Genomic DNA, 143,404 nt, shown 5'->3' on the forward strand with positions numbered 1-143,404 from the left:
ACATAGCACACATTTAGAGTGTATGACTTGGTGGTTGTTAGTGTCTTCACAGGTAGGTGATACTGTCACCACCGTTAATTTTAGATCATTTCCATCACTTCACAAGGAAACCCAATAGCCTTCAATTGTTATCATGTCCCTTTCTCTCATCCTCCTCCACTACTCCTAAGCAATTCTTTTTTTGTTTGTTTGTTTTGTTTTTGTTTTTGTTTTATTTTGTTTTTTGTTTTTGCCGGTCATGGGTCCTAAACTCTGGGCCTGGGCGCTGTCCCTCAGCTCTTCAGCTCAAGGCTAGTGCTCTACCACTGGAGCCACAGCGCCACTTCCGGCTTTTTCTGTTTATGTGGTGCTGAGGAATCGAACCCAGGGCCTGATGCTTGCAAGGCATGCACTCTACCGCTGAGCTACTTTTCCAGCCCCCCTAAGCAATTCTCAGTCTACTTTTAGTCTCTACAGAATAGCCTATTCTGGACTTTCATGACTAGAATCGTACATCATGTGGGCTTTTATGATTGGTTTCCTTCAATTAGCATATGTCCAAATTATAGCATTTATCAGATTTGCTTTTTTCCCTTTCTTTCTTTCTTTCTTTCTTTCTTTCTTTCTTTCTTTCTTTCTTTCTTTCTTTCTTTCTTTCTTTCTTTCCTTCCTTCCCTCCCTCCCTCCTTCCTTCCTTCCTTCTTTTCTTCCCTCTTTTCTTCCCTCTCCCTCCCTCCCCTCTCTCTTTTCCTTCTTTACTCCCTCCCTCCATCTCTCCTTCTCTTTCCCTCCCTCCTTTCCTTTATCCTCCCCTTCTCCTATTCTACTTCCTCCTCTTCTGTCTTCTGTTCTTTCTTTTCCTTCTCCTTTGTTGTCTGTTTTTGCAGATAGGGTCTCATTATGTAGCTTATGAACCTTCTGCCTGTGCCTTCTAAGATTATGCTGCGATTACAGGCACACACCACCACACTTGGCTATCTTCTCTTCTGTGCCTGGGAGCCTCACCCCCTCCCAGGCACGTGAGTTCTATCACCCTGCCCCCCCAGCCCTGTGTATACTTGAATAAAATTCAAGTAAATGAATTTACCATGTTTTGTATTAATATTCATCAGTTGATGAGTATTTGAGTTATTTCCATCTTTTGAGTATATTATGTACACTTTTTTTTGTTTTGTTTTGTTTTGATTTTTGGGTCCGGTCGTGGGGCCTGAACTCTGGGCCTGGGCGCTGTCCCTCAGCTCTTCAGCTCAAGGCTAGTGCTCTACCACTTGAACCACAGCGCCACTTCTGGCTTTTTTCTTTTTGTTTATGTGGTGCTAAGGAATCGAACCCAGGGCCTCAGCCATGCAAGGCAAGCGCTCTACCACTGAGCCACCTTCCCAGCTCTTATGTACAAGTTTTTGTGTGGACATGTTTTCTTTTTTCTTGTCTACTCAGGAGTGCAACATCTGGATCTTATGGTAACTTTATGTTAAATTACTTAAGGAAGTGTCAGATTGTCTTGTAAAACAGCTTTACCAGTTTACTTAGCATCAATGCATGAAGGCCCCCATTTTTCTCAAATTACTGTCAATACATGTAATCATCTGACTTTTTCATTGTAACTATCATGATGTGCATAAAGAATATTTTATTGTAGCCAGGCAGTGGTGCTCATGCCTGTAACCCTACCTACTCAAGAAACTAAGATCTGAGGATTAGTTTGAAGCCAACCCAAGCAGAAAAGTTTATTTTTTGGGGGGGGGGGGGTTCGGTCGTGGGGCCTGAACTCTGGGCCTGGGCGCTGTCCCTCAGCTCTTCAGCTCAAGGCTAGCGCTCTACTACTTGAGCCACAGGGCCACTTCCGGCCTTTTTTCTTTTTGCTTATGTGGTGCTGAGGAATCTAACCCAGGGCCTCATGCATGCAAGGCAAGTGCTCTACCACTGAGCCACCTTCCCAGCCCCAAGTTTATAAGTTTTTTTATCCCCACTTAACTACTGGAAAAAGCTGGAAGTGTAGTTATGGCTCAAGTGGTAAAGTGCTAGCCTTGAGCAAAAGAAGCTCAGGCATAGTGTCCTGTCCCTGAGTTCAAGCCCCAAGACTGGCATGCATGTGTGCACGCACCCACATACACATATGGTAGTGGGATTTGAAATCAGGGCCTCATGCTCTTGTTTGTCCCTACCACCCCCAAGACACAAGGCTGGTGTTTTATTACTTGAGCCGTACCCTGACTTCTGGCTTTTTGCTAGTTAATTGGAGTTAAGAGTCTCATGGATAACACAGCACTGGTGGCTCATGCCTGTAATCCCAGCTACTCAGGAGACTTGCGATCTGAGGAACCTGAGGATGGTGGTTGAAGCTAGCCTGGTTGGAGTCTGTGAGACTTTTATCTCCAATTAACCACCAAAAAGCCAGAGGTGGAGCTAAGTGTGTTAGAGCATGAATCTTTAGTGAATACACTAAGAGAGAGCACCCAGGCTCTAAGTTCAATCCCCATGACTAGCAAAAACAAAACAACAACAACAACAAAAACCAAGATTGTTAGGTGGGACTCGAGACACAAGTTGGTTAATGTGCTGCACGGCAATAAACAGAAACCTCAGGGTTTTTGGGTTTTTTTTGTTGTTGTTTTTTGTCCATCGTGGGGCTTGAACTCTGGGCCTAAGCTCAGTCCCTCAGCTCTTCAGCTCAAGGCTAGTGCTCTACCACTTGAGCTACAGCTCCATTTCCAGTTTTCTGGTGGTTTATTGGAGATAAGAGTTTCACGGACTTTCTTGCCCGGGCCGGCTTTGAACCGCAATCCTCAGATCTCAGCCCCCTGAGTAGCTAGGATTACAGGCATGAGCTACCGGCACCCGGCTTGTTGTTTTGTTTTTTGTGCTGGTACTGAGACTTGAATTTAGGGCCTGGGCACTATTCCTTAGCGTCTCACTTAAAGTTAGTACTCTGCCACTTAAGCCACAACACCACTTCTGGTTTTTGATGGTTAATTAATGATAAGAGTTTCATGGACTTTCCTACCCAGTGTTGGCTTTGAGTCACAATTCTTAGATCTCAGCCTCCTGTGTAGCTAGGGTTACAAGGCATGAGCCATGTGTGCCTGGATCATGCCAGCACTTGAGCACTAGTTGTCAAGTATTCAAGAACTTTGTAAGTCTTTCACTCAGTTTACCAATATATCAATTGATATTATAAAGGAAGAAAAAAAATCAAATCATTGCCATACAGAAAGCAAGCCATTCATTAACAAGGAGATTTATGGAGTCTCAGCTTTAAATAATAAAGAGCAAAGTGATTCAATGGTGCATTCTCCTTGACAACGGAATCATCCTTGATTAGGTCTGCTAAACAGTACTTCTGTATAACTCTGAAAGAACATGCATTCAGTAAGTATACAGTGGCATATGCCTGAACTAGCCAGAGAATTCACTCAGGTGGCTGGGCCTTAGGCTGTGTTGTAAGAGCTTGCCTCAGAAAACCAGGGGCTGGTCAGTTGGCCAGTGGCTCACAGTTATAATCCTAGCTACCCAAGAGTTTGAGATCTGAGTAAAAAAAGCTAAGCAAAGCTCAAGGCCCTGAGTTCAAGCCCCAGTACTGGGATAAAAACAACAAAAAAAAAGGATGCCAATTGTGCAACTACTTAATAATTTAAAAATGGATATAAAAAAGTATGCCAAATGTCAACAAGGAACATTACTTGGCTATAGCTCAATCTAGGCAATAAGCTGGTACTACCCACAAAAACTCTAAGAATGGTGCTGTTAGACCTCTCTGCTTCCTGCTTCATTCTCAGTAGAGGCACCAACAATCTTTTGTCCCGTGATATTTACTCAAGGACAACAGTGTCTCCCTCAAGGGGAAAAGGGAGGCTTGCTTGCTATTCAGTCTAATAAAGATAGTGTTGCACTTCTGGGCAAAGGTTGAATGTTAGATTTGCTTGCTGTCCATTGTACAAAACTGGAGTTTCCTGAGCTTGGAGTTTCTCTCTTGTGATGCACCCTCCCACATGTGAACGCATCACTTGGACCGCAGTGTGCCACCTGAAGAATGGGAGTGGGGAACCACTGTAGGAAAATGGGGCGTCTGGCTACTGCTATTGCTGTAAATGATAGACTGCCCTTTCTCAAGGAGATTCATTCATTGTGGTCAGTTTCCACAAAACTGTCACAGACTAGTGAGCCTGCAAGTCATCTGGATAAAATCTCAAACCTTTCACAGTTCAGTGTTGTTTTTTTTTTTAAATTCAGCACTGGGATTTGAATTCAAGTCTTTGCAGTTGCTAGGCAGAAGCTGTAACATTTGAGCCGTATTGCCAGTCCCCTCTACAGTTCTTGATATAAAGCATTTATTAAATTGTATTTTCAGTGTTTGGCAATTAGGAAGCGAATGTTTTAAGTATTTATCATCCAAATATAATTGGCTGTCATTTATGTATAAGTACCTTACAGTGTTTTAGTTATGAGTTAGAAAACTGATAGAAAATTCATTGGACATTTGTGGGTTTTATGTAATTGATTTTACTACCTCCCTCCCTCACAACACACACCATTTTTTTTTAAGGCACGAAGGATCAAATCCATGACTTTGTACATACTGGGTAAGTGGTCTACCACTGAGCTACGCCCTATATCCTTCACATTAAAATAGCCCCAAGTTTGAGTTTTCACATAAGAGTTTCTACTTTTCAGAAGAGCCTGCCAGATCTATATATTCTATCTGGTCTATTCTTTCTGGTATTTGGTTTTGGAAATACCTTAATTCACTTGCCTAGTGTAAGCTTAACATTATCAACAACCAACCCTCTTCCCAAAGACAAGAGTTATACACCTTTCTCTTTTGTATTCCTCTCATTTTTCCTATAAGGCTTGGCACAAGCTTCTGTTTAAATCTTATCTCGTGTCAGTACTGTAGGTTATACTTTCCAAAGGTTGCAGCAATGATGTCACCCACTTCACATGTAATGAGCAATGAGAACTTGTTACTCATTCAAGACTCCATAAATCCATCCCCCTTAGTTTTAGAAGGCCCTGGTACTACTCTGACCAATGGAATGGCAGAAGCACCATGAGGGAAATCCCAGGCATAACCTATTACTACCTTGCTAGCTTCAGCAACTTTCTTGGAATGCTTGCTCCTAGGCTGATTCCTCTCAGAATTCAGTTCAGGTTAGACAGAGAAGTCACATGTAGGTGTTCCTGTGCTCTTGACCAACACTCATTGTGGACTGCCAGGTAGGTGAGCTTGTCATGTCACACATCTGACCTCGTTGAACCCAGATGGCATAGAAACGCAATTGCAGGGCTGGGAAGGTGGCTCAGTGGTACAGCGCTTGTCTTGCATGCATGAGGCCCTGGGTTCGATTCCTCAGCACCACATAAGCAAAAAGAAAAAAGCCGGAAGTGGCGCTGTGGCTCAAGTGGTAGAGCGCTAGCCTTGAGCTGAAGAGCTGAGGGACAGCACCCAGGCCCAGAGTTCAGGCCCCACGACCAGACCCAAAACAAACAAACAAACCTAAGAAACGCAATTGCATGACAGATACAAAGCAAGAAGTGCTGCTGAATTCAGTCAACCTGAAAAGCCATGAGAAAAAAGAAATTGATCTTTTAAGCTATTTTATTTAGGGGTAGCTTGTTACAAGAATATGGAAAGTCAGAATGAAGAGATCCCTGAGTAAAGAATTTCTCTTGACTATGTAGTATTAAAACATTCTCATATACTTAGAATGCTTAAAGCAGAAGGAATTTTAAAAACAACAATACAAAATAAATTACATGAGGCAGACACTGGTGGCTCACACCTGTAATCCTAGCTATTCAGGAGGCTGAAATCTGAGGTTCAAAGTTAACCAGGGAAGAAAAATGTCTGTAAGACTTGTATGTACAGTTAACCAGCAAAAAAGATGTAAGGGGGGCTCAAGTGATAAAGCTATGGCCTTGAGTAAAAGGGCAAGCAAGTACTCAGGCCCTGAGTTCAAGCCCCAATACTGAAACAATTTTTTTAAGCACATAAATAAGTAAAACTATAATAATTCATTGTTTTAGGCTTAGGTCCTGCACTAGCTTCAACAGTGAGCTTAGCTAAAAAAATCGAAATGGCCCCAATCATGCTAAAGTTCCATCCACCAAAATGAAACTGAACTGTTTACCTGCCTTTTGAGAAATCAAGATTAGACAGCCAATTTCCTGAACAAGCTAGTTTAATTGGCATGTTTATGAAGTTCTCTGTACCTAATCCTTTTTCAAAGCTGTTAATGCTAACCAATTACTTATTTCACTATAGTCACAGTCCATGCCCTTGCCTTATAAGAAAAGTACATTCTTGCTGGGCTCTGGTGGCTTACACCTGTAATCCTACCTACTTAGGAGACTGAGATCAAAGCCAGCCCTGGCAGAAAAGTCCATGAGACTCTTATCTCCAATAAACCAAACCACTCAGAATACCAGAAGTGTCACTGTGGCTCAAGTTGTAGAGTGCTTACCTTGAGCTGAAGAGCTGAGGGACAGTGTTCAGGCCCAGAGTTCAAGCCTCATGACCAACAAAAAAAAAATAAATTAATTAAATAAATCTATAAAGCATGACTTAAACCCAACCCAAATTCAGTTTAGGTTTTTGGTTTTTTTGTTTCTTCGCTTTGCTTGAACTCAGGGCTTGGGCACTGTCCCTGAGCTGTTTTAGCTCAAAGATAGTGGTACTCTGCCACTTTGAGCCACAGCTTTACTTCCTTAAACCCAAATTTAAAAAGAAAGTTATTTTACTCACTTCAAACATTGAAAGTAAATCTTTTTTTGTTGTTGTTGTTGTTCATGGGGTTTGAACTCTGGACCTGGGCTCTGTCCCTAAGCTCTTCAGCTCAAAACAATCATGCTACCACTTGAGCCACAGTGCCACTTCTAGTTTTCTGGTGGTTAATTAGAGATAGGAGTCTCATGGACTTTCCTGCCGGGCTGGCTTTGAACCATGATCATCAGATCCTCAGCCTCCTTAATAGCTAGGATTACAGGCATGAGCTACCAGCACCTGGCAATAACTTTTTTTTTTTTTTTTAATCAGTCGTGGGGCTTGAACTCAGCCTGAGCACTGTCCCTGAGCTCTTCAGCTCAAGGGAAACGCTCTACCACTTGAGCCACAGTGCCACTTCCGGCTTTTTCTGTTTATGTGGTGCTGAGGAATCGAACCCAGAGCCTCATTCATGCATGCAAGCCAAGCGCTCTACCACTGAGCCACCTGCCCAGCCCCAGTAACTCTTTTTTCTTAAACTTATCTGCTTTCTTTTCATCCTTTTGGCCACTGTCAGATCTCTAGATCAGACTCCAGAAAACCTGTTTGGCCACAAGTTTGAGCTCATGTAGGAGGATTTTCTGGAACTGGTTTTGCTATTGTTGGGCAACAATTTGAATCTGCTGCTATTAAAGTAGCTCAGCACGAAGGCACATTCTTCACCATCCTTATGGCTATCAATGTTGATCATGATTCTGGGACAAATCTTCTGATATCAAAGCATAAAGTGTTCTTTGTCTCAAAACTAATCACTCTGAAGCATAACAGAGGACAGTAATGCAACCTTCCCCCTATAAGGCTTCTCGTGTGTGTCTTCCCTCTCATTTCCTGTGTACACCCTTGCTCATTTTCCTAGTGCACAAAAATACTATGTTAATTCCTGCCACATTACCTTTGCACATGCTCTTTCATTCCTTCACTACCACCTCTCCATTTCTTCATTGCCAAACATCATTTTGCCTTGGTTCTAATATAGGTTCCTCAAAGATGCTTTTAACTGACCTATAGAACTAGAGGTGACCCAGACATTTTCTCTTATAGCATCTTCTATTTCTCCACAGCATACTTTTGTAATTGTAATTACATATCCTTGGTTGTGTAATTATTTCTTCTAAAGTACACAATTTTCATACAATTATGAGACCGTCTCCATGGCCTAACATATATTTAATATGACTCTATTCTACTACTACTTTCATTAGGATAACTGCTAGTCCAGGAAAATAATCAGGAAGATAAAAATTGTAAATAACTTTAATGGTGATTCCAGAAACTTCCAGGAAGACTCATCAGATGACAAGTTATATTTCAAGATTCTTTGAATACCTTGGTTCAAACTGCTTTATCTACCAATACTAAACTACATGTGATCCCATTCAAATGCTAACCAAGGCTTCTTTCTCTCCTCATTGAAAGACCCCACTTTATGCCAAACTTTTGAAGTTTAATAAATAGCCCAATTTTGCCTGTACCCACTCTGAGATGTGGCAAAATATGTTTAGATAATGTTCTATATTAACACATAAGCAATAAACTTTGTTTTAGCAGCATATTGCTTTGGAGGAGACTTTTTTTTTGCCTCTATCATGGTTTGAACTCATGGCCTCTGACTTGATCACTTTGCTTGCTTAGCTGGCCCTTTACCACTTGACCCATGCCCTCAGTCGGGCTTTATGTTAGTTATTTTTCAAATGGAGTCTGGACTTTCTTGCCCAAGCTGGCTTCTTCAAATTACGGTCCACCATATCTCAACCTTATGAGTAGCTAGGATTACAGGCATGTGTCACAGCTTCCCAGCTGGAAGAATTATTTTTGATGCTAATATCTAATCAATGTATATATTTAATAGTGTAGCATTGCTTTTCTTTCCTTTTTCTGAAAAACTATTATTGAACTCAGGATAGAAATCAATAATGCCTTACATCTGAGAAAATATTCATCACAGATCGTTCTGTCTCATGAGAACTAACATTCCCCATGAAGCTATAAACCTGAATGGTGAGTAGATCAATGAATGATAGGGTAAAATTAGACTTTGCTGGAGAACCATACAGAAGTAAGAAGAAGAATGGGCTATTGTCTGAGGTGACCTATATAACGTAGGAGGTTTAGAAGGAGCTAGAAGAGGCTAGGAGGCAGAGACCTTGATATGGATGTGTGTGTCAGGGGCTTCATCATGGTGGGCTAGGATTTATGGCTGCTGTCCAAATAGTAGGTAAGGGGTCCTGCAACTGCCCATACCTGAAGGTCAATCTAAAGGGCTCCTGTTGCCTTATATGGGTAGCTGTCCCAGAGAAGTGCCATCCCAAGGTAAGGGGGGGTGTGGAGGCTGATTATTTACTGCTTTTGCTAAATGGGCCTAGTGTTGCCTAGGAAAGGAGCAAACTAAGCTATGGAGAGGGGAAGGAGTGTACCAAGCTATGGGAAGGGACTCATTTCGCTAACAATGAATATGCAAGAGACCAAAATGGATTTCATGGAGTATACAATGGCAATTCTTCCCAAAACTTTCTGGCTGAACCTTTTGTGGCAAAGTGAATTGGAAAAAAATCAACCACTTTCTCATCCTTCCACTTATCCAAATTCAGGAAACATCACCCAACTATACTAGATTTGGGGGGGCTTTTTTTGTGATGTTTTTACAATGCAGGGGATAGAATTCAGTGTCTTAGGCATGCTAGGCAAGTGCTCTGTCACTGAGCTGCAATTCCACCTTCTTACCCACACAGGATTTCCTATGGCACTCTCATATGTTCATATAGCTGCTTATCTGCTCCTGGGGCTTGAACTCAGGGTCTGGGCACTTTCCCTGGGAATTTTTTTGCTCAAGGCTAGTGCTCTACTTTTTCTTTTCTTTTCTTTTCTTTATTTTTTTTGTCGGTCGTGGGGCTTGAACTCTGGGCCTGAACACTGTCCCTCAGCTCTTCAGCTCAAGGCTAGTGCTCTCCCACTTGAGCTACAGCGCCCCTTCCAGTTTTCTGTGGTTTATTGGAGATAAGAGTTTTACGGACTTTCCTGCCCGGGCTGACTTTGAACCTCGATCCTCAGATCTCAGCCTCCTGAGTAGCTAGGATTACAGGCATGAGCCACCGGCACCTGGCTCTACTTCTTGAGTCACAGCTCTACTTCCAGCTTTTTGGGATTAATTGGAAATAGTCTCATGGAACTTCCTGACCAGGTTGGCTTCAATGGTGATCTTCAGACCTTAGCCTCCTGAGTAAGAATTACAGGCATGAGCCGCTGGCAACTGGCAGTATGTATGGTTTTGACATGTGGTATAGACCATATCAATGAATCTATGAATCAAATCAAGAGAAATTTCAATAACAAAAGTTTCAATCCCCTTGTGTGTGTTACACTGTTCAGTTGGTGAAAAGAGGCTCTCAGGCCCAAGTTATTGTTAGTTGTGTTTAAAACTGTTGTGTAATCTAAATTTTCTAAAGTATGCTTCTCCCAAAGCAAATGTTGCCCCCAAAGCAATATAGAAGATAATGTGCTTAATTTAAGTGATAAAACACTTTAGGCTTGTTGAAGGATGACAATGTCACTGTGCCCTTGTGGCTTATACATGTAATCCTAGCTACTCAGGAGGCTGAGATCTGAGAATCCTGTTTGGAAGCTTACCAGGGCAGAAAAGTCACTGGCACTCTTATCTCTAATTAACCACAAAAAAGCTGGAAGTAGACCTGTGGCTCAAGTAGTAAAGCACTAGCCCTGAGCCACAAGTGTAAGGACAGCACCCAGGCCTTGAGTTTAAGCCCTAAGGCCAGGAAAAAAAAAAATGATGGCAATGTCTAATGTCTTTAGGGAAGTCAGAGGCATTATGAGAAAATGAATCAATTCAATGAACCAATCAAATGAATTATCAATTAAAATGAATCAAATCAGTATTATACTAAATACTACGTATTTTGAACCTTCTCTGTTTTTCTTCAACAGCAGTCTCCTTAGAACAATATACCTACAGACTCCAAGGCTCTACAGTGTTGAAATTGAATTGAAAGAGTTCAGAAGACAGTTCAGAAGCCAGGCGCCGGTGGCTCACGCCTATAATTCTAGCTACTCAGGAGGCTGAGATCTGAGGATCGTGGTTCAAAGCTAGCCTGGGCAGGAAAGTTCCTGAGACTCTTATCTCCAATAAACTGCTAGAAAACCGGAAGTGGTGCTGTGGCTCAAGTGGTAGAGCGCTAGCCTTGAGCTAAAGAGCTCAAGGACAGCGCCCAAGCCCAGAGTTCAAGCCCCACAACCAACAACAACAACAACGAAAGACAGCTCAGAAAGATTGTTCTAGGTCAAAGTAGACAGGGAAAGCTTACAGGAAAGGATGCTATTAGAATTGGATCCTTAGTTCTGGGACTGAACACTAAACAGAAGATGACTGAAGCTTCTGGGAATTTTCAGAGCACTGTTGGAGGGGACCAGAAAGTAAATATTGACCAAAGTATTCCTCTTTTGGTTTTTATCTAGTGTGTTAAAAAGATGATTGGGTTTGATAAGGCAATTATCTCTCTTTCTTTCCAGGGGTTTGAGCATAGAATTTTAAAGGCAATGGAATATTGGCGTAGGAGTCAGAATTGATGGTTATTGCTCTTCTCCACAGGGCTTAGTTTTCTAGTCTAAAAAAAAATACCGAGTTCTATAGTCGACATTTTCCAACTCTCCATTCTGTGTGAACATTCTGTGACATTTTAGTGACACAGGTGCTTGCAGCCACCATCATGTTCTGCTCACGATGAGGATTGAGTGGAAAGGATGTAAAAGAGCAAGTCTGAATCCTGCTTTCCCTCCCTCTCTCCCTCGCTTTGGTTTTTGCTAGTTCCTTTAAGAGTCTCTTGGCCTTTGCTGCCCAGACTGGCTTCACACTGTTAACCTCAGCTCTCAGCTTTCTGGGTAACTAGGATTATAGTCATGAGCCACTAGTACTTGGTTGCAGCTGTTCTCCACTTCTGGGCTGCTGGGGCAACTGCTGATTCTGCAATTGCCTCCCGCAGCTACCAGTGTCCCTAGAGCTTACCAGGGACTTTCCTGCAGCATCCCAGAATGACAAAGGTGAGCCTGTCTCCCATAACTTTCTAGCTAAGTGTTAGGTTTTTAAAAAGAGGTAACCGAGTTAGAACAGCACCAGCACGCACGTGGTATTCAGATAAGGGGTAGGTTTATTCAGTAGACCTGCTTGGACCAGGCAAGGGTGGCACTCCATGTGGCTGGGAAAGGCCTGGGAATGAGAGAGAGCTGGGAAGAGAGGAAAGAGAGAGAAAAGAGCAGAGAGAGGGGTAAGAACAGTAGCACTCACGTGGTATTCAGGTAAGGGGTAGATCTGCTGGGACCAGGCAAGGTTGGCACTCCACGTGGCTGGGAAAGAGAGAGCAAGAGAGCAAGAAAAGAGCAGCAAGAGCTAGAAACGAACAGAGAGAGAAAAAAAGAGAGAGAGTCTGGGCCTGGGCTAGCCCTTATGTAGGGTATGGGTGGGGAAAGGTGTGGCCACATCAAATTCAGATGTGACATCAGCAGATGCAGATGTGACCTCTTCCAGGTGTCCCAGTTGCCTAGGTAACGCAGGTACTGGGTGGAGACTTTGCTGCGAGGAGGGTGGAGTCTGCTCGCCATCCAGGAGCAGACCTTACACTAAGTGCAACAGACCCACCATGCACACAAAGATTACTGTGTCAAGGGTAAACCCTGGTGCTCCGAGCACAGAACTGGCATGGTGTCAAAATTCTGCAGTTAATAGTGACGTGTGCCTACAAACTCTATCCCTACATACATTTCATTCCTCAACTCCTCAGAGAGCATCTGGGAACTCTGTTCCTTACACTTTAGTCAATAAAATCTTATTTGGATAGTATTGTTTTGCCTTTTGTGATATTATTTTTTAATCCCAAATAGAACAGAGGGGCCCTTGGGTGAGCTGGTGGTATTTAGAGTTGGTAACATTGAGAGCTCATAATACTGAAAGTTAACAATCAGGGCTGAGAGCTGATAACACTAAACTGAGCTTCACTTTGTCTTCCCATGATTTCTATCGAATTGAGCAAAAGAATCTTTCTGTCCGGTTGTCGGGCCTGACCTCTGGGCCTGGGCACTGTCCCTCATCTCTTCAGCTCAAGGCTAGTGCTCTACCACTGGAGCCACAGCACAACTTCTGGCTTTTTTTTTTTTTTTTTTTTTTTTGCTTATGTGGTGCTGAGGAATCGAACCCAGGGCCTCAAGCATGCAAGGCAAGCGCTCTACCACTGAGTCACCTTCCCAACCCCGAGCAAAAGAATCTTTTGATGGTAATTGTTTTTTTTTGTTGTTGTTGTTTTTGATTTTTTGGTTGTGGGGCTTGAATTCAGATCCTAAGTATTGTCCCTGAGCTTTTGCACTCAAGGCTAGCACTCTAGTGCTTTGAGCCACAGCACTACTTCCAGTTTTCTGGTGGGTAATTGGATATGAGTCTCATGGACTTTCCTGCTTTGGCTAGCTTAGAACTGTGATCTTCAAATCTCAGCCCCCTCAGTAACGAGGATTACAGGTGTGAGCAACCAGTGCCCAGGTAATTGGTCATTTTATGATTTTTTTGTGGGGGCGGGGAGAGGGAGGTTTCGATTTTGTTGTTATTTTACACAAATAGGGTATCTCTACATTCTGCAGGCAGGGTAAACTCACTATCCTTATGTCTCAGCCTGTCAAGTAGTTGGGATTACAGATGTTTAAGGTTTCTGTCTTGACAAAGACTCTCTCCTTGATCTAAACTGTAGTCAGTCCCTTTAATTTCTCTTCTCAAAGCCTCAAGTTTGATCTCTAAGAGCTGTAAAATCTAAGTACAAATGATTTGTTCCATCAATCTTCTCCCCACAAATGCATACATACCTATGTATAGACATTAACACACTAACTCAAGGATAACCTAGAATTAGGCTCTGATAAAATGCCTTCCCCAGCAAATCCCATATTGTTGGGAGCATTTCCTTCCTTCTAGCCCAAACAGGGTGACGGTCAGTCAGGCCACTCCCAAGCTAAATACACTTTCAAAAGCATGTGATTATGAACCCTTTTTCTTTCCTTTGAGATCTAAATCTCTTGCCTAGTACGTTTTCTTCAAGGACGTGAGAGCCTCTGTTTGAAACACAAACATTTGAAGAGATAATTCTTGCTCTCTCCCTCCCAGACTATTAGGCACCTAACTCTAACTTGCACCACTGGCTGTAGTCACAGAGGAAAAACCTTTGTTCTTCTTCGGGATAAGGAACAAACCCCAGATGGCCTAGTCATGAGAACTAATGCTCCTTAATTCCCCTCAAACCCTTTTCCCAGAACACAAGTCAGCCTTTAAAGTCTTCTGCTTAGCTTCCCTGAAGTTGAGTTCCTCTCACTGGCACCTGTGCCCTATTCAGTTATTCCTGAAGCCAATATATCCTCTTACCATATTAATTAGTGTCTGGCTTTGTTCATTTTTGACAGACTTCTGTTTTTGTTTGTTTAGTTTTATGCTGATTCAGCAAAATGATTTCTGGTTGTCCTTGTATTTTTATTTTTATTTTTTTTACACAAAGAGCAACTCTAACTACGACCTCAATCTACATAAAATGCAGTTTCCTTCTCTACGCCACTCCTTTACTCTTCTTAGATCCTCTCCTCCAGGGCTGGTAAATGGGATATATCTGGGTAATCTCTAGCCCCTCCCTTCCCCTTCAGATTCTATCTCTTTTCGGGAATTTGTCTGCCCATCCATTCTAGATGCAGTTGGCTTAGGTCTGGACACTTCAAGTTTGGCCTAAAGAAATCTAGTTTTTAATCAGTTTCCCTACCTTCAAGGCTCCACATAACTTCAAAGAACAAATAAAACATTGAGCTGACACCCTTAACCTTCCCTCCCTTTACAGGCTTCGGCTCTCCATTGTCTACTGAAAAGTTTTAGCAGGATTTGGGAGCTCCCTAGGCTCTCTCCCTATCTCCTGTCATCTGTGATTACCATCCCTTCAATTTATAAACTCCTTCTCTCTCATTTTTTGCCAATGATTAACATTTTAATCTTTTTCAGGGTCTAACTCAAATACTGCCTCCTTCATGAAAGGAACCCAATTGTTCTGAGTTGAAATTGTTTCCTACCTCTGTACTTTTATTTATTGTTATTTTTCATGTCTGCTTACAATGAAAGTATAATTTATATGCAATTAAGTGTCCCGTGTTATTTTGTATTTTACTTCTTGGTGTTTTGAAATAGCAAAGGCTGGCCTACAATTTCTTACGTAACCCAGGCTAACCTCAAACTTGTGATCCTCCTGCTTCTGTTCCTTAGTGGTGGGGTTAGAGGTATATCCCACCACTCCTGGCTTTAAATTACCTTTTTTTTTTCTTTTTTGCCCTGGTTCTGGGGCTTGGACTCAGAGCCTTGAGCTCTGGTTTGGCTTTTTCTGCTTGTGGCTGGCACTAAACCACTTGGGCCAAGTTTCCAAATTTCTAGTTCTACATGTTTTCCTGGTTGACTGGGGATAAGTCTTGAGGATTTGTCTACCTGGCTTGACTTCAAATGGTGATCCTTAGATATCAGCCTTCTGAGTAGCTAGGAATACAAGTAAGTGTGAGCCATTAGCATCTGTCTTGTTACCCGTTTTTTGTTGTTTAGTACTGGGAGATTTTTTGTTTTTTCTTTTGGTGCTGCTTGGAATCAAACCCAAGTACTAGTAGTTTTGGCCAGCACTACAATACAGATATGGTATATTTCCACCAAATCAGAAAGTTTCTTTAAGTCTCAACAGACAGTTTTCTCTCATTCCTAGTTCCTAGCAATCACTGATCTGATTTCTGCCATTATACAGCTCATTTCATTTAAATTTATTTTTACATTTTCCCTATAGGTCTTGTCTATGTACTTATCTCTTCCATGCTGGATAGCAATTTCCTTGAAGAAAGAGCTGTAATCATCTTTGAATTGCTCAAAGATACTCAAGCACAAGTCCCAAATACATTTATTACATGACAAGTCATAAATACCTGAAAAAGGGAAAAGAGGAAAGGGGTGTAGGGGTGTGTGTGAAGAAAGCCGAAACAGCCAAACAGTCCTGGAAGAGGTGTGTTTTTCTTATTCTGTTGTTTTGTAGCCTCACATGACAGGGAGACACCCTACCACTAACCTCTCTAGCTCCCTGGAAGGGTTCTGATTCAACATTAGGGCAGCCAGTAGAACACGTGCTCTTTTAATACATCATTCTGAGTTTATTAATCTGAGGTACAAAAATAGCCATTCCTCAGCTGGGCACCTGTGTCTCATGCCTGTAACCTAAGCTACTCAGAAGTCTGTGATATGAGGATCCCAATTTGAAGATAGCCCAGGCTAGAAAGTCTGTCCCTTGAGACTCATATCTGATTAAAACTGAAAGTGAGGTGTGGCTCAAGTGGTAAAGTACTAGCCTTGAGCAAAAAAGCTCACGGACAGTGCTCAGGCTCTGAGTTCAAACCCCAGGACTGGCATTAAAAAAAAAAAAAAGGTAGCTTAGCCAGGCTCTAGCTCATCCCTGTAATCCTAGCTACTCGGGAGGCTGAGATCTGAGGATCATGGTTCAAAGCAAGCCAGGAAGGAAAGGCTGTGAAATTCTTACTCCAATAAACCACCAGAAAACCAGAAGTGGCACTGTGGCTAAAGTAGTACTAGCTTTGAGCTCAAGAGCTGAGGGAAAGCACTCCAGGTCCAGAGTTCAAGCCCCAAGGGCCCCCCCCACCAAAAAAAGTAGGTATTCTTAAATATCTGAACATGAAATATGTTAAAGTTTAAGTCAGCAAAAGTTGTTTAAGTATGATTTTAAGAGTTTAGGTCTGGGAAGGAAGTCTTAATGTAAATGACTCATGAGTTGCAGTAAGGGTAGGAAACATCTTCGCACCACTCCTAAGCTGAGCTGCATATTGCAACACCATAACTAAGATATGGAACTTTCTGTCTTTAGTTCATAGCAGCTACACTTAGCACTTGCAGCTGAGCGAAGGCAGAAAGTAGTTTAACATTTGCCAAGTGCCTCAAAGTCACTGGATGTCTAGTTTACATTGTTTTAATTATCACGATTCCCTCACAGGTTAAGAGTGATTAGTAGGCAATCCTTGTTGGGGAAGGAAAAACTTAAAGGAAGTTGAGAGGTATATGTCAAAGGGAAGGAGAGATTAAAACTTTTGTGGGCTCATGACAAGTTCTTGGGCCTTTTCTTATTTTTTGATGCCAGTTGTGGGGCTTGAACTCAGGGCCTGGACACTATCCTTGAGCTTTTGTGCTCAAGGCTAGTGCTCTACCATTTGAGCCACAGCTCCATTTCTGGCTTTTTGTGTGTGTGTGATTAATTGGAGAGAAAAGTCTTATGGACTTTCCAGGCTGGGCTGGCTGTGAATTGTAATCTTCAGATCTTAGCCTCCTGAGTAATTAGAGTTACAGGTATGAACCATCATGCCTGGCTTTCGTGGGCCCTTTTCTGAATTTTTTTTTAAAATTCTATGAACTTATAAGTAGGAAGTGTCAGGAGTTTTGGAGTTCAGCATATGGAATATTTTTGGTGCTCATTTATTTGTCCAGTCGGGTCCTTCTGGGGTGATGACCATATTCATTTCAGAAGTCAGATCTGTGTACAGTTTGATAAGGTTGTCAACTATGGCTCAAAAAACCAGTTTGGGATTAAGGGTGTAGTGAAAGGGTAGAACTAAGTTTTTTTTTTTTGCATATTTTAGTGTCAGTTATTTTAAGTGATTTTGCAATGTCTGGAGGATCATTTTCTGGGTTCTTAGAACAAGTTGGAAGCTAAACTTTGGACAATGTATTATACAATGCCCTTTGTAACTGAATAACCCAAGATAGTGTATTAAAGTTTAGTAGAGATTCAAATTCCTGAGTTGATTAATCAAGTTAAGACCTTAAGGTTAAAAAATGTTGCTGTCATTCCCAGTTGTGTGGGTGTCGTATTTTATAGTGAATTGCATGTTTTTATCCCTTACTACTTTCCAAATCTTGCAGAACAACTTAGAATTAAGTAATAACTAATCAATAGGGCACAATTTAACTTGAAGGCTACGACCAGGGCAGGAAGACTGCTTTAGGATGACTTCGGGCTGTGTTCTATCTATACACAGAATGTGGAGTCAGGAAACATTGTGGGGTCAGGCTGGATGTTCCTGTTTGAGAAACTTAGATCTGTCCGTGTGTGCAAATGGGCTGGGGTAGAGAAGAGATGGAAGCAGAGTCCATCTGGAGGCCACTGCAATTATTCAGGGTCTGGAAGAGAAATGGTAAGAAATCACCACAAAGGAAAACAGGAGTGTGTATGGCCCCACATCGGACAAGGATCCAACACAGAGGGTTTGGGTGAGAGGAAGAGAACCCAAGGTCAACTTCAGGCTGTCCAGACAGCCCGAGTGTTGGAGCAGAGGCCGCCTGACTCCCGCCGTCCTTCGCGTAGACGTCCTCACAGCAGCGGGAAGGCGCAGGCCGCAGCCCGGCCCAAGCCGCTCGGGAGGCAGGACCTGCCAGGCGAGTCCCCAGACCCCCTCCCTCCCAGCCTCCGCCAGTCCCTCCGGTGTCTGCCCCTCCTTCCTTCGGTCGCAGGGTCTCCCCTCACTCCCACCCTCCGAGGCCGCCGACACCGCCCTCCGCCCATCCCAACCCCCCTCCGATGCCCTCCCCCGCGGGCGCTGACTCGCCCTGCTGCCACGTCTCACTGATGACGTCACCGGGTCCGCTCCGCCTCAGCCAATCCGCCAGGGGGAGTCCGAGCGAAGTCCTAGCCAGCGAGTCAGCCGGGAGGGGAGCAGGGAGGGGCCAAGGGTGGGGAAGTAAGGGAGTAAGGGAATGGGGCGGGCGACAAGTTGTCAAGTACGCATGCGCCTCGGGCGCAGCGCCTGGCGGGAAACTGAGTGCGGACCGCCGCGCCGCACCTGGGTCCTCAGGGCGCACAGCAGCGCTCGCGCCTCTCTTTCCCGGCGTGCCGTGCGGCACGGCCGCCCTTTGGGCTGTGTAAAGGCCCCTTGGTCTGAGGCTTCCCTATTTCCTGGTTCGCCGGCGGCCATCTTGGGTGGAAGCGATAGCTGAGTGGCGGCGGCTGCTGATTGTGTTCTAAGGGGTCGGAGTCGGGAAGACGTTTGCTCTACCGGAACAGCCGATCTCATTCCTTTCTTTCGATTACCCGTGGCGCGGAGAGTCAGGGCGGCGGCTGCGGCAGCAAGGACGGCGGTGGCGGCGGCGGCAGCTGCAGTGACATGTCCAGCATGAATCCCGAATAGTGAGTGCCGGGCAGCCCCGGGCCCGCCGAGGGGCGAGGAGGGCTGGGGCGGCCGGGGGAGCGCGGGAGCGCCGGCACCGCAGAGGCCGGCGGCCGGGGCCCATTGTCTGGCGGCCGAGGGCGGCCGGGGGAGGGGTCGGGCCGGGCCGGGCCGGGCTGGGCGGCGGGGTGAGCCGCCCGGGGTCGGGCCGGGGCGGAGGAACTGTCTGCGGGGAGGGCGGGGGGAGGCCGGAGTCGGGCGGAGGGGCGGCGAGCTCGCCGGGAGGACTTGGCTTTGCCGGGAGGAGGGTGGGTGGGGAGCGCTCTGGCGGAGGGCACCGTCAGACCCTGCGTCCGCGCTCCGGCGAGCCTAGCTGTCAGCAGCGCTGGGTGGATCCGGCCTGGGCCTGTCCATCTCCAGCCGGGTGGACAAGCCCCCGGAGCCCTTGCACCCTGCCTGCCCGCTCTCAGGTAATATGGATGCTTTCGGAAACTGCGTGGGGCTGAGGAGAATGAGTCCATGGTGAGAAGCGATTTAAATGGCTTAGCTTCTTTTTTGAGTGAGAAGCCGTGTAAATGACTTAGTTTTCTTTGAGTGGTCTCCTCGAAGAGTTGTGGAACTCACCGATCCATTGCTTCTCTCCCTCCCCCCCACAACACCCTTGTTTCTGTGAGCTTGCTTTTTTTCTTTTTTAAAGGGCACCTAAGTCATTTGGTCTTCCGTAGGTCAACAGTAGCAACACCGACCACAACTAAGCCCGAGGCATATCTTTCTAATACTGTGAGAATACAGCAAGACTTTGCTGTCAAGTTGATAGAGAAACGAATGGGACCTATGATAGAACAGTAGGTTTTGTATTACCTGCTTGAATGTTTGCAGATAGGGAATGAGGTTCCATGACGTGTCATGAAAAGTTAATGCATTCCTTTTTCTTGCTGACTCAAGAAGTCACCAGAGCAGATGTGACACACCTGGCACTTTAAAAAAAAAATCGGTTTTGGGGCTTTGAACTCAGGGAGCTCTTTTGCTGTACCACTTTGAGCAACAACTCCACTTCCGGTTTTTAAGTGGTTCATTGGAAATAAGAGTCTCACAGAGACTTTTCTGCCTGGGCTGGCTTTGAACCGTGAGCCTCAGGTCTCAGCCTTCTGAGTGGGTAGGATTACAGGTGTGAGCCATCAGTGCTTAGCTATTACCTGGCACCTTTCATGGGAACTGGTGTTCACTTTACTTGGGAAGACTTTGTTGGGCTCTCTTCACTGTTATTAAAAAAGAATCCTCCTAAAGGTCGCATACATGAACAGTAAGTAATGAACAACCAGAGATGTAATTGATTCAGAAGCCTCTTTAGTGTCAGCTGCTGTTAGAAGGAGAAGGAAATTTTTTAAAAGCAGAAATTGGTGTTTTTCAAACGTTCAGTTTATTTGCTGCTTTGGTTAATGACAGCTAAACATTGTCCCCTAAAAGATCCATCCATCATCATTTTAACTGCCTGTCATGTGTGTGTCACATGGCTCTTGCAAAAATGCATTCTGATTTCAAGTTTTGTAATACTGTGGTTTGATCCTGAAGGGTCTCCTTTCTTTTTCACTAAACAGGAGCCATGACATTTAATAAAAATAGTGTACTTTAAGAAGTTGAGATTAGTGGTCTTAAAATAACATATTTGCTATGTTGGCAGTTAAAAAAATTTTTTTTAATCAAGGCCTCCGAGGACATTTGCACAGTTGAGCAAAGGTGGACAGAGCTACTTTATTGAGATTTGTGAACATTTGCTATTCAGGAGCTTCCCATATTTTCTACATATGTTTAATGCAGTAAAAAGATCTTGATTAACTAGTTGAACAGAAATTAGAAAAGTTATTCAAACTCTGAATTTGTTTCTCCATTTGTAAAATGGAGTATAGTATAGTAGGAGTCTTTCCTGCTAGAAATCATTTTCAAGTAAGTTGTTTTTAGCAGTGCTAGGATTTAGAAATGTGAACCTTAACTTAAAAGGGTTTTTGTTTGTTTGTTTGTTTGCTTGTTTTGTTAAATAGACCAGGTGGCATGTCCTCTTAACTCCTCTCTAGTGCTGATGTACTACCATGTCCCACCCAAGGAGCTTATAAATGTAATATATAGAAAATAAAATTTAAAAATGTGGAATACCAAAGATATAGCTCATTCCAGATGTTTAGCATAGATCAGAGCAATAAGATTTCAGAGGATGTAATGTGTTGTGGTTGGCTGTTGGGTTTTGAAAAGACACTTTTAACAGTTATTAGCAATTAATGTGGAGCAGCAGAAGGATTGAGAATGATTTTTCTTTTTCAAAGTTTTAGCAAAGATTTATGTTTTTCTAACATGATTAAAGTAGGGAGAAATAGAAAAAGAGCAACATTTCCTGCTTTCAGTGTGTGAAATGAAAGTTAAAGACTCTGAGGATAAGTCCAGTGTTTCAAAGCAAGTGTGGGTGGACAGAGAGTTTGTGTGATGTTATCTCTAACCACTAAAAAGCCAGAAGTGGAGCTGTAGCTCTAGCTGTAGTGGTAGAGTGCTAGCCTTCAGAGAAAAAAGCTAAGTCCCTAGACCCTGAGTTCAAGTCTTAGTATTCATTCCCTCTTCCTCCCTCCCTCCCCCCCCCTCTTTAGACAGTCCCTAGACCATGAGTTCAAGTCTTAGTATTCATTCATTCTCTCCCTACCTCCCTCTCTCCTTCCCTCTCTCTCTAACTCTCCCTCTATCCCCCCCTCTCTCTCCCTCCCTCTCCCTCTCTCTTTTCCCCCTCTCCCTCTTCCTCCCTCCCTCCCCTGATAATTTTTGGAGAGGGAGAAGAAAGAGGAATGGCAAGGATAGTGATTTTTAAGACTGCCAAATCATCTTTTTGAGGACTTTAGTGTACTAACTTCAACAGAAATCCAAAATCACTTGTCAGTATTTGGCCTACGATGTTGGCATTCTAGACTGTAATGAAATCTAAGAATTTAGGAAACTTTTGCATAAGTGTTAGTGAAAATTGCTTCAGTAGAGGTGACAGATATTTTTGTAGAGAATATCACAAAGGCAATCAACTTTTTAGAAATTTGCCCATAACAGTTTTTTCTTGTCTTTACTGAAGTTGGTTACCGTTGTAATTAGAGAAAATTTGGAAAATAGAGAATCAATAGAATTTTAGCACTCCAAATCCCATTTTCTTTAACATTCTGTTCTAAACATTAGAATCTTATGCTTTCTCTTAAATTAAAACTTTAAATAGAGACATTCCAGATTCCCAGATGTTTTAATAACTAATGAATAGTGCATATTAATATTTACAAGTAGGCCCCAGATGTTTCTTTACTTTCAAGTATCATTATAATACTAATAACAATACTACTACTGATAATAATGTAGTCTTTAGAGAAACAAGTATAAGTGCTCTAAATTTGGTAATGAAAATGGCATCTTGACAAAAGCTTGATTGTCTAGGATGAATAGGATTATAGCTTTATGTTGGTTGACCTATGATTACCTGTTGGTCAGTTTACTACTGAATACTCTTTATGATCCTTGTTAGCTTTTGGTTTAGCAGTGAGGAGAAAAAAATACATTAAAAAAACTGAACTTTAATTTATTCTTCTGAATGCTTCCTGTATTATTAGGCTGATTTGGGATTATCAGCCTTAAAGATTATCTTTAAGGTAGGATAATTGACTCATTTGTATTTTAGTTCCAGAAATACATTGGAAGTGTAAACTTTTTCAGGTAGTGTGGAGTTTGATCTCAGGGTTCAAACTACTTGAGCCAAGGTCCTAGTAGTATGATCCTAACTGGAAAAACAAGGAAATTGTCAAAGTTTTCATTTTTCTGGAGATCTGAAGTATGATTTAATTTTCTAAGGAGGTAGTAAGGCAGGCAGTGATTAACACAATACTTAAGAAGAAATACTTAACATTATTCTCATACCAGAACATTTTTTATAAATCTATTTGCTTCTAGTGGATTTTTTTTTTGTTTGGTATCAAGAAAATTATTTTCACTGCTTTTGTCTTTGAACTAAGGATTGTGTTTAAAATGAAACGTAGGTACTTTTGAGTGTACCATTGAGCTACTGTAGAAGGTAATATAGTAGTATATTTGGGTCTTCTATAGTTATTTGGTGCAGAAAGATTTTTAAGTAATTTATGTTGGTTTTTGCTTTTCCTACTCTGTTCTTCCCAGTGCTAATGGCTTATTCCTGTAGAAGATTGAAGTTTGAAAACAACCTGGACAGGAAAATCTGTGAGACTCATCACCAGTATATCCACACACCAAAAAAAAAAAAACCAGAAGTGGAGCTGTGGCTCAAGTAGTAGAGTGCCAGCCTTGAGCAAAAAACCTAAGGGGCAGTGCCCAGGCCCCAGTTAGCAGTGCTAACTAAATAAATATGATTCCACAGTCTCAAAAATTTTTTTTTTTTTTTTTTGGGGTCCGGTCGTGGGGCCTAGACCCTGGGCCTGATCGCTGTCCCTCAGCTCTTCAGCTCAAGGCTAGCCCTCTACAACTTGAGCCACAGCACCACTTCCGGCTTTTTTCTTTTTGCTTATATGGTGCTGAGGAATCGAACCCAGGGTCTCAGGCATGCAAGGCAAGCGCTCTACCACTGAGCCACCTTCCCAGCCCCACAGTCTCAAAATTTTATCAGTCTTTCAAAGTTTGCTTTTCTGTAATGGGGTATTGAAAGAATATATGACCTTTCTCTTTTTGTCAAGTGTTGTTGCTTCAGTTTTTTTTTTTCCCCCCCTTAAAAGTATTAGAAAGTGCACCAGGCTCCAGTGCTCATACCTTTAATCCTAGCTACTCAGGATGCTGAGGATTGCAGTTCAAAGCCACCCTGGGCAGGAAAGTTTGTGAGATCCTTATCTTCAATGAACTACCAAAAAGCTGGAAGTAGAGCTATGGCTCAAGTGGTAGAGTGCTAACCTTGAGCAGAAAAGCTCAGAGATGGTGCCCAGGCCCTGAGTATAAGCATCAGCATGCACGCACATATTAGAAAGCAAGTTAATTAGTTATGTGTCTGTGACAGCATAATTTTATTAATAATACCATTTCTGGCTTTCATACTGTTTTTCTTTGAAATATAATTTTATTGTTATTAAGGTGCTGTACAGAGGAGTTACTGTTTCATAAGTCAGGTAAATGAGTACATTTCTTTTTGTTTGGGTTTTTTTTTTATTAACTGTATTTTTTTTGTCTTTTCTTTTTTGGTACTGGGGATCGAACCCAGGACGTTGCACTTGCTAGTAAAGTGCTTTGCCACTGAGCTACATCCCAGCCCCGTACATTTCTTTTTGAACCATGTCATCCCTTTGCTTTCCTCCTAAGTTTTTAAAATTAATTTTTAATTTTAATTAAAATTTTTTTTATATGTGAGCCACTGGCACTCACCTTAATTTTAATATTTTGAGGTGCTGGGTCAAAGCCAGAGCCAGTACTTGTCAGGAAACAGTGCTCTATCTCTTGAGTTATATACCAACCCCTAGCCTATCAACAGAACTTAAAGGAGAAAAGTGACTAGTAGTGTATACTCTGACTTTTAAAATGTCTTTAGAGCTACAGAAAATTAATATCTGTAGTTCTTCGGGTGATTTAAGTTTCTAGTGGCTGTATAGAATTGCCCATGAAATATATCTGAAGATTTTGTTTGTGTGAAAGTGATAATTGTTATAGGGAAACTTAAAGATAAGAATTGAAAAACAATTGGGGGGGGGGCTGGATCCAGTGCCTTTCACATGTGTTCTGTCACTTGAGCTATGTCCTTAGACTTTACTATTGTTACCACTTTTTTTTTCTTTTCTTTTTTTTTTTTGTCAGTGGTAAGCTTGAACTCAGGGCCTGGGCACTGTCCCTGAGCGCTTTTTTCTTTTTAAATTGTGAAAATACTGTACAGAGGGGTTACAATTACATGGGCAAGATAATGAGTACATTTCTTATCAAGCATTGTAGCCTCCTCCTTTGTTTCCCCTTCCCATCCCTTCCCATCCCCCCCCCCAAATCTCCCCCCCCACACCAAAGTTGTAAAGTTTGTTTTTGACATATCGACTTGTACATCTCATTGTTGCAGTGGGTCCACCTATATCCCTATTTAAGTGATTTGTTTTTTCCCTTCCCCTCCACAAATTATACCAACATCAAATACAGAGAAAAGCAGGGGTTATACTGTGGGGGGGAGGGACATTCAAAGCAACAAAGAAATAATCTTAATGAAAGAAAAAAAACATTTGAATACATATCTTCCCTGAGTGCTTTTTGCTCAAGGCTAGCACTCTACCACTTGAGCCAAAGCGCTACTTCTAGTTTTCTGGTGGTTAATTGAAGATAAAAGTTTCAAGGACTTTTCTGCCCTGACTGGCCTCAAACCATGATCCTCAGCTCTCAGCCTCCTGAGTAGCCAGGTTTAGAGGTATGAGACACCAGCACCTAGCACTTCGTTATATTCACATCCTATTAGCAGTCTTTTGACTGTGTATAAGTTCCTTTATGGGCAGTTTGACTATTTCACTATTTGTAGTTATAATGGTCATTTTGTTTTTTGTAGTAAAGACAATATACTTTTGCTAATATTTACTCTTGCCTCTTCTAATAAATGAAGATGTTTAGAGTAAAAAAGAAGTGCTTAAGTTTTTTTTTTTTTTTTTTTTTTTTGTGCTGTTTGTAGGGCTTGAACTCAAGTCCTGTTCTCAAGACTTTCTCTAGTGCTTTCTCACTTGAGCCATAGCTCCATCTCTGGCTTTTTGGTAATTAGTTGGAGATTAAGTGTCTCATGGGCTTTGCAACCACGATCCTCAGATTTCTACCTCTTTAGTAACAAGGATTTCAGGTGTGAGCCATTACTGCCTAGTTAAGGTTTTTAGATTGAAAAAGAAAAAGCTTAAATAGTCAACTTTTAATGTCTCAAGATACAGGAAAATAAAAAAAGGGGGTGTATATCAGTTATTGAGGTATCTTAAATGTGTGGCTTATCAGTATTTTATTCTTTGTCCAAACTTCCCTTTGGAGTTTTAGTAGGAGATAGGGGCAGAACGTGCTCTACCTCCATCTGTTTTTTCTCTAGAGGGAGAAATGAATAGTCAGACTGTTCTTTTGTTTCCCTTGTAGAGATTGCTCTTTGGTATCTGGAATAGAATTGAAGGGAGAAAAATGTTCATCTTACTCCTGCCCCCACCACTCTGGAAATATTTCTAATTTTTTCTTCCAAAACAAAGTATTTCTGAGAACCTGGAGAAGTTGTTTATTGGCTTGTTGGCTGACTGAAGCATGAAAAACACAGTGCAAGGAAGTAGGAATTTGATGTGATGCCTTGTGGCAGCAGATATCTGTAATTGTGGATATCTGTAATCACTGCATAAACCTTGTGGAGCAAAGTTAGGTAGAACCTGTCTCCAAAATGGTAGGGCTTGGATGTGATTCAGATCTCTTGTCTAGCAAGCCAGAGTTCCTGGGTTCAAACCCAGTTCTGAGAAGAAAAACTAGATTGGAAATGAAGATTTTGTGCGTCCTTTTGTGATTGGTTGGCTCAGATGGCCCACATATCCTGCCTTATTAATCCCAGATTGATAGGCTCCAGTTGTGCATGTATGTTGGCAGACTCTTAATTCTGATAAGTAATTTTGTTTGTGCATGTTTTTGCTCACAAAGGGAAACATCACAGTTTAATAAGAATGGTCACTGGAAAAAAAAGAAAAGAATGGTCACTGTTTGATATGTGTCTGCTATATGTGCCAGCTAGGGCATTTCATGAAGGATATTTTTGCAGTTTGTACTTCAAATTAGCTTTAAAAATAACCAAGTATATAATTGCGTTTTTCAAGAAGTATTATGGACTTAGAGAATATATTTTCCTCTGCCTAACAGTTGTATTTAAGTGGAATTATTCTTTGTCCTTTCTATTCAGTCTATATTTTCCATTTCTTTGATTTAGTACAGTTATTTGTAACCCATTTATAGGCATGTATAATAGGACATCTAAAATATATGCATGAATATGTACATATATACATACAATATATAGTATATTATATATGTATATAATGTACTATAATAGTGTATATACATACACATACATGTGTACATGTGTACATATGTATATATACACACACGTATGTGTATATATATATACATACACACATATATATACACACATATACACACACTATAATATTGAAGTGGTACTTGGACCTTGTGTATCCTAGTTAAGTGTTCTGCCAATGAGCTATCTTTCCATTTGAGTTTTAAAACGTTGGGGTTTTTTTGGGCCTGATTTTATTTTGATTATCTAGTCACCTCTTTCCAAAAAAAAATATATTGCGGGCTGGGAAGGTGGCTCAGTGGTAGAGTGCTTGCCTTGCATGCATGAGGCCCTGGGTTCGATTCCTCAGCACCACATAAGCAGAAAAAGTCGGAAATGGTGCTGTGGCTCAAGTGATAGAGTGCTAGCCTTGAGCTGAAGAGCTGAGGGGACAGTGCCCAGGCCCAGAGTTCAGGCTCCACTATGGACCAAAAAAAAAAAAAAAATTGCTCCATTCAAATATTTTCTATTTTTTTTCTTTTATATAAGTACTTGGGCTTGAACTCAGGGTCATGTACCGCAACTTAGATTTTTCACACAAGGCTGAGGCTTCTACTTGAGCCACAATGCTGCTTCTTTTTGCTGGTAACTTAGAGATAAGATTCTCCTAGATTTTTTTTCTGCCCTGGCTGGCTTCTAACCTGGTCAAATTCAGATCTCAGCCTCCTGAATAATTAAAGCATTAGCCACTAGTGCCTTGCTTCCAAATATTTCCAATTAAATTAAAAATATTTTTATTGCCGGGCGCTGGTGGCTCACGCCTGTAATCCTAGCTACTCAGGAGGCTGAGATCTGAGGATCGCGGTTCAAAGCCAGCCCGGGCAGGAGAGACCGTGAGACTCCTATCTCCAATAAACCACCAGAAAACCGGAAATGGCGCTGTAGCTCAAGTGGTAGAACGCTCGCCTTGAGCTGAAGAGCTGAGGGACAGCGCCCAGGCCCAGAGTTCAAGCCCCACGGCCGACAAAAAAAAAAAAAAAAAAAAAAAATTTTATTGTTATTAAGAAGTTGATATACAGTGGGCTTACAGTTTCATAAGTACTATAATGAGTACATTTTTTTTGGACAGTGTCACTTCTTTCTGTTATTCTAGTTTTTCCTTCCTGTCCTCACCCACAAGTTATATATAGTCCATTTTCAACATAATGTCTAGTAAGTACTACTGCTGCATTTGTTTACCCTTTGTCTCTCATTTATATGCCCCCTTGCCCTCCCAAAGACAAACAAAACAACAAAGAAAAAAAATCTTGTTTCCATTTTCTGGAGTTCATTTTGATAAATACTATTTTATATGATCAGAGCACATAGACATTGTGTTTCTCCCCTAATAGTATCCTCCTTGGTCTCACTTTGTGTAAAAGCCTAGAATCCTATATAATTTTAACAAAGAAAAATTTTCACTCCTCTGTACACCACCTTTATTATAATAAAATTATATTTAACCCCCGCATCTTCCTGTGCTTGTGTGTACAAACACACATACACACACACACACACACACACACGACACACACAGAATACTTTACCTAGGATAATGATAGCTAGGCAAGCATTCTACCACTGAGCTATAGCTTCAAACACATTTTTGTTTATTTTGTTATTTTCAGTTATAAAACATGAACTATGCTACAGGTGCTTACAACTTGGAAAATATTGTTTTATGTGTGCTGCTGAAGTGAGCTTGTACAAAGTAGTTAAAATAACAGATACTCTAACATAATAGAACAGTTACTACAAATCAATGTGCTTGATATTAATTTTTGCTATGCACAAGATTGAACCCAGGGCGTTGTTAATACTAGGGAAGTGCTCTCCCACTGTGCTATATCCCTAGGTAACAAGTTAACTCTTGTGTTTTGTTTTGTTTTTTGTCGGTCGTGAGGCTTGAACTCTGGGCCTGGGTGCTGTCCCTCAGCTCTTCAGCTCAAGGCCAGTGCTCTACCACTTGAGCCACAGTGCCACTTCTGGTTTTTCCTGCTTATGTGGTGCTGAGGAATCGAACCCAGGGCCTCATGCATTCAGTGGAAGCACTCTACCTTCCCAGTCTCCCACTTTTTTATTTTTATTTATTTATTTATTTTTTGGGTCTGGTTGTGGGGCCTGAACTCTGGGCCTGGGCGCTGTCCCTCAGCTCTTCAGCTCAAGGCTAGTGCTCTATCACTTGAGCCACAGCACCACTTCCGGCTTTTTTTTCCCTGCTTATGTGGTGCTGGGGAATCAAACCCAGGGCCTCAGGCATGCAAGACAAGCGGTCTACCACTGAGCCACCTTCCCATGTTAAGAAGGGTTTAAACACATGTTAAGAAGGGGTTTGTGAACTGGACATAGTGGCAGATACCTGTGATCACAGCCTTTTGGGTGGCTTAGGCAGGATTATAAGTTCCAAGGCAGCCTGGGAAATTTAGGGAGACCCTGTGCCCACTCCCCCCCAAAATATTTTAAGTCCTGATAAGGGAGACCCTGTGCCCACTCCCCCCCAAAATATTTTAAGTCCTGATAATTTAAATTCTGAAGGGTTGAAGTAATTTGTATGCATTCTTATTTCTGTCGATTTGACTGCCTTGTATATTTATATTTGGGGCCATGTAATTCATGAATTCTTTCTGTGAATAAAAAGCAAATGAAGGGCTAGGAAGATGGCTCAGTGGTAGAGTGCTTTCCTTGCATGCATGAGGCCCTGGGTTCGATTCCCCAGCACCACATAAGCAAAAGAAAAAAAGCTGGAAGTGGCGCTGTGGCTCAAGTGGTAGAGCGCTAACTTTGAGCTGAAGAGCTGAGGGACAGAGCCCAGGCCCAGAGTTTAAGCCCCACGACCGGACGCCCCCCCCCCAAAAAAAAAAAAAAAAGCAAATGAAGTAGAGAACTGACTTCTCTTGTAGATGATATGCTTGGAGACCTTGGTACTATTTAGTGTGTTGCCAGGCTTTGGGAGCTATGGCTGGTTTAATTTTTTTTTTGTCGGTCGTGGGGCTTGAACTCTGGGCCTGGGTGCTGTCCCTGTGCTCTTCAGCTCAAGGCGAGCTCTCTATTGCTTGAGCCACAGCGCCACTTCCAGTTTACTAGTGGTTATTGGAGATGAGAGTCTCACAGATTTTCCTGCCTGGGCTGACTTTGCACCACAATCCTCAGATCTCAGCCTCCTGTGTAGCTAGGATTACAGGCACGGCGCCCAGCTGGGCTGGTTTAATTATATACTTGGATCTATTAGAGGCAAATTTGAAACTTTGACTTCAGATAAAATCCTGCTAGCTTTTGTTACTACTCATCCTCTGAACAGAAGCTTTGGGTAATAATGTTTAATTTTTATATCTAAAATAATTTTAGTTTTTAAGTTACCTCTTGCTTCAAAAGGAGGAAGAAGAAGTAATTGCCACAGTGCTCCTTTAATGTACCAGGCACTGTGATAGATGTTTTGGAGAAATCGTCTAATTCTGTTAAACCTAATTAGGTATTAGTCAGTGCAGTCATTTTTTAAAAAAATTGTTATGATAAAGGTGATATACAGAGGGATTACAATTACATAAGTAAGGTAATGACTTTTGGACAATGTCACCCCTTCCCTTGCTCTCTCCCAGTTTTTCCTTCCCATTCCTGCCCACAAGTTATATAGTTCATTTTCAACATAGTGTCTAGTGAATACCACTGCTGCATTTGTTCACCTTTGTCCCTCCATTTCTGGACCCCTTGTTATCTTCCCAGAGACAGATAAACAAGTCAAAAAGAAAGAAAATAAAAACAGCAACAAAATAAAAACCTTGTTTCCAGTTCCTGGAAAATAAAAAAAAAAAAATTTTTTTTTGGTCGACCGTGGGGCTTGAACTCTGGGCTTGGGCGCTGTTCCTCAGCTCTTCAGCTCAAGGCAAGTGCTCTACTGCTTGAGCCACAGCGCCACTTCCAGTTTTCTAGTGGCTTATTGGAGATAAGAGTCTCATGGATGCCCATGTAATTGTAACCCCTGTGAACAGTATTTTCACAATAAAAAAAAAAAGAGTCTCATGGACTTAACTGCCCAGACTTTCCTGATGATCCTCAGATCTCAGCCTCCTGAGTAGCTAGGATTACAGGCATGAGCCACTGGTGCCTGGCTTGGAAAATCAAGTTTTTTAGCATACAAATTTTGTTAGCAGGTAGCAACAATAGGAGGCAATTTCTTTGTGCTACACACACGCACACACAAACGCACGCACACACACCCCATTCAAACTCACTTTTGTCACTCAATCTTACTAGTTCAGCCACAGCTCTGCTCCTGGCTGTTTGATGGTCAATTATAGACTTTTGCAGCTGGCTCTGAACCATGGTCCTCACATCTTAGCTTTTTAGCCTCTTGTAGCTTGGATTACAGGTGTGAGCCACTGGTACCCAGCTTGTACAGGTTAGTTTTGAAATGGTTTTTCCCCCCTCCCTGAGCATTTGACTAGACCATGATCTCACTGTTGTGTTTGACTACATCTAGCTTCTTCCTTTAAGACTTGAATCTCAAAGGTTAGCCAGGAACCATGATCCTCTGGATCTCAGCCTGCCACATAACCAGTATGACAAGTTCATATTATCATACTCTATTAGTTGAGAGGGGAGGCTTGTGTATGCCTGGCTTGACTTTGAACTGTAAGTTCCTGTCCATCCTCTCTCCTAGCTAGGATTACAGGTATGAACATGTTTTGTTGTTGTTGTTTTTTCCTCTTCCATTTTCTTAAACATTTAAAAAATATGTATTGTGAACATAACAGTCTCAGGGTTTTAGAATTGAGTGGCAATTCAGAAACAAGTCTATTTATCTCTGCCGCTTCATATTTTAGTTAGTTTAATAATTTAATCATGAAAAGTATTTATTCAAGTAGAATTTTGAAACTGGTAACTTTTTAAAGAGTATTGTTCCATGATCGAATGATAATGACTTTTTTTAAAGGCATTGGAAATGTTAATGCTTACATGTCAAAAAGACATAAGTATACCTATCTATGTACACCAGTGAAGTCAAGATTATATTCAGATAATAATGGCAATAAAACTAAACAGAAACAAGTACTCTCGGATGGCCTTTCATGGATCTGGTATAGAATGTATAATTCATTTTTTTCATATTGGCTGAGTGAAACACCCACAAGTGCAGAATACCTTGTTCTTCAAATTATATCTTTAATGACTTTTTTGGGAGATAAGTTAGTGATCACCCTGACTCAGCCTCTTGGCTCCTAGACGCTATAATGGTTTTGAATAATAAATTATTAGAAATTTATAATGTTCCAAAATAGTATATGTTGCATTTGTAAAAATTTAAAAGTATAGTCACTGGTAAATGATTAAAGAATGAATTTCTTTAGTCATAATATAATTTTTAACACAATTAAGAAACATTTTTTTCCTTATAATTTCCTTATAATTGCTCTGAAATAAAGTAGAGAAGTTGCTCTTTCAGGTAATGATACCTCAGGCATCTTCTGTGGCCCAGTTCACCCCTTTATTGTAATAGGGTCTACTACCTATTCAGAGGATGTTTTTTTGTGTGTAAACCTATAGAATCTCAAACTAGGAAGGATGTTAATTTAGTTCATTTTTAGCTTCAATTGGTCCCCTTTTCCCACTACTGGAGTTTATGTGCTAAGCAAGTACTGTACCACTGAGTCTATATCCCTCTTCTTCCTCTGATTTCCTTGACTACTATTTATTTCATTCTGTGATCTGTTTTGCTGCTGGATAGTATTTAGATATATTTTTATTTTTATTTGTTTTCTGGTACTGGTCTTTGGACTTGAACTTAGGGCCTGGGCACTGTCCCTGAGTTTTTAGACGTAAGGCTGAAGTGCTATACCTCTTTGAGCCACAATGCCATTTCTTGCTTTTTGGTAGTTAATTGGAGATAAAAGTCTCACAGACTTTCCTGCTCAGGCTGGTTGAGATTCTTAGATCTTAGCCTCCTGAGTAGCTAGGAATATAAATGTGAGCCATGGATGCTAGGCTACTATGATAATTTGGTAAAGTATAAAAGATATTTAGTGTACTGCACACTATGTATGTAATCACCTTTTATGAATAAACCTACATAATTTATATTACCAGAAATAATAATTTCTTTATTTTTTTTTGTTGGTCGTGGGGCCTGAACTCTGGGCCTGAGCACTGTCCCTCAGCAATTCTGTTCAAGGCTAGTGTCCTACCACTTGAGCCAAAGCACCACTTCCAGCTTTTTCTGCTTTTGTGGTGCTGAGGAATCGAACCCAGGGCCTCATGCATGCAAGGCAAGCACTCTACCACTGAGCCACCTTCCCAGCCCCCAGAAACTTGTAAGAATTTTATTACTGTGAATTGTATGAAGTAGTTCATTGTTGTATTTCCTTACTTAGATATAATGTACTTTCATAAAAATCACCCTTCTTTTTTTTAATCCTCTGTCCTTTCTCATTCTCCTTCTTTTAATAGTTTGTTTCATTATGTTATTTTTTGTGTCGATTTTGGGGCTTGAACTAAGGGCCTGAGTGCTGTCCCTGCGCTTCTTTGCTCAAGGCTGGTGCTCTGAACTATAGTTCCACTCCCAGCTTTTTGGTAGTTTATTGTTTGGAGTTAGAAATTTCATGGGCTTTCCTGCTCATGCTGGCTTTGAACCATGATCTTCAGCTCTTAGTCTCCTGAGTAGCTAGGATTATAGGCTTGAGCCACTGATGCCCAGCTCATTATGGTAGATTTGTTTTGGTAAGTTTTTTTCTCTGGTCATGGGGCTTGAACTGGGCCTGGGTTCTGTCCCTGAAGTTTTTTTGCCCAAGGCTAGTGCTTTACCATTGAGCTACAGCACTACTTGTGGTTTTTGGGTGGTTAATTGGAGATAAGAGTCTTATATGGACTCTGTTTCTTGCCCAGGCTGGCTTTGAACCTTCACTCAGATCTCAGCCCCCTGAATAGCTAGGATTATAGGATGAGCCACCAGCACCAGGCTCATTATTGTTAGTTTTATACATGTATATAGAATACTTCACTCATTCACTCCTTTCCCTATCACCATGCCCTCCCCTCCCCCATTGTTTCCTACTACTGTACAATCAGAGCATATATCACTATCATCATTACTATCATTATTACTTTTGATTTACATCTTGCTTACATATAATCTAATTGGAATCTAAATTGTAACTTGCATTTGAATTTCAGCTTTAAGTAGATAACACTTGGAAACTAAATCATAAAAGAATTGAAAATCATATATGCCTTCTTAAAAAAACTGCAAATTCTTTTTGCTGTTACTATTATTTTTACTGTGCATTAAAAGAACATACAGAATTGAACAAACTAAGGGAGAATCTTTGAGGGATTTCTCTGGAGACTATGGGCAGATAGTCCATTGTCTTCCGATCCATGAAGAAATTCTTGGAAAAGGTTTTTGGATTAGTCCTGGCAGTTCACCAGGGCCTAGTGCTGAATGTTTTTAGAGAGTACTTTAGTAATACAAGCTTAGAATGGTAATAAGATTTTAGCATTGATTTTAGGTTTGTAATGCATCATATTTATAATCCCAAGCTTCCGGAAATTTAGTTATCTTTTTTTAAGGAGAAAATTGTAGCTGAATGACAAGAAAGGATTGCAAAAGGCTCCTTCAATTGGACGAGTGCTATATGTAAACATTTGTTTTTGAGATTGAAGGAGAGGCTTATAGTATAGGCTGGAACAATAGTATGTGAACTTTCTATATTCTGTGCTATGGAGAACTCATATGTCTCTTGAACTCTTCCAGAATGAGTATCACTTACTTTTCCTTTACTTGGAAGGGGAAGTTCACTCATTTCAGAGATCATAGGTGGCATTGCCTAACTTTTTTTTTTTTTTTAGATCAACAGTAAGTTTATTTGAAAGTCAAAGGAAATAGTGAGGCCTTCAGAGAGGGACCTCAAAGAAGAGTCCAGTGGAGTCCTCTCCTAGGGCATTTTTATAGTTTGGGGGTCCTTATCTCCTCCCCTTGGAGTTGTGCTGATTGCATGATGGCTTTTGCAATCACTGCCTATCAAAAGAGCTTCTGTTGGTTTTAATTTTGCTTCTGTGAAGCCATGCATGAGCTTCTCAGGACCTACAGTCTTCAGAGAGAGCTGTTACTCTTAGCTATGTATTTGTTTTTACAGAACTTAAACTTGGAATATACTTTTTTCTTAATGTGTTTTTCTTTTTCTTTTTACAGTGATTATTTATTCAAGTTACTTCTGATTGGCGACTCTGGGGTTGGAAAGTCTTGCCTCCTTCTTAGGTTTGCAGTAAGTTGAAATTATAATGTTTTCATAATTAATGACATGCTTAATAATACAATCAGTGCTGTATGTTTTCCAGGGAAACAGAAAGCTAAATTTTATTGAGAATAAATTTTCTAGAATATGGGGCTGGGGATGTGGCTTAGTGGGTAGAGTGCTTGCCTAGCATGCATGTAGCCTTGGATTCCATTCCTCAGTACCACATAAAAAAAGTTGGAAGTGGTGCTGTGGTTCAAGTGGTAGAGTGCTAGCCTTGAACAAGAGAGGCTCGAACAGTACTCAGGCCCTGAGTTCAAGCCCCAGTACTGGCTCAAAAAAAAAAAAATCTAGAATATATCCCCAGTGATTTCTTGGAACTATTAGATGTTGTTATTAATAAATTCAGCTGGGCATCAGTGGCTTCATACTTATAATCCTAGCTACTCAGAAGGATGAGATCTGAGGATCATGATTCAAAGTCAGCTTGAGGAAAAGTATGAGCTATGTCATTAACTAGCATAAAGCTAAAAGTTGAGGTGTGGTTCAAATAGTAGAATGCCACCTTTGAATGAAAAAGCCAAGTGAGAGCATGAGGCCCTGAAGACCCAGTACCAGCACAAAAAAAAAAGAAAAGAAAAGAAAAGAAAGAAAAATATTAATCTGGGTGTGGTAGTACATGCTTGTAAGCCCATCGTCTAGAAGATATATCAGGAGGATCTCAAGCTGGAGACCAATATGGGTTACTCAGTGCCACCCTATCTCCTCTCTTCCTCCCCATAAAATATTCACTGAGGTGTAGTTATAAAGTATAATATTCTATAGATGTCAAGTAATAATTCATTCTAAATATTTGTAATGAGGGAGGGGAAGTAGTTGGCCTGTATTGAAAGAGACATGAAACAAATTTTAAGCTAGATTTTGGTAGAATAAAAAGATAGGTCCTGCTGTAGATTTCATTGTACAACCTAGTGTTCTATTTGCTGAAACTGACAGATGACTTGTGGCATAATATAATTCACAATCTCATTAGTCTTCAAATTTGCCATGGTTCCCTTCTCACTGTGTAGGTAGGTCATTGGTTCCAACTATGGATCAGAATCTTGGGGAGTTAACAGTATCCTCTTAGGTGCATTAGGTCAGATCTATTATTCTAATAGTAATGGACATTAGTGATTACAAGTAAATTATTTACTGTGGTGATGAGATGAACGCAGAGCCTTACCTGTTCTGTAACACTGACCACATAACACTGACCACACTCCCAGATCACAAGTAGTTAGGAGTAATATTAAGAAGACATTTTCCTTTTTCATTGTGTTGGTATTTATCTGATAGTACAGATGCAATGATGTCTAAAACTTTCATTGGTATTTTGGAATATCCTTAAGGAATGCTGATATTCAGAGTGCTCACAGTCATGGTGTTCTTCAGATCTGTGCACTCAACCCACACTTTTTTTTTTTTTTTTTTTTTTAAGGATGACCTTCACAAAACAATAAACATTGTTTACTTAAAAACACTTTGAGGGCTCGGGAGGTGGCTCAGTGGTAGAGTGTTTGCCTTGCATGCATGAGGCCCTGGGTTCGATTCTCCAGCACCACATACGCAGAAAAAAAAAGCCGGAAGTGGCCCTGTGGCTCAAGTGGTAGAGCGCTAGCCTTGAGCTGAAGAGCTGAGGGACAGTGCCCAGGCCCAGAGTTCAGGCCCACGACCGGACCCCCCTCCAAAAAAAAAACCCAAAAAAACTTTGATACTTGAGCAGTCTTTAAAAATACTATGTGAAGCACAAATTAACATAGGGAAGAATTTGACTTTATTTGTAATTAAAGGACTTGGGTGTCACTTAATTTTTATTAAATCTGGGTAGGGCCTGAGATATTTTGTGTTTAAAAGGAAATCCTTCTAAGGATACCGATTAATGGAAATCAGAGATTTTCAGTACTAGCTACACAGTAAAACAACCCAGGAAGTATTGTGTGTGTGTGTGTGTGTGTGTGTGTGTGTGTGTAGGTGTGTAAAGGTGTGTACAATGAAGATTAAACTCAGAGCTTCTTGATCTTGCTTAGCTTTTTTTTTTTTTTTCCTCTCATGGCTGGCACTCTACCACTTTTTTTTTTTTTTTTTTTTTCCCTGGGTCTGGTCCTGGGGCCTGAACTCTGGGCCTGGGTGCTGTCCCTCAGCTCTTCAGCTCAAGTCTAGCGCTCTACCACTTGAGCCACAGCACCACTTCCGGCTTTTTTTCTTTTTGTTTATGTGGTGCTGAGGAATCGAACCCAGGGCCTCAGGCATGCAAGGCAAGCACTCTACCACTGAGCCACCTCCCCAGCCCCGGCACTCTACCACTTGAACCACACCTCTTACCTGGCAGAATGCTGATGAATTGGAAATAGTCTTTTGAGCTTTTCCACTTGGTCTCGCTTTGAACCATTATCCTCCTATCTCAGCTTTCTGAGTAGCTGGAATACAGGCGCGAGCCACTGGCACCAAGCCCAGGAAGTTATATTAAAATACGGATGCCAGTACCTCTGATTAGAGTTACTGTGAGCAGAGTGATAATCAAGAATATATTAATAAACTGAACATAGAGAGATGACTCTTCTAACTCTTCAACTAAGGAGTTGAAGTTGTTTGGGTGTTCAATAATGCAACAAATTGCAAAATATCTTCTTACCTAATAAGGGTGAACACTTTTGTCAAACTGCATTCATTGTTTCAAAACTCTGTGTGTGTGTGTGTGTGTGTGTGTGTGTGTGTGTGTGTGTGTGTAATTTGACTCAGAGATTCTAGATATACATAAATACAAACATATAAGGATTAAGTCAGCATAGTAACCTAGGCACTTGAAGACCTCCAATCACAAATTGTACAGTTTTTTAAATGATCTTTGTTTTAATCTCATGTATGTGTCATATTCTCCTTTCTCTTCACAAGAGTTTGTAACACAGGTCTCAAACATGTCATTTCCCTGATATATCTGATATGTGCTTCAATATACAGCCCCCCCTTTTTTAGTCAGTCGTGGGGCTTGAACTTTGGGCCTGGGCACTGTCCCTCAGCTCTTCAGCTCAAGGCTAGCACTCTATCACTTGAGCCATAGCACCACTTCTGGCTTTTTTCTGCTTATGTGGTACTGAGGAATCAAACCCAGAGTCTCATGCATGCAAGGCAAGCACTCTACCACTGAGCCACCTTCCCAGCCTTAAAAGTATGAATCTTAATTGCACTATATTCAAGTAACAAATCATAATGCAGTACAATGGACTTAACAAAACATCTGTAGGAAGAAGGCTTGAGGGCATGCATGGCTCAAGTGATAGAGTTGTGTAGCAAGTATGAGACCTAGGCGCACTTCCCAGTATTGCAAATAGAACAGAACAATATAATGTAAGCAGAGCAAAAAGAAATTTGTTGAAGAAGAGTGAATTGATCACTGCTTTGGATAGTTGTGAATAAGAATTGCAGTTAGAAAATTTAAGTTGGACATAGGGACCACGTTTGAAGTTATAGCGTGCAGGAGGCTGCAGCAAGCAGGAGGATTATTTGAGTCTAGGACTTTGAGATCAGTCTCATATATAAAAAATTCTGTAGCCTTTGAAAACTATAAAAGTTTCTAAATGATAATTTGTGAATTGATATGTATGAAAAGAATAGTGAGGGCTGGGAAGGTGGCTCAATGGTAGAGCGCTTGCCTTGCATGCATGAGGCCCTGAGTTCAATTCCTCAGCACCACATAAACAAAAATAAAAAAGCTGGAAGTGGCACTGTGGCTCAAGTGGTAGAGCGCTAGCCTTGAGCTGAAGAGCTGAGGGACAGTGCCCAGGCCCAGAGTTCAGGCCCCACGACCTGACAAAAAAAGAAAAGAAAAGAATAGTGATTGGATAAAACTGAAAGAAAGAAAAGTTGTTAACCAGTGCTTTGTAAGCAGAACATGAAGTCCTGAGTGTGACTATGTGATTTATTAACATCTTATAAACCTGTTTATAAACAGATTATAGGTAAAAGCAAAAATTCTAAATTTAAGTAAAAATTTTTAGTTGTATTCTTTTGAACATTAATTTTCTTCATTAACTTTTTTCCTCTTCAGGATGATACATATACAGAAAGCTACATCAGCACAATTGGTGTGGATTTCAAAATAAGAACTATAGAGTTAGATGGCAAAACAATCAAGCTTCAAATAGTAAGTAGTTTTTAGTTGGAAATTATTTTTGTAAATTTAGAATGTATTTTACATATATGTAATATGCTAACAGAATTGAATGTTGTTGTAAGAATCATGTATATATTGTAGAGGGATATCAGTTGCTTTAGCTAAAAAGAATTTTCTAGCTAATCTTTATTGTAATTAATTCCTTTCTCCTTCCCTTTTGTTATGTTGAGATTGTACCCAGATTGTCTTGAATGCTAAGCATCCATTTTACAGCTGAGCTATACTCCCAACTCTCCATTTAAATTTGTGTTTATAAAACAGTTCATTCTGGCCATGCCTGGTGGCCCATGCCTGTAATCCTAGCTACTCAGTAGGCTGAGATCTCAGGATCACAGTTCAAAGCCAGTCCTGGCAAGGAACATCCGTGACTTATCTCCAATAAACCACTCAGAAAGCCAGAAATGGTCCTGTGGCTCAAGTGATAGAGCGCTAGCCTTAAGCTGAAGAGCTGAGGGACAGTGCTCACCCAGGCCCAGAGTTCAAACCCCACGACCACAAAACCCAGTTCAGTGGAGGTCTAAGTTCAAGTTTACCTTGTGTTACAAATCAAAGTGCTAATGTGCATTTTGTTTGTCATTTACCCTGCTGAGAGCTATAGAAGATTAAATAAAACCTAGGAGAGGCTCTTTATACGTGGTTTAGTTGAAGGCAAGTATTTACTTAGTTGTGCTGTATGATTTTTTTTTTTTTTTTTTTTTTTTGGTGGGGGGAGGTAGGGCCGGTCGTGGGCCTGAACTCTGGGCCTGGGCGCTGTCCCTCAGCTCTTCAGCTCAAGCCTAGCGCTCTACCACTTGAGCCACAGGGCCACTTCTGGCTTTTTTTTTCCCTGCTTATGTGGTGCTGAGGAATCGAACCCAGGGCCTCATGCATGCAAAGCAAGCGTTCTACCACTGAGCCACCTTCCCAGCCCTGTGCTGTATGATTTTTTTGTTGTTTTTGTTTTCTGGTTCTGATGCCTGAACTCAGGGCCCAGATGCTATCTGTAAGCTTTTTTGCTCAAGGTTATCGCTCTACCACTTGAGCCACTACTCACAGCTCTACTTCTGGCTTTTGCTTTGGACTGTGATCCTTAGGTCTCAGACTCCTGAGTAGATAGGATTATAGGCATAACTATTGGCACTAGGCTCTTTTGTTTTTCTTTTTTTCTTTCTTTTTTTCTTTCAGATGATATGTTCCATCTCTAGGAAGAAGAATTTTGTTGGAAGTAAACTTAAGTTTTTTAATTTTTTTTTTTGGGGGGGGGTCCGGTCGTGGGGCCTGAACTCTGGGCCTGGGCGCTGTCCCTCAGCTCTTCAGCTCAAGGCTAGTACTCTACCACTTGAGCCACAGCACCACTTCTGGCTTTTTCTGCTTATGTGGTGCTGAGGAATTGAACCCAGGGCCTCAGGCATGTCAGGCAAGCACTGTACCACTGAGCCACCTTCCCAGCCTCAAACCTAAGTTTTTTAATGTGTTCATTTTACTCAGAAAATGGATACTGAGGAATCTTTATTCCCATATCCTGTATAGGGAGCCGCAAACGTTCTGTTAATTCTGTTACACTAAAATACATTCTTGCTAGAACTTCAAAATAAGGAGAGTGGATGAAGTTTAATGATTTGGATAAGTTACTGATAGATCCAAGTGATAGGCACTGTTGGGTTCCTCTGCCATGCTTGCCTTTCTCACCTTTCTTACATTCCCAATGCACAATTAAAGTAGGTTATTCAGGCACTCTGTAACCAACTTGAGTCACACCTTCAGTTCTGAATTGTTGAGTTATATATCTTTAACATGTGTCTAGATACTACCATTGTAGACTTACTTATGGTCTTTAAGAAAATAAGTATTTTTTATTTTTAATTTTTTATTACATGGGCAAGATAATGAGTACATTTCTTATCAAGCATTGTAGCCTCCTTTGTTTCCCCTTTCCATCCCTTCCCATCCTCCCCCCACCCCCAGAAAATAAGTATTTTTTAGAGTAGTCAATTTTATGAGGTAATACAGAAAATTAGAAACTTTTCTTTTTATGAAACTGTTAGGGCACTGAGGTGGAAAGGGTCCTGAATTCAGGATGAGGAGAGTTAGATTTATTTTCTTGGTTTTGATAGTTCTTTTTAAAAAAAATATAATTTTGTTATTATTAAAGTATACAGAGGGGTTACCAATTCACAAGTCAGATAATGAGTACAGTTCTTTTTGGATAATGTCAGCTCTTCTGGTATTTACTTTTTAAGAGAATCATGCAGTTTACTTACATTACCCTTTTCCTTGAGACTCAGCTCCTCTCTAAAATGAATGTGATGATATCTGAACTTAGTGCTTCATAACATAGCTGTGAGAGTTACTTTGCACAGTATGTACAACATTGTATGTGAGAGCTCTTTGTGAACTTTTGGGCAGTATATTGATACCAATGATGTCTAGTTGAATGAATGTTTTTGTTTTTGTTTTTGGTCCGGTCGTGGGGCCTGAATTGTGGGCCTGGGCGCTGTCCCTCAGCTCTTCAGCTCAAGGCTAGCACTCTACCACTTGAGCCACAGCACTACTTCCGGCTTTTTTCTTTTTGCTTGTGTGGTGCTGAGGAATCGAACCCAGGGCCTATTGCATGCAAGGCAAGCGTTCTACCACTGAGCCACCTTCTCAGCCCCTGAGTGAGTGTTTGATAGGTTATTGTTTTTGTTCCTTGAGCACAAAAGTTCAGGGACAGCATCCAGGCCCTGAGTTCAAGCTCCAGGAGTCTCTCAGCGTGCACGTGTGTGTGTGTGTGTGTGTGTGTGTGTGTGTGTGTGTGTGTGTGTGCGCGCGCGCGCGCGTGCGCGTGCGTACACCATACATACACAACAAAACTTTCAAGTTTGTTTGCTCCAGTTGCCATAACCAAATACCACTGGATGTATGTCTTGTACAACAGAAATTAAGTTTTCACAAAGAGACTGGAAGTTCAGTATCAAGGTGCTGCCAAAGATGAGTTTTATGCTGAGGTTTTTATTTATCTCTTGGCTTACTGTAGATGGCCACTGTTAGTTTTTTTCTTTTTTTTGTCTAGTATTTAAGGGAGGAAAGATTTATCATGAAGGGTGTGGTAGAGCCAACAGTTCACATCATGCTAGTTAGAAGTTAATTTTTTACGTTGAGCTGAAGCATTTTCTTTCTTTTTTTTTTTTTTTGGTCCGGTTGTAGGCCTGGACCTGGGTGCTGTCCCTCAGTTCTTCAGCTCAAGGCTAGCGCTCTGCCACTTGAGCCACAGCGCCACTTCTGGCTTTTTTTTCCTGCTTATGTGGTGCTGAGGAATCAAACCCAGGGCCTCAGGCATGTCAGGCAGGCACTCTACCACTGAGCCACCTTCCCAGCCCAGCAGTTTTCTCTTGACTTCTGATATTCTTCTGGTTTTTGGATCTGCTTGAATTGGGTTAATTCTTTCTGTTGCCCTTTGAATCAATTTTTATCAAACCTTTTCTGCATCTCTGAAGTTTGTTAGTTGCTTCTTTCTGGAAGCATGTTTTTAAAAACTTTTTGCAATTTGGTTATTTACTTTTTTTTTTTTTTTTTTGGGTCCGGTCATGGGGCCTGATCTCTGGGCCTGGGCGCTGTCCCTCAGCTCTTCAGCTCAAGGCTAGTGCTCTACCATTTGAGCCACAGCACCACTTCCGGCTTTTTTCTTTTTGCTTATGTGGTGCTGAGGAATCGAACTCAGGGCCTCAGGCATGTAAGGCAAGCGCTCTACCACTGAGCCACCTTCCCAGCCCCTATTTAAATATTTTTTGTAAAATGTTTCTAAAATATATAACACATGAGGTAAATATAAAATACAGCCCACAAGATAAATCCTCTCTTCATTTGGCTTTGAATTGCTTTCTTTTAAAAATTCTCTTTTGGACTTCAGGAATATGCTTCTCAGTGTTGACTGAAAGATAAAAAATCCAAAGTTTGCACTTGCTTTCTTAATAAATAGCCATATTACTTACTAGTTTGAGTCTTACGATTTTGGTTTGCTTGTTAATTTACAAAGGAAGGAGGTTTTACTTTGTACTTCTTTGATGTTTTTAATATTTAAATGAAAAGTTTACTTTTTAACCTTCTTACTCTGCATTCTTCTTAGCTGCATTTATCCCTCCCAAATATTTTAAGTCTTTCACAATCGTGTCTCTTTCAATTTATATTTTAATTATCTTTTCAAGCTTTCTTGTATCTTTATCAAAGTCTTTCTGTATCTTTATCAAAGTCTTTGATTTAGTATATACTAGGGCAACATAGAGTCTAGCCTCTTTCTGTGATGCGTTATTCATTCCTGAAACATTTGTAAAAATGCCCATATTACACCAAGCATCCAGATAGCCATAGCTATTAACCTCCCCACCTCCCCTCCCCTCGGTGTGTGTGTGTGTGTGTGTGTGTGTGTGTGTGTGTGTGTGTGTGTGTGTGTGTGTGTGTGTGTGTGTGTGTGTGTGTGTGTGTGTGTGTGTGTGTGTGTGTGTGTATGCGTGTGCGTGCATGTGACGGTCCTGGGGCTTGAACTCAGGACCAGGGTTCTTACCCTTAGATTTTTACTCAAGGATAGTTAGTGCTCTAGAGCTACAGCTCTACTTCTGTCCCTCCACCCCCTTTTAATTGAAGATTAGAATATCATGGACTTTCTGTCTGAACTGACTTTGAAGCTCAATCCTCAGATCTCAGCACCTCCTAAGTATCTATGAGGGGTAATTAGAAAATTATATATGAAGTGTAATACAGTTACAAAAGGAGGTATTAGTATTATTGGGATAGTGAGTCAGGAAAGTTTTTAGAATGGCAGAGACATCAGAAATTTTGCTCCTTAACTGCTATTTCTTACTATTGTTGGATACAAGTACATATTAATGTTTAGTCAAAACATTTTTTTCCTGGCTGGGAAGTTGGCTCAGTGGTAAAGCACTTGCCTTGCATGCCTGAGGCCCTGGGTTCGATTCCTCAGCACCACATAATGCAAAAAGAAAAAAGCCGGAAGTGGCGCTGTGGCTCAAGTGGTAGGGCACTAGCCTTGAGCTGAAGAGCTGAGGGACAGTGCTCAGGCCCAGAGTTCAGGCCCCACAACTGGACCAAAAAAAAAAACAAAAAAAACAAAAAAAACCATTTTTTTCCTTTTCTTTTGCTCTCTGTGTAAGGGGTCCTTTGGTAGGGAAGAGAAGCAAATTGGTTTTTCATTAAATAACTTTATAGTCCAGGGACATGCTAAGCATTTTATAACATTAGTTAAAAGGTGAAAAATATCTAGGATTTATAGTTGGAACCAAAAAATGAGTACATGGTTCCCTAGTGTTAAGCTCTGGAACAAGAAGCGTACATTTAAGACCTGTTGGAGACTCCGAGATCAAGTTACTCTAAGGATGTCATAAAAGACTTTGAGACTCCTTACTGATGATAGTCTTCTGAAATCTCAGGCAAAACCAGTCTTTGGACAAAACCAGAAATGAAACTTTGCTGATTTGTCTGGTTTTAAAAACGATGTAATGGTTAACCTTTTAGAGTATTTTTTCCACTTTTATTTTTTATTTTTGTTTTTTTGGTGTTGGTCGTGGGGCTTGAACTCTGGGCCTGGGCACTGTCCCTGAGCTCTTCAGCTTAAGCCTAGTGCTCTACCACTTGAGCCACAGTGCCACTTCTGGTTTTTTTCTTTTTGCTTATGTGGTGCTGAGGAATCGAACTCAGGGCCTCATGCATGCAAGGCAACCACTCTACCATTGAGCCACCTTCCCAGCCCTTTAGGGCTATTTTTTTTTTTTTTTTTTCCAGTCATGGGGCTTGAACTCTGGGCCTGGGCGCTGTCCCTCAGCTCTTCAGCTCAAGGCGAGCGCTCTACCACTTGAGCTACAGCGCCACTTCCGGTTTTCTGGTGGTTTATTGGAGATAGGAGTCTCGCGGTCTCTCCTGCCCAGGCTGGCTTTGAACCGAGATCCTCAGATCTCAGCCTCCTGAGTAGCTAGGATTACAGGTGTGAGCCACCAGCGCCCAGCTTTTTAGGGCTATTTTTGATAACAGATGCAATTAATGCTCGAACACCAAGGATCTTAATGGTGAAAAAGTAGGTTAAAGGTTTGACTCTAATTATTTGACCCTAATTTATTCTTTGTTCAGACACCTGGTATTGCTATCACACTGCTTGAGCAGTTGGGTCCAGAGATTTTAGAACCCCTCTTCTCCCCATTACTAAATTTTAAGATATTACGTGGGTATCCATCAATTTTAGGATGTGTCCATCCTTGACATGGTTATTTTTCTTTGTAAACACATTTCATTAGGTTCTTAAGGGTAATGTGTTTAAAGCACACAGTCTTTGAATCAAGCTATTCATTAACAGGCTGTTTGTCTCTTAATTCTAGACTGTTTTCCATGCCTCATTTCCCTTGCCTATCCTGTCTCATTTACACTCATGAGAGTAGCATGTTGCTGACATCTATAGGGAACATGAAAAGCATGACTTAGTTTCTCCTCTCAAAGAGCTCATAATTTTGATAGTATCACCAGCTAAATTTTTGGCATTATCTTCCCTGGACTTACTGGTATTTGACAGTTACTATGTAATTTAATAATGTGAACATTAAGAGTTAGTTTCTAATTCCAGTCCTATAGAAACTAGACTTTTCTTCCTCAACTCTGTATTTTAATGGAATTGTATGCTTTGTTTTCAAATAGTGGGACACAGCAGGCCAAGAAAGATTTCGAACAATCACTTCCAGCTATTACAGAGGAGCCCATGGCATCATCGTAGTGTATGATGTGACAGATCAGGTAAGTTCTTGTGCATTACAGTGATGAAGCCAGAAGTTACTCTGATAAATTTCAGGTTCTTTTATTTTTATATGAGCCACCACTATTACTTGGCAGAAAAAACATAAAAATTTAGTTTCCAGCTAGGCACCTGATGGTTTATACATGTAATCCTTGATACTTGGGGGGCTGAGATTGCAGTTTGAAGACAGCCTGGGCAGGAAAGTCCATGAGACTCTTTTTTTTTTTTAAATTTTGTTTTTGGGTCCGGTCGTGGGGCCTGAACTCTGGGCCTGGGTGCTGTCCTTCAGCTCTTCAGCTCAAGGCTAGCACTCTACCACTTGAGCCACAGCGCCACTTCCGGCTTTTTTCTTTTTGCTTATGTGGTGCTGAGGAATCGAACCCAGGGCCTCATGCATGCAAGGCAAGCACTCTACCACTGAGCCACCTTCCCAGCCCCAGTCCATGAGACTCTTACCTCTAGTTAACCACCAAAAAGCCAGAAGTGGCTCTGTGGCTCAAGTCCTAGCCTCAAGCAATAAAGTTCAGGGACAGTGCCCAGGCTGTTGAGTTCAAGCACCATGATGAGCAACAAAATTTTCCTTTCCTTTAGTAAATAGAAAATTTAGTAATTTTACATTTGTTTTCAAAGACATGGTTATCAATATCAACTAAATAAATAAGCAAAAAGAACAAATAGGAAATGTGGGTTTTCCTGTCCTTTTAAATATGAACAGGAATTTGTCTGGTAATTAGCATCTTCCTCTTGGAATTTCCAAAAGTGATATTAGAGGACTCTGCCAATGGAGAATATATGGTTTAGAAATAAAATTTGTACAGAATATTCTCTAGAAGAGTATTAGGAAGAGTAAGTGAAGATAAGCTATTGAGAAGAGGTAGGAAAATATATAGAGAATATAGGGTGGAAGAGAATGTGGGCCAAGGGTTTAAAACTGTTTTGTTGGTAAGAAATGTAACAGATTTCAGGCTTCACAGGTTTCAGACATTTAATAGACCTTTTTTAATTTTCAGAAAATTAAACGAAAAAATAGAATTTATTTTTCTTGTAGCAAATGTTAAATCTCATATATGAAATCAAAGCTAATTATGAAATACATTTAGATTCAAAATTAGAAGCATTGGGTGGGTGATTTATTACCCTTTTGTTGGGTGTGGGGCCTAAACTCTGGGCCTGGGCACTATCCTTCAGCTCTTCAGCTCGTGCTCTACCACTTGAGCGACAGCACCACTTCCAGCTTTTTCTGCTTATGTGGTCCTGAGGAATCGAACCCAGGGCCTCATGCATGCAAGGCAAGCACTCTACAACTGAGCCACCTTCCCAGCCCCCTGTGATTTTTAAAGCAGGGAATGATAGCTGGGCATAGTGTCATGTCTGTAGTGCTAGTTACTTGGGAGGCTGAATCAGGAAGACCTCTTCAGCCCAGTTTGATATGAGCCTGAGTAACATTCTCCTTCTCCCAATACAAGTTAACTTTCAGAAAATGTCAACCAATAACCATGAAATTAGATAAAAGAAAAATTCTCTCTTATGTAACTAGAAAAAAATAAATTTGACGTGTTCAATAATAACACTTAAGCTCTATTATTTATAAACCAAAATTCTACCAAGTTTTCTAGGTCTTAAAGTATATTTAAATTGCATATCTTAAAATCAAGACTCTTTTTTCTTTTTGGTGGCACTGGGGCTTGAAATCAGAGCTGGGTACTATCCTTTTGCTTTTTCATTCAAGGCTGACACTATCTCTTGAGTTACAGCTCCACTTCTGGCTTTTTGGTAGGTAGAGATAAGTCATACAGATGTCTGCCCTGGTTAGCTTTGATCCATGATTCTCCTATTGTAGCCTTCTTAATAGCTATGATTACAGGGGTAAGCCAGCCTCTGACTCTTTGGCATTAATATTAAGCTATTTTCCTCTGATATTACAAAATCAGTTTGTGCTGTAATTATTTCGTAGCTGAAGTTGCCTCACTCGCTCTTTGCTTCTGTTTATTACTTGATCCATAGAGCATTTGTGTCCAGAACTGTATTATTATTCTTAAAAATGTCTCCCTTTTAGGAGTCATTCAATAATGTCAAACAGTGGCTTCAAGAAATAGATCGTTATGCCAGTGAGAACGTCAACAAGTTGTTGGTAGGGAACAAGTGTGACCTGACCACTAAGAAAGTAGTAGACTACACAACAGCAAAGGTAGGTTGAAAGTCTGATTTTTCAGTCTGAATTTTGATTAGGGTATGGAGTCATACGATGGCCACAAACTGTCTTTTTAAAATATGTGTACTTGGAAAACTCTTAAAGTTTGTGTAGTGTCTGGATCCAGTGAATTTAGTCCTCCTTCATACCCATTTCAAATGGCAGAAATGGACTAAATGCAAATCATTTCCCAATATTCATTATTTTTACCATTCTCCTAGGAATTTGCTGATTCCCTTGGAATCCCATTTTTGGAAACCAGTGCTAAGAATGCAACGAATGTAGAACAGTCTTTCATGACGATGGCAGCAGAGATTAAAAAGCGAATGGGCCCTGGAGCAACAGCTGGCGGTGCAGAGAAGTCCAATGTTAAAATTCAGAGCACTCCAGTGAAGCAGTCAGGTGGAGGTTGCTGCTAAAATTTGCCTCCATCTTTTTCTCACAGCAATGAATTCACAATCTGAACCCAAGTGAAAAAACAAATTGCCTGAATTGTACTGTATGTAGCTGCACTACAACAGATTCTTACCGTCTCCACAAAGGTCAGAGATTGTAAATGGTCAATACTGACTTTTTTTTTATTCCCTTGACTCAAGACAGCTAACTTCATTTTCAGAACTGTTTTAAACCTTTGTGTGCTGGTTTATAAAATAATGTGTGTAATCCTTGTTGCTTTCCTGATACCAGACTGTTTCCCGTGGTTGGTTAGAATATATTTTGTTTCGATGTTTATATTGGCATGTTTAGATGTCAGGTTTAGTCTTCTGAAGATGAAGTTCAGCCATTTTGTATCAAACAGCACAACCAGTGTCTGTCACTTTCCATGCATAAAGTTTAGTGAGATGTTCTATGTAAGATCTGATTTGCTAGTTCTTCCTTGTAGAGTTATAAATGGAAAGATTACACTATCTGATTAATAGTTTCTTCATACTCTGCATATAATTTGTGGCTGCAGATATTGTAATTTGTTGCACACTATGTAACAAAACAACTGAAGATATGTTTAATAAATATTGTACTTATTGGAAGTATATCAAACTGTATGGTGATAAGTATTGTTTTAATTCTCATGGTTAAAGGGAAATAGAGCCTTGCATTATAATCAAAACAACTATTGTGTGCAACCAAGGCACTGTAGATGTACTGGATGCTGTGCTTTCTAGATAACAGACCTGATAAATAACCCAGGGGGAGCCTTCTGTGCTGTGTAAGGACTTAACCAATTATAGTGGTTCAAGGAGCCCAAGTTGTGTGAAAAACAAGTTTATGGTTACCATCTCTGATCCTCCATTGGCTTCGCTGACCAACATGTCTTTAATTCATCTGCAGTAGAGTTGGAGAGCAGCACACCCTTCCTAACGCAAATGAGCAGGTGAATGTGTGCTGATGTTTGTTCCATGCTCTGAGTCAGATGTCAACTATTTCATCTTTCACAGTTGTGTATAACTCATGTTGGGAGAGTTTAACCATTGAAGTAGAAAGCAGGAAACTTGATTACCCTAAAAATTAACTGAAAACATGATTGCTAGATGGGAATGATGAGAGAAATATATTTACTACAGTGAAATTTTTGCATGTGCAAAAATTCTGTTAAATAGGAACTTCAAATCTAGGGTCTTTATTTTTACTGTGGAAACAGGACATTTTGCCCACATTAGCATTTTAAGGAACAGAGATTAAGGTTTGTTTCCTTAGATATGTAGCAGCCAAAACATTCTTCAATGGGGGCTTAAGATGTGGCTGTTGGCAACACATCTTACTATGGGGTCTTTAGATTAAGTTAAAAAAAAAAAAAGCCAAAAATTACAAGTTTCTTTATTTTTCACGCAACAGGCAACTGAAATACATGGTACAAAAATAAGTGGTAAGATTATTGTAAAATGAAATGGACAGAATATTCAATTTAATTTTCCATCTATGAGAATTTCACAATAAAATCATAGTTTACTTTGTATTATAGACGTGCTTGTTGGATCTATTCATCCTTACATAAAGTAAGTGAAAAATTCCTAAAGATAACAGTTATTTGGGTGAATATCTTTAATGTTTTAAAAGGTTTTGCTATGGTTTTTGTCTTAATACAGTATAATGGAAGAAAGAGCTCAGAACTGTTTTCTAAAATATAGGTAAATGATACAAAAAAATATTAGACAGTGTGATACCATGGACTTTAGTTTTATACAGCAAGAGTTCAACTGGTCTGATCTGCTTTGCTTGATTCTTGCTTTGGTGAGTTACAAAGAAAATACATGAATTTAACATTAATGTATTTACAGGCATTTGGAAAATTCGTGTTCTTTGCTCCATGATAGTCTCAACCACAACTTAGTAACGTTTCACTGTTGGCTTTTTGGAAAAAATATATTCCAGGGGCTGGGAAGGTGGCTCAGTGGTAGAGCACTTGCCTTGCATGCCTGAGGCCCTGGGTTCGATTCCTCAGCACCACATAAGCAAAAAGCAAAAAGCCGGAAGTGGCGCTGTGGCTCGTGGTAGAGCGCTAGCTTTGAGCTGAAGAGCTGAGGGACAGCGCTCAGGCCCAGAGTTCAGGCCCCACGACCGGACCCAAAAAAAAAAAAAAAAAATATATATATATATATATATATATATATATATATATATATATATATATATATATATATATATATTCCAATTTCTAGCACAATTTCCAAGTACAAACATTCCAAGGCTACTTACTAGGGGCTTTTAAATTAACCTTTTCACTTGTCATGTTTTAAGTGGCTAACATAAAGTAACTTTCCTAATGAAGCATTTTCTAAGTGGCAAACTCTGGGAAATCCTTATAGAATGGTAACTGTAATATGGTGTGACCAGCAACATTCTGTGTTTTGGCCTTAGATAAAAATCCTCTTTAGCACATAGATTTGATGTTCCAGCCTATCTTGTACTGTTTTTTTGTCAACCATTTTTTGTTCCCATTTGTAAGTTTCTTTTTTTTTTTTTTTTTTTTTTTGAGTCCGGTCGTGGGGCCTGAACTCTGGGCCTGGGCGCTGTCCCTCAGCTCTTCAGCTCAAGGCTAGCGCTCTACCACTTGAGCCACAGCGCCACTTCCGGCTTTTTTCTTTTTGCTTATGTGGTGCTGAGGAATCGAACCCAGGGCCTCTGGCATGCAAGGCAAGCGCTCTACCACTGAGCCACCTTCCCAGCCCCCCCCATTTGTAAGTTTCAAAACTTTTATTACAGTACTATTACTATATTGTAAAAGCAATATTACAGTAGTATTATAGTACTATCACTATAGTTTACTAGTACTGTAAGTCTCTCATGGTTGGAGTAGAGGCCATGAATCCACAAGAACCCAGTCTTGAAACTGCCAACCTAGTCTATTTTTATCACCATGGATACGGAATTTTAAGGGATACTAACAAGCCTGGCTATGTATGCTCATGGAAATACAGCTGGCAACTATCTTCCTGGGTGGAAAAAAATTCAGTTGAGTCGGTACTCCTATATAGCATTCATAGCCAGGTTCAGAGTTAGCAACCTTTGTATTTCAAAGATGAACAAACCCAATAAAGTACCACTTTTTAAAGTTTTAGTAAGGATTTATTTAAACATAACAGGGATAAAGCCAGGAGAAACAAGAAACAAATGGGAGCTGAAGATTTTGCTAGTACCACTTTCTTAGGAAAGCCAGTATTTGAAAATAGTCTGAAAAGTCTTAACAGAAATTTCACTGCTGAAGCTAATTTATCCACCTAATGGGAGCAACACATTCTGCATTCACTTGGCCCGTTTTAAAAATCCTTACATGGACAAATGCAGACTGATTTTTATGTCTGCCACATGTTAGTGTGTATGGGTTTATTTCTGATGGGCTGTGCTTATAAAGTCAACAGGCATGTTCCAATTTTTTTTTTTAATTTTTTTTTAAATTTATTTTTATTTTTTGGGTCCGGTCGTGGGGCCTGATCTCTGGGCCTGGGCGCTGTCTGTCCCTCAGCTCTTGGGCATAAGGATAGCGCTCTAGCACTTGAGCCACAGCACCACTTCTGGCTTTTTTCTTTTTGCTTATGTGGTGCTGAGGAATCGAACCCAGGGCCTCATGCATGCAAGGCAAGCGCTCTACCACTGAGCCACCTTCCCAGCCTGCATGTTCCAGTTTATAGTCACAAAAGGTGAATGTAAATTTTTTTTCCCACTCGTTCTAGGTTTTTAAAATGTTTTACATATATTGATGTTTATTTGCTAGCAAAGTGTCTTTCAGAGATGGCAGTCACAAAGTGGTTTAATTCTGATTGTGCCCCTAGACATGGTAAACCTCTCAAGTCACACAGTAACAGCAGGCACATGAAATACTGTATTTTGTGTTGCTGCTATTGAGTAGCTAATTATTAAATAATATAACAGCTATTTTTCTAAAGAAGATAAAGTCTTAAAACTTACAAAAATCTCACTTAATTGGGCTTTAGATCCTATTTTTAATGCACTGTGTTTCTGTCTTTGATATTCAAAGACATCCCTCCCCAAGAACTTTAAAGTGCTTTTTTTTTGCAGTCTTCAATTACTACCAATAACTGCTAGATGTATATATTTTTTAATATCTAATGGATGCTTTAAATGGTTCATCTAATGTGATTTTTTCCCCCTGACTTACGTTAGCTCTTGAGCAACAAAGAATTTCTTTTTTTCTGTCATGAACCTATCTATTCCTTTCTTTAACTTTGGGCAAGTCTTCCAAAGGAGAGTAGGAATGAAGAGATGAATCATCCCAGAGATTCCTTACACTCATTAGCCCCACAGACATACTAAAGCACAGTGGCAGGTCTCTTCCAACTCCCTGACTTTTTTCTTTTTTTTTTTTTTTTTAGATATTATTTAAACACAAAGGTGAAAAACTAAATCCTGAAGATAGCAAAAGATGTTATGCCCCAAATATTCTTTAGGTGTTCTTTCATATGCTCCATCTCTTCTGCAGATTAAAGGTTATGTTCTCTTCTGATTGTTATGCTGTTCTATTCAAAGCAGAATTCACAAACCTGTCTCCCTTTCATAAAGACCTAAGGTTTCACTCTTAGGGCTTCCCTCCTCTCTTGGACTCCCTCCCTTCTATTCATTCCTGAGAATATCTAGTAAGGTGAACTTTCTTAGACCAGCCTTCAGTAAATGCTCTCAGCAAGTGGAATAGTTTAAGAACAATTGTCTCCAATTTTTTACAGAATAGAGGGGAAAGCAAGATCCTGTCTTATTAAATTTTATATATAAAAAAAAATAGCAAAGCCACATGCTTTTGGTAGAGAAGCACCAAAAGGAAAACCTTAGTTTGGGAAAGATTCATTATAAATAAAAATCATTCAATAGCCCTTGCTTCAGAGAAGAGAAAGGGATTTTTAAAGCTGACACATTAGTTTTCCCCTTGCCAATTATTATTGGCTCTTGCAAGGACTTCTTGAATGTTTTCTTCCCAAAGCCAATTTTTGGCTTTTTCACCTGAAAGTTGACACCTGAAAGACAAACATGCATTTGTTGCAGAGGAAGAAATGGCAACAGCAATCAACACCAATTTTAGATCTACTTAAATTGTTTTAATGGAAATACAAGGATTCCTTGGTCTTGACAAACCTACAGTGAACTCTCACCTAGAAAATCTGAGTCAGACATTATAAACATTTTGCTGAAGGAGAAAGTACAGTATTATGGACTGGTGGTGGGCAGTGGCACTTCTATCCCTTAGTCCCTTTCCTGTCTTTCTGTTTGACTTTCTGAGGGTATAAGAAAAAAGCTGTGTGATATGTTAAGTCTCAAAGATGTTATCTGTATTTGTTCCCTGGCTCTTTGGGGAAGGAAGTGGTACAGGAAATGTGCAGAGAAGGGGGGCAGGGAGAGTTGGCATTAACTGCATTTCTGCCATCATTTGTGCTGTCAGACATACAGAGAATAGCCGCCAACAAGCTGGGTGAGGAGAGCCTGACGGACAGGCAACCTGATCACAGCCCCACACATGAAAGTGTGCACATGAAAGCACAAGTAAAGTTTTGCTGCTAATTGTGGGTAGTGGTAGTAGAGGTGAAGAGGATGCAGTAGAAATGGGAGTGTGTGTTTGCAGAGGTAAAACCAAGTAATGAAGGCACCAAAGTGAGTTTTTATAATCAACCTTCCTGGCAATTTTCAGTAGTATGGGCAGACCCTCTCCAGCTTCCCTTGGTTCAACATGCTTCTAAAAAGTAACTTATAGAAATAGAAGGCGCTTTATGCCCTAATCACTGGAAGGCAGATGGTCTTGGGTTTCTCAACTTACCATGTTAAACCCCTTCACATGGCCGTTCCTTTGCTGCCACTGGCTTATTGTCAGGGATGAGAGTACATCCAGCCAGCATGTCCAGAGATGTTAAGATAGAGTCATAAAGGTGATCTGCATGGCTTTCCAGCTCATCAGACTGCTTTGAAATCCTCCCAAGGACATCCTTTAAAACTAAAAAAAGTTACAAAAAGGTACAGCTTTCAGTTCAAAATTATGACTCTAGATTCCAGTATCATTTTTGTTTTAAGAGGCTAAAGTTGCACTAGAAAACCAATGTTACAAACTTCTTTTTTTTCTTTTTCTTTTTTTTTTTTGCTGGTCCTGGAGCTTGAACTCAGGGCCTGGGCACTGTCTTTGAGCCCTCTCTGTTCAAGGCTAGCACTCTACCCCTTGAGCCACAGTGCGACTTCCAACCTTTTCTGTTTATGTGCTACTGAGGAATAGAAGCAGGACTTCATGCATGTTAGGCAAGCACTCTACCACTAAGCCACATTCCTACCCCAAAACTTGTTTTGATGACACTAGGATTTCAACTGATGGCGACTGCTGGAGTCATGCTCCCAGCTCTTTTGCTTGTTACTTTTTTTCCAAGTAGAATCTCAGAACTTTTTGCCTGGGGTCAGCCTTAAGACTGTGGTCCTCATACCTATATTTCCTATGTAGCTAGTTACCAACTTCTGATAAGGCTCTAAGAATAATCCATTGGTTCCACTTTGGGATCACATGAATGATAGTAAGGCCATACCATAGTTGTCAGGTATTATCTGCCAGTATGAGATGAGATAGGGCACACTTAACTCCTACTGTTAGGTGTAAGGCTCAAATTATGCTCAGAATCCCTGCCACCAGGGATTGTAATGTCTGTAGGCTAGGGGAGCTGACATCACACAAGTGGTCTGGACCCCCTTCTGTGGGTTCTATATGCACACTAAAAATGATGTGAGAACAGGCTAAGAACCCTCCTGTAGTACCAGAAAGTTCATGTGAGTTAGAGTGCTCTTAGACAGCAGGCTTGCTTTTTTAAAGACTTTTGTTAAACTAACAAAGGCTGCCTTATTCCTGGTGCCTTTATCAGCTGTTTTAACACACTCTAGTTTCCTGCCACAGCTACAACATCTGCCAACAAAAGAAGGGAAAGGGGAAGCTGTGGATCTGCCGATAATGCTGACTAGATGGGTGCAAGGAGAAGCAACACTGGGTTGTTGAGATCAGCCCCGAGGAAGCCACATCAGCCATCAGGACAAAGTTCTGTCCTGACAGCTCAAGAGAGCTGGCCTGGCAGAAGAATGTAGTCCAAGAACACAGTGAAGCTTTGCCATCCAGGAGGCTTGGCTAGGCTTGGTGTTGTCAGGGGAATTACGTGGACCTTTTTCATTTGGACTTTGGCTATAGGGGCCAAGAGAAGATGGACTTAGGAAGCAGAATGAAATAACAACTGTTCACAATGACTTTTGTGTTTTATATTCAAATATATTCATAGTCATCTGACCCATATAATAAGGATTTATAGTGCAAGACAGAACTGTTAGCCTGTACTGTGGGCCAACTGTGTGCCAAAATGTGAAGAAACGCGGAGAAGGAGTTGGAGGGCAAATAGGCATGTCACGTAGCATAGAACAAAGCAGCTCCGAAGAAGCCTATGGAGTACATACTGGCTCTCCTCTTGTAGGACACTACTCCTGGAGGAACAAAGTGTGAAGTGTCAGGAGGAACTTGTGATTTTTCCAACAACAGCTAAGTGTTCTGATGATTCCAGGCAGAAGACAGGAGAGGCCTCTGTACCTCTGAAAGCCTGTCTGGCCAGCACCCCGCCTCCCTCAATTCCTTTGTGCAGGGCAAAGTGTAATGTTATTACTGGTTAGGCTCTGAAGAGTATTACTGGATTCATTTTAAGGTCAAAATTGTAACTTTGAAGAGGCCTCCTATTATACGTGGCTTCTGAGCAAAGAGGGTTCTTGGATTTGAGCTCTTCCTTCTTGATACCAATAGCAGTGGGGAGCCAAAGGCTATGTGTGACAAATTCCCCACTCAGTGAGAGAAGGGTAATAATAGTTACCTAAGCTGGGCCCTAGTGGCTCAATCTATAATCCTAGCTGCTACTCAGGAGACTGAGATCTGAGGATTGCAGTTTTGTTGTTGGTTGTGGGGCAACTCTGGGCCTGGGCGTTGTCCCTGAGCTCTTTAGCTCAAGGCTGGCACTCTATTGCTTGAGGCACAGTGTCACTTCCAGTTTTCTGAGTGGTTTATTGGAGATACAACTGTCACGGCTCTGGCTTTGAACCGTGATCCTCAGATGTCAGTCTCCTAGTAGCTAGGATTACAGGCTTGTTAAGCCACCAGTATCCCACTGTCCATGAGATTCCTATCTCCAACTAACCACCAGAAAACCGGAGGTGGTGCTGTGGCTCAAGTGATAGTGTTTGCCTTCAGCTGAAGTGCTGAGGGGTAACACTCAGGCCCAGTATTCAAGGCCCACGACCGGCAAAAGAAAAAAGAAAAAGATTATTAATAGTTATCTATTTCACAGAACTAGGATTAATGAAAAAAAAAAAAGGCTGATATGCTAACTTCTTCAGCCAAATGCTAGTGCAGTTAGGAGTTTAGCATACTGAATTTCTTCTTCTTTTTTTTTGGGTCCGGTCGTGGGGCCTAAACTCTGGGCCTGGGCACTGTCCCTCAGCTCTTCAGCTCAAGGCTAGCACTCTACCACTTGAGCCACAGCGCCACTTCCAGCTTTTGTTTTTTTTTTTTTTGCTTATGTGGTGCTGGGGAATCGAACCCAGGGCCTCAGGCATGCAAGGCAAGCGCTCTACCACTGAGCCAACTTCCCAGCCCAGCATACTGAATTTCTGTCCCAACATAAAACTTGAAAATCCTAGTGCAGAGAACATGAGGGGGAAAACAAAGGCCTCTGGAGGGCAGCGGACTGTAAAAGGCATACATAATTCACATGAGACAGTTACTCCCCTGCTAAAAATCCTTCACTGTTGCTTTCAATCAAACTCTTGTATGGCCAGGTGCCAGTAGCTCACTGAACCACTCAAAAGCTGGGAGTGGTGCTATGGCTTAGGTGGTAGACACAGCCCAGGCCCTGAGTTCAAGCCCCACAACTGACCAAAACCCAAAAAACAACCCTGTGTAGATATTCACAACATCTTTCAGAGCACAACTGGCAATGTCTAGAAACCCTTCAACCCTTTGGGTTGTCACAACTATGACTGTGGGGATATGAGGGTTTCTTACTGGCATCTAATGGGGCCATGGGTATAATCAAACTGCCATACATTTAACAAGAACTACACATCCTTGTATGGCAGTGGTGGCTGGGCTGAAACACCTTGTTCCTTTTTCTTCTTCCTAGTACTTAACCCATGTACCCATCCATCACTGTTATGGAAAGCGCCTTCTCACTGCCTTTCAAGTCCTCCCCATATCATCACTTAGCAGTGCTTACACTGTTGGACAGCAGCATAATCCCACCTCATTCCATAACTGTGAGGTATAATAGAACCGAGCTCCTTAAGCACTAGCTAAACCAACCTTACAGGACATCAGGGGCTGCTGTTGGGCTGTTAAAGCTGCTGTTAAAGCTGTTCATTGCTTTTGCTTTAACCTTACCTTGTCATAGCATACCTTCCCCAATAGGAACCATGTTGAACATAGTCCTTTGGCACCTGGCACTTTAGTCATAGACTAGTTTGTTATTTTTTTTCTTAAATTGGGAATCCATCCTGCAAAATGGCCTGAGTTTGGTACAGGGTAGCCCTGTCCCCTTCAGTTTTACTTCATCAGGCCTTTTTTGATCAATAGGATGCTTTTCTAAAATTCTGTCCCAAAGTAGAAACACAAAGCAGATAAACATATTTCAACCTGTGCAAAGACAGGGGTCCCCTGAGGGCTGTCCAGTGAGTATCCCAGCCACAAATGAGGACTGCTGTCTTACTGCCAAGATTCCCACCACAACTGTCCAGGAAGAAAACAAGAGTTATTACAGGCATGGCTTGGTGACTAATGATGGGCTTAAATTTTTATGCTTGCAACTGTCCCATAGATTATCCACTGGACTTGAGGGATGGGTTCAGGAGGGGACAATGTGGATTCCTAGTATGCTGCTGAAAGGATTAAGCCCTGGTTAGGTTCAAAACCATAGGTATCCCCAGCTGGGCTGGGGATACACAGAGCTCTGGTAGGGAACGTGCCTAGCATGTACAGACCCCTGGGTTCAACCCCTGACACCCCAGCACATAATATTGGAATAGGAGAAAGAACCCAGAAATCCACACATCTATGGTCAACTGACTTGACAAAGGCAGCATGAACATGCACTGGAGAAAAGAAAACCTGAAATAAATGGGGTTGAGAAAACTGGATCTTCAGTAGAAGAAAATGGGGAATGCTTCAGGACATTGCTCTCAACAAAAATACTTTCCATATGCAACAAAATCAGTAATTGACAAAATGGAAGTACTCAAATTGAAACTCCTGCACAGCAACAGAACAGCAGCAGCAAACGGGGGAAGATATAAACTGTTGATCCAAAAAAGGATTAAATCTGATGATATAGAATAAATCCAAACAATGACAGGAAAAACCCAAAAAAGTCTGAATAAAAAAACAGGCAAATGATTTGAGCAGGTATTTCTCCAAAGAAGATATAAAACTGGCCAAGACATGGAAAAACTATTTAAAATTATTAATCTTGAGGGAAATATGTATCAAAGTCAGACATTTCATTCCAGCTGCATGACTAATATGCAAAACATGAAAAATAAAGTCATAGTGAGGATGCTGAGAAAGGGAAACTCTTACACTGTTGGTGGGAATGTAAACAACTATATGGAAACAGAATGGAGGTTTCTTAAAAAAACTTAGAAATATTATTGCTATTTGACCCAGCATCATTAGTAGATAGCCAAGGAAAGAGAAATGAATATGGTATTTGTACTCCTGTATTTATTGATAGCAAAGATATAGGAGCAATCTAGTCTGATGATAAACAATGAAAATTTGACTGTGAAGTATGGAATCCTGTCATTTGCAACATGGACAGAACTAAAAGACATGTTAAGTAAAATAAGTCAGGCAAAGAAAAACATTCTATGTGTTGTTACACATGGAAGCTAAAAAGTTGATTTGACAGATGTGTGAGGGGTGATGAAAACGGAAGTTAATGGAGGAGTAACTTTTTTGTTTGTTTTTTTTTTGGTGTGGTGCTATGGATCAAACCTAGACCACTGAGTTATACTTAGCTCAACTTTTAATCTACAGCCCAGAAGGATATGATGATGGTAATAATTATTTGTATGTTTCCAAATACTGGTAGAAAGGACTGTGAAGAAGCCAGGTACCTGTGGCTCAGACCTTTAATCCTAGCTACTCAGGAGGCTGAGATCTGAGGATTGCAGTCTGAAGCCAGCCCAGGCAGGAAAGGCTATATGAGACTCTCCAATAAACTACTCAAAAAAAGCCAAAGTGGCACTATGGCTCAAGTGGTAGAGTGCTAGCCTTGAGGACAAAGAGGCTCGGGAACAGTGCTGAGTTCAAGCCCCAGGACCATCAAAATAAAGGACCATGAAGGTTCCCAACACAAAGTTTTTAAGCTAATTACTCTGGTCTGGTCATCACATGCTGTACACATTAAGATGCCACAGTGGACCCCCATACCATGTACAGTTATGTTCCAATCAAAGTATATTAAAAAGCCTGTAGGCATCTCACCTGGGGTGTTATCCAACAGGCACTGAAGAAGAATTTCACCCTTCTGCAAGACATTCTCCGTCAAGGATTGATGTTCATCTACATCTTTTTTAAATTGCTTAAGATGTATCCAGGAAAAGAAAAGAAAACAGCGTCATTACTATTGTTTTGTAAATGTCAAGTAATGTGAAGGTTAGCTTATTCTTATAGAGGATACACATCAGATGATCCGTAGAACTCCTCAAATAGGGTATTGGTTTAACTTTGGCTGCTTTAAGCCTAGTGGAGTTTTTTTGATTGTTGTTCAGTTTGACAACTGCCCTTTTCCCCAGCAGAGGCTGGCTTAGGAGCAGCCCAGCTTGGAGTTGAAAATTCCTTTTTATGCCCCACCTTTGGGGTTGTCCTTTACTCAGAGGTATGGATTGCCAAAATAAATTATACTCTAGTGGAACAGACCTGATAGGTGAAAACCACAAGTAATCTGCTCTTAAGAGTGGCCACAAGGGATGGGCGGACTTCAGTCTCTCATCTGTCCTTAGAAATTCCACCAAGCCCTGTAATATTGATTCTGTTCTTCCCTTTGCTCCTAAGAAGTGAGGGAACAGTGCTCAGTGCTTAACATTTTGAGTTTGATTTTATGATTGGGTTTTACAGTTTTCCTGCATTCAGTCTTATTTTTATTTTCAGGTACTCTAGTTTAGATGCTACTTCAACTCCACTGTTAAGACACTGAGTACGTATATTCGAAAGAAGTTGCAGCTGAATCTGTTAGCTCACACTTGCTTATATCAGGTCTTGACCTAAGCAAGAGTCAGTAGCTCATACATATGCATGAACAGCATACCTCTCTGTGTGGTCACCAACTATGTCAGTGAGGTCTAGGCCTCACTGGATGTGCAGGAGCAACTCCTGTTCAGATGCTAACTCTAGCCACAAAGCAAGATGGCTGATTCTGGATGGCATGTATATTGAGTCACAGAAGAAGGTATAAAGGATGAAATGGAGAATCTGGAGTTAGTTTATTTGCATTTCCTGTGCCAAGAAAAGCCACTGAAAAATCTTAACAGGGCAACTTCTGTTGTGTGGAATTGGCCCTTGGGCATGCAGAGACTGGTCCTGAACAGGGTGCAAGTGCATGTACACACAGGGTTTGCAGAGGACCCCCAACCGTCTTCCTCCCCTTCCTCAGACTCACACTGGGGGAGGAACTCACAGCAACCTCTCCAAAAGGAGCAAACAGCATTCCTACTAGGGAGGAGCAGTTGGTCTTCTGGCCCGAGCCCAAGATTTTTAATTGGTTCCAAAATGGGAAACATAGGCCCTCTTTTCAGGAAGGGTGTAGTCCAGGGAGACTCGGAGTGTGGGGGGGGGGGGCAGAAAAAGTACTGGCTCATACATATAAATCACACTCTTTTCTGAAGACTGGATCTGGTTACAATGTAGAAATTAAAAAACACTGTCCTAGAAAACCCATTCCAAACTAGCATCAGGCCCAGACTCCAAAAACTCCTCTGCTCCTCAGAAAGAGGTTACAAAGACTTGCCCTGCCAGACTTTGTAGAAATCAGCCAAGGTTAATAACTATTTTCATGGGTGCTAACTGCTTGACTTACTGTCCAATTCAATATACTGAATCTAGGATCAAGTTAACCCAAACCCATAAAAGAGGTGTTTAGAAAAACAATAACAGAATCTTTATTAAAAGGAGGTGAAAAATTCCAAACACAAACCCAAGCCTCTCCCTCACACAACAAAGCAAAATGATGTCAGGTTTTGGTTTAAATGTGCTCCATTGTATACCCTGGGAACAATTTCAGCTCAAATTGTCAAACACCAGCAGTATCCAACAGAACTTTTATTTGTATTGCTCAGTGTTTCAGTGGACAATGGGATAGCAACTCAGCACTGGACTGTAGTTAATACATCTGAAAAGTTCCGATCTTTAATTTTACTTAAGATATTCATAAGTAACTAGTGGCTCTATGATTATAACTCAGGTCTAAAATCATAATTCCTGAGACATTTGAAAAATTATAATGTAAATCACTAGTTTTGATTCACTATATTAATTTAAAAAGGGCCTCTGATCAGATTTCAGGTAAAAACAATTGAACTACAACATTCTAGGAATCTGTTATTTGAGATTTTATTTTCCAGTTATTAATTTAGCCACCATTCTGTGAGTGAACAAACCAAAAACCAGGACCATGTTAATTACCCGGTATAGCTGCAGAGAAGACTTGAGCTCGGTAAGACTGGACCTTGGTGGAGTTTCAAGGTCAGCAACATCTGGGACATTATACAGCCAGCGGATCAGCTCTTCAAGCTGACAGCAAAACATCTGAGGAGACAAATAAGACGTGGTATCACTGACCAAACTGCTGCGCATATTATCAGAAAGCTAAGAATACCAAAAGGATTCCAGCAGATATACTTTTCCAGAGTTTTCCCTTGGGGATACTAGTCTGTCTTACTCCTAACACATAATCCTATAAAGCCAAGCCTCCCCCAACTAGGTTAATGAAAAGCCCCAGGTGGCTCCAACTCCCCTGAGCCCAATGAGGCACCCAAAATGACAAGTTTAGAACATTAGCTCCACGGGTGGAGTGGAGCTGGGAAGGAACACAAGAAACAAACCAGAAGAGGCAGACATGCCATGGAAACCAATTCTTGTATCACCAACATTGCCAACCATCAGGAAACATTAAACACAAAATAAATGACTAAAGCTGGGCACTGGTGGCTCACGCCTGTAATCCGAGCTACTAAGGAGGCTGGGATCTGAGGATCAAGGCTCAAAGCCAGCCCGGGCAGGAAAGACTGTGAAACTATCAGAAAACTGGAAGTGGTGCTGTGGCTCAAGTGGTAGAGCGCTAACCTTGAGCTGAAGAGCTGAGGGACAGTGCTCAGGCCCAGAGTTCAAGCCCCACGACCAACAAACAAACAAAAAGACTAAATCAAGACTAATTTCAATCAAAGTTGATAACAACTTTACTTCATGGTATTTGTATCTTTTATCATAAAAGAATGGTGTGTAATAATGTTGGTCTTATATACAATGTCACTTTTTTGCCACAGCACCACTTCCGGCTTTTTTCTTTTTGCTTATGTGGTGCTGAGGAATCGAACCCAGGGCCTCATAAATGCAAGGCAAGCGCTCTACCACTGAGCCACCTTCCCAGCCCGACAATGTCACTTCTTAACAAGCCAATGTCCTCTCTGAATGCTAAGATACTTTCTTCAGTAGCATGGGGCCTTCAAGCCATCAGCCAGGCAACAGTGTGAATTCCTGCAGCTCAGAAGGAAGGTAGGGCAATGGGACAGAGGTCAGGCACACTCCTGAACCCTCATTCAGTGTCAGGGATGGTACAAAATCCTGACAACCAACGATTCCAATCTATACAACATCCCTAAGAGGCAGAGCTACACCTTAAATTAACAAATTCAATACATCAAGCCAAAATTCCAGAAGCAAACCCAATCTGGCAACTCAATTCCAGCTAATTTTATCTCTAGATAACTAATAGGTAGCCCACAAAAGATGTTTTGGTGGGTCAGAAAGTCTAGTGTTTTCATGCACACTTTCCAGTTACATCACTGGCAAATGAAGCTCTTGAGAAGTGCTGTAGTGGAGAGAGCCACTTTTAACAGCCCGGTGTTTCCTGAAGGCTTCTACACATACACTACCCTCAGGTGGGCAGTAGCCAGGGCTAGTGGTTAAAGCTCAGGCTCTACAGAATCCACCTGTGCTGACTGATGCTAGCTGAAGTAGTAAGTTACTTACGCTATCTTTTTCCTCCTAACAGACAGGGAATAGCACAGTGCTCGACAGAACAAAAAGTGCTCAGTCAACATCAGCCAGTCACACAGTGCTGAGAGCAGACTGTGGGAAGAAGAGAGGCAAAGTCTCTCCATTCTGAGTCTTTTTTTTGGGTCCAGTCGTGGGGCCTGAACTCTGGGCATGGGCACTGTCCCTCAGCTCTTCAGCTCAAGGCTAGTGCTCTACCACTTGAGCCACAGCGCCACTTGCAGGTTTTTTCTTCTTGCTTATGCGGTGCTGAGGAATCGAACCCAGGGCCTCATGCATGCAAAGCAAGCGCTCTACCACTGAGCCACCTTCCCAGCCCCTCCATTCTGAGTCTTTACCTGCACACACTGCACCAGCGAGGCTTTCTCTTGCTCTTCAGATGTCCTGGGAAGCTGCCCTCCAACATCTGTGTCTGAGAATGGCCACCTGTCTGACATGGCCTGCAATGAGGCATGTGTCTTCAGCAGTCCAGAGGAGACTCTAAGGGCCTGGTTGCTCATTAGACTGCCCCTCCCTGTAGAGTCCTGGTTGTGGACAATGGAGCGCAAGACACCAGGGTTCTGGCACTCAGGGATACCAGACCCTTGGAAGGCAGATCCATAAGGAAGCTGGCTTCGGCTGGAGTCCGATGGGGGAGAAGCAGGCCCACCACTGTCTGATACTTCTAGAGAACTCTGTCTCTTGGCAGCCCCAGTGGGCAGGGTCACCAAGGTGGGAAACGCACTTAAGTAGGAAACCAAACTAGAAACCTGTGTCAGCCTAGCAGGCAAGGCAAGATATTCATCATCACTCTCTACTTCCTCTTCTGACTTCCATCCAGACTCTTTGCAAGCAGGGTGGCGGACACTCTGACTGGCTCTCTTCTCCCTCTCTGGCTTGGATGAGGGCTGCCCTCTGTCTCTTGTGTTCAGCTGGGGAGAGCCCACTTCCAGGTGCTTGTCCACAGGTAGACAGTTCTTTGCACCTCTCAGAGCTGCAGCTCTGCTCTCCCACAGAGCATCCCTATTGCATGGGGTTCTAGGTGTTGATGCAAGCTGGTTCCAAGAAGCCAGGCCCATGCTGTCTTGCTTCTGGGATATTCTAGAGGGCCATTGCTTAAGGCTTGACTCTCTGGGGCCAGAAAATGGCAGAGCAGGTGCCTCTGCTGCTAAGTAATTAGGGGAGGCATTAGTAGGTGACTTGAGGGTGCTTGCTGGGGAGACAGAGAAGCTGTCCAGGTCTACACCTGAGTCTTGTAGCACATGGCTGTCAAGTTGCTTTGGGAGGTGAGGCCCAGGCCTCAGTGGGTAAGTATAGTCCAGCAGGTCTTCGTATTCTTTATTTGGATTCCAAAGTGGGGAGTGGCGGTCAGGAGAAGGAGGCAGGGAATCTGGCAGTACACAGGCCCAGTATTCGGCCTGGAAGGAGAGTTGCCTCCTGCCCTGGCCAACAGCATCATTCCCAGAGGCTACAGGCTGTGACCACTGAAACTGAGATCCTGGCACCACTACAGAGGGGCCTCCCTGGGGCACAACCAGCTCCAGGGAGGCAACCTTGGCAAAGGAGCCACTTTGAGGATCCACCTTGTCTTGGTGACCTTGGAGACTGCTGCCTGTGGAGGAGGCAGAGACACTTCTGCTGGAGAAGTGAGGGGCGCTCGGGCTCGCCATGGACTTCCACCGTGACAGAGGAGGAAAACCTGAGAGGGGAGGCTGCTGGCTAAGGCCCAGCACCCAGGGCAAATCAACTGGGGATGGATCTTCTTCGGTATCAGCATCATGTCCTGAGCAAAGAGCTGTGGTTTGGGGGACATTTACATTCTGAGGTAGCTCCTGAGAGACAGAAAGCTTGGTTTCCTCCACCTGCGATAATGAAAGGGAGAAAAGGAATTCAGGCAACAACATCCAAATCAACATCTCAAAACTTTTCCTAGTGGGCCCCAGTGTAATTCAGGGCAAGTCTCTTAACAAAACTCCTGGATCAGACAATGGCCAGCACTGAGACTCATCATGCCCCTGAAGTCCCCCTCCCCTCAATGTAAGCCCCAGACTCCAGGACCTTCTTCTACAGATGGTTTATAAGGGCACACAATTCAGGTCTATAACACTGGGACTGAAAATAACCAACTCTCCACTGAGACAGGTAAAACTGTCAGTCACTGTTACTAACAAGAGATCCACCAGGCCCCACCCTGCTTGGCTCACATGCCAGTGCTAACTCAACAGAGGCAAAATGAGTCACCTCAGTCTCTCCATTCTGAATTCTTAATCTATCCGAGACTGGCAGGGCGACAGAGAGATTAAGGAACCAGAGACCTGATGTTCCCTCCCAACTGCCACCCCCTCCAGGCCACATAGAATAGAAACAGCAACAGCACCACTTCTTTAGGACTGCATGATTTACTGAGCTCATCCAGGAAAGCATATTAAGAGCCCAACACCGGAAAACATGATACCAGTGTAAGCACACACACTTTGTTGAGGCAGCCCACTTCTAGGCTGTCTGATTGGCTTCCAGCCTGGCCAAGTCTGACTCAAAGGTGCCAGAGCCCCCCACACCCTTGCTCTCATGCTCAGAGCTTCCACACAGGATGAGTACACAGGAGCCAAGGTCACAGGGACTAAAAGCAAAGTCATCTCTAGGAAAGGCCTTGAAAAACAGAACACGATACAATGGGACAGATCATTCTGGTCATCTACAATTATGAGAGTTGGAAAGATTCAGTGACTTGCCTATAGTCTCAGAACTTGTAGCAATCACTGTCTCATGTGACGCCCACTATGGGGAAGAGACTGCCCTGCACAGTGTATAGTCTAGAAGATCCAGGAAATTCTCCATAGCCAGGGACAGTGCTCTGCTACGGGGCTGCAAGGTCAAGTTTCAGAGTCTTCACAAGCCTACAGCCCCCCTCCTTTCCCAAGTCTCCTCAGAAGTCACCAAAGCCTTTACATCACCAAGTCAGAAGCGGGATGGTGCTCCCCTTGTAGAGAGTCTAGCCTTTTGGACCATGGTCTCCTGAAGAACAGGAGATACCATAGACAGACTCCCTTCCCCCCTCAACCCCAACTGGCCCCAAGGCACAACTTTCTCAATTCCCCACCCCGCATAGTGGCTGGGGAAGGATGTAAGATGGTGAGGAAATGCTAGCACACACACACTCAAAGGATGGCAGTGGTCGACCATAGTCCCAACTGCTGTAGTACCTACCTGGCTTCCCACAGAGGGTAAAAGGTCTCCAGTCCCCATGCTGCCAGGAGGAAGCAGGCTGCCAAGGGCAGGCTTACACCTGTTCACCACTGGCTCTCTGCTGGCCCGTGGCAGGTAAGTTCCAGGGACACTGCCAGCCTCAGCTCCCCATTCAGAGGAGGCAGGCCCTCCACCAGCTTCCAGGTGTGGGGGCCGCTCTGGCTGAGGGCCTTGGGGTGGCAGCTCTCGCTCCCTGCAGCTCAGCCTCCCATGAGACTGGGCCTTCGTGTCCACAGATGCCTCCACCTCTGTGTCTTCTTCACCTAGTGCCATTGGGCTTGTCCTTAGGTCAGGGCTTGCTTGAAACCTTCAGCTCCCTACAGGAGAAGAGAAAAACATAGACTTTTAACATCTGTTTCCAAGTAACCTTAGTGATGAAAGCAAGTATTTATGGCCAAATAAAAATTTAGAAAAGGTGATTATTTGGCCTCCTTAGCCCAAACCCTTCCAAAAGGGGATGTGTGCCATTTTGTCCTCTGCTTTTCCAGTGGCATACCATCCCACGATAGGGTTAGTACAGGTGTGACCTCAAAGGCTTGGTTTACTTGCCACACAATAGAAGCCAATGGGTAGAGAGACAAAGCAGTAGTAGACAACGTCTGAACACCTAGCTGATCAGAAGATGGAGGGCGTCCTAAAGAGCTATCTTGCCAGGCTGACTTGGGGCCCATTTACATAGGAGATGGGTGATCTCAGACTGGTGGGCAACTTACAGATGAACTGATCCTAATCACCAAGTCATGAAACGCTTTTCAGTTCTGTAATCTCAGAACAAATACAAGTATTTCCTCCTGCTCTTCCTGTCGGCCCCCTGCAGCTTCTGACATTACTTAATGGAAAACCCTCATGGCAAGGAAAGAAAGCATATTGCATATTTCATATGGTTACTGTAGAAGGCCAAGGTTAAGTAAGGTAAAATAGGAAGTCAGCTGCCTCAACACTCATCCTTCACAGGTCTAATTCAGAGCCAAGCTTGGGTCCTGCCTAAGATACTTCTTCATGTAGTCCCAGGGACCCAAGCTCAGTAGGGAAGAGATCCATCTGAGTTCTCCCTGTGAGCAGCCCTGTAGTGGTTCTGTTGTCGCAACAGCCTGATGGCAAATGGCTAGAACCTGGCCTCTCTCCTTTCTGCTCTAGAGGACAGCAAGTCAGGACATGCCTGTGCCTCCAACAGGCCTAAGAAGTATTTTTCTCACAATGCTTGAGTCTGCCTGGCAGAGGAGGCAGATCCTTTCAGAACACTGAACCATAAGTAGGCTGTGAACCAGGTGGTCTCATTCCAAGCATGGTTAGTGACTCAAGAGAAATCAGTGCCCTTCTTCGGGCTAGCTTGGCTTATGTTGCCAATGGTAGCTGAGCGAAGCCATGGAAAGGGCTATGGAAAGCCAGGTGGATTTCACAAGAGTGAGTTCATAGGGAAGAAGGGGAGAAAGCTGCACAGGCACAGAGTACAGGGCAAATATGCAAAGAAGGAAAAGAAGAGCTGTATCTGTGAGTAGGAAGAGCTCCAGGACAACAGAGGGAGGCCATCTTCGGCATAATCAGCTAGCCAAGGCTGCTGTAGGCACTGAAGGAAGGAAAGCTAGGCCAAGAAACAGGAGGAAAACCAGCTTAGAGGACTTAGAAGGGAATGTGAGGAGCTGTGAGCACCCAAGATGTCAGCAGCCACCTGCAGTATCGCTGGGCCAACCTCAAAGCTCAGACTTGCACAGAAATAGCTTCATTTCTTCAGAGAACAGAGAAGAGGCATAGAAAAGGAGGCAGTGGGGGAACCTGTCAGGGAGGGGGTGGTATTGCAGGCTTATCCTGCTTCCTGCTCAGCTTTAATTCCAGGAAATGCAATCTGATGGGCTCAGCCTATGCTGAGACCACTCCTTAGCAAATACATGAGTCCTACCCTGCCTGGCCAGGGCACAACCAAAAGTGGCCGGATTCCTAATTTAAAGCATGTACTGTACATGTATCCTCATTTCACTCTCACCATTCTCACAACCACACGTGCAGGAGCTGGTTGGGGGGGGGGGAATATACACACACACACACACAGACACACACAGACACACACGCAGACACACAGACACACAGACACACACACACAGACACAGACACACACACAGACACAGACACACACACACACACACACACACACACACACACACACACACACACACGGGGGTTGGGGGGGGGGGGAGTGTGTCGGCTGTGGGGCTTGAATTCTGGGCCTGGGTGCTGTCCCTGAGCATTTCAGCTCAAGGTGAGCGCTCTACCACTTGCGCCACAGTGCTATTTCTGTTTTTCTGGTGTTAATAGATTAGAGTCTCGCAGACTTTCCTGCCCAGGCTATCTTTGAACTGTGATCCTCAGATCTCAGCCTCCCAAGTAGCTAGGATTACAGAAGTGAGCCACTGACACCCGGCCAGAAAATAAGTTTTTGATAGGTAATTCATGGCTCAGGTTTAAAACAAATTTGTAGACTCAAGTCTCCCTCTGCCCTAGTCTCGTTCTTCCATAAAGTAAGCTGGTAGGGGCAGAACACTCCTGACAATGTCTGGCGCTACAGTACCCAGTGCCAGCTGTTAGTGTTGTGGGGGCATTGCCACAATCAGTGTTAACAGGTATCTTACAAGCATGGAACAAAGAAGCCATATAGAAGGGGAAACAGCAACAAGCTTTTCACATAAATCCGGCAATATATATACTACTAGATACTGCCATAAGCACATGTAAGCAGTATTAGTTTCTGCTTCCCAAGATGAAACATGAGTATCTACTTTTATCTTCTTCTTTTTTTGGGGGGGGGGTCCAGTCATGGGGCGTGAACTCTGGGCCTGGGCACTATCCCTCAGCTCTTCAGCTCAAGGCTAGCACTCTACCACCTGAGCCACAGGGCCACTTCCGGCTTTTTTTCTTTTTGCTTATGTGGTGCTGAGGAATTGAACCCAGGGCCTCATGCATGCAAGGCAAGCGCTCTACCACTGAGCCACCTTCCCAGCCCTATCTACTTTTATCTTCTAACCACCTTTTACTTAAAGGTAGCCAAGCAGTGCAGGACATGCTGTTCAAAACCTTTTTATTGTTTTTGGTGGAACTGGGGTTTGAACTCAAGGCCTTGTACTTGCTAGGCAAGCACTCTTATCATTTGAGTCATACCTCTAGGCACTCTCTCCCCAGCCCCCTCCCCGGCTTTTTTTGTCCGTTGTGGGGCTTGAACTTTGAGCCTGGGTGCCATCCCTGAGCTCTTCAGCTCAAGGCGAGCACTCTACCACTTTAGCCACAGTGCCACTTCCAGTTTTCTGGTGGTTAATTGGAGATGAGTCTCCCAGACTTTCCTGTCCAGGCTGGCTTTTTTTTTTTTTTTTTTTTTTGGTCGGTCGTGGGGCTTGAACTCTGGGCTTGGGCGCTGTCCTTGTGCTCTTCAGCTCAAGGTGAATGCTTAAGCCACAGCACCACTTCTGGTTTTCTAGCGGTTTATTGGAGATAAGAGTCTCACGAACTTTCCTGCCTAGGCTGGCTTTGAACCGAGATCCTCAGATCTCAGCCTCCTAAGTAGCTAGGATTACAGGCGTGAGTGAGCCACTGATGCCCGGCTTCCAGGCTGGCTTTGAACTGCAAACCTCAGATCTCAGCCTCCTGAATAGCTAGGATTATAGATGCGAGACACTGGCGCTCCACTCTAGCCCTATTTTATATCTAGTCACCTCCTACTTTTTAGAACTCCAGCTTTAGTGTTGTTCCCCCCTCACCACTACCCCCCTCCCCTCCCCCAGCAATGTTGTGACATGTCTTGTAACACCAGCCTCAGACCATGATCTTCCTGCCTGTGTCTCTAGCATAGCACGGACTATAGTTGTGTGCCCCACATCTGACTAGTGTATTCTTTTTTGTTGCTGCTCAGTGATACAAGGAGGCACTCAGTTTCACTGCACTAATCCTGTGTTAATGGGTATCTGAATTATTTCCAATCTTTTGCAACGACAACTAATGGTATGATTAGTTGCATATGTGTTAGATATCCACAGCATAATCAGCCAGAACTCATGCAGCCAGTGGCCTCTGGATGCTATCAGTGTGCATTTGCACCCCAGAGGCAGGGCCACTTACCCTCGCTTCAGAAGGAAACCCTACGTTGGGTTGATTCCAGCACCCAAGCACCCAACTAGGGACCAAGTGACAATAGAGAGAAAAACACACAAAGTAAAAGAGAAAGAAGACTGAAGAGACAAACAAGATTGACTATGTCCTGCTGACACAGATTTTCATGGAGTCACATCATCACCTAGTGGCCCCTTTAAGAAACTGCACATGGAGACATTTACCGGTGAGCTGTGGGTCCAAGCTGGAGAAACTACCTACCAAGTCCCAATTATGACTTTCTACTCTGCTTCTAAAAACTCAGTAGAGCCAGAGCTGCCCTGTCCTGCTAATCAGTAGATGGCTGGAATAAGATGAAACTGGGCAAGTGGTTGCATGTATGCAAATCATTTAATAAAGCTTTTTTGTTTCTGGACCTCATTTATTCAAAAAGCAGGTATCCATCCACTTATCCAGGTGTAAACTGTTCAGAAGACACTTCCAAGGTCTAATCTGAATGAGATTAACAGTGTATGAAGCTCTGAAGAGTCATGGAAGTGGACTTCTAAAGAGAGAATATGGTAGTTCTCCCAGTCTGGAAAAGGAGGCTTTTGACAATTTTACTTTTAACCTGCTTTATAAACTGTGTTTTACACCCTGCATGATACAGTTTATGCATGGCAACTAAGGCAGATACAGGTGAAAAAATAAATCCAAGTCTTTGCCAATGTCTTCTAAACTGTACGTAACATGCTACTAAATCAACAGAAGGAAGAAATGAAGGATAGAGATAATCCAGGAAAAAATCCTTGGCGCAGCAACTGTTAACCAAGTCCACCTGTGTATGATTCTAGACCTTTCACACCGTTCCTCTAACCCTCTGGGAACAGGGTGCAGTTGAGTGTTTTGTATAGATCCTCCCATGAGAGGAATGACATCCCATTCAGAGCAGCCTATCTGATTGCACACAGATGAACACAGTCAACTGTGCTGGACCAGTACTGCCTCCTATGTCATCTGTTCTAATGCATCTTCTGATGTGGGCTTCAGTGTTCTCAGGTCACACCTTCCAGGGTTCCTGGACACTAGCAGCTCTACAATGGGGCAGAGGCCTCATAAGAGTACCAGGAAGTTAAACTGACAGAAGACATGGGAAAATAGACACTGAACAATGAATCCCACTTTGCTGCACATACAAGAAATGTCCTGTTGTTGTCCAAACCAAGTGAGTCCATACACACTTCAGGATAAACCAGGGACCATCTGGGCTTGCTGTTAAATTTCTCCACTAGCTCCCAAGACCTGAAGAGGCTATGTGACCCACCAGATATAATTAGGAGAGATAGAAGCCTGGCTTACTTACTCTTGCCCCACAGGAAAAATATACTCAGCAGCAGGTATGTGGTAACTCCACTGGACATTTGCCCCTTCTCTATCCACTGTATCACCCTTGGGCAGCTGTCTAGCTTCTGCCTACTCACTCCTGGCTAGAGTAGAGGAAGGAGGACTGGGAATTTGGGGAGGAGCGTTAGTCCATTTGTGACTAAAGCATTCAAATGATGAAGAATGGACTAAGGAGTAACTGTCCTCTGTGCAGTCAGTGACTCCCAGGATTCTTTACTCATGGAATCATCTTATTCATCTCAACTGTGCCTCACAGGTTCCAGTCCAGCAAGGGCTGCCCCTCCACGCAAGCTTACAGAGGGCCACCTGTGCTGGTGAAGATGTCACATGTTGTTCCACCGAGTAGGCGCTACCATTTTTGTGACCAAACTGTGGATCTTGTCTTCACAGGAGCCTCAGGTATCCAGATAAATGCCATGAATACACAGCGGCAGAAAGTAGTAAGGCAGACAAAGCGGCTCTGTATGCTGCTCATCCCTCAAGAGCACAAACACGGAAGCCAGGCTAGAGGAGACAGTGGCATTCAGCAGTGCAGGTTGCTGCATGTTTCTAGGGGCACTAGATTTGTGGGAGAAAGAATTTTCATGTTAGAGGCCAGACCAGATGTGGCTGCAGAAGGTTCCTGGAGCCCCAGGACTGGAGCCTCCAGACTGGCTTAAAATCCTTTCCTGCTGATGAAATCAAAGCACAGAAAAGGAAACAGGTGCAAAGCTACTTCCTGAGGCTTGGAAATGAACCAAAACCTAGTGTGCCCCTGCCCGCCCCTTGGGCTGCTTCTTTAAAATTTTCACAAAGTCTATAGAATGAAGGAGCACCCTCCTGCCCCCAGGCCATGGGCTCCTGTGAAACCCCCACTCCCACCCCAACAGTGTCACCCTGTTGTCAAGGGTCTGCACACAGCTTCGGGACATGCATCGGCTACATCTTTGAGGAGCTGGACTGAGTTCCCAGCCACCCCTCTGCCCGACAGCCTACAGGCTGTCCCCAGCCAACAAAGCACAAAGGCCAGGATGCTGAGGATCAAACACGGTTTAAGTGTTTTTTTTTTTTTTTTTTTTTTTTTAAGTTTCTCCACCAAACAGCAAAGCTAAAAGTAGCTTTCCTATAACACAAAGCTGTATGGAGACCACAGGGTCATAGCTCCTAGGCAGTGCTTCAACTGGACTGAAGGTTCTCTGGGAGGCTATCAGAATACACATGCAAGGACAGCTAAGAATCTTATGGTTTGCCACTAGATAATATTAAAAATGCACTTATAGTACATAGCACCATTTTTGGAGAACCTATGGGAGATAATTCTCCAGTCTCCTTAACCAAAACAGCTGTTTCTACTGAGCAGCTAGTTTTTACTTTAAATATAGTAACCAAACTAATACAAATTTTTCCTCTTGGTTCCATGGTGGTATACATCTATAATTCTAGCACTTGAGAGATTAGGATTCAGAGTTTGAGGCTAGCCTGGGAAACTTAGTATTTAAATACTATAAGAAAACAATGTGGAGATGTAGCTCAGTAGTACAGTACATGTTTAGCATGCACAAGGCCCTAGGTTTCATCCCCGTACCAAAAATAAATGACATAATAAGCCTATTTATCATTACTTTAAAAAATTAAATGTAGAAGGAATCTATCACATTTAATGGGGTGTAGTGTGACTCTAGAAATGCAAGACAAAATCAATATCTTTAAAGAAACAGACAAAAGAAAATGTAGATGTTTTGCTAAGTATTTGATTTATTCAAAAGTGTGATCTAAGCCACGATGGTGCCGCATGTCTCTAATTGGCACACTCAGATGATTACTAGCTTGAGGCCAGTAACTAAGTCTAATAGTGAGTCTAATAACTGAGAAAAGGAAATAAAGTGTGATCTAACAGCACCACAGCACTTCAGAGCCTGTTGAGGATGCAGACGTTGGTACACCCAAGAGCCTTGGAATCTGAACCTGCAATCTTAGCCATATCGTATTTCCAGATGACTGGCCGGAGTTTCAGAAACTACCTGATTGGAGGGCTTGGGGCATGGCTCAAGCAGTAGAGCACTTGCCTAACAAGTACATGGCCTCGAGTTCGAACCCCAAACTATCAAAATAACAACAATTACAATAACACAAATACCTGGTAAGTAGAACTGTTTCAGCACAACTATGACAAATTTATAACTATTCACTGACCACTTGTCACTACAGGCACACAAGGGAAGTTATTGCTTTTACAAGATACCTGAAAAAGCTTGCACCTTGTGAGGCTTGGTGTATTTGGTGGCCATTTTAAATGGCTAATTGCAAAATGTCACAGCTGAAAGGGAATCCCCAAAATAACAGTATTCCATTGAAAGGACTCAAGATTCATTCTGGCAGTGTTAAAAACTGAATGGGATCCCTGAATTTCTCCTGTGGCTTACTAGTGAAGAGAGGGAAAGGAAATTGTTTTGGAGACTTCACATAATATAGAGAGGCAGACAGGTCAAGGGGGCTTACAGCTGGAAGGAAATACATGCTTCTCCCTATTTCCTGTAACCAGAAGTAGCACAAGTACACCAGGCACTGAGGCTGCAACCCCAGGTCTTACATCTAACAGAGAGCTCTAAAGCCAACACTTTTCACAAGTCTGTGAGTGACTTTAAAGATAGGAGACAGTTTTTCCATGAGAATAGATTCAGTTACATAAAGAAAAAAGCCAAAGTTCACTGCCACAAGCTCAGCTTTTCTCTAAAGTTTTTTCTTTCTCCTGCCTCCCAAAGACTTCTTGTCAGACACAACCAGGCTCCATCAGTTTCTCTCCTCTGCTGTTACATGATCATTCAAGTAACTGATCACAATAAGAGTACATAAAGCATGATGCTTCAAGTTCAAGTGTGGTAGTGTACAACTGAAATCCCAGCACTTAGACTGGACTACATAGAGAGACCTTGTCTCAAACAACAACAACAACAAAACCACCCACATAAAATCCCACTGTAAAACTTGGACAAATTGTTCTGTGTCACCTAATGGTCTTTTTAATTGGTGGTAAAACTAGTAGCATGAATGAATCTTTTTACTGGGAGGAGACAAATCAGAAAATGTTTCAGAAATCAGAGAGGTTTTGTTTTCTTTTTTAAAGCAGGGAACAGGTACAGCCCCAAAGTCAAAAGACCCTGAAAGGTGAAACACTATCCAGATATTTAAAGCTTTTCAAGTATCTGACTATTTTTATCCCCAGCTTTATTTATTTATTTTTGCCAGTTCTGGAGCTTGAACTCAGGGTCTGGGCACTGTCCCTGAGCTGTTCTGCTTGAGGCTCGAGCGCTACCATTTGAGCCACAGCTCCACTTCCAGCTTTTTTGTTGATTAATTAGATAACAGAGTCTCCCCAATTTTCTTGCCCAGGCTGGCTTCAAACTACAATCCTGAGATCTCAGCTTCCTAAATAGCTAGATTACAGGCATGAGGGTGGTGCGTGGCTATCCAGGGCATTTTATACCAGTATCTTATAAAATTCCTCCTGACCCATAAAATAGGCTCTATCACTATTCTCCTTCTCCCTTTTTTGTGGTGCTACAGGCTGAAGCCAGGCCATTTTACAAATGTGACAACCGAGGTACAGGTAAGTAACAACCATTTACAGACGTGGCACAGGTCACATCTGATTGGGCTCAGCCTGATCTCAGCTGCCTCTTTAAACTATAAGAACAAGCCCAACAAGTTAAAAGGCATAAAAGTTCTTCATTTGCCAAGCTTTTGGTTACACTGGTGTTTTTGTTTTCTTTTGGCTTCCTTCCCTCCCAAAGCCTTCCACCAACTAGGGGTTGGGGAAGCCACACAGCTGGATGGATGAAAACTGAGACTACAAAAGGCAGCCCACAGGTGGGGCACTGATGATCAGTTATGGGGTGGGGAAAAACTCTTTTAAAAATACTTTCTAGAACACAGGAAACTTAAGTGATGCTCTTTAATAGACTGAATTGACCCAGATGGCGGGAAGGGGAATGGAGCTGGCAAAGAGGTGAAAAGCGAGGGCTTGTGTTTTATTCCAACCAAATCCAAGGCAAACGAACCCAATATCCTCTGTCGAGGTCTGAGGGGTGTTGGGGTGCAGTGCATTCCCAGGGGGATCCAATCGGCCCGGGGACGGGCAAGTTTCCGCCTTTTTTTTTTTTTTTTAAATCACAAACAATACCCTGAACCCAATCTAGTCATCCTGAGGGGCCTCATCGGGTTCTGGGCACGCGCCTCAGGGCTGAGAGGAAACGGAGAGCAATGACAGTTGGAAATAGTAGGAAAAAGAAGAAAAAAAAAGTGAGACATTTTGCTTTCCTTTCTTCGCGGCGTCCGTGGTGCCCAGAAGGCGTCGTTCGCCGCGTTTTCCATTGAGATTTTCACCCCGATCGGAGGGCGGGCTAACAGCACACACCCGGCCGAGGCCGCGAGGGGCCCGAACCCCCGGTCCCGCGGGGGGCCGCACGCAGCGCGCCTGCGCGGCTGCCAGACGCCTGAACACGCGCTCGCTCCGCAGGCCCCCGCGGGTCGTTCCCGGGCCGTCCCCGGCACACACAGCCCACGCCTCGGCTCCGTCACGCAGGCAAGATGGAGGCCCGCAGGGAGCCTCCTTTGTGCCCTCCCGTCCCCGGGGCCTCACGGACCGTCCTGGAGCAGCCGCGGGGCAGAGGGGCCCGAGCCGTGCGCGTGGGAGCGGTCAGGGCCCCAGCGCCCCGACACACACGCGCGGGTCGCTTTCTACCTACCCCACCTCGAGACTCGAGACTCCGCGGGTCCGGAGCGACCCCAGCAGCCCCATGCGGCGGGCCAAGTCGGGGGCGGCGCGGGGCAGGGGGGGAATGAAGGGGAAGAAGTCCCGGAGTACAAACGCCGACCTCCCGCCGGCGCCCAGAACGTGTGGGGCGGGGTCGGGCTGCGACCACGCCTTCGACCCGCCCTTCTCCCGCCTCACGCGCCGGCGAACCTCAGTAGCCAATCCCAGCTCTCAGCGAGGAAGATCCACCAATAGATAGCCAGTTTCTGCGCGGAGTCCCCCGCCTCCTTGCGTCGTTCTGACCTATGAGAGGCTGCGTCTTCCCAGTCCTCGGCCTTCGGTGCTCGAGGCTCTAGCTCCCAGCCGTGCGAGGAGTTGGGGCGTGGGAGGGCGCGTCCTCCCGGCGCTGGCGCGGGGCTGGCGCGGGCGAGTCGCGTGTTCCCTCACTGACGTTGCTCCGAGGCTCGCTGAGGTGGTGCAGCTGGTGCTGCGTCTGTGCGCACCGCCTGGCGGAGGTGACGGGTCGGAGCCGGTGCGCCGCCGGACGAGCTCCCCAGCCTGGGGATTGGGACTGCCGGAGAGGGCGGGCCGGACTCCGGCGGGCTCCGGTAGGGATGCAGAGTTGTGGATGAGAGAACCGGGAGCCGCGCAGCTCTCGGTCGCGGGTTCTGAGGGGAAGTCGGAGCCGCGAAGCCCATCTGTCTCCTGCCCTTCGGCGGCCGGTGTGCGCGGGGAGGTCGGACCCTCTTCTCTCCGTTTTCTCGGTCACTTCCGGCAGTCTCGCCTCCAGACCGTGACCCTTCCCCTCTCCCCCCTCCTCACACCGGCTGTGAGCAGGGGTCAGACGCCAGGCTGAGTCACAGCGGGTCATGCTCGTGTCTGTCTGCCCAGTGTCGGTAACTTCACAAGCGGTGCCGGTTGTGTGGCCCTGAATTTAAATTGTTGCTTGATAGTCGTGAGCCGATAGGCAAACACGTTTAGTCCGTTATGAAATAACCGAGGGTACTAGGGTTTGAACTCAGGGCCTCACACTTATTAGGGTTGCTTGAGCCACGCCTCCAGCCTGGCTTTTTGCTGCTTATTTTGGACATAAGAGTTTATAGCTTTACTGCTGGATCCTTCAGATCCCAGGCTCCTGAGTAGCTAGGGTTATAGACATGAGCTACCTGGCCCAGCTTAGAGTGTGTGTGTGTGTGTGTGTGTGTGTGTGTGTGTGTGTGTGTGTATGTGTGTGTGTCAGAGAGAGAGACAGACAGACAGCCCTCAGTGGGGTTTTAATTCCTGGATTTGTGATGTCCCTGAGCCTTTTTGCTCAAGCCCAGCACTCTTAACCTCTCGAGCCACATCTCCACTTCCAGTTTTTTGCTGGCTAATTGAAACTGATTTCTCTCAGGACTGTCCTGCCTCTGCTGGCCTGCCCTGACTGGTTACGAACTGTGATCCTCAGTTCTCAGCCTCCTGGGTAGCTAGATTTACAGGTGGAAGCCACTGGTGTTTGGCTTTTATTCTATTTGTAATCACTAATATTAATATAGAAAGGGTTAAAATAGCTCTGTTGGACTCAGAAAGACTTGCTGAAGGCAAGCACAGAGAACTGATAGAGATGCAAAGATATGGTAGGAAGAATGAAATGTGTACAGAGGAAACTGATTGGGAGTATGAGGTGAAAATGAGCCGCCCAGGTTTTGCTGTCTTGTGGTCTTTAGCTCAGAGGCACAGTTCTGGAGTTAGGAAGTAAGGCTGCTGGTAGATCATACAAATATACTGTGAGGTCAAAGAGATTTCCACAGGCAAGGAAGAGAATAAAGCTAGAAAAGTCAAGGGCAGTTCCTGTAAGGTTTATTCAATCATTTTCATGAGAACTTAGGGAATTTTTATTTGCAACTAACTGAATTGGATTTGCTAATCGTATGGTGTCAGATTTTGTAAGTTTGCGTGTATGTACAACCCTCAGACTTCTGGTTTAACATTCACATTTTTTTCAACTTGCAGCATCTATTTTTTAATTAACTAATTTATTTATGTCAGTCATGGGGCTTGAACTCTGGGCCTAGGCACTATCCCTCAGCTCTTCAAGGCGAGCACTCTACCACTGAGCCACAGCGCCTCCTGAGTAGCTAACATTACAGGCGTCAGCCACCGATGTCTGGCTTTTAAAATGTTTTTTTTTTTAATTTTTAAAATTGTTATTATAAAGGTGATGTACAGAGGAATTAGTTACATAATTCAGGCAAAGTGTACATTTCTTTTTGGGCACTGTCACCTTTTCTCTCCCAAGTTCATTTTTTGTTTCATTATTGAGATTAAATGATTACATAAATTTCACAGTATTGTGAGATAGTGATACTTACCTGGTCTCACACACACATTTGAACCTTCACTAGGTGAATTGTCATTATCACAGTCTATAAAGCTATGAACTCTACAAACTTTGACAATACACAATTTTTTGCCAAATTGGGTGATATGTATATTTCTTCCCTTTTGCTTAGTGTAAACTGTTCCCTTTTTTCCAATTATTCCCTCCTTCCCATCGCTGCCCTTGAGTTGCTTAGTTCACTTTCATCAATGTGTAGTGCAGCTGATGGGCTAACATTCACATTTTAAGACATTGTTGAGTAAACTTACCGAGTTAGGGCAACATTTTGAGCTAAAGATATGGGATCTCCCATCTCTCTAACAAAAACAAAAGACCATTCCCCTTTTCCCTTCCTCCAGCAGCTAGCAAGCTAGTTTTATTATTTCAGGGGAGTTATGTGGCAGGCTGAAAGTAGAAGTATTCTGCAAAACACCTTGCTTTCTTGCTTTGTCTGCAAAAGCCTAATCCCCTTCAGTTACCTTTGTCCGTTTGGAAAGAGTAGGAAAGCCTAGGCAGGCATTGGTGGACCGGACCTGTGCTAATGTATGTCTTCATACTAGGGGAGGGCCTTGGGCGCAGAGTTCTGCATCAGCTGGGGCCTGATACTTGCTTTCTGACAATACCTCCAAGGTGGCCATGTCTTAGAAACTGCTGTGAGGATTCCCAGGATCTAGTGTAAGAGCTGAGGGAACCAGATCAATTAGTCTGGGAAGTAATCATTTATGACCTATATAACAGCAAGATCTTCTAGGAATCCTCCCAAGGACAGACTGAGGTAGAAGTGCTTTGTGTGTGTGTGTGTGTGTGTGTGTGTGTGTGTGTGTGTGTGTGTGTGTGCACACACACGTGCTGGTCTTGGGGCTTGAACTTAGGACTAGAAACTTTCCATGAGCTTTTTTGTTCAAGGCTAGCACTCTACCACGTGAACTTCAGCTCCACTTCTGGCTTGTTGATAGTTCATTGGCGATAAGAATCTCCCAGATTTTTCCCTACCCAGGCTGGCTTCGAACTGTGATCCTCAGATGTCCTACCTGAGTAGCTCCTGAGTAGCTAGGATTACAAGCATGAGCCACCAGCACCCAGCTAGAAATGCTCTTGTTTGGCAGTTGAAATTAAGTTGAAATACTGATTTAAAGATTTATTCCATAATGGGATTGTTTTCATAAGATGTAGAAGGTGGATTTCCTGCAACAGGGGGCCTAGGGACTTGATGCCACCTGCAGGAGCTCTGGGACCAGAGAAAGACTCTTCTCCCAGGAGAAAGACTATGCCCATCTGTGCACTGCCAGGCTTTTGTTCCTTTCTCTAAGTTGTGACACTGCTAGGAGCAACACAGAGACAGATTGAGAATTTCTTTCTCCTCATTTAAAAATTTTTTTGGTCCAAACTTGTAAATTCATGTTTTCATTTCTTTTTTGGGGGGGTACGGTCGTGGGCCTGAACTCTGGGCCTGGGCGCTGTCCCTCAGCTATTCAGCTCAAGGCTAGCACTCTACCACTTGAGCCACAGCACCACTTCCGGCTTTTTTCTTTTTGTGCTTATGTGGTGCTGAGGGATCGAACCCAGGGCCTCAGGCATGCAAGGCAAGTGCTCTACCACTGAGCCACCTTCCCAGCCCCTCATGTTTCCATGTCTGTTATCTCCCTTTCCTCTTAAAGGAGGCAAGTGTTCAGATCCACTGTCAGGCTTTATGGCCAAGCCTCTAATAAATAACAGAGTTGTTTGACCATGAAGGCATGGTATCTGATGACAATTTTTTTAATTATTTTATTTTATTTGTGAACATACTGTACAGAGGGGTTACAATAACATGGGCAGGATAATGAGTACATTTCTTACCAAGCATTGCAGCCTCCTCCTTTGGTTTAACCTTCACATCCCTTCCCAGCCTTCCCCCTCCCCCCCAATCCCAATCCTTCTCCTTCCCCCCCTTCCCCCCCCCCCCCCGAACTGATGTTGTAAAGCTCATTTTGGACATGACAATTTGTACTTCTCATTGTTGCATCAGGTCCACCTGTATCCTTAAACAACTGGTTTTTCCCCCTCTCCTCCACAAGTTATACTGACATCAAATATAGTGAAAGCAGGGGTTATACTGTGGGGGAGACAATTTTTTCTTAATGTGACACTCTCAGAATTTCATTCCTGGCTAGCTGTCTCTGGATTGCTTAGGGGAAACTTTGTTTCTCTATGTGGGGAAAGAAAACAAAAATTGAAAATTTGAAAACCAAATTTATTTTCTCAGGTAAATGATAAAACTCTTGCTGGTTGTACATGATAGGACTTGTTCTTTTATTTTTCTTGTTGTTTGTGGCCTTTTAATCAGTCTACCATGGGGCTTAGAACCTTTGCTTGACAAAGAAAATCCAGGGGTGTATGTGTGTTTGGTGTTTTTAGTGGCAGAGAAGACATTAAGAAGCTTAAAATATGAAAAAGACAAAAAACGCCCTAGAAGTGTAGCTTTTCTCTATAATCACAGCAGAGATTGGGAAAATGATTGTTTAAGGCCAGAGGGTCCAAAAGTTAGCAAGATCCCCATCTCAACCAACAAGCTCATATGGTTGCTCACACCTGTCATTCCACCTATGTGGGAGGCCTTAGGAAGAAGGATGGAGATCTGAGGCCAGCCTCTGGCAAAAATAGAAGACCCTATCTGAAAAAAGAAAAAACAAAGACTTAAGTAACTGTCCTCTTGCCTAGCAAGCTCAGACTCTGAGTTTAAGCCTCAGGACTGGCACCAAAAAGATACAAACGGACGAAAACCTAGTCGGGTGCCAGTGGCTCATACCTGTAATCCTAGCTACTCAGGAGGCTGAGATCTGAGGATTGTGGTTCAAAGCCAGTCCAGTCCAGGTAGGAAAGTCCATGAGGCTCTTATCTCTAATTTACTGCCAAAAATAAGCTTGTTGATTGAGATGGGGATCTTACTAACTTTTGGACCCTCTGGCCTTAAACAATAATTTTCCCAATTTCTGCTGTGATTATAGAGAAAAGCTAGGGCGTGTTTTGTCTTTTTTATATTTTAAGCTTCTTCTTTTTTTTTTTTTTTTTGGTTCTGGTCATGGGGCCTGAACTCTGGGCCTGCGCACTGTCCCTTAGCTCTTCAGCTCAAGGCTAGTGCTCTACCACTTGAGCCACAGCACCACTTCTGGCTTTTTTTCTTTTTGCTTATGTAATGCTGAGGAATCGAACCCAGGGCCTCATGCATGCAAGGCAAGCACTCTACCACTGAGCCACCTTCCCAGCCCTATTTTAAGCTTCTTAATGTCTTCTCTGACACTAAAAATACCAAACACACACACACACACCTGAATTTTCTTTGTCAAGCAAAGGTTCTAAGCCCCATGGTAGACTGACTAAAAGGCCACAAACAACAAGAAAAATGAAAGAACAAGTCCTATCATGTACAAGCAGCGTTCTACCACTTGAGCCACAGCACCACTTCCAGTTTTCTGAGTGGTTTATTGGAGATAAGAGTCTCATGGACGTTCCTGCCCAGGCTGGCTTTGAACCATGATCCTCAGATCTCAGCCTCCTGAGTAAGCTTGGATTACAGGTGTGAGCCACCAGTGCCCAGCTTTTATGGGTTTTTGCCTGGATGTCCCGCACAAAGGCCAAGAGGTTATCCAGGATGTGCTCTTCATAAGCTGGACCTCCTTTTTTTTTTTTTTAAAGGTTTATAATTTATAAGGAAAGCCAGTGCTCCTGCTGTCCTTGGTGGTAGGACCATGGAGGACACTGATGCAGTTTTCTAGTATGACCACAAGATGGAGTCCTTAGAGAGCTACTTAGACTGGTGATTAGCTTGGGAGTGTTTTGTTTATCTGCAAAATAAGGGACCTCACACTTGTTAGGCTGGTGCTCTGCCACTTGAGCTACAATGCCAGTTTATTGGCACAAACGTACATATGCAGTTCAGTCTGGCTTTGAACTCATGATTCTCTTGCCTCAGGCTCCCAAGTGTTGAGGTTTAAAGTGAGTACTGCTAGCAACTTTTAGTTTTTAAAATCTTATCCCTTGTGGGAGGAAAAGTTAGTAGCTCTCCTTTATCAACATTAAACTCAGTAAACCTCATTTTTTAAAAATTACTTTTAAGTAAAAAGAGCTCATCATTAGCTATTCAGGAGGCGGAGATCTAAAGATGACAATTCGAAGTTAGCCCAGGCAGTAAAGTTCATGAGACTCTTATCTCTAATTTACCACCAAAAAGCCAGAAGTGGAGCTGTGCCTCAAGTGGTAGAGTGCTGGCCTTGAGCATAAAAGCTCAGCTGTAGTGCCCAGGCCCTGAGTCAAGCCCCAGGACCAGCACACACACACACTCTCTCTCTCTCTCTCCTCTCTCTCTCTTCTCTCTCTCTCTCTCTCTCTCTCTCTCTCTCTCTCTCTCTCTCTCTCTCTCTCTCTCTCTCTCTCTCTCTCTCTCTCTCTCCCTCCCTCCCTCTCCCTCTCTCTCCATATAACATTTCCACACAGGTTTCTGCTGGTGAGAATACACTGTTTAAGCCAGGTCCTGGTGGCTCATGCCTATAATCCTGAGATCTGAGGATCACATTTTAAAGCCAGCACAGGAGTCCCTTGAGACTCTTATCTCCAATTAACCACCAGAAATCTGGAAGTGATGCTGTAACTCAAGTGTCAGAGTGCTAACCTTGAGTGAAAGGAGTTTAGGGACAGTGCCCAGGCCCAGAGTTCAAGGCCTAGGACTGGCAACAAATAACAATAACAAAAACAAAATGCATTACTTTAAATCAGAGACTCAATTTATCCTCTCATAGGTCAATCCTAAGTAACCAGAAGTCCAAACATGAGTTTACATCTCCCTTGTTCAAGGGCCTGCTATGAGCGGTGGGGTGAGGAAAGTGTAATTTCTTTTTGATCCAGCTCCACCCCAACTTTTAACTTGGCTTTCGGACCTCTCAGGGCTGTAGGCTGGGAGATGGGAGAGGTCCAGGAGCATTTTTACCTGATGGCGCCTTAGTAAGATGGCTTCCTGTTCCTCCAGGCTTGGAGATGTTAAAAGTTGATTTTCTCATAATGTTCTCTTTTGAGCTCCCTGCTGATTCCTCCTGAGACCCTTTGACTTGTAGTCCGGCTGTTTCTGTGCTTTCTCCACATATCTAAGCAGTTCAGCCTGTTCTCAACCAAGATTTCATTGCTTCTCTAGATGGTCTTATTGGTAGTTGGCTAAGACAACTCCATTATTTATATTTCTACCACCTGACCTTTCTAGATGTGGCTTGAATTGGGTCTGTGGCACACTCATCTGATTCCCCATGAACCTGGAGCCTATCCTGAACAAGTGAAAGCCACTCTTCCCTGCTCTCGATGTCACTCATGAGCCTAACCCTTGCCTCTGCATTTCCTGAGTAAGGGCAGGATTCCCATCTGCTTCCCCCCATCCCCAGAACTATAGATCTTGATAGTTCCCCAGGGGCTCTGGGTGAACCCCTTCTAAAGCAAATTCTAACTAGGGTGCAAGGCTGAGGAACAGGCTCCAACAGCAAATCCACATCTTAGAAATAAAGTAATTCTGAAACCAGTTAAAATTTGTAGAGCTTATTCATTATTTTTGATGGCCATAGGGCTTAAACTCAGGGCCTAGGTGCCATTCCTAAGCTCTTTTTTGCTCAAGGGTACCATACTACCACTTTGAATCATAACACCACTTCCAGTATTTGAGGGGTTAATTGGAGATAAAAGTCTCATGGGAGCTTTTCTGCTCAGGCTGGCTTCAAACCATGATCCTCAGATCTCAGCCTCCTAAGTAGCTAGGATTAAAGGCATTGTGAGCCACTAGTGCTTGGCTTGTAATTTATTTGAGCCAAAACACAGTTCACAAATTGGGCCCTTTCTGACACCTAGAGCAGATTTTAAGAATTTCTACCAAAAACAGACAACATCTGTAGACAAATGAAAGTGAGACACTGAGGACATCTTTAATTGGCTATAACCTAGAGAGCCAGTCAGAGGTTACAGCTTAGCTAGTTCATTGCTTACAGCCTAATCAGTTCACTGCAGCCAGCTAAGTTCAGTTTACTGGATTAAATGCTATGTTGGTTTGTACAGGTGTTCAAATTCAGTCTGCATGCACAGTTTCCTACAAAATTGTAATACCCTTTCCACTTAGCCTGAGAAAAGGTGGACCCTATCCCACTCCGTCCACTAAGAATGTAAGGAGACAGAAATCAATTATTTTTTTAATTTATTATTAGGGGCTGGGGAGGTGGCTCAGTGGTAGAGTGGTTGCCTTGCATGCATGAGGCCCTAGGTTCGATTCCTCAGCACCACATAAGCAGAAAAAGGCGGAAGTGGGGCTGAGGCTCAAGTGGTAGAGCGCTAGTGTACAGCTGAAGAGCTGAGAGACAGCACCCAGGCCCAGAGTTCAGGCCCCATGACCGACCAAAAAAAAAATTATTGTTAAGTACTTGTATAAAGAAGTTCACAGTTCCAGGGCTGGGAAGGTGGCTCAGTGGTAGAGCGCTTGCCTTGCATGCATGAGGACCTGGGTTCGATTCCTTAGCATCACATAAGCAAAAAGAAAAAAAGCCGGAAGTGGTGCTGTGGCTCAAGTGGTAGAGCACTAGCCTTGAGCTGAAGAGCTGAGGGACAGTGCCCAGGCTCAGAGTTCAGGCCCCACGACCGGACCCCCCCCCCCCCAAAAAAAAAAAAAAGTTCACAGTTCCATAAGTCAAGTTAGAAGTACAATACACCCTGATCAATATCACCCCTTCGATGTTCCCCTCCATTATTCCCCCTCCCATCCCTACCCTGAAATTATTTTTTTCATAATGAGCATTGAGTACTGACAGAAAATGACATGAACTAGAAACACTCATCTCCCTGCTTGACATCCACATCTTGAAAAATGCCAGAGCTGCCCTTGCTTCAGATTTTACTGACTCATCTTCCCATCCTCTCTCCCTCCCTCCCCACGCATGCCCTGTGGCTGTACAAGAGATAACCTGTGAATTTAGGGTCATACTGTGTTGACAAGATGCTGCTGAAGCCCCCTTTCCTGGAACTCAAGATGAGATTGCGTCTCCTCTCCATCTCTGCTCAGAGCTCCTTCCTTTGTTCCCATCCTGTCCCCCCCATGACAAACTCCCCCAGACCCCTGATCCCCCTGACTTTACTCTCTGTGCCTAACAAAAAGAGACATTAATTGTAAGGGAATTGTGCCGTTTCTTCTCTAGCTGGACTGAAGAATGGTTGCCCTTCTCAGGGTGAATCCACTAGACCTGTTGGCCTATGAGTTTCTTTCTGCCCTTAATATTTCCTAACATTTGGTGCTGAAACCTGGAACTCAAAACCCAGAGCTAACTATTTCCTTATATTTGGTCCCGAAAGCCAGGACTGAAACTACTTCCTAACAAATACAATGACTGCATTTGCTCCCCCTTTTTCCTTCCAAGAAACCAATTATTTTAACTCAGGATTTGACATAAAGAATGGCTATCTACACACTGAAGAACTGAAAAGGCCAAAAGAGAACCAGCCCTTGAGGGAAGTCAAGGCATCCCCATGGTGAGGGAACAGCAGAGCTGGAACTGCTTCAATGTGGGGCTTTTCTCTGGTCTACAGAGCTAACACAGGCCTCTGCTCACATGACTAGGCCAGATCAGTGACAGGTAGAAAACTCAATTGAAATCTGCTGCTGTGACAACGATGGGTTCTGTCGAAGAGCAGCAGTGTTGTTAAGGTCATGGTGACATGAGCAGGAAGCAGACAGGAAGGAGAAAGCCCTTCTCCCACGAATCCTGTCACCTCCCTCACCAGAAGCAATGTTGGCAAGGAAGAAATGTGGTTTGTGGGGTTCCCACCCCATGGAAGGTGTGTCTGAAGTGGAGAAACCATAGTTTAAGGATGAGCAGTACCTTTCCCTTTTTGTGACCGTCCTTCTCCTCCTGAGTGCTGGGACTATTACAGGTGTCCTTGCTGCACCCAGCTGTCCTTTATTTCTCCAGGGAGACTCTTACTTCCAGTTAACCACTAAAAAGCCAGAAGTTGAGTCCTGGCTCAAATTGTAGCCTTCAGCAAAAAAAAAAAAAAGCTCAGGGACAGTGCCCAGGCCTTGAGTTTAAGCCCCAGTATTGGCACAGAGAGGGAAAGAGAAACTGCCTTGTTTGTTTTTTCATTTCTTGGCAGAACTAGGGCTGAACTCAGGGCCTGATCTGCTTGAGCCATACCTGCAGTCCCAGATGGGAAATTTGTCTGATTTGTTGAAGTATGGCATGATGGGGTAGGGAAGCGGAGGTAAAAGGAGAGAATAGGATAACTCCTCAGTTGCTGGCCTGAAAACTGAGTTGTGATAAGAAAGGGTAGTGGATGAGGTCAGTTGCCAGCAAATTCCAACCAGAGTCTGAGTAGCTTCGTCGGGTCGGTGCCTACCTCGTCCATTCGCTAAGATGGGGAGGCATACAGGAATGAGTGTGCTAGTCTTGACTAAAATTGTTAACAGTCAAAGGAGAAAATAAGCATGTAAGTGATTGAATACAAAGCATATAAGGCCTGTGATAAATGCCTCATTCCAGCACACTAGCCATTCCTTCTTTCTAGAACTGTTCCATATTGCCCTGGAGTAAGAGCCAGTCACCATTTATGACAGAATTGCTGTTTAAAAAAAGAAAGAAAACAAAACAACAGCAATGGAAAAAAAATGTATAATCCTGAGATGACTTGTATGACATGATGCCTGCTTTGGTTTTTCTTTCTTGTTCCTTATTTCTTGTTCTTTTGGAGACAGAATTCCACTATTTAGCCCAAGTTAGCCTCAAACTTGATATCCTCCTGCTTCAAGTTCCCAAGTGCTGAGATTACAGGTGTGTGCTACCACACCTGACTTGCCTGGCTTTGATTTCTCATTTAATCTGTTACCCTATCATTCTCATACTTTATATAGCCACCCCATACTACAATAGCTTTTAAAAAATAGTTTCAAGCTGGGTGCTGGTGGCTCATGCCTGTAATCCTAGCTACTCAGGAGCCTGAGATCTGAGGATCTTGGTTCAAAGCCAGACCAGATAGGAAAGTCTATGGGTCTCTTATCTCTACTTAACTACCAGAAAACTGGATGTGGTGCTTTGGCTCAAAGTGGTAGAGCACTAGCCTTGAGCAAAAGAGCCCAGGGAAAGGACCTAGGCCTGAGTTCAAGCCCCATGCCTGACAAAAATGTTTTAAATTACTTTATGTGTCTATTTAAAATTTGTTCCTGCTTGATAAGCCATCTGCATCCATGGAAATTTCTCCATGAAGCTCTGTGAACAGACAGAATATCTGAGACACTGATGTCTATTAATTTACTAGTGTAAATTATATTCCTAGATGTATGTCTTAACTGGAGATAAAGAAGTATTTGAAAAATGAAGAAATAAAATTTATATTCATTTCTTCTGTCTTAAAAGATTATTCACTGCTTTTCAGTTCAGTGACTTTGGACAAATTAATTAGCTTTCAATTTCCTGTTAGTCAAATGGCAATTATAACAATTCTGACCTCACTTGGTTCTGAGGATTAAATGGGATAATCTGTGTAAACTACTTTGCACAGTGCATGGCACGTGGTAAATCAAACCTCAGTCACAGTTCTACACATTATCTACACAAAAAGACATGAAGACTATCTGTAAATACAATCATGGAGTTATCTCCAAGCTATAGTGTGAAAAAAAATCAAAGTCCAAAAGAGCATATAGCATATGCAACCATACTTTAAAAAATACATGCATACGCTTACTTTTTTTTCTTTCTGCCGATCGTGGGGGCCTGGGTGTTACCCCTGAGCTCTTTTGCTCAAGGCTAGCGCTCTACCAGTTTGAGCCCCAGCACTACTTCCTGTTGCTTGGACTCTCCTGTCCAGGCTGGCTTCCAACTGTAATCTTCAGATCTCATCCTCCTGAGTAACTAGGATTATAGGCGTGAGCCACCAGCGCTGGGCTCAGCTTTCCTTTTTTTTTTTTTAAGTTAAAGCAGAACTAGAGCTTGAACTCAAGACTTCATACTTACTAGGTAGGTTCTCTACCACAATACACTTTTACAAACCAAATTATCATATTTTTGGTAGCAGAATTGTGCTGTGATCATTGGGTACGGTAGAATGCTAAAGCAATAAATCTGTTGTTACCAGAGGCAATGAAATCCAGAATTCCTGTTGTGAGAGAATACAGATATGTATAGAAGACAGAAAAGCACAAGTACCCTGTAGTCCTAGCTACTCAAGAGGCTAACATCTTAGGATGGCTATTTGAAACCAGCTGAGGAGGAAAAGTCTGAGACTCCAATCTCCAGTTAACCACCACAACTTGAGTTGTGACTCAAATGGTAGAGCACTAGCCCTGAGTAAAAACTAAAGCTAAGGGACAGTGCCCAAAGCCTTGAGTTGAAGCCTCAGTATAGGTACAGAAACAAAAACCATCATCATCAACAACAAGTAAAAACCCTACAGCCCAAATTTTGTTTGGAAATCTTAGTGCAAATTCAGAATGCATCTCTTGGCTCTTTCTATGGAAAGAAACAATGGCCACACCTATACCTTCTAGATCATGATCTCAATAACTATTTCCTATTAGAAAACAAAAACAGAAGTCCTTGAGGGAAAAATTCATTGAGTCATTACTGAACAAAAATTATATGACGTGAACCTGGAAGATCTTGTCAGATTAGAGATGGAAGCTTTCAAAGATGCCGGGGGTTGTGCCAGAAGGATTTGGGAGCCAACCTGAAAGCCTCTCCTGGGCTGGAGACTGGATGATTCCAGCATCAATAAGGATAAAAACTGCAAGGGATTCAGTAAAACACATCAAGTATATTTAAATCTAAAAGAAAATGTTGGAGGATGCTAGGAAGAAAACTTGGCTGGGAAGGTGGCTCAGTCGTAGAGTGCTTGCCTTGCCTGCATGAGGCCCTGGGTTCGATTCCTCAGCACCACATAAGCAGGAGAAGTTGGAAGTGGCGCTGTAGCTCAAGTGGTAGAGCGCTAGCCTTGAGATGAAGAGCTGAGGGACAGTGGCCAGGACCAGAATCCAGGCCCTACAACCAACAAAAAACCCTAACCAAACAAAAAAACTTATTTGGAAAACTGGTAGATGAACCATACAACTAGATACAAATAGGAAATGGTGAATGGTGTTTTCTCTTTAAGGACTGATGATACTAGACTATCTCTCTTATAACCATATAAGTATTATGGGACCTAGGTGTTGGTCATAATAGACTACCACGCACAAAGCACTTCCTGCTGGAAGAACACATCACTACACATGTAGTGTTGCAAAAAACAGTGAACCTGAACCTAAAGGAGCCTTTGGTTATAATCAGCAATTTATTGGAATCTGAAGGAGAAAAGAGAGAGCAGCTATAATTGGCACAATCTAGACTGTGAGGGATTCTCTAGGCCAAATGCCCTGCTGAATTCAATAAAAAAATTATTTTTGGAATTTTTATTTTTTGTTTTGTTTTATTTTTTGTTTTGGCCAGTCATGGAGCCTGAACTCTAGGCCTGGGTGCTGTCCCTCACCTCTTCAGCTCAAAGCTAGTGCTCTACCACTCAAGCCATAGCTCCACTTCTGGCTTTTTCTGCTTATGTGGTGCTGAGGAATTGAACCCAAGGCCTCATGCATGCAAGGCAAGCGCTCTACCACTGAGCCACCTTCCCAGCCCTCAATAAAAATTTTTTAAAGGGCTTGATGATTTAGGAAATGTATAGCTTAATTGCAGATCTGGATTTTTTTTTTTGAGGCAGAGTCTCTTTTTTGAGACAAGGATAGCCTTAAGCTTGAGATATTCCTGCCGTATCCTTGGATATGCTGTGATTATAGACACCATGCATAGTTCGGATTCTGATTTTTTTCCCCAATTTATTCCAAATGCCATAGTCTTCTCAGCTTTTCTCATATATTCCCTCTAGGTTCTGATTCTTATGAAAAGTTTTAACTTATCACATCCAAAATAATCCAGGTTTCCCCGCCTCTTTGGTGATGGGATTTCTTACTTTCCCGGCTAGTTTCAAACTCCTGAACTCAAGTCATTCTCCCACCTCAGCTTCTGCAGTGCTGGAGCATAGATACATGCCACTGAGTTGGCTTAAACTGAAATTTTCATAACTTAAGGTTTTAAACTTCTTAAGGAAGTGGAAATTTGAACTCAGAATATGTTTGATTATATTCAATAAGAATCATTACTTTTTAGATATAAAAACTTGGGAGCTTATATATATATATATTTTTTTTTTTCTGGTTGTGGGGCTTGAACTCAGGGCCTGGGCATTGTCCCTGAGTTCTTTTGCTCAAGAACAGCACCACTTCTGGTTTTTGAGTGGTTAATTGGAGATAAGAGTGTCACAGTAACTTTTCTGCCTGGGCTGGCTTCAAATTGCAGTCCTCAGATCTCAGCCTCCTGGATAGCTAGGATTACAGGTGTAAGCCCCAGTGGAGCCCTCCCCCCTTCTTTTCTTTTTTAAAGAGTTCTTAGCAGTTAAAATGTATAGTAAAATAATTATGGACAAAATTATACGATAGATGGCAGATGAAATTTGTTTCAAAATAATGCAACAGGTGATAGGAGTGGTATTATACACCTATCATCCCAGTACTGGGGAAGCTGGGCAGGAAGATTGTGAGTCTGAAGCTAGTCTGGGCTACATAGACTATGACTAGAACTTTCAGACACATTTACATAGCATTCTATTCTTTTCTTTTTGGTCTGTTGTAGGGCTTGAACTCAGGGTCTGGATGCTGTCCCTGAGCTCTTTTGCTCAAGGCTAATGCTCTACCACTTTAAGTCATAGCATCACTTCCAGTTTTCTGGTGATTAATTGAAGATAAGAGTCTCATGGATTTTCCTGCCCAGGCTGGCTTTGAACCATGATTCTTAGATTTTAGCCTCCTGAGTAGCTAGGATTACAGGCATAAGACACCAGCATCCAGCTGTTCTTATGGAAATTAAAATCTAGATTTAAGTAATAATTCAGACAACTAAAAAATGTCCCCTTAGCGGGGCATTGGTGGCTCATACCTATAACCCTAGGTACTTAGGAGGCTGAGATCTGAGGATCACGGTTCAAAGCCAGCCGGGCAGGAAAGTCCCTGAGACTCTTACCTCCAATAAACCACTAGAAAACCGGAAGTGGTACTGTGGCTCAAGTGGTAGAGCGCTTGCCTTGAGCTGAAGAGCTGAGGGACAGCACCCAAGCCCAGAGTTGAAGCCCCACGACTGACAAAAAAAAAAAAAAGTCCCCTTTAAGTTAGATGCTAATTGTTTTTCTATAATGTCTTATGTCATTGATTGCCATAAGAAATTAAGTTGCTAACGTCTTCACTTTTTTTTTTTCTTTTTAAAAATTTTATGAAGCCTCAGACACTGTCCTGGCTGTAATCTAGCCAAGAAGACTATTTAATTATCTGGTATTACTACTTCTCATTCAGAACCTCAGAGACTTCATTCTCTTCTAGATGGAGAGCTTCTGTTTCCTCCTTTGTTGCTGCAGTCAGCCTGTCTGGTCCCCAGCTTGCTCCTGGAATTGTTCTTCCACTCTGCTTTCCCTTTTTTTGCTCATCGCAGGTGACAAACAGGATGTCCTTTTAGGCTGTGCACAGCAAGCATCCAATAACCACTTACTGAATTAGATCAAACCAGGGAAGACTGGGTGGCTGCCAGAGGAAAGCGAATAATTAAACTTGTTAAATCATTAACCTTAATTTTAGACACATCCCTTAAGCTCTTGAGTGTGGTTTGGGAATTCATACCTGAGTTCCAAATGGTTGAAGTTGTCAGGAATCCAGCTGCTAAATAGAAGTAAGGTTCTATTATATATTAAAGTGTATGTTTGCAAGCATGAATAATTGTGGCCAATTTGTACAGCAGGAAGAATAAAAGTAGCAAATTGATAAAGGAATCCTGTTTTCACATCTATAATAAAGAAGAGCCCTTATAGATGTTACTGTGTAAATATTGTCTTTGAAATTTGATGTTATTTGTTGAAATTCAATTTTTTTTTTGGGGGGGTCCAGTCGTGGGGCCTGAACTCTGGGCCTGAGTGCTGTCCCTCAGCTCTTCAGCTCAAGGCTAGCACTCTACTACTTGAGCCACAGCGCCACTTCTAGCGTTTTTCTTTTTGCTTATGTGGTGCTGAGGAATCAAACCCAGGGCCTCAGGCATGCAAGGCAAACGCTCTACCACTGAGCCAACTTCCCAGCCCGAAATTCAATTTTTTTAAAAAGAAAAACTATTTTGTCTAAAACAAGAATTACATAAGTTGCATGAAAGCAAAAAATCTTCATTTCATTGTGTTAAACTGTGTTAGCTATTAAATATCACTAAGCTTTATGAGACACATTTTAAGGTATCTGTAGTAGTCATCTCAAACCCAAATATAGTTTTGCTTAGGCACAAAGCCTTGGAGTCATCGTAGAGACATGTTGGTCTCATCTCATATCCAATTCATGCACAAATCCAGTTCTACGTTCCACATCTACCCAGAATCCATCTCACTGCCTCCACTGCTGTGCCCCAACCCAGGCCCTCCACTGTGTATCAACCTCTCATCTCCTGCCCTGCTTCCACCACTGTCTGATCTCTCCAGGAGCTGGAGGGAGTATTTACAGAAGACAGTCAAATCCTATTGTCTTGGTCTCCTTATCTGCATGTCCTGGCTCTGGCCTACCTCTCAGAACTCATTTCTTCCATTCTACCATTTTTCTCCAATCACATAGAACTTCTTGCTTCCCTTTAAACACAATAAATATGTGTTGAATGAAATACAGTAGTTGCTAAGTAATCATAATCAGTTAAAATTAGTATAGGTGGTTTTGCTCGCCCAGTGGTTCTCAATCTTGGTATCAGAATCATGTAGAAAGTTTGTTAAAACTCAGATGGGCCAGGTGTTAGTGGCTCACACCTATAATCTTGATTACTCAGGATGCAGATATCTGAGGATTGTGGTTCAAAGCCAGCCTGAGCAGAAAAGTCTGTGAGATCTCAAACTAACCAGCAAAAAAATCCAGAAGCAGAGTTGTGGTTTAAGTGGCAAAGCACCTTGAGTGAAAAAGCTTAGGGATAGCACCCAGAGCCTGAGTTCAAGCTCCAGGACTGGCACAAAAACCAAACAAACAAACACCCCTCAGATGGTTGAGTCTTGCTTCTAGCGTGTTTGATTCAATAGGTCTGGGGTATGACATAGGCATGTACTTCAGTTGGATGATTGTAGCTTGGAAACCTAATTGGACATTCTAAGCAAAATATTGGCAACTTTTGGCCTACTGTTCTGTTCCTGTGTGTGAGTGAAAAAATTATAGTAGACCCCATTCTCAGGGGATATGTTTCAAGGTCCCCAATGGATGCCTGAAACTACAGATAGTACTAATCCCACACTTACTGGTTGTTCCTTATCTATACTTGCTAATGTTTTTCTTTTTCAAAAACTTTAGGGGCTGGTAAGGTGGCTCAGTGGTAGAGTGCTTGCCTTGAGCTGAAGAGCTGAGGGACAGCGCCCAGGCCCAGAGTTCTAGCCCATGATGGGCAAAAAAAAAAAAAAAAAAGAATAAAAAATTTTAAATTGTTGTTATAAAGGTGATGTATAGCAGGATAAAAAATTTACAAATTAGATATGATGTTCATAACTAATAAAATGAATAAGTAGGGGCTGGGAAGGTGGCTCAGTGGTAGAGCGCTTGCCTTGCATGCCTGAGGCCCTGGGTTTGATTCCTCAGCACCACATAAGCAGAAATAAAAAAAGCCGGAAGTGGTGCTGTGGCTAAAGTGGTAGAGCACTAGCCTTGAGCTGAAGAGCTGAGGGACAGCGCCCAAGCCCAGAGTTCAGGCCCCAGGACCGGACCCAAAAAAAAAAAAAAAAAAAAAAAGAACTATCACAATATACTAATATAAAAAATTTTTAAACTTACATATTAGCCAGGATTGGTGGCACATGTCAATAATCCCAACCCTTGGCAAGCTGAGATACGATCACAAATTTGAGGCCATCCTGGGGTATATAGTGAAGCCCTTTATTTCTTGAGATTGTTTTTGTTTTTTGCCAGTCCTGGGGCTTGATCTCAGGGCCTGGGCACTGTCCCTGAGCTTCTTTTGCTGAAGGTTAGTACTCTACAACTTGAGCCACAGTGCCACTTCTGGCGTTTTCTGTTTCTGTAGTACTGAAGAATCGAACCCAGGGCTTCATGCATTCTGGGCAAGCACTCTACCATGAAGCCACATTCCCAGCCCAAAGCCCTTTAGATCTAAAAATTTCCATTTAGTATTTTTTGGGGTAGCGATTGATCATGATAACTATGATAACTGGAACGTAGGAGAGAAAAATCATGGGTAAGTGGGTGTTGCTAGTGTCCTAAGCAGAGGACTGCTTTTACACAGGGTCGCAACAAAACAGGTCTGACAACTTCCCCTAAATACAAAAGGGAAAAGTAAGTGTGAAAGGAAAGAGCAGGAAAGGAAGTGATCAGAACGAGGGGACTAGCATCCTCAGCTTATTTTGGGAGTGAGGATTGGCTAACAAGACCTCCAAGATTATAGTAGGAATGTGGCATGATTCAGGTAGTCTTGGTCAACTATACTCTAGCTGATCATTATCTCAGCATTGATTGAGCCAAGGCTTGTCATAAGAAAGTCACAGTTACACAGACTGGGTGCCAGAGGGGTAATTTTCAACACTGGTCACAAGATGTTTATTTATTAGACCTGTAGTTCCTGCAATCCGAGGTGACTGTAGGAGAATGACTCAGAAAGGACAATTCAGGATGAAGGCTGAGATATTAAGCCTTTCATTCTGTTTTGAATGATTCATTGGGCATCTGTAGACCCAGGTGAAGAGACAGTGCTTATAGCAAAATAGCTTCTTCATTCTTCTTCTAGAGGGACTTTTATAATTGCAGAATATCCCAGGACCTTTTCTTTTCTTTTTGACATTTAGCCACAGGGTGGCTCTATAACTCTAGAAATTATTCCACTGCCCCCTAATTAAAGCATCGTTTGTTATTTGGAGAGGTTTCAAGGCATTTCTTTTTAAAGAAAATTACAAGACCAGCAGTTTGTTGTCCACACCAGGTCAGCTGCTGCAAGGAACATACTGGTGTTTTTCTCAGCAGCATGCACTGTTGGAAGTTACTACTGTTACTCCAGTTGGAAATGACACCTGAAAGCAGATTTGTAAGCATAGGTATTATATCAGAGTTGGGACACAGTGGTATATGCCAGTATCACAGTTATGTGGAGGCTGAGGCAAGAGGATAGAAAATTCAAGGCCAGCCTGGGTTACATAGTGAGACCTCATCTCAAAACAGACTGGAAAACAGATGGACAAAAATCTCCCAAAAGGCTGAGGATGTAGCTCAGTGGTAAAGCATTTGCTTAGTATACCTATGGCCTTAGGTCCACTCCCCAGTGCTACAAAAAATAGCAAAGTCATATGTCAAAGAAAGATGTCTTTTTAACCACCCAAAAGGGAATCATACTCAGTCATGAGCCCATTTCATCTTGTAGGCTGTTTATCAGCCAGAGGGTTTCCTGCACCCTACCTGACTGCTGATTTTCACCTTCATTTTCCACTTTTCTTCTCCAGTTCTTTGGAGGAATTCATATTGGCCTGACATTGCCTGACATGTGTTCTTAATACTTCATTTCCTTCTTCCTTCCCTCCTTTCTTTTTTCCTTTCTTTTTCTTTCTTTCCTTTTTCTTTTCTTCATTCTCTTTCTTTCTTCCCTCCCTTCTTCCCTCCCTCCCTTTCTCCCTCCCTCCCTCCCTTCCTTCTTTCCTTCCTTCCTTCCCTTCTTTCCTTCCTTCCCTTCTTTCCTTCCTTCCCTTCTTTCCTTCCTTCCTTCCTTAATTTCTTTCTATCTTTCCCTTTTCCTTCCATCCTTTCTTTCTTTTCTTTTTTCCTTTTTGATAAGTATTACCACAAGAAGTACACATATCAACTTGCATCGACTCAAAACCAAAGAACAGAGCTCAAGTGTACATTCATCAGAGCTCCCAGTATAGCATGCCACCGGGGCTCTTAGTGGAGGATAGCATGAAGTAATTCTGACTAGTGGATGTGTGTGTGTGTGTGTGTGTGTGTGTGTATGAGTGAAGGTACTGGGGCATGAACTCAAGGCGTTGTGTTCTTGCCTTTTCACTACAACTTGAGCCACACCTCCATTTCTGACTTTTTTTTTGGGGGGGGGGTCCAGTCATGGGACCTGAACTCTGGGTCTGGGCGCTGTCCCTCAACTCTTCAGCTCAAGGCTAGCGCTCTACCACTTGAGCCACAGCGCCACTTCCGGCTTTTTTCTTTTTGCTTATGTGGTGCTGAGGAATCGAACCCAGGGCCTCAGGCATGCAAGGCAAGGCTCTACCACTGAGCCACCTTCCCAGCCCCTATTTCTGACTTTTTGCTAGTTAGTTGGACATAAGAGCCCACAAACGTTTCTTTTTCTTTCTTTTTTTTTTTTTTTTGGGTCCGGTTGTGGGGCCTGAACTCTGGGCCTGGGCGCTGTCCCTCAGCTCTTCAGCTCAAGGCTAGCACTCTACCACTTGAGCCACAGCGCCACTTCCGGCTTTTTTTTTCTTTGCTTATGTGGTGCTGAGGAATCGAACCCAGGGCCTCAGGCATGCAAGGCAAGCGCTCTACCACTGAGCCACCTTCCCAGCCCCCACAAACGTTTCTGTCTGGACTGGTTCAAACTGTGATTCTCAGATCTCAGCCTCCTGAGTAGTTAGGACTAAAGGCCTGAGCTACTGTTCCTGGCTAGATATTATTATTTAAAAAATAGTGTTCTTTCTTCAGTGTGTAATTTTTCCTGTGAACAATACTGTCTGCTTTTCATAGAACAATACTGCATGGTATACTTTCATTGCACAAAAGAGCAGATGGCAGGAAATTGACAGTAGGGAACTGCTGCCTATCAACCATTCCAAGCAGATAGTAGAGAAGGCACTTGTGTTATGGAAAGTAGCTTGCCCCTTGCAGCCTTGGCTGCACATTAAAATAATCTAGAGGTTTTTGTTTGTTTGTTTTTTTGGTGGTGGTCCTGGGGCTTGAACTCAGGACTTGGGCATTGTCCTTGAGCTACTTTTGTTCAAGGTTAGTACTCTATCACTTTGAGTCACAGCTCTACTTCTGGTTATTTCTGTGAGTAACTGGAGATAAGTTTCACGGACATTTTTGCCTGGGCTGGCTTTGAACTGTGGTCCTCAGATCTCAGCCTTCTGAGTAGCTAGGATTACTGATATGAGACTCCAGTGGCATTTTTGTAAAATGCCAATATTCAGGTACCAGCCTACTCTTTTTGGATAGAGGATATTTTTGAAGCAGGATGATTGTAATGAGACTTCGAGGCTGAGAACCACTGGTTAGAGCTTTCTATTCTGCACTACTTGTTCCTGTGAATGTGGCCTTCTCCTTCCTTCACAGGTGTCCTTTGATGCTTGCAAACAAAGCAGCCACAGAGCTATTTCCAGTTAGCATCTGTGACAGGAGGTCAGCTTCTCAGTCAAAGCCTGTATCTCCAAAAAGAATTAGAGTATGGCTCAACTGGTAAACCACCAGCCTAAAAAGTGCACAGCCCTGAGTTTAAATCCTATACTGCAAATAAAATGATAAGGTAAGATAATATTGGATAATAATGCCCATCACTCCCGTCTGTGATCCTAGTTAGTCAGGAGGCTGAGATCTGAGGATCGCGGTTCAAAGCCAACTGGGAAGAAAAAAGTCTGTGAGACTCCTTTGTCCAATTAACCAGCAACAAGACGGAAGTGAGGCTGTGACTCAACCTTGTGTAAAAAGGCAAGCAAGAGCTTAGGCCCTGAGTTCAAGACTGGCACAAAACCAAAACAAAGCAATAAACAAAGAGCTGAGTCTCCTCAGATGACATCATTTACATTCATGCTAGGTAGAAACTTTGGGGAAATTACCTAGAAAGCAATTTTCTAGCAAAGACTATGACCCACAAATGCTGAAACCTAGGCCTGAATTTCTCAAATAGTCATATACCTAAGTATTAGCAGAGAGTTTATTAAATGCAGAATTCCTTAGGTCTACCCACAGGGCATTGATCCAGCCATGATCAATTCTGGCCACATTCTGGAACTCAGGGTAGCTTTAGAAATACTTAAAACAACAGAAATGTTATTATTTGGTTGGGGTATAGTCGGGTATGGAGATTTTCTTCAAAGCTCCCAGAATAGTCTACAATGTAGCCAAGCATTGGTAGCCACTAGCAAGAAAGTGCTCTGTGGAGCCAGACCTGGTGGTACACTTGTATAATCCTAGCGTTTAGAAGACTTGGGCAGGAATATCTGAGGTTCAAGATCCAGCCTAGGCTATGTAGCAAAACTCTGCCTCAAAAATAAAGGTTATTCTGGACTTTAATTTCTGCTCTCCTTTTCCTCTTGGAAAGTCTTGCTTTCTGATTTTCTTTTACATTCCATGAGTTGAGGAGAAGAGACTTAGAATTCATGGACCATCTAGTCCAACCCCCTCAAAGTAAGATGAGGAAACCAAGGCTGATGAAGTGGAGGGAGCAACCCAAGGACACAGCTAGTGTGAAGTTGGCCCCCTACCAAGTTGTCTGTTGGGAAAGAAAAGGGAGTTTGCATGAAGTCTGTGCTATAAAACATAGAAATAAGGATTGATGGTACTGTTACTTAGTCTCTTAAAGCTCTTTAAACTTCCCAATTGATTTCTAACTTCATATGGCTTCCATATTTAAAATGTGACTGTGAGGACCTAGGGGAAATTGCTCGTGGTCTTGCCAGGCCACAGACTTTCTAAAAGAAGGCACGCTCTTGTCACTGACTATCATTCTCAAAGGCAGATTGGTTTGGAATCTGATGGAGAGCTGAGTTTCTGGGAAAGTATCTTAGCCACTTACTGTTTCTGTGCCCACCAGTGATCTGGAAAGTGCTTGGATCAGGGCTCCCTGGACAGCTTCTCAGCTAGCAATGGTTGAGGAAGAGGCCTGACAAATGTCCACTGGTGCTGTGTTGTCCATGATCTGTGTAGTGAGGGAGAACCTAGCATGTTGGTGAATATATATTGTTATCCTAAGACTCAACAATGTCCTGACAGTCTTGACACCTCATTTTGTAGAAAAAGGTTCATCTTGTTGAGAACAACGCTGATAACAGAAAACCATCGAGCCATTTCTGCCACTAGATTTTAGCCATCTGACAGCACCCCTTCCATGGCCGTGTCTGTGTGAGTGGGGCTCCTCTGTCCATGCTCATCTTGTCCACTTGGCGCTCATTGTGTGCATATTATGTCAGAAGAATGTGACATAAACTGTTTAAGGATTCAGCCAGCCCAAGAGAGCAGGTGTATCTTTTCCTGGAACTTGGAAGCCTTGCCAGGTACTCTCTGCGAACAGAGAAATTAGCTTGGTGTTTAAATAGAACATTAATAATGCATTATGAAATGATAAATTTGTTGTCCTCTACAAGTATTTAAAAACATGCTTGGGGCTGGGAAGTTGGCTCAGTGGTAGAGTGCTTGCCTTGCATGCCTGAGGCCCTGGGTTGGATTCCTCAGCACCACATAAGCAAAAAGAAAAAACCCAGAAGTGGCGCTGTGGCTCAAGCAGTAGAGCGCTAGCCTTGAGTTGAAGAGCTGAGGAACAGCGCCCAGGCCCAGAGTTCAGGCCCCACGACCGGAACCAAAAAAAAAATAAATAAATAAATAATAAAAACATGCTTGAACACAGAGTACCCATAAGCTCCCTCTTGTAATCTTTGCTATTTGAGAGGACAAGATCCGGAAGATATCAGTTTGAGGCCAGCCTGGTCAAAAAAGTCTATGACTAGGTCAACAGAGGGAAACTAGACAGGGCGGCACATGCCTGTCACCCCTGTGACGATGAGAAGCCTGGAACAGGCAGACTACGGTCCAGGCTTACACCTGGGAAGGAATAAGACCCTATCTCAAAGCTTCCATTCTGTGTAAAACAGAACTGAAGTTGTAGCTGAGCAGTAGAGCACCTGCCTGGTAAGGATGAAGCCCTCAGCTCAAACTCCAGTACTATTAACAAATAAAAAACTCCACACATTTGATTTTGGAATTAGAAATATACATTCTCTAGGAAGAAGCTCATTATTTCAAAGACCTACTCAATTTTGACTGCTACAATAAAAAGAACTTTACCTTCTGAAAAGGAAAACCCAAAATCTATAATCAGTTTGTATATAACTGGATGAGAGAAAACCCTGCTCAAGTCACAAAAATGTCCAATTTTAAGGGCTGGGAAGGTGGCTCAGTGGTAGAGCGCTTGCCTCGCATGCATGAGGCCCTGCGTTCGATTCCTCAGCACCACATAAGCAAAAAGGAAAAAAAAAAGCCGGAAGTGAGGTGCTGTGGCTTAAGTGGTAGAACGCTAGCCTTGAGCTGAAGAGCTGAGGGACAGCGCCAGGCCCAGAGTTTAGGCCCCACAACTGGAACCAAAAAAAAAAAAAGTCCAATTTTAATTCAAGAAAAGAATACAGCTTTATATTTACTCACTCTTTATGCTGGGAATAGTAAGAAGGTTATAAAAATCACCTCTGTTTCTATACTGATTGCACAGTCTTGTTTCTCTCCTGCTGTGATAAACTGTAGTAGGGCGACTCCTGAAGTTGTAGTTGTCTGAAGGCTTGACTGGACACACACAACCTTCTTCCAAGATGGCACACCCACGTGGCTTCCAAGTTGCTGTTGGCTTTTGATAAAGGCCTAAGAACCTCCCCAGAACAACCTCTTCAATAAACTTCCTGAATTCTCTCAGTATGTCCAGTAGTGGTGAATCATGCCTGTTATCCTAGTACTTAGCTATTCCAGAGGCTAAGATCTGGAAGAGAATCATGTCAGAGTCAGCCTGGGCAGAAAAGTCCCAAATAACCAGTGAAAAGTTAGGTTGGAGGTGTGGCACAAGTGGTAGAATGCCAGATAAATAAGTAAGCTGATCATGTATGAGACACTGGGTTCAAACTCCAGTACCACCCCCTTCCCCCGCAAAATGGATACTGACCTCCTGTGAAGTGATTCATGAGTAAGCAAGATAGCACTACATACAGGCATGCGCACGTGCACCCGCACACGCTCACCCCCCCCCCCCCCCACATAGTATATCAGATGCCACAAAGTGCCTGACAACAAACCTGGGTGCTTTGCCACACCACTTCACACGAGAAGAGAAGCTGACTAGCTAGGAAGGTCCTCTTGATCACAACATTTTTGCCTCTGAGACACATTACTATATACCCTTAACAAGTCAAAAACCTTACCAGTTTCAACATGCTTTGTTTGAATGTAAGTTAGACCTTTTAACTGCTGCTCACCTCCAGAGTCATAAAGGTGGTATACTGCTCAACTCCTGGGCATGCCATTCATATAGAATGTGGTGCAGTTGTGCCCCTTGCAGCTACTTAGCATGGCCACTCCACTAGTGTTAGCAGAATCAGTTTCCTGGTTCAGACCATACTTCCCTTTTGTTGTGGCTCGTTCCAATTCTGGGGGCTTGACCTCAGGGCCTAAGCACTTACCCTTAGCTTTTTTACTCAAGTCTGGTGCTCCACTGCCAGCTATTTGGTGGCTAATTAGAGATAAGAGGTTCATGATCTTTCCTGTCCAGGCTGGCTTTGAACTTGGATCCTCAGATCTCAATCACCTGAGTAAGATTACAGGCATGAGGCATATATGAGCCACTGGCACCTGGCCAGACCATACTTAGCTCATGCTATAGATCCATGGACCTTCATCAATTCTATGTGCTTCAGCAAAGGCCAATTTTTGAGGTCTTTTGACACTAAACTTTAAAGTTTGGCTGGATCTTCCAACTTTTCCTGAGATGTGTGGCCTCCAGGCAGAATACAGGTGTAGTTAACTCCTGGCTACCCTGTGTGAATCAGGAAACAAATGCAGGGTCATTGTCACTTTGAATGAAACAGTCTCCTGAGGATGATTTCCTTAAGGAACACATTACTTCTCTCTCTTGGTTTTTGCTTCCCATTAATACATAACTGCTTCCTTACTTTAACAGTCTGAGTTCAGAAGGGGCTTGCCAGTCAGGTCAGACTCGTTAGCAAAGCTTTATAAGGCCACTTACTACATCTGAACCCAAAGAGGGGGCTAGATACTCTGGAATGGTAAAGAATTTATGTGAGAATATCTGATCTCCAATTTAGCAAGGCAAGTGAAGGGTGAACTTTAAAGGGTTTGTTTTCTTTTGTCCTGGTGTGGGAAGAGGGGAGAATTTCCTTCACATACAGGAGTAGACCAAGTTGCCCTCACATTCAAAAGAATGGAATTTGCTTACCCAGAGCATTTGTGATTATTCAAGGCTTCTCTAGGGAGATGGTCAGTCTCTGTCAAGGACATCATGGGCCTCCTCACGTCACTTCTGTGTTCTTGTGGCTAAGGTCCTGGCTGGCTGCACTTTTTGCTGGGATCAGAGACAATCTCCAATATCATGCTTCCCCTTCCATTTTGGAGCAGGAGGGATTTAATATTTCCCTTCTTATGTGCCCCTTCACTCACTGAGAGTCCCAAGCCAAGGACCTGCCAGTCAGGACTGTAAGGTTGGCAGGCAGACAGAACCTGACACCTACCCACATCTTCAATCTTCTCTGAGTGATGGCTAAGGACCGAGCACAGAACAAGAGAGTTAAGTCCCCTTGTGGAAGATAGTGTGTGGCTGGAGGGGTCTGCAGCCTGGATTGGCACTTGGAAGAGAGGCAGTTGTGAGTGGAAAACTTTTTTTATGAAGCAAGGACATCCAGTGGCCCCCCAGGCCACTGTTCAGTTGCTTTTTCGAACACAATGTTAAGCAACAGACATATTCCTAAACACGCAGGCACAGATGAGCAGAGGCCCACAAGTTGAGACAAATCTTCCTCTCTGTCTCTCCAGGGGTAAAAGGCTCAAACACACTTGTAATACTTGTTGGGCTCAGGCCAAAAAGGATTCAGGCTGGTCAGAAACCTTTCTAGCTACTGTGTCTGGCTTAAGAGCCAACTGTGGCACAGCACAGTCCACATGGCAGGTGCTTTTCTGAATACGTAACATCTATAAACTTGCTTCATTCTCACAAGAGCCTATGGCATTGCCAGTTATCATATTTTAGCTGGAAGAGGCTAGGGCATGGAGAGATAAAGGTCACACATAAGTAAGTGGCAGAGATGGGACTGGAATCCACAGTCCATGCTTCTCCTGGCCACAGGATTTATACTGTTCATGGAATTAACTGAAAGTTCTTTTGAGCAGGCTTCTGATCCGACAGACCTGTGCTCTTCCTAATCTAGTCACTTGCATGGAGGTAGCTTGAACAAGTGGACTTGCTGTCCTTGAAAAACTGACTCACTGAGTACTAGTCCTGCCTCCAAACACTCCATATGGGAGAATCCAACCATCCTCCAGGGGAAAAAATCCAGAGTCTTTTGTCACCAGCTCCAGCTGTGCAAATTCTCCTATCTTGTATGCGTTAGCCAGAAACAAAAACCAGTTCTACGTGGTATAAAGAGCTGGAAATGTCCATGTCAGAACAAGGATCAGCTTCTTCAAAATCCCAGGGTCTAAAAACTGCAGCTTCCAGTATGAGCTTGCAGAATAATCCTATCCTAAGAGGCTCTAGACTCCCTAATTGGAGTGGAATGTAGTGTCATTGAAAACAAGATTACAAAAGAGAATAGCTATGGTAGTGACTATGATAGAAGCATGAGCAACTGCCCACCTGCAGGGACTTTCCCAGTAATTCTATGGCCTCTGGGCTTTCTTCATTACTTCTGCTTTGTGCTTGGCTTACCATAGGACTCAGTTAAGGCCTGTCAACTTATCTGTTCTGACAAGCCTTAATTTTATGGATGTATGTGTCAAAACCATACTTTTTTCAAGAATTTTGTTAATGAGGAGTGGGAAGGATATGGGTAGCTTGATGTTCACTAGCTGGGGGTAGAGAGTACAGATAACTTGGTGACCCAGGCCCCAAGAAGTTTCGCCTACCTCAGTGAGACAGCCCTGCCTCAGGGGCTCATGCTGGTTGAAAAGAGCAAGAAAAACTCAACTCAGTCACTTTAGGCCATCCCTTCGGAGAGCAATAGCTCTATTGAGTCAGCCCTTTTCCACCACAAGACAGGAATCAAGGACAGGCAGGTCCCCATAGAAATATTATATTCTCCTTTGAGGACTGTGCTACATTTTAAGGCAAGTGTCATATGTACAAAACATCAGAGAGGGACAATGTTTATGAAAAATGTTACAGAATGACAGAAACATTTCAGACAATTGCAGCACAATTGTTCCCAGTCAGAACCCTTGGTCTACTGACATCTATGTGGACTGAGAAACAGGGAGACATGGCACCTTTTCCCTCTTCCAGCCACACTGAAGTACCCTTCTCTGGGCCACAGCACCACTTCCTTTAATACAGGCCACTGGTTGGGATACAAGAGTTTAACCAGCGGGTCTCATTGCCAGCTCTGAATTCCAAGCTTTGTAAAATTCATATTTAGAAATGGAAAAATCAGAATACTAAAGACATACTGCTTGTAGTTTAGTCCTCCTTTATCCAAACTTAAACTTGTTTGGATTAGAGGTGAAACTGCACACACATACTTACATGTATGTGAATATAAAACATTATTTTATGTATACATATATATACATGGAAGAAAAAAAGTTAGCAAAGTCTGAAAAATAGTCAGTGTCTATTTGCAGTTGGTATGCAACAATGTGATTGTCTACTCTTTAAGGTATTTGCTTAAGCTCTGGCCAGTGGTAGAAGGTCCTGTTAAGCTCCTGGCCCTCAGGCCTCACAGGATACTGGAATAGGATTTAGCTGGCTAGGAGAGCTGGGTCCTCCCACTGCCAGGTCAGCTCTGGGCCTTATGGCTCATCCTCACCCCTTTCAACTCAGGCACAGCCCATCTCCCCACATTTAAAAATGGTCTCTGCCCTCTTTATACTACCTTTACAATAACCATACTTTTTTTTTTTTTTAAATGGTCTCACCCATCGGCACACACATCCTAAAGGTGTTTCCCCTGTCTGTAGGGCCAGGTGACATACAACAGGGATAATAAGAAAATGAATGAGATGGTGCACTGTGGACTTTAATAGCCTATGTGGGCTGTGTGGCAAAAATAGTGCTTGGACCTGGGGGTCACAGCAAAGTCGGATACATAGAGATGTGATGGAAGGTAAGGAAGAGGGTGTATTGGATGCTATCAAATGGTTCATAAAGAATGAATGGCCCAATGAGTTCTGATTCATAAAGAGAACAGAGCCCCATTCAGGAAAGCTGCCCTTACTACAAGGCATCCTCCATGGACAAAGCCGCCACTTACATAAAGATAAGCACATAGCAAGCTGGGTGCCAGTAGCTCACATCTGTAACTCGAGCTACTTCGGAGGCTGAGATCAGGAGGGTGGAGGTTCATGGTCTAGCAGTTCTGCCAGGAGGGCCGAAAAGCTTGCAAGACCCCCCCGCCCTTTTCAACAGATAGCTAGTTGGACGCAGTGGTACATGCCTGTCATCCTAGCTATGACAAGAAGCCTACAGTAGTCAGATCCCAGGCCAGGCCAGCATTTGGAAAGAAAGCGAGACAACTCAAAAATAATCAGCACAAAAAAATAGGGCTGGAGGTGTAGCTCAAGTGGTAGAATACCTGTCTAGCCATGTGAAGCCCTGAATTCAAACCTCAGTACTGAATTTAAAAAAAAAAAAAAGAAGTGCATGGTAAGGTTGTCCTTTTCACAGATTTGCAGTTTGCCTCACCAGATCTCTCTGAGGTAGGTAAGAGGCAGGTGACATCGGCACAGGACTTGCTGCAGGTCATACAGTAAACGTTATCAACGGCCTCACCAAGTAAAATAGCAGATTTCAAGTTCTAAAGGCTTCCCCCCCCACACCCCCACTAGACTAACACTGGGCTGCCTGGTGCTGGAGGCATGTGGACCATTTCATTAATAAACTTCTTTTTTTTTTTTGGTCCAGTCGTGGGGACTGAACTCTGGGCCTGGACACTGTCCCTCAGCTTTTTCAGCTCAAGGCTAGCGCTCTACCACCTGAGCCACAGCACCACTTCCGGCTTTTTACTTTTTGCTTATGTGGGGCTGAGGAATCGAACCCAGGGCCTCATGTATGCAAGGCAAGCGCTCTACCACTGAGCCACCTTCCCAGCCCCATTAATAAACTTCTTAATGAAAGGAGTCCACATTGGTGGAAATCAGCTAAAGCTCAGGAGTCTGGGAATGGGGCACCATATTTAGTACATGGGTTCCTTTTGAAAGGGTTGTTTTTGTAATTTTGTTTTAGCATGTGTTTTAAGGATTATAATTATAATAGATTCATACACCCACATAGGTCATGTAACCTCATCATCTCTCCCCAGAAGATGTGGTCCTCTGGCCAAATCCTAGTGGTTGGACATAAAGGTGAAATGTTAGCAGAGTCCAGGGCCCAGAAGTAGACAAATACTCCAGGACTGGGAAGGGAATGAGGACAACAGTGTGTATCTTTCCCAAGTGAGCAATCCCCTCTGGACCTCAGAACTTAAATGGTTTACTTAATGCTCCTGACTGGTAGACCCAGCTGTGCTGATGCCAACCAGAGTATTTCTAAAGACATTGACAGCACTTCTGGTCCTCTAGAAGCCACAAACATTTAGCTGGAATACAATCCTTTAAATACCGGAGTCCCAGCTCAGCAAATTCCAGCCAAGGCTGAGAATTTGGTAATTTCTCCAATGACTACTTTTTGGGAGACAATAGGACAGGTGAATGAAAATCCCCAGGGTTTGCCCAGAAAGCACCTGATGCAGAGCTGCTGGGGCAATGGAGAATACATGTGTGTTTTCTCCATCTCTACCCACAGACTCCCACCAGCCCAGAATCCTTCCAAGTGGGCAGCTCAAGGAGGTATTTCCACACAGAGCCTTGGGGCATCCACAGCTATGCGTGGACATGGAAGAAGCCAAATGTCAGAGTGTCCTGGTCCTTGGTCACCAGTTCCCACTTGGGAGCCCAATGCCAGGGCTGAAAAGTCATCATTAAACTGGTGACTGGGCCACAGAATTGCTCAGGAGACGCAAAGTCCACGAAGGCTGTGCCCATGTCTAAGTGGGCTGGTTAACCGGGCCCTCGGCCCAGCTCCTTCACAGCACTGACTCTTTGGATTCCAGTTCTGGGGCACTGGCTCCAGGGCCAGTGGGGTTCTGGTGTGTCACCAGAGGCGACGTCTCCTCCTCAGCCTTGCAATTGGGGATGGCTTCTACCTTCACTTCTCTCAGCTCCTGCTCGCCCTTCTTCATTGCCTTCTGATTCAGGTGGTGGAGGATGCCGGCTCCCAGGGCATCCCCCTCTACATTCACCACGGTGGTGGTCCTGTCCCTGGCAGGGAAAGAAAGCGGTAGGTGTCATTTTCAAGGCCATCAGGAAAAGAGCTGGGAGGAGCAAGGCTTTGTCTCAGGCGATGGCCATGGGGAAGTTGTGACTGGAGGGATTTTGTTTCCTGGAAGGCATGTCACTAAGAGACTTGCCCTAAACTGATTTTCTTTGAACAATCTTTTACTCTCATAAAACTATATAAAAGTGGTGCACACGAGAATCCAATGTATAACCTACAAAATTAAGAAGACTGAGGGAAAAAATGGGTAGGGGAGGGATGCGTGAGGAAAAAGGGTGGCAGTGATCAAGATAAATTGCATGCATAATTTTTTTGTGAAATGGCAACTCCTTTGTACAACCACTTAAAGATTTAAAAAAGTAGAAGCCTGGTGCCAGTGGGTCATGCCTGTAATCCTAGCTACTCAGGAGGCTGAGATCTGAGGATCATAGTTTGAAGCCAGCCCAGGCAGGAAAGTCTATGAGACTTTTACCTCCAGTTAACCACCAGAGAGCAAAAAGTAGAGACGTGGCACTACCCTTGAGCAGAAAAAGCTAAGGGATAGCTCTCAGGTCCAGAGTTCAAGCTCCAGTATGGGTCACATATGAGCATGTGTGCATACATATATATGCATATGCACACACACTAGACCTTTGTTGATAGAAAATTTGAAGGAAGAAGATACAAGCTAATGCATATTCCACAACTCTGAGAGTTCTTTGTGGCATTTCTCTATGCCAGTGAACATCATCATATCATATTGTTTGTAACTGGAGAAGAAAGTAGATGTGGTTTGGCATCCAGCTCTCTTCCCCTTGGCATTCTCATTTTGGCCATGCTTCACTCCATGACACTAATCTCCCATGCATTCATTCTATGGCTCTGGAAAAGCATCACCTCACAGAAAGCCTTTCCTGGTCTTTCCAGAAGCTTTCTTGCTGCAAGTTAGCCCAATGGCCACTCCTGTCCCTAGAGCTTGGAGATAGTACTGTGCCTTTTTTTTTTCTGGGCCTGAGTGCTGTCCCTGAGCCTTTGTTCTCAAGGCTACTTACTCTTCTACCATGTAAGCCACAACTCCACATCTGGTGTTTTGTGGTTAATTGGGTATAGAGTTTCATGGATTTTCCTGCCCTGGACTGCCTTTGAACTGTGATCCTCAGATCTCAGCCTCCTCATAGGTTGAGCCACTGGTACCCAGCTGTACTGTACCTTTTAAAAGAAAAGGGAGATAATGAACTCTTCCTCGAGGATGCCAGAGGGCTGAAGCCATTGCAGTGAGACTGGAGGCTCTGGGTAGCCGCGGGGACCCTATTTCCCTCCCAGCTAAGCACTCCACACACAAGGGACATGAGGGGTAGGAAAGACATAAGCATATAATACAGCTGTGATCCAGTCCAAGCTGCCAGCTTACGGACAGAGTTCCCTCTGATAAGGTGTCTGGACAATAGGAGCCTCTATGGGATACTTCACCCTTATTTCTCTAAGGGTCCCTTAGGATTCGGAGTAGTCCCTTTGGATACAGGTCCACCCATTGCAACAATGAGATGTACAAGACGTTATGTCGATAAACAAACTTTACCCCTTTAAGCCATTCTTAACCCAAAAGCCCAGTGCCAGACACTTTGGTTCAGGTTCTCTCCTGTCTGGTTGTGACTAGCCCCACAGGAATGCCTTCTTTGCTAAGTAGTTATTGAATGCTCTCCTCTCTGTCCAGGATCTGGGCCCTGGGCCCAGCAGAACACAACACAGAAGAGTTCACATTATATAGCTGCTGCATAGAAAAACTAGGACTTGAGTCCAGGTGCTGTGTTCCAGGGCTTATCTTGTACCTATATGTTCTGCTGTGTGAACATCACTACTTCAGGTGGTCTTCACTATATATGGGTGTTATTTATACCTGCAAATGTATCACAAGACTCAAGGAATCAGCATCCAGAAACTCTTCTGCACCATCCCAGGAGGCCTGGAGCTGTTGGTCTGGATCACCTCTTTGCCTAACTTTGCTTCTCCTGAGCTTGAGGCCCAGTCATTCCCATTAGCAGGGCTCATTCTCTCCTTGTCCGGAAATCATCCTTCAGACATAGCCAGGGTAGGGACAACCACTTTCAAGTGATCACTGCTCTGATTACTTAGGATTCCGTGCAGCCAACAATCATAGGCCTTTCACCCCTGCGTCTAGGATGAGGGCCTTGACCCTGGCAAGTTTTCAGTAACAGTACCTCATCATCACTCATGAATGTTCACAGACACTTGACCTCCATATTGCTTAATGTTTCCTGTCTACAAATCTGGCCCTGCCAGCTCAGTCTAGGCTCCTTCACAAGGCAGAGGTGTTTTAAGTTTGTCCTCATGCCCCAGGCTTAGCAGAGTGTCAGGCACCTAAGGAACTCAATAAGACTTTCTTTCTCAGTGTCCTCAGAACTTTCTACTCACACAATCCAGTCCACAGCAAGGATCAGAGAGAGGTCATGAGTGGGCAGCCCGATGGCCTCCAGGATAATGGCGATAGTGAGGACCCCTCCAGCTGGCACACCTGCTGCTCCAACGCTGGATGCCGTGGCCGTCACGCTAGGGGATGGCAAAGCAATGTCAGGCACTCTCACAGAGCACAACTGGGGCAGAGGGAGCACAGAGACATGCAGCCAGGCTTAGAAATGAAAACTACTCTGCCATCGATTCTAGGGGCTCAGGAGACAGACTGTACCCTCCCACATACAGTCATCCCACCAGATCCTCAGATTCAACCAACGATGGGTAAAAAATATTTTAAAAATGTGTCTTCACTGAACATGTACAGACTTTCCCCTCTTGTCTTTGTGCCCTAAGAATGCAGTGTCACAACTATTTACATATCATTTAACTATAGTAGGTGTTACAGATAATCTAGAGAGGATTTAGAGGACGTGGGAAAATGTGAGTAGCTTATATGCAAATGTATAAGGGACTTCAGAATGGGAGGACAGGGAGCTCCTGGAATCAATGTCCCCAAGATAAGAAAGGATGATGGTAATGAATGCACACTGTTTGCATTTACAAATGAGACCCAGAATTGTGGTGAGATTGGTTTTTCAAAGGAAATCACAAGCCAGGTGCAGTAATCCAAGCCACTCAGATTCTGAGATTGGGAGAGCAGAGTTAACCAATACACTGGGCAGGGTAGTTTGCTCCTGTTATCTCAGCTATGCAAGAAGTATAAACAGGAGTATCCCACATCTGGACATCTTAAGACAAAAAAAAAGCAAGACCCTATTTAAAAACGAAAACAAGCAAGAAAGGAAGGGAGGAACCTCAGGTTTCGAGCCAGGCCTAAAGATGAGGGAAAGAATGCCAAGCTTACAGAATTGTGAAAATCTGTCCTGCATTCAGCTCAAAGTTGTTGAGCTGGGCGATGAACACTGCAGCCACACACTGGAAAATGGCTGCTCCATCCATGTTCACAGTGGCCCCAATGGGGAGAATGAACCTGCTGATCCTCTTGTCCACACCATTGTTTTCTTCAATGCACTTTATCATAGAAGGCAGGGTTGCTGAACTAGAAATGGAAAAATAAAACACCATCAACCCTCAGAGTAGCCTCTTCTCAGACTCTGGGACTGAGGGGTTAGCAGCATTTGAGTTCCTATTTTTCCTTGAAATATGGGGAAACCCAGAATTGTTTCAAAGTTTCTAGTGTAACAGGAGGCTTTATGAATTCCCAAATTATTCACAATTTGACTTTCTGGATTTAGATGTTGTTGATTTACCTGTTCTAAATTTCTCAAGATCCAATGTAGCCTCAGGGCAAAATGCTCCCCAACTAAAGCCTGGTAGTGCACCTGCCACTAGGCTGCCTGGTTCTATACCGATGTGGCTCAGAGCAGCCAAGGCCACCCCAAGCCCACTCACCTGGAGCAGGTAGCAAATGCTGTCGCAAATGGTGTGAGGAGGCCCACGAGGAATTTGAATGGGTTTTTGCGTGTGAAAGCAAAATAAATTAGTGGCAGAATAATTCCTCCATGAATAATGTGGCCCAATATGGATGCGAAGATGTATTTCCCAAGGCTGGTCACTAACACGACAATGTCCTTCATTTCCACAATCTTGCTTCCAACCAGGAACATAATGCCCACAGGGACATACCTAGGGTAGAAGCACAAGGTACTACTGGTCAGGACGGTGAGGAGAGGCTGGGAGATGGATACCGGCCCTTCCTGACACAGAATACAAGGACTTTCAATTAGGCCATCACCTCACTCTAGGATAATCCTGAGCGCAGAGAAGGACTGGGGTCAAACATCCCCATTTTATCAGTCATGAGACTGAGTGAAACAAAGTACTAAGGGTACTACTTCCCTTGGACACATGGGTTGTTTTTGTTTGTTGGTTGGTTAGTTTGAGGCAGGGTCTTTCTATGTAGCCCATCTTCCTGCTCCACCCTCCTGAATGGTGGGATTATAGGCATGTACCAGAACACCTAACGCTACCAGTGTATCCGATGATAGATTCTACCATGCACAGGAGCTCCCAGAAAGGCAAGGGACCCAAGATCAAAAGCTCTGAGACTTGTGAACTGGACTTTCAGTTCTGCTCAGCCTTGTTTTGGGAACTTAGAAACAGGAAAGACTAACATCTATTTCACAGAATTGTGATACAAAGCTGGGACTTGTGTGAAGTTTTACATTCTTTGTGGTTTAGAAAACATGATCCCGTGGGAAAAAGTCATTAACAAAGACTCTCTGGGAGCACTGCTAGAATGTGAAGATTTTTTTTAAAGGCAGAAGAGGAAGGAATGACTTACGGGAGCTACAGAGAACAAAAGTCAGTTGTGCAGAATTTAATGTCAACTCAGGAAAAAGTTTATAAATTTCAAGGGGGTACAACAGAGTAAATAGTATGAAATCTTTCTCACATCTGTTCCCCAAGCTCTCAGAGGAGAAAGCCAATGTCACTGGCTTCTTAAGGATTCTTCCTGGACATCTTCTAAGTGGTATTATTAATTTCAAATCTCATCACCATACATAAAAATACATTCTCTCTTCAAAACTTAAAACATTATAAACACGACCAAATTCCTCTTTGGACATCAACTACTCCTCTGCTTACATCTACTTATACTTTTTAAGCATTTATGTATGTAGAATGCATTTTAATTCTATGTTTGTGGCGGGGGGTGGGAGGGGGGAGTGGGGGGTAGATGAGAAGGGAGGGTAAGGGGAAACAAAGGATGAGGCAACAATTCTTGATAAGAAATGTACTTATTACCTTGCCCATGTAATTGTAACCCCTCTGTATGGTATTTTCACACACACACCAAAAAAATCTACGTTTGTTTCTCACCCTGATCACACCTTTGAGATCTTTTCCTATCAGTGCCTAGAAATCTACACCATTCCTATGGTGAAATGTACATAACATTGAACACTTCAGTCACTTAGGTATTCAGTTCACTGCTAAATGGCCTGCATCACTTCCTTTCTCCAGAACCACCTCCTTTCTTTTCTCTTTCTTTTGTGCCTCATAACTGGGGCTTGAATTTGGAGCTGGGGTGCTGTTTCTTAGCTTTTTCACTGAACGCAGGCACTGTATCACTTTGAGCCACAGCTCCACTTCTGGCTTTTTGGTGGTTAGAGATAGAGTCTTATAGTCTTTCCTACCTGAGTTGGCTTCACACTGCAATTGTCAGATCTCAGCATCCTGAGTAGTAAAGATTACAGGTGTGAGCCATTGGCTTCAGAACATTTTTATCACCTAGAAACTCTACCTATTAACTAGAACTCTTGCCCTAATTTTCTCTTTTATCAGCTTGTGCTTTATAACTACTGTCGACTTTCTGTTTATCTACAAATTTGACTGTTCTAGATATGCAAAAGTAGAATCATATATTATCCCTTTTGTGATGGTTTATTTCACTTAGTATGATGTCTTTGGGGTTCATCCACATGTAAGAATTTCACTCTTTTTTAAGGCTCAATAATACTCCACTTTATATATTCCATATACCTTTTAGCCATCCATCCACTGATGAACTTTTGGGTTGTTTCTATCCTTACCTTATTACTTAAAAATATTTCTTCAGAATGAATAACCTGTAGAATACTGTAGGTTGTTTTGCTATTGTTGTGTTAATGGTGTCATTTAAATTGATTCCAGCTACTTATCATTATAAACACCATTGCAAACATATCCCTCTGTGTCCACATACCTATGTCCTCGGACAGGGGATACCAAGAAGTGCAGGGAGGGGGGAGGCAGGGGTGTGTGCACACTTTAATTTTAGTGGGTACTGCTGACTCAGAGTGGCTGCTCCAGTTCTCATCCCCACCTGTGGTGTAGAGGAACAGAGTCCTCCTGTACCAGTTCACCAGGGACGATTTGACCCCAGGGAACTCCCGCAGGTACCTTGAGAACAGCTTTGGCTGTTACATCATAACTATGGCGGCCTGCTGCTAGTGGTGTCTAGGTGGAGGCCAGGATGCTACCCCTTCCCCACACACAACAGCCCTTCACAATAAAGAATGGTCAGCCCAAAATGTCAAAAGCACTTTTCCTTACCCTTATCAGTACCTGGTAAAAACCCAATGCTCATTCCTCTGATTTCTAGTGAGGTTGGGCAGTTCTTAATATGCTTACTGCTTACTCAAGTCTCTTCTTCTATGAATTGCCTACTCATATACCTTTTCCATTTTCCAAATTTTCCATTATTCATATACATTTTCCATTTTTCCATATTTGGTCTTTTTTAGTGAGTTCAGTGAATAGTCAGGTGTGCTAATTTTTTTTTTTAAAGACAAAATCTTGCTATGTAGCCCAGGCTGATCTCAAACTCATGATCGTCCTGCATCCACATTCTGAGATCTTTGGTTTCAATGTGTGTATTTGGAGGAAAAAAAGAGCTACTATTATTGAAAATTCTCCCAAACCTGGTTGAGGTTCTTTAAATGTGAAGGCATTTAAAACTCCAATTTTAGGCAGAATGTGTTGGCACATATCTATAATCCCAGCACTTTGGAGGTAGTGGTGGTGGATTCTTCTGAGTTCAAGATCATCTACATAGTGAGCCCCTGTCTCAAAAACCACTCACCCACCCAACAAAACCCTCTAATTCTGTGTCCTGTGTACTTTCTGGACAGTGATCTCCCATCGCAGTCAGATATCTGCCTCCCTGTTGATGTAACTAACCAGGACATCAGATTGAACACTAAATTGATTTTGGGATTGAAAACAGATGCTCTAACCAGGGAGTACTACTTTCTTGCATAAAGCTTATTTTATTGTAAAGTTGATGAACAGAGGGATTACAGTTGCATAAGTAAGTTAGTGAGTTCACTATTTTTTTGGGGGGGGGTGGCAGTCGTGGGGCTTGAACTCTGGGCTTGGGAGCAGTCCCTCAGCTCTTCAGCTCAAGGTGAGTGCTCTACCGCTTGAGCCACAGCACCATTTCCAGTTTTCTAGTGGTTTATTGGAGATAAGAGTCTCACGGACTTCCCTGCCCGGGCTGGTTTTGAACTGTGATCCTCAGATCTCAGCCTCCTGAGTAGCTAGGATTACAGGCGTAGGTACATTATTTATTTATTTTTTGCCAGTCATGGGGCCTGAGCTCTGGGCCTGGGCGCTGTCCCTCAGCTCTTCAGCTCAAGGCTAGCACTCTACCACTTGAGCCACAGCACCACTTCCAGCTCTTTCTGCTTATGTGGTGCTGAGGAATAGAACCCAGGGCCTCATGCCTGCAAGGCAAGCACTCTACCACTGAGCCACCTTCCCAGCCCAGCGGTTACATTATTTTTAAGTGTTACTGCCTCCCTCATTTTCTCCCTCTCCTGTCTCCCAACTCTCCTCCCCCCAAGATGTAAAGTTCATTTTAAACAGTGTCTAGTGAGTTTCACCCTTCGTCCCACCATTTCTGTGGTTACCCTTCCCTTCCCTAAATACAAGACAAAGGGTACAGAAATAAAAAGTGATAACAGAGAATAAACAAAAGGAAAAAAAGAAAAAGAACTGCAAATAGCACACTTAAAAAACCCCTCTTATTTCCATTTCTTGGAGTTTATTTCAATAAGCATCATTTTATATGGTCATATGTACCCCACTCCTAGGCATTTACCCAAATGACCACAAACAAGTCCACACTAAAGCTACCGGCACAACCATATTCATTGCAGTATTACCATAGCGAAGATATGGAATGGATCAAAAAAATGTGGAATATATACACAATGGAATTCTATGTTTCCATCAGAAAAAATGGCATTGCCCCATTTGTAAGGAAATGGAGACTTGGAAAAAGTTATATTAGGAAAGTAAGCCAGACCCAAAGAAACATACTCTGCATGGTCTCCCTCATTTGTAATAAGGTTTTCTTTAATCCACACTTTGGGAGGATTTTATACTGAAAAAAAAAAAAACAAACTAAAAAAAGAACTTTCTATCTGATGAAATAGCTTTCTCCTCTTCAAAAATACCAGTTCTTAGCCCAGCTCATCAACAGTCCTGTAAAGTGGCATGTTTACAGTACAAGAATGAAGCTCTGGAATATCAGATTGAGCAAGAGGAATGCCATGAGGAAAGTGTCCATTTGGCCTCTCACTTAGTTTCAAATTTTTAACATCAATCCAGCTGGCACTCAATGCCATTGGAAAGAACAAAGTTCTGGGATCTTCAAGGGTTGACAGTGAGCAAATACTCTGTGCATGAAAACATCAGCTAATTCTTAATAACAAATGGTTATCAGCTAAAAGCCACAGAGGTCTGGTATGGGTGAAATACCATGCAAAGCTTACACAGGATGAGCACTGGAATTGCTCTGAGGGAACTGGTCACATTTTTACCTTTTTTTCTTTGCCAGCAATTAATCTAGTGGTTTATATTGAGCAATCATCTTTTCACTGCTATTGTACAAAGGAACATTAAGGAAATCAAAGACATCACAAGTTATTCCTTCTGGCTGGGTGGAGATGGGTTGTCCTTGATGTTGTGAAATGATATAGTGAGGGACCGCCAATCATTTTAGGATACATGAACCTTAGTTTATGCAGCCAATAGCACAAGGAATTCATTGCTTTATAAAATGATCTGGACAGCCCATATAATATGTGCTGGCAGTGGGTCAATGTGGATGCCAAGGAGGGCTGGAAACTGTTGTATCTAATTCTCTGAGGTCCAAGACAAGAGAAGACATGCCTCCACCTCCATCACCTCCTCTACTGAGACTGGTGCCAATAACATCCAGAACACTGGGCCAGGTGGATCCTACCCCAGGTAACCTAGAATGGCAGACAGGTCCTTTCCAGGACGTCAGGGGAAATGTGAGGGAAAGGAGGCAGCAGGGAGACAGACACTCACCACATGATCCACGACACCAGCACCATTGTTGCCTCATTGAAGGAATTGAAGAAACGGATGAGCTCTTCTCCCTCAGAGCCTAGCTTTTTTAGGGCCACCCCAAGCATCAGGGCAAAAAGGACCAATCCTAAAATGTTCATCCCTTCAATCTCAGTGCTGATGGGTACCTGAAAAGGAAACGGATTCAGCATAGTAAAGCAGAAAGTAGTTTGCCATTGATCCAAGTTCTAGTTCCTTTAGGTTCTCCATCTATAAGAGAAAGTGAGTTGGACTCAGTAGCTCTCAACAGGTTGGTTTTAAAGTAGACCTTTTCCTTTAGGGTTTGAGCTCCTTTGTCCTGGGGTGAGAGGTACATGTGTGAGCTGGGGAGAGGGCAGAAGTACCTCTTCACTCTGGTGACAGACCTACCATACAGCCTGGGCTGGAAAATCCCTGAGGATCTCTTGTCCCTTTCAGCCCTATCATTAAGGCTGGGGCCTGGCCTGGTGTCTGGTAAATGGGCACTCAAAATTAGTACATACATGCTGTCTAGGGACTTTGCTAGTTTCCAAACTAACTGGAGACTTCCAAGCAAAAGGTACAATGAACATGAATTATACCAAGGACTTAGAATTCAAATACACGGTAAATACTAGTTCCTTTTTCATTTTTCTTTTAGCTTTTATTATGAGAAATTTCAAATCCAATAGAAAAGCTGAAATACAGGATGGTGATGTACCAACTACACAGCTTTTGTTTCTATTGATATAGAAATTATCAGTCTTACCTACATTACTTATAGAGGAAGAATATTTGGAGCCTGACTCCCACTACTTCTAGCTACATGAGGTAAGGTAAGTTTCTTAATCTCTCTGCCTCAGTTCCCCATTTATTAAATGGGAATAAAAAAAGTAGCTAACAAATATTTGTTATGATGACTGAGTGCACTTATACATTAAGTACTCAGACTATCCCTGGAAAATGAAAAATAACAAAAGAATTAGCTGCTATTTTTTTATGGATATTGGGTTAGAATTCAGTCTATGCTTGCTTTATCTGGAGTTTGTTCTTCTCTAACGTTATGATAAACCTATAGACAATAAGACTTCTGAACAGCACTATTTTCTCCCAAGACTTGGTCTATTAAAGCTGTAGGGGTTAATTAACTATGGAGACATTAGACTGGATTTTAATGCTTCCTCTACTGCTAGCTTTTAAGGAAGGTCACTAGTAAAAGTCAACAGGATTCTATGGGGTGTATGACTAACACACAGGTTTGTCCACTAACATTTTATTTTGTCAGTAGTGCAGTTTGAATTCAGGACCTTGAGCTTGCTCAGCTTGCTTGCTCACAGCTGGTACTCTATCACTTGAGTTATACCTCCAACCCAGCTTTTTTCTGCTATTTTAGAGATGGAGTCTTATGGACTTTTTTTGCCCAGTCTATTTTTGAACCACAGTCTCCTCATGAATAGTTAAGATTATGGGCATGAGCCATCAGCATCTACTTTTTACATGTTTGTTTTTTCCTCTTGATCTATGTTCTGTGTCCTAACTGGAATTGACAGTTAAGAATCGATGCAATCAGAAAACTTATGTACTGAGCAAAAGTTAGTATTAGAAGTCTGCAATTCTAAGGTATGGTGTTTAAGATTAGGCTTTTCCAGAAAAGGAAATGACTTTCTGACTTGAGGCAATACTAGTAATTTCTCCAATGAAAATATTCCTTTCTGTAGAGAAAGCTGGTGGCAGGTGGGCTTAGAACAAGGTGTGCTGCACTGCAGTACACTTAGAACCTTGACATTGACCATAAGCTAAGAGAGCTACAACCAGAGCTGCGTCTTAAGCTGTGCTTTGTATGCATATTCTGTTCCCAATACCTATACCACTCATTCCCTTCATTAGGAGTTCTGCAAGAGCAGAACTTTGCCTTATATATAGTGGCTGCCAAATAAATCAGTTTACTGAATTAATGATTGAATGAAAGCCTAGGTAGGAGTTGTGCACCTACAGCAAGTTATTACTTGGGATCAAAGTAAGCTTGGAAGAGAGCCATGGGGCAGGGGCCTTTCCATGTGTCCTAGGGCCTCTGGGCTCCACTTCTCACTCCATCCCCGGGACAAGGATTACTCCTGCTATGTCTTTATGTAATCTTATAGCCTGAAAGCAGTGAGGATGCACTGCTCCTCCTGCAGCTGGTCTTCTTGCAGTCCTAGCTAAGTTTACAGCGAGGACAAGGGGATAGCAGCATTGCAGTGGGGGAATCAAGGCAGCTTGGAGAAGTCATGATGCCAAACTCCAAAGGTATTGCAGGGATAAGCTGTGTTCCAGCATTTCTGTAGCATTGCTCTTGGCTTTGAATGGTCATGATCATCCTCAGAAGACCGTCAGCTAGAATCATTTACAATGGGGATAGTAAGTCCCACCAGAGCAGGCTGTCCCAGAGTTCAAATGACATTTCAAAGGAGAGTGTTGACTTTATTTTACACATAAATAGCTTGTTAATGCAATGTTTTCATATACATTGCATGTTCCAAGAATATCAAATTGATGTTAAACACAAGAAAAGAAACATCTATTTTTGTTGTGAACTTCATTGTATGTGATTTGCCATTTTAGAAAATGTATCACCAAGACAAAGTGCTAATAGCCAAGTCCAAAGGGCCTGTGTACACTCTACAAAGCCTAATGTCAACCTGGAGTCATAGCAGGGATGGTCAGGGTGATTCTATGTACAGATTCAAAACTGGCTACTTAGCATGCAATTCAAAATCCCCCAAAAGGGGAAAATGCCAACATTTATTTTATATTTTTAGAGACAGTCTTGCTATATTGCCCAGGTTGACCTGAATCCTTACACTCTAATGATTCTTGTGCCTCAGCCTCCCACATAGCTGGAATTATAGGTATACAATACTATGTCCAGCTCAATCTCACTGATTTGAAATAAAAATTTATTCGTTTCAAGTCTATACAAATACCTGAAAACTTGGTATTGCTTTTAATATAATTGTGCATTTACATAGTAAAATATGGATTGTTTTATTATTTATTACTTTGATTTTTAAAAAGTTATCTGTGTATGGGGTGAATTGTAACACCTATTAGTTATATTCTAGGACAGTAGAAAAGATATTAGAAAATATTTTAAATATTCTCTGAAGATTTGGTGGCTGTGGTGGCTGTATTGGCATTTGGCCATAGTGACAAACAACTACAGAAGCAAATCTAATTCACAGGCTTAGAATAGTCCATTCAAACTATGAAGGTGTTGACTCTACTAAGAAAAGATTTATCACATATGTCCCTTACATAAGGAACATTGTACACTTTATACACTATTTCTTCACAAGAGACTTTATAAAGAACTTTACCTTCTCACGGGTCACATTTCCAAAGTTGTTGGTGCGGTTCACCACGTAATAATCAGTTGCATACTGTGATAAAGAAAAAAAAATAACCCAGGTTAATGCCCAAGTGAAAAACAACCAGGGAAACTGAGGCACATGTGACCCTGTTGCTGTTCTGGCACTGTTCCCAGGGAGTGTCCTGGGCATGCCTCACTAGCTTGGCTTGATGAGAGCCTCTGAGAACTGCATAAAAATTCCACCAAGACCAAGCCATCATGTACTTCGAGAGGACTTTGGGTTATTTAGGGACCCAATAAAATAGAGAAAATTCCCATCTGGTGCTTGGGCAATGGTTTGGAGAAGACATGCTGATAATATGATTTCTCTCAATAGCTGATATTTCAACTTACTTGGCAATATTTCTATAATGTCAAAGTTCACTTTTTAATGTGAACTTTTTCACTTTACTTCCATTCATTTCTTTATGCCTCACTTCATTCCAAATTTGTTTGAGCATGATTGCTCTTTAACATCTGTTTCTAATCTGGCTAAAGCCTCCACTCTCCACAGCAAGAGCAAGAGGGCATGAAGACATCTCCCCAGGCTTGATCCTACAGTTAGGGTGACTCCAAATACCTCTACGAGGTGCCCACAGTTATTTCCTGTGGCAGTCCACACTACTGGTGGAATCTTTTCACTCCTACTAAGGAAATGTGGGCCTGTGGAAAGAGGCCACTTGGAGATAGAGACCAGAACCTGCCGTGCATCTGCCTTGGATGAGCTCTGGCTTCTCTCTGTTTTGATTTACCAGGGTTTCAGAAATGCAGAAGACTTCTGTGTCCACATACAGATTAAAAAAGGAGAGGTTGGGGCTGGGAAGTTGGCTCAGTGGTAGAATGCTTGCCTTGCATGCCTGAGGCCCTGGGTTCCATTCCTCAGCACCACATAAGCAAAAAGAAAAAAGCTGGAAGTGCTGCTGTGGCTCAAGTGATAGAGCATTGGGCTTGAGCTGAAGAACTGAGGGACAGTGCCCAGGCCCAGAGGTCAGGCCCCACGACTGAAACCCCCCCCCCCCAAAAAAAGGAGAGGTTGTAAGTAGAAACAGAAAAGACTTTGCTTATGAAAAGCAATCAGGTTAGACCACTTTATCTGGCCCATTCTATCCCTTCCCTTTGTGAGAATGGCCACAGGTTGTTCTTTGGTGCATTGTTAACAGGGAAAACTAAAAGCAACCTGAATGCCCACCAACAGAGGACAGATGGGAGGGAAATGATGTTATCCATTTAGATTGGCACGTTCTACAGCCATTAACATTATGTTGAAGGATTTTTACCTCTCTGGGAAAATGTTCATAACATACTGCCTTTAAAACAGTAGTTGGGGTACATATTAACAATATGTATGGCAGACTTTTGATTTTTAAAACATGTAAGAGAAAACAGCTAAGAATGCACACAAAATGTTGATAAGGGGTATCTCTAGAGAATGACTATAGGTGAGTCTTTAGAACACTTTAGAAAGTTTTGGGTTTTTTGTTTTTGTTTTTTGGTCTTGTTTTTATTTTATCCCAGGTGTTCATCTATAGAAATCTGTGCCAAGGTTATCAAGTTTGGTTAACAATTTGATCTTCCCTATTCTATCTTATGTAACTATAGCAGTAATTTATATATTCTCCCTCCCCCCATTAAAGTTTCATATATTTGGCAAAGTATAATGCCTTACCGTGCGGAAAGCTGCGACCACAAGATTGGAGGGAAACAGATTTCTGTAGGAAAACAAAATCTTTCATCAGTACTCTTAAAACCCAGTTTACCAATATTTTGCTTTGCTATGCCTAACTCCATGTGATATCTCCTACTTCCCAGCAGACACTTCGGTCCTTGCTTGACCTAAGTACTCAAAATGTACCTCAACTGCTCCTCTTAATCAGCATTTTTTTTATTGTGAAAATACCGTACAGAGAGGTTACAATTACACGAGCAAGGTACTGAGTACATTTCTTACCAAGCATTGTTGCCTCCTCCTTTGTTTCCCTTTACTATCCCTTCCCATTCCCCCCACCCCCAGCGCCAAAGTTGTAAAGTTTGTTTTTCAACATAACATCTTGTACGTCTCATTGTTGCAATGAGTCCACCTGTATCCCTATTTAAACAATTTGTTTTTTTCACTTCCCCTCCCCAAATTATACCAACATCAAATACAGTGAAAACAGGGGTTATACCGTGGGGGAGGGACATACAAAGCAGCAAAGAAATCATCTTATAAATATGTTAGAAACAATAGCAAGAAAGAAAAAACATTTGAGTCCTTATGTTGGGGTTCATTTTGTCTAACATCAACTTATCTGACCGTTTCTGCTTGTCTCAGACATATACTAGTTATTGCAAATAAGGGAAATCATGGGACCTGTTTCTTTGGGCCTGGCTTACTTCACTTAATATAATTTTTTCCAAGTCTTTCCATTTCCTAACAAATGGGGCAATGTCATTCTTTCTGATGGAGGCATAGAATTCCATTGTGTATATATACATGTTTTTGTTGATCAGCTTTTTGAGTGCATCATTTTTATACTCTTCTCCCAATGCTTCTCTTTTTTCTTCATAAAGATTTAATTGCCCCCGCCCCCCCAATCCCCACAGGGAGGCTGCCCGGCCTAACCCTCAGAAGGCTGAGCGGGCACCTCAGGCCTGCAGCCCCAGCCAGCACCTGTGGTGAAGAAAGCAGTATCAGAGATCAAAAAAAAAAAAAAAGTTTTAACTGGGTCCAGCCAAACTTAGTAACTGCCTTGTTTTCCTTTAATCACTTCCAGGTTAAACTTGGAATTCAAGTTTATTGTGGTGCTAGGGATTCAACTCAGGGCCCCAAGCTACTACTTCTGCCCAAACAAGAGTTACTATTGCAATAATTGAGAGCCACTTCTGGAATTAGAGGAAGAGTAGGGGAGAGGGGAAGAGACAGGTCTGAGACATTTGTCTCCACAAGTACAGCAAAGTCCTGTACGGTGAATTTTCTCAAAGTCTTTATGGTCCCAATGTCCTGCATGACATGTCTTAAAGACCTTATTTATAGTTACCTGAACTTGAACTAACTCCAACATAAGTGTGTGTGTGTGTGTACTGGTCCTGGGGCTTATACTCAGGGCCTGGGCGCTGTCCCTGAGCTTCTTTGCTCAAGGCTAGCACTCTACCACTTGAGCCACAACTCCACTTCCAACTTTTTAGTAGTTAACAGGTGATAAGAGTCTCACAGACTTTCATGCCTACGCTGGCTTCAAACTACAATCCTTATATCTCAGCCTCCTGAATGGCTAGGATGACAAGTGTGAACCACCAGTCCCCAGCTTTGGGACTTTTTTTGGGGAAGAGGGGATTACAATTTGAACTTGCACTGACTTTTCCAGGAATGCCATTTCAATGTAAATTATGGGATGATGATTTGCTTTGTTCAGAAAGTTCCCAAGGGGCTGGGAAGGTGGCTCAGTGGTAGAGTGCTTGTCTCGCATGCATGAGGCCCTGGGTTCGATTCCTCAATACCACATAAGCAGAAAAAACTATAAGTGGTACTGTGGCTCAAGGGGTAGAGTGCTAGCCTTGAGCTGAAGAGCTGAGGGACAGTGCCCAGGGCCAGAGTTCAGGCCCCACAACCGACAAAAAAAAAAGAAAAGAAAAGAAAAGAAAAAGTTTCTAAGAATTGTTCATCTTTCTAGAAAATCATACCGTTAGTACTTACCACCACACCTCCTTCCCAAGCATCAGTATATTATAGCTAACTCATTGGCAGGTGTGTGTGTGTGTGTGTGTGTGTGTGTGTGTGTGTGTGTGTGTGTGTGTGTGTGTGTGTGTGTGTGTGTGTGTGTGTGTGTGTGTGTGTGTGTGTGTGTGTGTGTGTGTGTGCGCGCGTACGCACGCACGCGCACACATGTGTGAGTGCATATGGCGTATGTGGGTGTAGGGGTTGTGGTACTGGAATAGAACTCAGAGCCTCACATATGTGAGGCAAACACTTTCCAACTAAGCTACATCCTCAACCCTCATTTATTCATTCACTCACTCACACACTCATTCTTTTGTTTAGAGGCAGAGGCCTCTGTCTCTGTCTCTTAAGTGCTAGGATTATAGGCATGTGTCACCATGTCCAGCTATCAGTGATTATAGATTTAAGATTTAAGGCCAAGAATCCAGGGCTGGAAAGTAGCTCAGTGGCAAAGTGCTTGCTTAGCAAGTGCAATATCCTGGGTTTGATTCCCAGTACCAAAAAAGAAAAGACAAAAAAACCCCAACAAAACAAAAACCAACTAGAATCCAATTTCTTTGTTTTAATTTAGAGCACTTAAAAATTGAAGCATGCTTCATTAGAATTATTTTCTTTGGTCTTTTATATTAGTTATGCCCTTCTGATGCATTGAACTTATATATGTAGGTAAATTCTATTTATGGATTCATTTTAGAATGGATTTTATAAAGGACTTGTTATAAAGGAGGGCAATAGAATTGAGTGAATCCAAAATCTATTCATGCCAAGTTTTTTGTTCTTTCTTTAGGTCAGGAGCTATGTAGGAAGACAGTCTTTATATACGAGTTGTATTCTAACTAACAGTCCATTTGTTCTATATACCTCCTATAAGAACTCTGGAAGAGCAAACAACTCAGGACTGTCTTTTATGTATTGTGCTAGACCTGTCCTTAGATTCTTCTGTGGCTGGACTGCTCATTTAGCAGGCAACTATGTGTAGCATATTGGGTTTCAGATGTAGGTAGGTATGGTTGTAATTTAATGGCAGATAGAATCTAAAATGACTTCCTATTTTCACTTACTTGTGTGATACTTTCCTTGAATGCTGGTAGGCCTTCTGACTTGTTTCTAACAAATAGAATGCACTAACGATGAAAAGATGTTCTTTCCATGACTCTACCTTCTAGTAGACTCTCCCAATTGTCTTCTGGACTTGCATACTTTAGTGAAGCAAGCCGCTATTGGAAAAGCCCATATATCAAGAATTGCAGGTAGCCTCCAGCCCTAAACCAACTTGCAACCAAGGTTCCCAGTCCAAACTTCAAAGAACTGACTTCTGTCAACAATCACATGATCGCTAAAATGAATCTTCCCCAGTACAATTTTCAGATGAGACCCTAGCCCTGGCTGACCCCTTGATTGAAACTCCGTAAGAGACTTCAGAGCAGAATACCAAAACTCCTGACTACAGACAACTCTAAGATAAATGAATGGTGGACTATAAACTACAACCTTTGTAGGAATTTGTTATACAGCAGTAGATTGCTAACAAACCAGCCACTAGGACTGAGGAGATGCACAAACACTTCATTAGCATTCAGGGTGCTCTCTAGGATAGCCAGAATTTAAAGACTAAAATACAGCATTGCCTGAGATTACTGGTCTTGGGCACCTGAATTGCTTTTTAACATATGCTAACATATGTTGACAAGAATAGCAGCAAATACAAGCCTGCATGTAAGCAGAAAACAGTGTTAAATTGTGTAAAAATCATGATCAGAAATTTGATTATCATCATGGGTAAATTTGCTTCTAAAAAAAAAAGGTAGCATCTTGCATTGTCTAGGCTTTGGTAGAGAGGTAAGTAGTAACAGACATTTGCCTATTATTTCCATTGCAAAGCAACCTTCTTGCCCATCTCAATCTTTTGGGCTAGGTTTAGAATCTCATTTCTATTTGCCAGAGCTGTCAGAAGCAGAAAGAGCCCCATGCCAAAGTTTCCCTGTTCTACACCAACACTTGTCAACTCTCAGTATTGCCAGTCCCATCTGGCCACACGGTTTTCTCTGTGAGGACAGGAAAGGTCAAGAAATAGCCAAGTTAGAAAACCCCTACCTTCCTCAAGGGGAATGATTTTCTCATCAATACCTCATACTCATCAGGGATTAGCTGCTTCCTTGATGCATGCATGTACAGGCTTTCTCACTATTTGGAAATGTATTCTCTTCTAAAGAACACAACACTCTTTAAATCTTTGGGTCCATCCTGGTCTCTTTATCACTAATCTGATACCATCTCACACAGAATAGCCCTAACCCCAGATCTCTCTTCAGATCATCTATAAGCTCCAATGAAAACAGGGGTACAGGCAATACTGCAAGAGAAAGGGTAACTCCTACCAGAAAAAATTAAGCTCCTAAAACACAATGATTTTGGCAGTTCCTGATCAAGTTAAACATACATGTTTCATATGAACTAGCATCTCCACCCAAGAAAAATGAAAGTGTCCTGAAAAGAGAGCTCTAGGCAGAATAGCCCCTAACCCAAATGTCTATAGATGATTAACTAAGCAAGCATTTATCTATGAAAGTTTTATGTGATAAATCGGATTGTGATGATTCTATATAACAGAATACTACTTGTTAAGAAAAAGGAACCATTTACTGATATACACAGTGACATGGATCACCTAAACATCACTGTGCTGAGCAAAAGAAGCCAAAGAAAACTGAAACTCTAGAAAATGTAATTGACAGTGATAAAAAGCATACCATCACCTGATACTGCTGTGGAGGGATGGGTAGAGAAAGCAATGTTCAGTGGTTGTGGTCTTATGAGTTGAGTTGCCCATTTCTCGAACTGACTGAACTATACCTAATGCGTATGCTTCTTATTGAATATTCATTAATCAAAACTGCTTTAAAAAAAGAAGCTGGGTGTGTGGTGGTTCATGCTTCTAATCCTAGCTATCTGAGAGTTTGAGCTTAGGAAGATCACAGTTCCAGGGCAGCCCTGGGATAAACATGAGACGCCCATCTCAGTCAATAGCCCAGAGGTACATCATGGTCCAAATCAGCCTAGGCACATACTCAAAACCCTATTCAGAAAATAGCAAAAGCAGAAAAGCTGGAGCAGTAAAGCACCTGCTAGAATTCAAGGCCAGAAGGTCAACCCCTAGTACATATGAGGAAAAGAAAAAAAAATTACAACACAATTTTCACTCCCCAGAAAGGTGTGCTAGCTAGCTTTCACTATGCCAGTGTTCAGAGGGTTCAGTACATCATGATGAAGGCATGGCAGAATAGTTCACATCTTGGTAGATAGGGGCAAGATACAGTCCCCCCTCAAAAAAATATGCCTTTAGTGTGCAGAACCCACTGTACTGAATTCTACTTCATCTAGGGGGCAATAAGCTATTGCTCAGGTACTCCCAAAGCATCTCTAACTCTCCTTTGGCTTTCCAACACAGATACAGTAAAAAAAGCCTGGCTTACCCTTACTCCAGGATCAGCTGCCGGGAAGGTAAGAAGTGCTGTTACCCAGAGTTCTGTCTTTGAGCACATTTCCCAACTGCTCACACTTACACAGAAACTTGGTGGGCTTTCAAAAGGAAAATTAAGCTGGGAGGGATACTAGAGGCAATTCCTCATTTAGTGTAGGAGATCCCAAGGCACAGGGTTATTGACATTGGTCCATCCATCTTCATCTAGCTCAATCTGGTTCAACAGAAAGGTACTTGCATTATAGTGGTAGCCATGTGGCTATGTAGAAGCTGAAATGAGGCAGGTGCCACCGAGGAAAGGAATCTTTAACTTCATTTACATTTAATAATTAAATTTAAACAGCCACATATGGCTTGTCTGTATTCCCACTGGACACACATATGTGTAGTTGTGAGATTCAGTCTGAAAATCAGGACCAAGTGGCCTTCACAGACTCACCTTTGTTAATCCTTCAGTCTCCTTAAGGTGTTTTCCTTTTCTTTTGGCTAGCACTGTGGCTTGAACTCAGGGACTTGCACTCCTCCTCAGCTTTTCCACTCATGGCTGGCATTCTCCCACTTGAGCTTAACCTCTACTTCCAGCTTTTCGCTCGCTGTCTACTCAGGCTAGCTCCAAAGTGTGATTCTCAGACCTCAGCCTTCTGAGTAGATAGGATTATAGGTGAGAGCCACGGGTGCTGGACTCATTAGTGTGGTTTAAACCTGAGAGTTCTTCAATTTATTCATGTTTGAAAATATCTCTTCTTTTTGCTGCTTAGTCCTGGGAAGTTTACTTGAATTATGTCACATATGCATTAGACCAAAATGTCTCACATATGAGTAGTCCATAAAATCAATTTGTTAGCTTTCCTTTTCCCCAAGGATGGAGATCATACCCAGGGCTTTTACTACCTCTGAGCTATATCTCGAGCCACAGTTTATTGGCTGTAACAGTATTTTATAGAAGACCAAACATATTAGGCAGAATGAAAAATAATACTTTATGGTGAAACTTGTTTTACTTCGTATACGTAAGGGTGAGGCGTATATGTGTGTAGATCTATACTGAATAACCTATTTCTTATTGCGAGTCAAAGTAAAAGTCATGTGAAAATGTCAAGACTATATTCCTAAATCCCCAAATTCAAGTCAGACCAAACTAGGACAGAGGGAATGGACAAGACTTTCCATTTCAGTACTGTAAGAATAAAACAGTAAGACAAGTATGAGTCATGGCTGGGCCCAAAAACGTAGAGCTCAGTTGCAGGTATTGTCCAGATTACCACAGCTCAGTGCGAAAAACTTCAAAAACATTTATTCTGTATACATCTGGGGCTGTTTGCTCCTCTGATGCTATTGTCAAGGGAGGTATGTATTTTCCTGCCCTGTATTTGAAGAATGCTATAGTGTACTTTTGCTTAGGTATGGTTTCTTTGTTTCAAAAGTTGTTTCCTTTAAGTTCAAAAATGCATTACTAAACCTATGAAAATCTCAAAGACTCCAGAACAGGATATGGCATGGTATGCATACCTGATAAATATTTATTAACCATAGTGTTTATTGTTTCAGAGCCAGTTAGCTGGGGAATCTTCCTTTAGATCTTGGTACTTCCTACAAGGCTGAAAGGCAAGGAAGAGCTGGGGGTAGCAGCTCACACTCATGTTGATGGTGGTGGTAATATGTGTACTGTGTCAGCCAAAAGGGTTGGAGTTGAATCCCAGGGGACTTTGGAAAAAAGCAAGGTGAGTCAGTACAGGTGACTCATACCTGTAATCCTTGCCTACTTAAGAGGCTAAGAGCTGAGGATTGCAGTTCAAAGCCAGTCCAGTAGGAAAGTCTGTGACACTCTTCTCCAATTAACCATCAAACAAAGCTAGAAATGGTTCTATGGCTCAAGTGATAGAGTGAACAAGCTAAGGGAGACCTGCCCTGCCTCTCTCCAAGGCTGGGACACACTAGCGTGCTTTAGAGCAAACTTACAGTCCTCAATCGAATTCTAGTAATAGGCATTACTTTTAGTCTCATTTTAAAGATATGGAAACTAAAGCACAAGAAGGCTAAATGACTCATCCACAGCTAGTGAAATGGTAGAGCTAAGATTTAAACCCAGGTGCTGGTTTTAGTACCTGCTCTCATTCAGAGTCCAGTCAGCCTCCCTTGCGGATACTCCTTTTCAGTGTTACTCACCTATTCACCTGGGTAGTAGAAGGAGTAGGCAAGAGTTAAAACCTCTATTGTTTGGTTTTGTTTCTAATTTCAAGATTCTGTTCCTTCCTAACCCCTAACCAGTGTCTAGTTAGGCAGAGAAACCTCGGTTAAATTTGGATCTCTGTTAGATGTGCTAAGAGTTTTTGTGTTACTTGTGGAAGTGAGTCATAGGCATAGTTAAAGTGACTTGTCATGGTCACTATCTCAGAGAAATTATTCACAATTCACTTCCTTGACTATGCAATTCCTAGTTAATGCTGGATCCCTGCCTCCAACAGATTTTTCTATTTATTTATTTATTTATTGGGTCTGGTCATGGGGCCTGAACTCTGGGCCTGGGCGCTGTCCCTCAGCTCTTCAGCTCAAGGCTAGCGCTCTACCACTTGAGCCATAGGGCCACTTCCGGCTTTTTTTCTTTTTGCTTACGTTGTGCTGGGGAATTGAACCCAGGGCCTCAGGCATGCAAGGCAAGCGCTCTACCACTGAGCCACCTTCCCAGCCCCTCCAACAGATTTTTTTATACTAAATCAAGAGATAGCCGGGCGCTGGTGGCTCACGCCTGTAATCCTAGCTACTCAGGAGGCTGAGATCTGAGGATCGCGGTTCAAAGCCAGCCCGGGCAGGAGAGACCGTGAGACTTCTATCTTCAATAAACCACCAGAAAACCGGAAGTGGCGCTGTAGCTCAAGTGGTAGAGCGCTCGCCTTGAGCTGAAGAGCTGAGGGACAGCGCCCAGGCCCAGAGTTCAAGCCCCACGACCGACAAAAAAAAAAAAAAAAAAAAAAAAAAAGAAAGAGATAATTTCTTTGTGGTTGACAGGCAACACACACATTTGTGCCAAAACTTGAGCAGGCTAGTAAATTAATCACCTCTTTCTCAAGCATTTCCTATTTAGAAAAGGGGAAAATGCCCAGAGAACTAGGTGACAGACTAAATCCTAATTGTGTCTACCAAATAATTGGCAGCACCCTTCCCTGCTGCTCAACTGCAAGAGAGTAGCGCTAGGCCAGGTGCGGTTCTTCCCTGCCTCCTTCTTTGTAATCAGGAGCATCTGTTTCTCCAATTGAAAACTACCTTCCCCACCCCCAGGAATGTTAGAAAACAGTTGTTTTAATCCCTTCAATTTATAGCTAAAACAACTGAGGTCAATTTGGGAGATGGTAAACAGGAACCCGTGTGGATTTCTGGCCATTTCAGAAAGTCTCTTCTGCGATAACTTTCCTCCATTTATTGTCCACAGAGTGATTCTGTTAATCACTGTTTGCCTCTCCATACACCATGCAGTTCCCCATGTATTCACAGTTATTACAGGTGGTCCCCAACAGTCCACGTGAACTGGAAAAAATATCGCCAAGTGTGCTGTGGTCTAGCTCTGTTCTAAAGGTGTGGCAGACATAATACATTTACTCTCAAAACAATCCTATGCATGAGGGCCTGGGTTCAATCCTATAAGGTAGATACTTCCATGATAAAGATAAGGAAACTGAGGAGTGGAAAAATTATGCCCATGTTTACAATGGCTGTTCATGGCAGCTTACACATGCAGTTCCAACTTTCAGGAGGCTGAGGCAGGAAGATCAGTTTGAGAATAGCCTGAGCTATATAGTCCCCTAATGCCCCCCCCTCCAAAAAAAGAAACCCAAACAGAAACAAGGGAAAAATAAGGGAATGCCCCAAATTCTACCTTGATTAGTTTACTGATAACCCATTTCATTTGGGGTAAGTCACAAGCCAGTCACATAGGTCACACATAATTCACAAAGTTCTGTAGCCTTTCAGATTCCCATAGAGAGCGCCTTGGGCTGCTCAGAAGACTGAATCTCTTCCACAGGTCAGCTGCACCTAACATTGCTTCTAATAGCAGTTCCTTATTCCAATTCATCATTCTACTTTGTTAGTTGTGGTCCATTATGTGTTGGAAAATCATACCATTCACCAATAACATTTTGAATTAAAACTAAAAACTCATTAACACATGCAATGGATACCTATTACCCTATCTAGTCCCATCTTTAAAAGGTAAAACTTGCATCTGATCATATAGTATTTATCGAAATGAACTCCAGGAAATGGAAACAAGAGGTTTTTTTCATGGTGGATGTTTGTTTTCTTTTCTGTTTGTCTTTGTTTGTTCATTTGTCTTTGAGAGGGTTAGAGGGAGGAAAGGGAGGAACAATTGGTGAACAAATGCAGCAGTGGTACTCACTACACACTATGAATGATGTAACTTGTGGGTGGGGTTAGGAGGGAAAAACTGGGAGAGAGCCAGGGAAGGAGTGTCATTGTCCAAAAAGAAATGTACTCTTTACCTGACTTATGGAACTGTAACCCCTCTGTACATCATCTTTATAATAACAATAAAGCAATTTTTTTGGTCTGTTGTGGGGCTTGAACTCTGGGCTTGGGCACTGTCCCTGTGCTCTTCAGCTCAAGGCGAGCGCTCTACCACTTGAGCCACAGCACCACTTCCCAATAAAGCAATTTTTAAAAAAGGTAACTTAGCAATCACAGAGACCCCATGGGGTTCTAAGGCAGCTACCATCAGGAAAGGGCATGGACTTGAGCACAAAGCCTTGGCAGCAACTATGCCAACTCATCAAAAGCTTTCTCACTCTTCTAGCTGTTTGAGTACAGGGTGGTTACCAGGTGAGGGTCTAGAGGTATGTACTGGTGGTATGGTTTCATTCACATGCACACAGATAGAATGGTCTGGCCCTGCCTTTGCCAAAAAACATGCCCAGAAGTCACATGAAGTTTTGCTGCAGGAATGTTTTTTAAAAAAAATTGGCCCAGAGAATCTCTAGTCCCAAGGGCATTTACAGGTGACCCTGGTTTCCTGTCACCAGCTGCTCAAGAGGCAACCAAATCTAAATAGGTGCACTGGCACTTACCTTCACTTAAGGGGTCCAGTCTCAGTGCCTGGCAGGGATAAAGTGGCAACGACCCCAGCCTAGCGGTAGCTGACCTGGGTCCTCTTTCACCTCAAAGCAAACATTCCTAACAGTATACTAGGAATGTGACCTCATTACTGTAGCAGGAGCAACAAGAACCCTGATCTGTAAAGCAGAAAATTTCTCCCAGTCACTCTTTTGATAAGTCTTAATCTCATTTTCCTCAAATGTAACATAGAATCATGTCACCTATCCTGCCTTTATCCTGAAGCAGCTGGATTAAATGAAGTTGGCTGTGGGAAGCATGATGAAATATTACCTTTCCTAACAAGCCAGGACAAAGCTGCTCTCTGCTATCCTAGGCAAGTGTGGCATAAGTCACTAGAAAGTTACATCCACCCTGACTGCTAAGCTGTGACACTGGGTCACCATTCACTTCAGAAGCAGGAGCTGACAGAGCTTGAATGTAAAACCACAATCAAGAAACAAATCCTTTGGGGGGCTTTATATGAGATATTTCTACCTCAGCCCCTACCTTCCATTATTTTGTCCAGTCCCTCTTTTGGAGTTAGTAGAACATTATTAAGGCTCCCTGGGAGTTACCAGCAGCAGGAGTTGACCAGCATACTCCCTCCATAGGCCACAGAATCCTGCAAAAAAGAATCCTTAGATCCCGCATTTGTCTCTCTTCCTGCAAGAGCTGAATTAAATGAAGGTAATAAGCCAAAGTTGCTCTCAATTTTAGATTTTTTTCAGTACCTACCTAAAAGTTCTCAAACTTTCAAAGTCCCCAAATATTAAGCTACCAGACAGGAAACAAAAGTTGTGATACTCTCAAAGTCTGAAAAGGGTAGGCCATCCTAACCTACCCTTTTGGCAAGAACTTTTGGGACTCATTAGTTTTTAGTTTCTTCAGTTCCCCAACCCCCCCCACCCCCATAAAGGTGTCCGGGATTTTTCTTGCTATTTTAGATGAACAATTTCTTTAAAAGTGGCAAATAGCTGTCATATTCTCCAGATGGAGAAATGGAAAGAGAAGAAAGACAACTCACTCTGTCAAGTTTGGTGCTTTGCACAAGCCTCAGTGACTTAAGACAATGCCTATCTCCAAGTTCAGAATCTAGAATTAGCAGAAAGCTGGAGTGGGAACCAGCTGGCCTCCTGTCATTTCAAATGAGCCTGGATGGATCAGAAAACTCCTGCAGGCTGCAGTTTCCCCATCTAAGAACACTGGATGAATGAAGAAACTATGAGAGTAGCGACTTTGGAAACTACATGATACCATATGAAGGGATAAAATGCAACTTCTAAGAGTCACAAAAAGCAAGCAAAGCTAAGATATGTCTCTGCCTACTTTCCCACAAGCACAGCCCTTTGACACTCAGGAGAGGCGTGTTTCTGGGAAATAGGCCTCACACAATTAACTCCAGGTTTATTATCCTTGGATCCATGGGCAACTTTTAAAACACTACCATCTTCCTTCGAGCCCCTGGGCTAAATTAGAGAAAGCCACAGATTGCAAGCCCATGACCCAGTAAAATGTAATAAATAGTGAGGAGGAAATGGTGTGTGTGTGTGCATGCGTGTGAAAATGTTGGGTTGATTGGTGCCAACTTTTTTTTTTTAACTGGTGAGGGCAACGGGATAGGGAATGTAAGGAGTAAAGTACGGATGGGATGTTAGACTTCCCTAACATCCACACCCCTAACAGCTAAGACTGCCTCTAGCTAAAAGATGTGGCCCCTGCTCTTTGACATTGTGCGCCTAAGCTCTAGGCAAACCGTGGTCAGCATGCAACCCTGCAGGCATTGTTTTGATACTGAAAGGGGGAAAAAATGTCAAAAGCCACCTGCAGCCTATTAAGGATAACTTCAGGATACCTGCGTGCCTGAGTACCAATGGAAGGGCATTAGAAAGCTGGTGTCTCCCACTACACCTTTGGCAAGGTGAAGAGCATTACCTGACCAGGTCAAGGAAAGAGTCCACCGTCTCTTTGGGGACCGCTGGAGGCCCCGATTCCTCCAGCCCCAAGTCGCTGGACTGAAGAACCTGCGCGCCCGACCCTGGCTTGATGATGAACGCCAAAGCGACGGCGAGCGCCGAGGCACTCAGCGTGGTGAGCCCAAAGTAGGCGACGGCGATGCCGCCCAGACGCCCGAGGGAGCTGGCGTCCAGAGAGGCGGCGCCCGACACCAGGCTGCAGACCACCAGCGGCAGGATGATCATGCGCAGCATGCGGAGCAGCATCTCCCCCGGGAAGGCCAGGTAGGTGATCTGCGTGCGACTGAGCTTGAGCTCGCGGAGGGCGGCGCCCATGCCCGCGCCCACGAGCACCCCAGACACGGTGAGCAGCACCAGCGCGTTGCGCCGCAGGAAGCCGGCGAAGCGCTGCGCGAGTCCCGCAGTGGTCCCGGGGACGCCGGGCCCCGGCTGCGCGCCGCCCTGATAGCCGTTGGTCTCTCTACTCTTCTCCATGGCGTTGTCCGCTGCTCCAAGCTGGAGGAGTCAGAGGACTTGGGGTCTGAGGAAAGACAGACTGCCAATGAATGGACGTCGGAGCTAACGGTGTCTGAGAGCCTCGTCTCGCAGGTTCGGGTAGAAAGCACCTCCCGCTCCACACACACCCCGGGGGGTCTTCAGGCCGGCGCAGGAGCAGGATCGAGACAGGGCAAGGAGAAGTGTTGGAACGTGGGTCGGAGCCCCGAGCAGAGTGGATCGTGCCGCGCCTAGCTTCCTCCGAGGAGCCCCGAGCTGGAGATGATGCAACTCGGGAGGCGCGCGGCCGGGCTCAGACTGGGCAGGAGCGAGCCAGCCAGGGCAGCCCGAGCCCGCCCCTCCGCCCCTGTAGCCCCGCCCCCAAGGGCTCTGACCAATCAGAACAGGGGAATCCCGCCGCCGCGAGCCCCGCCCCCGGTGTCCCGCGAGGGCCTGTCTGGGGCCGCGGGGCGTGCTGCCCCCCACCCCCCCCACACACACCCGGCCCAAGCCTGCTAACGGAAGCCGGCGGCTGTCTGACCGGAGGCTGGGTTTTCGTGGCACCCACGGGGGCCTGTGGGGCCAGTTGGGGTCCGGGAAAAGGTGGAACGCCGAGACATTCTTTACCCAGGGGGGGCTGAGGAAGGAGAGGAAGACCCTCCAGGCTGGGTGTCCCCGCCCCCACCCGTCGTGGCCGGTCGCGGGATGCGGGGTGGGGGGTGCTCAGGGCTGCCCGCCCGCCCCGTCTCCCTGCGGAAGATCCGGGTCTCCCGGGCGCCGGTGGCTTTCGGGCGGTAAAGGACGTCATGATGCCCGGCGCAGGCCGCTGGTGGAGACAAAAGCAGGCTGGTGGTGGGGGGCGGGGGAGGAGCCAGGCTTTATCACGTGCTCATAAAGGGCCGGGGTGCCAGCGTAAGGGACGGAGCTCGCGGCCGCCCGATCCGCGCCTGGCCGGGCGCGGGCCCGCGGCCTGCGGGGCCGGGACACAAAGCCCTGCTAGACGACACAGAGCCGTCACGCCACCAGCCGCCTTTGCGTTTCTGCCACGTAACCTCAGCGACACGGCCGCTCGGTGTTAACCTCTTCAGCCCCGGGGCTCCGCGCGGACGCCTCCCAGGTGGCTCCTTCTGGCCCACGTTCCGCTCCCTGTGTTCCCTGTGCTTCCAGATCCGAGGCAAACCTCTGCTGGGTCGTTTCACTCGGCCGTGCTTACTTAGGGTTTACATGTTCCCATCGTGCTTTTGAAAAGAAAAAAGTTGTCAGATGTCTGGGAAAGGGAAGGGGAATCTTCGGGGTAGCTAACCTAGATTAGGCAGGCAATGTGTTATCACATTGCAGAAAAGGAGCCATCCCAGCACATGGCATTAGCAGACACTTGGGCAAATCAGCATGCCTTCATGAGCACTTGTAAGGAGCTGTCCAGATTTTGAGACCGTGAATTATTTGAAGCCAGTCGGCTATTGGCTAGAGCTTGTAGGGATCCTTTTGGGGGGGGGGTTGGAGGGGATTGAGGGGGCAAGATTAGGTGAAGAGCCGTACCTATTTCCATCTGGTTTTCCGGGACAAGGTTCATTTCTTTATGTAATTCCTGTAGACACATGTTCTCTTCTGCCCATCAGTTCCTCCCTTTGAACAACTACTTGTATACAAAAGACTCTCCAGTCCTGTTCAAGAAACTGACTTTCCAACTGCCTGCTTTATCCTGCAGTCATCTCAACTCAGCAAACTCAAGTCATCCCAACTCAGCAAATTTAAAACAAGATTGATGGCTGCCTTCCTCAGGCCTACTCATTCATCTGACTCCCCTGTCGCTATTACTGATATTGGTCATTGATGTCCAAGTTACCACTATGTGAAATTTCAAAGTGACCTTTGAGGCCTCCCTTTGGTGTCTGCTGTAATCTGATCCGTCGCCAAGTCTCATAGATTCTCCTTTCGCAATATCTCCTCTCTCCTCATTGCTACTGCACTCTGCCAGTTCTTATTTCCTCATTTCTTATGTGGGCTATTGAAATGTTGTCTAATCAGTTTTCCTACTTTTCTTTTTTTGGGGGGTGGGGGGATAATTGGGATATGCTTTAGACCTACTTGCTGCCCATAGTGTTTTGTTCTGGCATAGACCAACCAGTACCTCAAAACAGAGTGCCTGTGTACTCCATTCTGGCTTTTCTATAGGATCCTTGGTTCGATCCAACTTTACATCTTCTGAGGCTGAGTACTCAAGATTGCACCTGGGTTAGAGTGTTTGGAAGAGCTTCCACTAGTTGGACATTTCACTCTAACTTAATGTGGTTAGCTGTCACTGTGGTTAGAATGAGTGTTTTAGGCTTGGGCACCTATAATCCCATAATCCTATAATCATGGTTCAGAGCTAGCCTGGTAGAAAAATCCACCAGACTCTTCTCTCCAATTAGCTAGCAAAAATTTGGACCGGAGGCATGACTCAAGTGGTAGAGTGACAATTATGAACAGAAAAGCTGAGCTAAGTGTGTGAGACCCTGAGTTCAAGTCCCAGTACCAGAAATCTAGGTAGATATAGCCAGTAGAATACAATTTAAATTTAACTTTTGATAAGAAAGACATATAGTCATTTACAAACTGGATGAACCTAGAAGTTATTATGTTAAGTGAAATGAACCAGGCACACCAAAGACAAATACTGGGTGATTTTGCTAACATGGAATCTAAAAGAAGCTTAATTCAGTCAAACAAAGTCAAATGGTGGTTCCCAGGAACACTGATCTGGGAGATGAAATGACACAAAATTTTTGTCAGACTGGAGGAATGACTTCAAGAGACCTATTGTATATATAGGCAACTATAATTAATAACAACATATCATGTGCTTGAAATTGCTGGGAGAGTACATTTTAAGTGTTCTTAAGCTAAGTAATACATACATTGAATAGATTTAACCATTCCACAATATGCATATACACAAGACATCCTATTGTACATCATAAATATATGTTTCACTTGTCAATTAAAAAATTTAAAAACTGGTTCCTTTGGGAACATTTAAATTTTTTATTATAAGATGATTAAAAGTGATTAACAGAGGGGTTACAGTTACATAAGTCAAGTAATGAGTACATTTCTTTTTGGACAGTGTCACCCTTCCCTGGCTCTCTCCCAGTTTTTCCCTCTCATTCCCACCCACAAATTCATTTTCAACATAGTGTCTAGTGAATCCCAATTCTGAATTTTGGGAACATTAATTTTTTATTACTATAAAGGTGATATACAAAGGGGTTTTAGTTACATAAATCAGGTAAAGCTTCTTTTGGTACAGTATCACCCCTTCCCTGGCTCTTCCAGTTTGGGAACATTTTTTTTTCTTTTGAGACAGTCTTGATATATAACCTATGCCTGCCTGAATTCAATCATCCTGTTTCTGCCTCCAGAGTTCTGGGATAGGCATTTATCACTGTGCCCAACTCCATTAATTATGTTCTTAAAGCTATGAATTTATGACTCATCATGAGGAAGAACTGATTTCCCTCATTAAAGCAATGACTACAGATTTCCTACTCAGAATGTGATAAAAGGGTTGTTACCTTATCAAAGGCACTGTTTGTCACTCAAAGTCCTTCCTTTTCTTCCTTCCTTCTTTCCTTCCTTCCTTCCTTCCTTCCTCCTTCCCTCCCTCTCTCTCTCTTTCTTTTTCTTTCTTTCTTTCTTTCGTTCGTTTGTTCCTTCCTCCCTCCCTACCCCCTCTCTCTCCTTCCTTCCTTCCTTCCTTCCTTCCTCTCTCTGTCTCTCTGTCTCTCTGTCTGTCTCTGTCTCTGTCTCTGTCTCTGTCTCTCTGTCTCTCTCTCTCTTTGTTTCTTTCCTGGGATTTAAACCTCACATATGCTATAGGCAAACACTGTACTACTGAGCGATACCCTCAGCCTTAATATATTTGTACATCCAAGAATAGTTTGCTTGATATCCATGCACTGGCCTCTGCTGGTGGGAATTGATTAGTTCTGTCTTATTAGCTGATGATATTTTCTACTTTATTTCACTGGAATCCCTAAAAATATCATTGGAATAGCCTATCAAAAGGATTATTTTTCTACCATGAATGGACAGAAGAAAAGAAAATGCAGCCTTCATTAGAGGCAAATTTAGATGCTAGAACAATTCTTCACTGAGAGACATCAGATGCTTTAGCAATAACGTTAGAAAAGTAAATGTCAGTTTAGTTTGTTCCATGTTTTAAAAATAGCCATATAGGAAGTACAATATGATAAAAAATTTATTTTCCTAAGTATATTTGCTACTTAACATACAAAGCCAACAAAGTAAAAGTCAAAAATAATAATTGTTTTTAATTTCACATTGTACAACTTAGTATAAGAATGTACTACACAGATTTCTGTGTAATCTAGAGCTCTTTTTTGTTGTTACTGTTTTGTTAGCCTTGGAGCTTGAACTCAGGTCCTGGCCACTCTCTCTGAGTTCTTTTGCTCAGGGCTAGCACATCTACCACATTGAGCCATAGTTCCACTTCCAATTTTCTGGTAATTAATTGGAGATAAGAGTCTTACAGGGGGCTGGGAAGGTGGCTCAGTGGTAGAGCGCTTGCCTTGCAAGCCTGAGGCCCTGGGTACGATTCCTCAGCACCATATAAGAAAAAAGAAAAAACCCAGAAGTGGTGCTGTGGCTCAAGTGGTAGAGCGCTAGCCTTGAGCTGAAGAGCTGAGGGACAGCTCCCAAGCCCAGAGTTCAGGCCCCACAACTGGACCCAAAAAAAAAAAAAGTCTTACAGATTTTCCTGCCCAGTCTGACTTTGAACCTCATGATCATCCAATCTCAGCCTCCTGAGTAGCTAGGATTATAGGCAGGCTTGAACTTGTGCCTGGCTTAGAGCTCTTTTTTTAGGATCCTCTCAGTATTATTTCTAACCACCAAACAGAATAGTAAGGCGGGGATAGGAATGGATATGGAGAGGGATGTAAAGATGCCCTTAGAACTAAAGACTCAGGAGCAGAATCTGAGTCAGTAGGTGGGGAACCTGGTCAGAGTAGGATCAAAAGGCAAGATGAAGCAGAAGAGCTAAAATATGCTTAACTGATGTTACTTAGAGAAGATGGGTGAAATAGGAACATTGAAAGAGATGAGTTCAATATTAGGAATGTAAATAAGGTTGATGCCTATGTTCCATAGGAAGAGTAAAGATTTAATTCCACACAACAAGATGTTTGTGAAGTTGCTTAATAAAAACAGTGTCCTTGCTGGGTGCTGGTGGCTCATGACTATAATCCTAGCTTCTCAGGGGGCTGAGAGCTGAGAATTGAGGTTCAAAGCCAGCCCAAGCAGGAAAGTCTGAGAGAAACTTCTCTCCAGTTAACCACTAGAAAACCAGAAGTGGCACTGTGGCTCAAGTGGTAGAGCACTTGCCTTGAGCTGAAGTGCTCAGGGACAGCACCCAGTCTCAGAGTTCAGGCCCCACGACCAACAAACAAACAAACAAAAACAAAACAACAATGGCCTCTGCAAGGCCCTTAAAGTTAATGTAAAGAAGGAGAACAGAACTACAGTTCTAAGGCTAGGAATGTAGCTCAGTGGTAAAGTACTTGCCTCATATATGTAAAGTCTTGGGTTCAGTAACCAGCACATGCAAAACAGAACAACAAAACCCTGCACAGGGAAGAACTACTGGGACCATAGGGCAGAGTGTGCAAGCATTCCAGCCAGTTCTTCCCTCTTCTCCCACTCCATTATTCAGTCAAGAATAAAAGGGTATTAGATTAACAAAATTTAGAATTAAAGAGAGGTCTAAGATAAAGTCTAGGGTTTGTGTGTGTGTGTGTGCGCGTGTGTGTGTGTGTGTGTGTGTGTGTGTGTGTGTGTGTGTGTGTTTTGTTTGTGCTTGTTCTTGGGTTTAAATTCAGGGCCTGGGTGCTGTCCCTGAGCTGCTCTTGCTTAAGGCTAGCACTCTGTAGGGTTATGTAGGGAACTCAGAAGGCTAAGCTGTGAAACCTGGAAAAGGTTTGAGAGGTTGGAATGCTGCCTATACAGCACTCGGAATGCTGAGAGCTGGCTATAGAAGGGTTTAAACAGACAGCTCTGGAGAGGGTTAAGAAACTGAAATGCTGACCCCAATCCTTAGTGCTGGAAAGGCCTGAAGCTTAGCCTTGAGTGCTGGAGACCTGGACAGTTTAGCCTGGGGGCTAGATAGGATCAACTTCATGTCTGGACTTTCCCTGGGCTGAAGCCTCCAGTCGCAGAAGTATAAAGGAACCAGTGTCTGTCACAAACTCTAATAGAGATGTTTTACTGTTTGCATGTATCCCTGGTAACCTTCCTTATGTGAACTCAAATAAATATGCTCACCTCTGGGAGCTTGGGGCCCAAGTGCAAGGAACCCCGTTTTCCTCCCTATCTCTCTGTCGATGACTCTATGTTTTTCTAATTTTCTTCAGCTCTGGTATCATGTTCGCTGCCTTGGATTGCAATTAACAACAGTGTTAGTTTTTTATTTTACAATTAAAAAAAATAATAAAGGTGATGTACAGAGGGGTTAGAGTTATATAAGTCAGATAATGAGCACATTTCCTCTTAACACAGTGTCCCTCCCTCCCTTATACTCTCGGTTTTTCCTCTCCTGTCACTGCCCCCCCACCACCAAGTTGTATAGTTCATTTCCAACATAGTGTCTAGTAAGTATCAACTGCTGAATCGGCTCACCCTTTGTCCCACCGTTTCTGTGCTTCCCC

The 143,404-nt window shown here is 43.0% G+C and overlaps 3 protein-coding genes across 5 annotated transcripts; 1 reads left to right on the forward strand and 2 right to left on the reverse strand.

Moving 5' to 3' along the window:
- Positions 1–18,735: 18,735 nt before the first annotated feature.
- Positions 18,736–50,333, forward strand: Rab1a (RAB1A, member RAS oncogene family). Its single transcript, XM_070004513.1, has 6 exons — positions 18,736–18,972; positions 35,182–35,254; positions 39,312–39,407; positions 46,092–46,187; positions 48,245–48,376; positions 48,601–50,333. The coding sequence occupies exons 1-6, from the start codon at positions 18,950–18,952 to the stop codon at positions 48,796–48,798; spliced, it is 618 nt and encodes a 205-aa protein (XP_069860614.1). The 5' UTR covers positions 18,736–18,949; the 3' UTR covers positions 48,799–50,333.
- Positions 50,334–52,247: 1,914 nt separating this feature from the next.
- Positions 52,248–77,709, reverse strand: Cep68 (centrosomal protein 68). Its single transcript, XM_070004512.1, has 7 exons — positions 77,567–77,709; positions 67,329–67,684; positions 64,481–65,983; positions 62,553–62,675; positions 60,357–60,453; positions 54,636–54,809; positions 52,248–53,841 (listed from the first exon to the last, which is right to left on the reverse strand). Exons 2-6 carry the CDS (start codon positions 67,638–67,640, stop codon positions 54,640–54,642), a joined length of 2,205 nt encoding a protein of 734 aa, XP_069860613.1. The 5' UTR covers positions 67,641–67,684; positions 77,567–77,709; the 3' UTR covers positions 52,248–53,841; positions 54,636–54,639.
- Positions 77,710–105,979: 28,270 nt separating this feature from the next.
- Slc1a4 (solute carrier family 1 member 4) lies at positions 105,980–137,503 on the reverse strand. Of its 3 annotated transcripts, none has more exons than XM_070004514.1 (9): positions 137,239–137,503; positions 136,183–136,973; positions 123,633–123,675; positions 121,935–121,997; positions 118,582–118,748; positions 113,149–113,382; positions 112,601–112,795; positions 111,697–111,831; positions 105,980–109,268 (listed from the first exon to the last, which is right to left on the reverse strand). In XM_070004514.1, exons 2-9 carry the CDS (start codon positions 136,695–136,697, stop codon positions 109,034–109,036), a joined length of 1,587 nt encoding a protein of 528 aa, XP_069860615.1. In that variant the 5' UTR covers positions 136,698–136,973; positions 137,239–137,503; the 3' UTR covers positions 105,980–109,033. The 3 variants fall into 3 exon arrangements, with proteins under 3 accessions (XP_069860615.1, XP_069860616.1, XP_069860618.1); XM_070004515.1 differs by lacking the exon at positions 137,239–137,503 and having other exon boundaries at positions 136,183–136,743; positions 136,847–136,995; XM_070004517.1 differs by lacking the exon at positions 137,239–137,503 and having other exon boundaries at positions 136,183–136,758; positions 136,847–136,995.
- Between the last annotated feature and the right edge of the window lie 5,901 nt (positions 137,504–143,404).

The sequence above is a fragment of the Dipodomys merriami genome, unplaced genomic scaffold (genome assembly GCF_024711535.1).
Source record: "Dipodomys merriami isolate MVZ:Mamm:240054 unplaced genomic scaffold, mDipMer1.0.p SCAF_63, whole genome shotgun sequence".
Classification (NCBI taxonomy): domain Eukaryota; kingdom Metazoa; phylum Chordata; class Mammalia; order Rodentia; family Heteromyidae; genus Dipodomys; species Dipodomys merriami.

Excerpts from the sequence above, each read along its gene's own strand:
- Rab1a (XM_070004513.1), top strand. The coding sequence starts at position 18,950 with ATGTCCAGCATGAATCCCGAATA. Across the intron at positions 39,408-46,091 it reads AAACAATCAAGCTTCAAATA|TGGGACACAGCAGGCCAAGA; the intron begins GTAAGTAGTTTT and ends GTTTTCAAATAG. Across the intron at positions 48,377-48,600 it reads TAGACTACACAACAGCAAAG|GAATTTGCTGATTCCCTTGG; the intron begins GTAGGTTGAAAG and ends CCATTCTCCTAG.
- Cep68 (XM_070004512.1), bottom strand. The coding sequence starts at position 67,640 with ATGGCACTAGGTGAAGAAGACACAGAGGTGGAGGCATCTGTGGACACG. Across the intron at positions 65,984-67,328 it reads TACCCTCTGTGGGAAGCCAG|GTGGAGGAAACCAAGCTTTC; the intron begins GTAGGTACTACA and ends TCATTATCGCAG. Across the intron at positions 62,676-64,480 it reads CGCTGGTGCAGTGTGTGCAG|ATGTTTTGCTGTCAGCTTGA; the intron begins GTAAAGACTCAG and ends TTGTCTCCTCAG.
- Slc1a4 (XM_070004514.1), bottom strand. The coding sequence starts at position 136,697 with ATGGAGAAGAGTAGAGAGACCAACGGCTATCAGGGCGGCGCGCAGCCG. Across the intron at positions 118,749-121,934 it reads GAAATGTGACCCGTGAGAAG|GTACCCATCAGCACTGAGAT; the intron begins GTAAAGTTCTTT and ends TTTCCTTTTCAG. Across the intron at positions 111,832-112,600 it reads GGACAGATTTTCACAATTCT|CGTGACGGCCACGGCATCCA; the intron begins GTAAGCTTGGCA and ends GCCATCCCCTAG.